Source organism: Saimiri boliviensis, chromosome 3 (genome assembly GCF_048565385.1).
Source record: "Saimiri boliviensis isolate mSaiBol1 chromosome 3, mSaiBol1.pri, whole genome shotgun sequence".
Classification (NCBI taxonomy): Eukaryota; Metazoa; Chordata; class Mammalia; order Primates; family Cebidae; genus Saimiri; species Saimiri boliviensis.
Genome location: NC_133451.1, coordinates 76,731,682 through 76,835,000, shown reverse-complemented (window position 1 = coordinate 76,835,000; position 103,319 = coordinate 76,731,682). Strand labels below are relative to the sequence as shown.

At 40.6% G+C, this 103,319-nt stretch overlaps 1 protein-coding gene and 1 non-coding gene across 2 annotated transcripts; both read right to left on the bottom strand.

Annotated features, from left to right (window-relative positions):
- Positions 1–29,318: 29,318 nt before the first annotated feature.
- LOC120363698 (U4 spliceosomal RNA) lies at positions 29,319–29,458 on the bottom strand. The gene has a single exon (XR_005579153.1). It is a non-coding gene; the product is annotated as a U4 spliceosomal RNA (small nuclear RNA).
- A 4,504-nt stretch (positions 29,459–33,962) lies between these two features.
- Positions 33,963–101,549, bottom strand: GPAT3 (glycerol-3-phosphate acyltransferase 3). The gene is made up of 12 exons (XM_003923973.4): positions 100,671–101,549; positions 91,966–92,032; positions 58,945–59,215; positions 53,218–53,292; positions 52,266–52,355; positions 49,882–49,975; positions 45,274–45,389; positions 43,339–43,394; positions 42,690–42,775; positions 42,015–42,143; positions 41,463–41,542; positions 33,963–35,188 (listed from the first exon to the last, which is right to left on the bottom strand). Exons 1-12 carry the CDS (start codon positions 100,809–100,811, stop codon positions 35,089–35,091), a joined length of 1,305 nt encoding a protein of 434 aa, XP_003924022.1. The 5' UTR covers positions 100,812–101,549; the 3' UTR covers positions 33,963–35,088.
- Between the last annotated feature and the right edge of the window lie 1,770 nt (positions 101,550–103,319).

Sequence of the window (103,319 nt, the reverse complement as noted above, 5' to 3'; positions counted from 1 at the left end):
TTCAAAAGCGGGATTATCCAGGCTACCCTGGAGCATATAATCAATTTGGAATTCGCCATTTTTTCTGTTTTATTATTTCTTCCCATATTGGCTGCAGTTGTATGAATTACAGATTTTTATCTCCCTTTTTTTGCTTAGAGAGTGAGGTGACCGATTTTAGCGCTTTCTCCGTTATTGCCTGTCTGTTGTTAAAAATCCTATCAATCGTTCAGAAACTAATCTAATTCATTTTGAGAATAATGTGAACGCTACAGAATCCAAAGCCACAAAGCTTCTAATGCCATGTGAAACAGCACCACCTACTGGCAATGTTGTCACATTACATCATTATAGCCTCAGCCCTGAAACTTTGGCAAGTAACTTCACAAACAGAGCCTATTTAAAATACCTCAGATAGAATAAACTTCTTTACCTTCGAGAAAACTATCCCTTGCTAACAGCTTTTGTTAAAAAAAAGGAAAATATCTGATCTCCCTACTTTTTCTAGGACCATAAAGTTGTAAAAGGCAAGTTTCCTTCAAACCTAACATCAGGGGTGTCCAAACCATGCACTTCGTGTCTCTGTGTTAAATGGGTTCAGCAGTACTATTCTTCATATAGCAAATGTACTTTCTTACAAAACACCAAAACTAGCTTTAATAATAATTGTACATGATTTTTTTCACTGGGACCATTTATTCATTCCTGACCACAGCATTCATTCAACAAATTTCTTTTTGAGATGGAGTCTCACTCTGTTCCCCAGGCTGGTGTGCCAGTGGCATGATCTTGGCTCACTGCAACATCTGCCTCCTGGGTTCAAGCGATTCTCCCACTTCAGCCTCCTGAGCAGCTCGGATTACAGGCATGTGCAACCATGCCCAGCTAATTCTTTTTTTTTTTTTTTTTTTTTTTTTTTTGGTAGAGACAGGATTTCGCCATGTTGGCAAGGCTGATCTTGAACTCCTGATCTCAAGTGATTCTCCTGCCTTGGCCTCCCAAAGTGCTGGGATTAGAGGCATGAGCCCCTGCACCTGGCTACATTTAACAAGTATTTACTGATCACCTAGGGTTGGGAATACAGCAGTGAACAACATGGATCTGGTCCCTGCCCGCATAGAGCTTACAGCTGAGGTGAAAGAATAAACCCATCCAATGGTGGATTTTACAAAGGAAACAGCTGTGGAATCACAGAGCAAGGCCACTAGCATCGGCAACGGGAATTTAGAGACAACCTTATCGCAGGCACTGTCGGTGTCCCATCCATTCCCCGGGACACACTGAGAGTCATTTGGAGCTTCAGTAGATTGTTCTCACCTTACTCTTGGTTTCCCGCGTGGAACACCTGCATTTCTCTGACTGAGGACTTCCACTAGCCACAAAATGGGCAAACTAAAAGTATCAGAGAATTAAGCAACCCTTAGCCAGTGAGGGACAGGAGTTGCTGGTTAGACACCCTAGCTCCTTTGCCCTTCAATAGATAATTTTTTTTTTTTTTTTTTTTTGAGACAGAGTCTCTTTCCATCACCCAGGCTGGAGTGCAGTGGTGTGATCTCAGCTCACTGTAACCTCCACCTTGCGGGTTCAAGCAGTTCTCCTGTGTCAGCCTCCTGTGTAGCTGGCACTACAGGCACCTGCCGCCAGGCCTGGCTAATTTTTTGTATTTTTACTAAAATGGGTTTTCACCTTGTTGGTCACTCCAACTCCTGATCTCAGGTGATCCACCCTCCTCAGCCTCCCAAAGTGCTGGGATTACAGGTGTCAGCCATCACACCAGGCCTAGATAATTCTGAAGTGTATTCCACTCAGGCTCTTAGAAAGTCCCCAGCAGAATGTGCACAATTTGTGTGTTAACAGGACTGTTGGGATTTCAACAGGCTTAGTAAATGACATCCTCATCACATCTTTCCCACAAATGTTGTGAGGCAATCCAGAAATCTGACCAAATAATAAGACAGATAGGAGAGTGGATATCACGGTGTCGATATTGAAGAATGTGGCCATGTCTCCAGGCAAGTGGATCACATCACACTCAAGAATTAAACTGCTTGTCTTTTTAAATTTTTGTTTACTTATTTATTTGAGACAAGGTTATAAGACTGGCTAATTTTCGTAGTTTTCATAGAGACAGGGTTTCACCATTTTGCCCAGGCTGGTCTCAAACTTCTGAGCTCAAGCAATCCATCTGCCTCAGCTTCCCAAAGTGTCGGGATTACAGGCGTGAGCCACTGCACTGGAACAATGCTTATTTTCTGAATCCCAAGTAGCACTGGATTGGGGCAAGCCTCTGAAAAATAGGGCCTGCCTGGTACATTTACGACAAGGAGGATCAGAGTGGAATGCAAACTTCCAGAAGACAGCCTCCTCCCAAGAGAAAACGGGAAGAGGTCAAGCCATTTGGTCAGTTATTCCTTCCACATTCACCAGTCAGAGAGTGACTTATCCTCCAGAAAGGAGAAAGGCAGGGGCATAAAAAAGCCAAGTAAGGGCCCTAGAGTGGACACTATGTCTGAACCTAAGAGGAACACGCGTCATCCAGGAATCCTAGACTAGTGGAGCTCCCTCCGCAGTGAATAAAACCTCAGCAATGGGGAGAAAGTTTCCCACCACCACACACTCCATCCCACCTCAAAACTGTAAGAGTTTTGCTAGTCCAGTGACTCCCTTATACCACCGTTCCACATAAGTAAAAACAACGCCTTTTTAAATGTCCATACTCTTAACACTCTTTCGAGTGACACTGGTTCCCAATTAAGAGAGCAGTAATCAGTTATATGAACAAACAATAATCAATTATATGAACAATAATCAAGTCTCTATGGCACTAATAAATGGATTTTAGCCAGGTAGAACCTACTTTTAACAGGCACTTAAGAAAGGCTTTGCTTTTTTCTAATTATTCTTTCAACATTTATATAGCCCTTACTATATGCTAATACCCTGACATATTTAACACTCACAATGACCTTACGAGTTGGGTACTAGTATTATCTCACTACTTAAATGAGGAAACTAAGAAAGGCTAAGAGTCTTGCTGAAGGTCACACAGCTAATAAGAATGAAGCCAGGACTAAACCTTGGTGACTCTTATGCCAAAACTCATGCTCTGAAGCACTAACCAGCCTTCCGTCTAATCATTAAGCTGGATGTTCGTCTTATGATGTCATTCAATGGGCTTCAAATTAGAAATACCAGTAAGACAATCAATTAATGAAGAAAGCAAATTGATTCAAATATTCTGCTTCACTAGTAATTGGCCCTCAAGTGCACAAACCAGAATTTGCTAGAACAAAAGGCCACATAAACCAGAAAAAGGAAGAAAATGTTTCCATCATTTTTGACAAACCGTTGCCAAGTATCTTCTAACTTAAAATTGATCCTAGTAATAACTCTAACTCTTTGAGGTTCTATTTATCTCTATTCTCTGTGTCAATGAGATTCCCTTGTTTCTGTGGTTTCAATTTTTTCATAAATACCACTTGTGAAATATATACAATTCTGTAGAAATGGTACAGATAGAACATACATGCAATTTATACTGCAATTACAGCCCCTTACTGCTTAGCTATTTGCTCATGTCTTTAAGTTCAGATAAATGAGGGACATATTCCTAGCATCTAAAATGAAACCTGACAAATACTAGGGGCTCATATAAACACTTACCCCAAATACTGAATTAAATGAATAAATAGCTTTCAAGTGTTAGACTCAATAAAATAAGACACAGGATTTGTCTCTTTTGGAAATCTTAAAAGGTATGTTAAGTGATTTTGAAACAGATTAATTTAAATGACTGGCTTTGTGGTTAAGTTTTTTTTCTTAATGGAAATAGATTTTTGGACCTAGAGTATACACTACATCTGAACCTAAGAGGAACACACATCATCCAGAAATCCTAGTCGTGGTGTTGAACACATCAACTCGTTGTATCTTTCATTCCCCTTGGGGAGAAGATGAGTTTGTACTGTGTCATACTCAGGAAAGTTACAGTATTTAGGCACTTTGGGAATCGAACACCTAGGGAGAAGGGTACAGGTGCCTTCTGGTGTCTGAATAGCAGAATGTAGTAGGCTGGGGTTGCTCTCTTCAGTTTGCTCATTTGCCCAGCAAGCCTTCCCACTCCCCTCCTTAGGTAACATTCTGTCCCTTCTTCTCCACCCCCCAACCACCGAGGACGATCACCCAACTCAAGCTGGCTGTTCACGGGGTCCCATTCCCCAGAACACATGCTTGATACAAGGCTTGGCATGAGACCCAGTCAGGCAGAGTCCTTCCTTGAGATGCTTCTGATATGTAGCTAGCTGAGTCACAATGTGGAAAATTATTCAAAATCTGGATTTCTGATAACAATCTTCCTTGCAGCAAGATGGAATAAAACCAAAGGCCCTGGTTCCTGCAGCAATTCCTTCTGTGAGAAAACCCTCTTGCCGAAGCCAGTTCGAAATAGGTTTGTCACCTGAAGCTGAAAAAGACCTGACTGATATACCAGGTCTTTGCCACTGTAGGATATTGTAACCTCCCTTTATGACATTGGTTCTATGTGTATTCAAGTCCAACAGCCCCAAGGCCCTCATGAACTTTGTAATCACGTCTCCCGGCAAGTTGAGGATGAATTGAATTCCATGCATTCATAATGCTGACCACAAGATGGCGCTGAAGGCATTCTTTCAAAGGCCGCTCATATTCTATGTAAAGAATCACAGCTTCCATTAGGATGCAAAATCCTTCCATTCTAGATTATTCCAGATTGCACTCTGGTAGTTACAATGTAACCTTCAGAGTATCACCCACATAATTGTCTTCAGTGAATGGTCAAATCACCAAAACACTGAATAAATGTGAAAGATGATGTCTGGTCATTTCTTACAGGATAACAAATCAACCAGCAACAGGTTCAGGAAATTTAGTCAAATAAAAATGCCCTAGGACAGCTGAGATCAACAAACCCCTATTATGCATTCATTACATTAGCCTGATTACCTTCCCCATCTTCAAGGGCAAACAGAACTTTACATTATTTTTAAGTTGTTTTCCCTATTGACAACTTAAGGTCACAAGTTCATGTCCCTGTCTCTCAACCAGGTTTAACGTCCATCAGCTGGGCCAAGAGGTCTCCTCAAAGCTTGCCTTCAGTTTCCAGATACAACCTACAACACATAAAGTCAAAACCAAAATACCTTACATCGCACAGATTCTTTGAATTACGTTTTAAGGTGAGCTCATGAAAACGGAAGTAAAAGGCCTCTTGGGTAAAATACAAGGCTCCTACCATCATAATAAGCTTTGTGAACTTTCTTTACGAAGAAAAGTTCTTCCCTCTTGTCTCTCCTTTGGTAGTAAAACCTCACCACATGTCACATGCTCTTCAAAGCCAGCAATTGCCCTTTTGAGCACTTGGCGTCTTCTGTGATTATATATTTCTATTTAATCGTTTATTTTTGTCCCCTTCTCCACATTATCTATCTCCACGAGGGAGGAACTATATTTTGTATCACTACATACTTAGCACCAACAAAAATGACCAACACTCAATAAATATTTATGTAGGCACCCAAAAAATATTTATTGAATGAATAAACAAATGAGAATGTCAAAATTATGTCAATACAGAGAATTACTATAAAATAAGTGCAACCATTTATCAAGACACAATCCATGTCTTGATAAACAATGGAAGATACAGAAAACAGTCTCACATGCCAGCCCTCTTGGGTAGGTAGAAAAGCCGTCAGTATGTTTGTTCCTGCATTGCTATAAAGAAACAGCTGAGAGTGGGTAATTTATAAAGAGGTTTCATTGGCTCATGGCTCTGCAGGCTGTACCGGAAGCAAGATTCGGAAGGTCTTAGGAAACTTACAATCATGGTGAAAGGCAGAGGGGAAGCAGGCACGTCTTACACGGGCAGATCAAGAGGAAGAAAGAGTGAGGGAGGTGCTATACACTTTTAAACAACCAGATCTCATAAGAACTCATTCTCTATCATGAGAGCAGCTCCCAGGGGAAATCCACCCCCATGTTCCAATGACCTCCCACCAGGCCCCACCTCCAACACTGGGGATTACAACTCGACATGAGATTTGGGCAGGGACACAGAGCCAAACCATATTGTTAGAGGGCCCAGGATCACTGGTGTCCAACTCATCCTAGCACATCCTCTCCTCTACTTGGTACAGAGGCAGACTACGAAGTTCTGGATCTATTTCTATCCCCACCAGAGTGAGAAAGAGAGAGGAAGGGAGAGACAGAGGGAGGGAGGGAAAGAAGGAGGGAAGGAGGGAAGGAGGGAAGGAGGGAGGGAAGGAAGGAAGGAAGGGAGAAAAAGAAAAGAGAGGAGGAAGGAAAGGAAAGGATCAGGCTTCAGGGAGGATAGAAACGGCAGCTTTGAGGATTTGGGTAGCAGGAAATTATGAACAGGTTCTCTCTTCAATGCACCACTGCACTCCAGCCTGGGCAACAGAGTGAGACCCTGTTTTAAGAGGGTTGGGGGGAAGGAGGGGAGGGAGGGAAAGAGAAAGTTAAAAAAGCATAGAATCAGGCTTCAGGTAGGATAGAAATGGCAGCTCTGAGGATCTGGGTAGCAGGAAATATGAACAGGTTCTCTCTTCAAGATGCCTTCCACAAAGGCAACGAGTTCAGTCCATGTTCAGTCCTTATGAACACTTCACTTCAGATGCCAATTTCAGAGAGAGCATCTGATTGGCCTAGAGTAGGTCATTGGACCAACCCTTGACTGGACGTTGGGCACCTAGATTGACAGGCACCCTGTACAGTGCAGACAGATCGACGCCACGAGGTGGAATTTCTATCCCACCGTGCACTGTGTACCTTCACATTCGGTGAGTGGGGCATAAACTTTACCTTGTTTAATCCACTGTCATGTTAGGTCTCTTCCCCCTGCAGACGAATCCTAACAGAGGCACCCATCCTAACCTTATTTATAGTTAGGAACGAAAGCAAGGATAGAAGCCAGCTGCGTCGAGGGGAAGGCAATCCCTCCTCATGGAAATCAGGAGAGGAAAAGAGGCATTCTTCCCTAATTAGTAAGAACTATTGCCTGATCTGGCATAGGTATTGAATAATACCTACTTAATTCTCTAGGGCCTAAGGACCACAGAATTCAAAGGATCCATCAACTTGGGGGAAAAAGTTACATCTTTATTTTCACTAACCTCTAACTGAAACTTAAAATTTGTTTCAATTAAGAATTTACAGCCGGGCACGAGGTCTCACACCTGTAATCCTAGCACTTTGAGAGGCCAAGGCAGGGATGGATCAGCTGAGATCAGGAGTTCGAGACCAGCCTGGCCAACATGGTGAAACTTTGTCTCTACAAAAAATACAAAAAAAAAAAAAAAAAAAAAAAAATTAGCTCTGCATGGTGGCACACACCTGTAATCCCAGCTACTCTGGAGGCCAAGGCAGGAGAATCGCTCGAACCCGGGAAGCAGAGTCTGCAGTGAGCCAAGATGGTGCCACTACACTCCCGCCAGGGCAACAAGAGCAAAACTCTGTCACCAAAAAAACAGAATTTAGGCCACAACCTGGACCGAGTGTTTACAACTAATTGATCACAACTAGTTACAGATTTATTTCTTTCTTCTCCCCTCCCACTGATTCCCTTGACTAGCCTTAATTTCTTCTTCTGGTTTTTTTTTGTTTTTTGTTTTTTGTTTTTTGTTTTTCAGACGGAGTCTCTGTCACCTAGGCAACCTTGATTCACTGTAACCTTCACCTCCCAGGTTCAAGCAATTCTCCTGCCTCAGCGTCCCAAGTAGCTAGGATTACAGGTGTGCACCACCACACCTGGCTAATTTTTTGTGTTTTTAGTAGAGACGGGGTTTCACCACATTGGCCAGGCTGGTCTCAAACTCTTGGCCTCACATGATCTGCCCACTTCAGCCTCCCAAAGTGCTGGGATTACAGACGTGAGCCACCACACTCAGCCGACTAGCCTTTAAAAAATAAAACCAAAACGAAGAATTTAGGCAATGAACCAAGTATTACAATGTTACGCAGAACCTGTGACTTACTCAACCAACCAATATCATAGTTATTTTTGTAATACTTTGTAGTTGCTGCAGATATCATAAAATAAATACACTCATTATTTTCAAATTACAAGTTATTAGACCTACCTATAGAGTTTAACATGTTGCTTAGAACACCTGTTACAAATTTTCTCTTAATAACTGTATTTCAATATAACTGATTTCTTTTGTGATCCTATTTACTTTACATTATGCATTGAAAAATATTTTTCTGAGCTTTACTGGACTAGTCTACAAATACATAGCACAGCAAAGGTTTTACTATGTTGCCTAGGCTGATAATTTTATATTTTGTAGAGACAAGGTCTCCCTACATTGCCCAGGCTGGTCTGGAACTCCTGGGCTCAAGTGATCCACCCACCTTGGCCTCCCAATATATTTCAATGACTATTCTACAAATAACCACATAAAAAAAGGGGGCAAAGGACATGAACAGGCGCTTCTCAAAAGAAGATGTACATGCAGCCAACAATCATATGGAAAAAAAAACTCATCATCACTAATCACCGTCTCACTAAACCACAATGAGATACCATCTCCCACCAGTCAGTATGGCTATTATTAAAAAGATAATATATTGTTAAAAAGATAATATTATTTAAAAAGCAATAACAGATGATGGCAAGGCTGCAAAGAAAAAAGAACAATCATGCTGCTCTGTTGGTGAGAATATAAATCAGTCGAGGCCGGGCATGGTGACTCACGCCTGTAATCCCAGCACTTTGGGAGGCTGAGGTGGGTGGATCACCACAGAATAGGAGTTCAAGACCAGCCTGGCCAACCTGGTGAAACCCCGTCTTTACTAAAAATACAAAAATTAGCTGGGCGTGGTGGTGGGAACCTGTAATCCCAGCTACTCAGGAGGCTGAGGCAGGAGAATCACTTGAACCCAGGAGGCGGAGGTTGCAGTGAGCTGAGATTGTACTCTGTCCTGCCTGGGCGACAGAGTGAGAGTCCCTGTCAAAAATAAAATAAAATAGTTCAGCCACTGAGGAAAGCAGTTTAGAGATTTTCAGAGAATTCGGAACTACCATTCAACCCAGCAATCCCATTACTGGGTATGTGCCCAAAACCATTCTACCAAAAAAAGACACATGCAGTCTGCAGGCCGGCCTCCACGTCCCTGCACCGCCTCTTGTCCTGCCTTTGTCTCACTTGTATCTGACCTTCTGGACATCTGGGCTTCTCACTGTCTGCCATATGTTTCATGCTCTTGACCCCTCTTGGAGTCTGAACATGTTCCTTCTCCTCCGAATGACTGCCTCCCACTTTTCCACAGTACGAGCTTCTTTAAAACCCAGCACACATCGTCATCTCTTTGGAGCTGCATACTCCCTCTGTCATATTCCCATAGCCACAGCACCTTGAACGTAATTCAGAATAACACACAACACCCAGCATCCCTTGTCATTCCGAGTATCTGTCTCCCAGCTAAGCTGCTGCTTCTACTGCCCTGGGCTCGGTAGCAATCGTCAGCCAGCCCTCCTTGATCCATCTCCTCTCATGCTGATTTTGTGGCTGACACAATTCATCCCCTCTTTCTTTGATTCCCGAGACTCAGTCGCCACTGCATTCAGACATATCTTATCCTGACTCCTTTTGCCAATGGTCACCATGCCCTAGCAAGACAGCCTGGGTCCTCCTCATTCTGACTGCAAGGCATCCCCACCTCAAGTTCTCTAGTCAGGCTCCTGGTCAATTTCATGCCCCTGTAGGGAACTCTTCTGTGCAGCTTCTTGTGTGGGGGATGGATGGGCAGGGGGACGTGCTGGCTGGACCTGCCACACTACCCCTCAAGCCCTTCTTCAGCTGCACCGTATCAGCAAGTGGGCTAGGACAGAAGGGCTTCTGGTCCTTCGGCCGTGTTTAGGCTCATTTCACAAATGAGTAAGTGGGGCTGACAGAGGCCAATTTACTAGCCCAGTGTCATGTAGCTACTAAATGGAAAACCAGTTTTCAGCCCAAACTCCTAACATAGACCTACTATGTGTCAGACGCCACACCATGGGCTGGAAATAAAAGGAAAAATAAGATACAATAGATGGGCCTGCATCGATGAGTCTGCTAATAACACAAACTACTGTTTGTCTGCTGCTGCTGCTGCTTCCTGCAGTGATATTTCTGTCAGGTGAGAAACAATGACTTATCCTTTGAAATCTACTTGATAACTACTCGCTCATCAGCAATGCCGTATACTGCAAAGATCACAGGACTTATGGTCTGAAGCTTCTAATTCTAGCCTCCTCTGCTACCTGTTATCAGTTCAGTATGGGCCTTCAGTTTCAATATGAAAAAGAATAAAATATGTGCACAAATAAGCTCAGGGATATTGTTAATTTCACAGACTTAAAAACATAACACCAGGCTCAGTGGCTCACACCTATAATCCCAGCACTTAGGGAGGCCAAGGCCAGTGGATTACTTGAGGTCAGGAGTTCGAGACCAGCCTGGCCAACATAATGAAACCCAATCTCTACAAAAAGTACAAAAATTATGATGGCACAGGCCTGTAGTCTCAGCTACTCAGAAGGCTGACGTAGGAGGATCACTTAAGCCAAGGAAGTTGAGTCTGCAGTGAGCTGCAGTTGAACCGCTGCACTCCAAGCCGGGTGACACAGACCCTGTTTCAAAAAAAAAAAAAAAGAAAGAAAGAAAGAAAATCACATATTTGAAAGCCTTCAATATAAGGTTGGTGATTATTGTGAATACCAATCTGAAGTCACATTGCATATTCTCCCACTAAGGTTGTCAAACCTTTTTATAAGCAGTTATACTCAGTTCCTAATAAATTTAAAAAGTAAAGGGCGGTGGTGGTTCCGAGTGGGAGGGAAATGATGGGAGAAGTAAGGACGAGCAGATGGACACAAAGGCACTGTTACTGCTCTGGCTCTTGAGTTGGTCAGTGGTTCCGCAGGTGTCCAATGTATTAGCATCCTTAACTTGTATATATGTTACGAGTGTTCTTTTCACATATTAAATATTGAATACTAAATGTTTGAATTTTTACTTCAAAAGTGAGGCATTGTTGGGGGGAAAAGGCTGCAAAGCAAGAGACTAAAATACGGAGACTCTCTTCGGGGGAATTCTCGCGTTCGGGATTCTTTTCTGAAGGGAACGTGAAATCACACAGATTTTATGGGCGGAGGGGAATGAAAGCAACACATCTACCGATTAATTTGTAAGACTCAGATCCTACCAAATTTCAGCCTTAGAACAGCGTTTCATGCCCACTTTACCCTCTTTGAATTGTAGGAGACCATTTATTTTTCCAAAAAAGAACTCTCAGCTAGTCTGGAGAGCTAACACATTTGTTGTAACTATAAATTTATTTGGAAGAACAACTGGGCTTTACACAGGCCATCTGGAGAAGACAAATGTTTCATGAAAGCATGTGGGAAATTTCACTGGCAACATATGTAGCTAAATGAACTGTCCTTGGCGTCACCAAAAGGAGAAAATTCCATTACACACAAGGAAGGTATTTCAACAATCACCTCAAAGTAAACATACATCAATCTTGTAATTGAACTAAAGCATATGTCAGGTGAAGCTATGTTTCTCTTCCATGTACTGACAACTAAGCATTACAGCCTCTGGAAAGAGAGGCTTTTGGTTCAACTCCCCAAGGTCACCTTTGAAATCTCTGCATTCATCTGCACATATTTAAAGAAATGTGTCTTTCTGCAACTCCACCTGTCTCTGCACACCTTCCACTCCCCAAAACTCTTGTGTAATGTTATGGAAGTGTGGAATAATATTAGGCAGGGAATCAAGAGGGATAGTTCTACCCCTGTCACTAAGTCAGAGTTACCTTAAACCAGCCACATAGCTATTTCATGTAGTTTTATCACCTATAAAATGAAGGAATGATTCCTTCTCCAGTTACATCACAGGGGTTTTGTGAAGACACTATTAACATCTCATATTAGGATAAGAGTTTACAATTTGAGGAAAAAAAAAGAGTTTACAATTTGATAAGTGTTTCAGATAAATTGTTTCATTCATGTCACAACAACTTTATCCCGATTTTATAGATAAGAAAATTAACACTACATCAGGGAAACAGTAGTTTCTACAATAAACAAAACAGTCACCGTTTAACACAAGGGTTATTTCCTGCTCATGTGACTGTGTACTGAGGGTGTTCCTGGTCAGCATGCACTTTCCTCCATGAGGTCATTGAGCCCTGGCTGCTTCTGTCTGTGGTCCCACCAGGCCTTACAGCCTTACAGCCTTCTGTCTCAAGCTGGCAGACAGGCAGACATGCTGGAGAAAGCACACCTGCTTTTTAACAACCTCATGCTGGAAGTGGCCCAAATGACTTTCATTCACGTCTCATTGATGAGAACAGTCGATGCCTCCACCCAGATGCAAGGGGTACTGTGAAACGTAGGCTCTCGTGGGGCGGCTGCTTCCCAGTGATAAGTTCTGTGGAAGAGGAAGCATGACTTTATGGTGAACAGTTAACCACCTCTGCCATGACAAGGTGGGTATGCTATTAACTCAAGGCCACACAACTAGGAGATAGTCTATTAGCTATCTATTTCTGCATAGCAAATTACCATGAACTGAGTAACTTAAAATAACATGCAGTCTAAGCCGGGAGTCTGGACATGGTTTAGCTGGGTTCTCTGCTTCAGAGTCTCACAAGGCTGTAGTTAAGGTGTTGGCTTGGGCTAAGGTCTCATCTGGAGGCTTGCCTGGAGAAGAATCCATTTTCCCTCTCAAAAGTTTCTTGGCAGCATTAAGTTCCTTGAAGCTATAAGATTTATCACAGCTTTGTTCTTCAAAATCAGCAATGGAGATGGTGGAGGGGATGAGGGAGCAGGAGGCTTGGGAGTGATATATAATATAATGAAGTTATGAGAGCAGCATCTCCTCACCCTTGCTATAGTCTACTGATTAGAAGTAATCACAGGTCTACCTGCATGCAAGAGAAGAGGATTATATAAAAATATAAACACCAGGAGAAGAATCATGGGAACTACCTTAAAGTGTGTCCATCACAATAAAAACCTCAAAGCCAGACTGTCTGACTACAAATATAATGTCCTTTCCATTTAATCATTTGTCCTTCTTTGGACTCCACAGTTCTATTCTGTAAAATGAAGATAATATTTGCATATAATATACCCAGTTATTATGAGGAACAAATAAAATAGCAAGTGTGAATGCACTCTATAAGCTGTAAAGTACTCTGTAAATTTAATGGTTTTTATTTTTATTTTATCCCCCTGCTTGCGATGTTTCCCTACTCTTCCTGTCCATCTAAATCCTATTCTTCCCTCAAGGATGATCTCAATGCTATCTCCTCCATGAAGCGTGCGTATCAGTTGCGATGAGGTTCAAATGATGGCTCAAATAATTCTGAAGCCAGAGCTGATAATACAAATCCACAAAACCACTGAGGATTAAGACACCTTCTAGTTCTCTTGTCTGTCTGAGAACAGAGTGTAGCCTCTGTTCTCAAGGCCCAAGATGGCTACCAGAGCGCCAACCATTACATGCTGAAACCAGAAAGCTAGAAAGAAAAAAATGCGTTTTATAGATACCTCCCAGAAGTCCTACCTAAGACTTGGATTCATGTCCTTTTGACAAGAACTAAATCCCATTCCTATACCTGGTTGCAACAGAGCCTGGGAAATAGTTTCTAGTTGGGTATGCTAACATCTTGAATAAATGTAGAGTTCTGTTACTAAGAGGAAGAGAATGAATTTGGAGAGAGCAAATGGTCTCAGCCATAAGCTGTTTTATTTGTTTGTTTGTTTGTTTGTTTGTTTATTTATGAGACAGAGTCTCACTGTGTCACCCAGTCTGGAGTGCAGTGGCACAATCTCAGCTCACTTCAACCTCTGCCTCCCAGGTTCAAGCCATTCTCCTGCGTCAGCATCCTGAGTAGCTGGAACTACAGGTGCCAGCCACCATGCCCGGCTAATTTTTGTATTTTTAGTAGGGTCAGAGTTTTAACGTGTTGGCCAGTGTAGCGGAGGAGATCCCATAAGCACTGAGGCAGGAGCAAAAAGCCTCAGCCTATTTCCATATAAATAATGAAGGAGAAAGTAACTAGAAATATAACCATAATAGTTATTAGTTATTCCTCAGTGACCTTAGTTACTCATAGGAAATCTTAATTCTTTTAGTAATGCCTCTCAGGTCGGAAGTGTGAACCTGGGGTGATGTTGTGAAATGAATGACACTAAGGCGAGGTGCCCGAGACCCTCTGTCACGCCCACATAAGGGCTGCTGGAGGGCGCCTCGGCTGTGCAGCAGCGCCCACACCGAAAGCGCCTGCTGTTTAGCCAGCTAGGGAAGGAGACGTCCAAGATGACTGAGATGCCTCCTTCCCTGGAGGAGTTAGGAGAAAGCTCCGCTTCTCCAAGCTCTTGTGGTAAGGCCTGACGGCTGTCAGGCTGACCCACAGACATCGCGGGCTTAACTGTCTCTGTGTGATGCTGTGCTTCAGCCGTCTCGTTCCGTGTCTACTCTCATGTCCTGCTTCTGCACCTGGTTCCTTTTTTCTTAGAAAAGATAATCAGTAATAGTAATATAAATCTTAATGTTTTAGTCCTTTCTTGATAAGTATGGAAAAAGTGCTGATGCATTATGCTCCCTACCTCACTTCGGGAGCCAGAAATTCCTGAGCCCCCACCTGTATGCCACGCCCTATTTTACCCTGCCCCTAGTCACCGACCACCAAGGCCACACCTTACCTACGCCCTACCTTCCCTGCCCCCAGGTTTGCAACTCAATAAAAGTGAGAGCGTCCAGGCATTCAGGGCCACTGCTGGTCTCCGCAATTTGGGTAGCAGTGGACCCCGGGCCCAAACTCTCTTTTCTCTATCTCTGTGTCTTGGCCTTTTATTTCCGCAATTTCTCATCTTCACACCAGCTGGGAGGGGCTCACAGAACCCTGTTGGGCTGGAACCTACCGGCCAGGCTGGTCTCGAGCTCCTGACCTCAAGTGATTCATCCACCTCGGCCTCCCAAAGTGCTAAGATTACAGGTGTGAGCCACCATACCAGGCCTCATAAGATGTTTTAAAAACATCAAGTATACACATCTACCTAGAGGAAAGGGGATAAATAGAAATTTCAACAATTTCAAACTAGATCTGTAGAGTGCCTAGAATTGCAGGCTAAGGGATTACATTTCACTTGGTATCTTATGAGGAATAGTGACATGATGAAAGGGGTATGTTAGGGAGCTGAATCTAACTGTGGCTTCAGACTTAGGGAATATTAGTTCTGAGACTGTTATGATCCAGCAAGAGACAGAAAGATCTGATTGCTACCTGAATAGGGATGGCGGGGAAGAATCAAATTCGAGAGATATTTTAAAGAAAAAAAATCCAATTATGTATACAGAGCAGGAGAGAGGACGGAAAAGCCAAGCTGGTGGAGAGAAAAGGAGACGGGAAAACCTAAGGAGATCCCACGTCAACAGAACCGGAGGAGCAAGGGGGACTCTGTGGCTGACTGCGAGGGTTAAGGAAGGCAAATGATGAGGCAGCAGCCAATGTGAAAGCCAGAGCAGTGAAATACTTATAGGAGATATAACCGAAGTCTATACCACGTGTGGCCCCATCTCTCACAACTTAGCCAAGCCTTGGCTGGGACGATGCTCAGGCTCTGTGGATCTCAATTTTCCTATTTGAAAATGAGGATAATGATTCCTACCTTGCAAGATGAGAGTTCCTGGTACACAGAGTAAACCATGACAGTTACACCTAATTTTGCAACTAAAAAGGGGAATAGAAGCATACCTGGCACTTCATGGCATGCCCAGCTGAGTGGCCTAAACAGATCCAGCTGTTAAAGCAGCAGATAGGTGAAGGTCCTTTCTCTTCCAGGAAATTATGTGAATCTACTAGCTTTAATATCATAGAAAGCCCAATCATGGGGGATAAGCGAAAAGTAACAAAACGTTTCCTTATTTGAACTCAGTGTTCTTGAAATGCCAACCACTTTTACCGGTCATCTGCCAATCTGAGACACGTGCCTGCACCAGGCCGAGGCTGCGTCCCACCCACCATTCCTCTTGAGGAACACCTGCAGCCAGCCTCGGGAGCCAGCCTGACTCAACAGTTATGGCCCTGGCCTGGCCCCCTACCTCAAAAGGCTAGTGACATCTAGCCCAAGACTAGAGAAAGGTCTGCAGATAAACAGATCCTGCCCCAAGGCCACACCAGTAGACAATCTGAGGTTGCCCAAGACAGGCCATCAGATAGACAGGCTAGGCACCCAACATGGAAAAACAACATTCATTCCTGCCCAGACAGCAGGTTGTGGGAAAGGCTCTGTACTTCAGTGAGCAGTGATTAAATGAATGAATGAATATCCCTCAAGCTTTCATTAAGAAAGATGGGCTACAGAACAGATTTATCTGAGAAATATTTTGAACGGCTGCCAGCAGATCCACTCTCCTAATTTCATCCATAAATATAATGTGACAAAGGCAGAAAAAGATCCTCGGAATTGGAGTTTATCAGAAAGTGTAGAGAAAGAAAGAAATTTAAACGTGCAACCATGTAGCAATGCTTTGTCATTTCCCATTACAAAGAAAAGCTTCTAAGAGGACATTGTTTACTTTGTTAGAAATTGAACTTCTGGCCTAAGACTTAGGGTTATGTTTAGAAAACTGAATTTTCCTTTAATGATGTAACCAATTACATGATGAGACCACTTTAGAAGGAAATAATATCAATACTAGAAAAGAAGTGCTTCTTGCTCCTGAGCAAATGTGATAAGAATTCACAGATCTACTTGCAAAAGAAGGCTACACTAAAATAAAAAAATAAAATTTAAAAAAGTCTAATTTGGACGTCACCTCAGTGATGATTATGCCTTTGTTAGTTGAGTGACTTGTGCTGCCCAAACCCATGACTTTGATCCAAAACTACCTCCACACAGTGTCTAAAATAGCAAACCCAGATGAACTGAGCATATGTAACCAGAGCCAGACATGCGCTCAAGCCACACTATAAACAAAAGGAAAGAGGATCCAGAGAAAACAAGGTTAAAGAAACAACCAAAATATTTTTCTAACACAGACTGATTCTCTTTCCCAGAGAAAATGAGGAAATGGGTTACTTCCTACATTGTTTTATTGAAGGCTGACGTGGTTTACACAAGCTCCCGAATCCTCGGAGTAGCTTTCTGTGAAGCAGTATTGCCTCCTAACAGCAGTGTTATGTTCACAGAAGAAATGCACTGCTAGAATTTTCGCCTGCTCACATCCCCCTAAAAGAGGGACTGCAGCATTGCAGAACCTCTAACTACCAGTATTTACAAATCCCTTCATAATTCTGTTAGAGTTAACTTTCCCTTTTATGTTCAGATTTCAGAGTGGTGTGTTCCATGCCAAAATTAACCACTGCAACAATGAAAAAATGTGTGTGTTTAGCGTTGAATATGGGGGTTTCTTGTGGGCGATGGGGGTAGAATTAGCAGTGAGAGATATTCACAGCCTCAAATGTTCTGTTTTTTCTGTCTCACTCATAAACTGGAAAGGAGGACTTCTGGAAAGTCTTCCGAAAGTCTTCCTCCAGTTTTCATAAGTTTGCAATACTCTCCCCGACTGGCTTTCCTGGCACTGACCAAATAATGCGTGCTGTACCGCTCCTTGAAGAACTCATGCACTTCTGAGGCCTCTGTTGCCTGGGCAACACCCAACAGTCATGAGTGTAGTAGCAGGTGGGAAACTTCCAAAGGCTTCTGTGCACCATTGCCTGTCATAGCTAGTATCCGGTTTAATTAATATTTAACTTAGCTTAATAGACATTTAGATTCAATAAACATTCAACAGAGTCTATTGTGAATATTTTATATTTAAATCATTAAAAGTAGGTCCTACAATAGAGAGGGGAAGAATCTCTTAAAATAACATATTTTTGCTCTAAGGCTGTTTTAGGGTTTGCTTCGCAGAGCCTCGGGGTTTAACAAGGTGCATTAGAGAGTATCAATAGAGGCAGAAGGAGGTCAGGCCTTCGAGACCAGCCTGGCCAACATAGTGAAATCTCATCTCTACTAAAAATACAAAATTAGGCCAGGTGCGGTGGCTCACGCCTGTAATCCCAGCACTTTGGGAAGCTGAGGTGGGTGAATCACGAGGTCAGGAGATCGAGACCATCCTGGCCAACATGGTTAAACCCTGTCTCTACTAAAAGTACAAAAATTAGCTGGGTGTGGTGGTGTGTACCTGTAATCCCAGCTACTTGGGAGGCTGAGGCAGGAGAATCACTTGAACCAGGGAGTCGAAGTTTGCAGTGAGCCGAGAATGTACCACTGCACTCCAGCCTGGTCGACAGAGCAAGACTCCGTCTCAAAAAAAAAAAAAAAAAAAAATACAAAATTAGCCGGGTATGGTGGAGGGTGCCTGTAATCCCAGCTACTTTGGAGAATGAGGCAGGAAATCACTTGAACATGAGGGGTTGCAATCAGTCGCAATCACAGCACTGCACTCCAGCCTGGGCGACAGAGCAAGACCCTGTCTCAAAAAAAAAAAAAAAAAAAGAAGCAGAAGGAGACCAAGGGAATAGGGCTCTGAGCCTTTGGAACCTGATCACGGATTCAATCAAAGTATTATGTAAGATTTCATTGGAGAAAAACTCCTATAGTTAAAAAAAGAAAATGTGTGTGTGCCCACATGTGCAGACATACACACATAGGTATGTATAGATATACTCACATATATACTATACATATATGTTTATAAAACCATTCGTTTTAGAACTATTTCATTTGCAACTCACTATAGCTGTAAATTCAATTAACTCTAATTGCAAACCCAGTTCGCTTTAGCTGAAGTATGGGGAAAACATTGAAGATTGTATTAACTATTATATCTGGAAAGTAAAAGAGTTTTCTGGCTTAAACATTGATGAATGAAGGGTATCAAGCTATATCTTCAGGATGGGTCTCTCTTCTTTTTCTCCACTTCCTCTGTGCTGGCTTCATTCTCAGAAGGTACTTTCCTTGTGGCAGCAAAGATGACTCCCATGATCTCTGGATCTGCATAGTTCTTACCAGTTGCAATCTAAGAACCTATCTTTCTGTGTCCTTATTGCTCTTTCAAAAGGACTCTGTTTGACACTCTTAGTCCATGTGTCCACCCTTGAGCCAGAAGAAGTTCTCTAAGCAGCTAGTGTCGGGGGCATGTGCCAACCTCTGTGGAAGGAGAAGACGCTTGCCCAATAATATAACATAGCAACAAAAGGAAAGAACGTATGGAAGATAAAAGGTAACACTTAGCCCTTACATTAATGAAATAAGGTAGGACAACTTTGTTTCATGGTAATATCAGACCTCCAATTTCAAAATCAAACTTGAAGGCATCGCCCTAAATATACTAACATTCTTTGTTTATTAAAGCCAAATTGAAATTCACTCAGTGTATTAGTTCTGCTCTCACACTGCTATGAAGAAATACCCAAAACTGGGTAATTTACGAAGGAAAGAGGTTTAATTGATTTACAGTTCTGCAGGGCTGGGGAAGCTTCAGGAAACTTATAATCATGGTGGAAGGGAAAGCATAGTGGCAGCTTCACAGGGTGGCAACAAGCAGAAGTGCAGAGCAAAGCCCCTTATAAAGCCATCAGATCTCAACTAGGCTTGGTGGCTCATGCCTGTAATCCCAGCACTTTGGGAGGCTGAGGCAGGCAGATCACCTGAGGTTAGGAGTTCAAGACCAGCCTGACCAAAATGGTAAAATGCTATTTCTACTAAAAATACAAAATTAGCTAGGTGTGGCATCACATGCTTGTAATCTCAGCTACTTGGGAGGTTTCCCTTCCTTAAGTATTTCAGTCCTAAAGCCATAGGTGGGCAGAGCAAGGTGGGCCTCCACATTGGTGATGGGAAGCACTGGTGATCCAGAGCAGGGTCTGTGCACTGTGGCGCCTGGGCATGGGGAGAACATTCTCAGAGGAAGGCTGCCCAGTGCAGGGCATCGGAACCTAAACAGGTGAGGTGACAGAGCCTGAGGAGGACATCTTCATTGGGAGGAGACATGGTGATGTGGGGAGTGAAGCCTAGAGTGGTAATAGGAGGATCCACATGAAGGAGTGGCCCCTCCTGGCAGGGTAAGAAAGGCCTTCATGGAAGGGAGTGGTCCTGCATAAAGTAGACACTAAGTGAGGTGAGGAGGGCATCTAAGTGGGGAGAGTGCAAAGCCATTGAGACTGGTTACAGATAAGTAAATGTATCAAAGATAGGGAACCAGGCTCCTCACTGTTTGAGAGGGGACTCACAAATAAGAGAGGGAGAAAATTAAAATGAACCTGTAATATTGGATTGGAAATGGAGGTGTTAGAGAGAACTTATGGTTTCTGAGATGATGATGATAGATAGATAGATAGATAGATAGATAGATAGATAGATATAGATAATGACAGATAATAGAGTGATATCAAATACATAGAGTGATAGAGTTATAGAAAGAGATACAGATTATAAATAGATATAGATGATAGATCAGAGATAATTATGATAGGTGGTTTGACATAGATGACATATAGATGATAGGTCATAGACAAAAACAAACAGATATAAGTGAGTGTGTGTGTGTGTGTGTGTGTGTGTGTGTGTGTACACATACATATTTTTTTTCTAGCTCTATCCACCAATAGGGTCTGGAAGTGACAATACCCCAAAGCAATGCACACATCTAGCACCCAAATCTTGGCTTCCAAATTCTCCACTAAAAGAAATCAGGGGTTTCTGAGGAGATGATTAATTTGGAGGCTGGGACAGGGAAAAATCAAGATAAGCCTGGAACATATTGTGCCTGAAAGGAAGGGCCTGAAATGATGGGGATATGTCAAAAGGACATAAAAGCAGGCTTGTAGTGGGCTCCTTGGACAAATCTGGGACAAATTTAACATCAAAATGAATAATAACGGATTTTAATTCATCGAATGAATAGGAAACCATGAGTTCATAGTATTCTAAATAAGCAAATGAATAAATTGAAAGCTTAATGAGGAATGGGATATTGTATTAGTCCATTCTCATGCTGCTGATAAAGACATACCTGAGACTGGGTGATTTATAAAAAAGAAGTTTGATTGACTTACAGTTCCACGTGGCTGGCGAGGCCTCACAATCATGGCAGAAGGCAAAGAAGAGTAGTCACATCTTACATGGTGACAGGCAAGAGACAATGAGAGCAAAGTGAGAGGGGAAATCCTTTATAAAACCATCGGATCTCATTAGACTCACTACCACAAGACCAGTATCGGGGCAAGCACCTCCATAATTACATTATCTCCCACCAAGTCTCTCCCACAACACATGGAAATTATGGGAGCTACAATTCAAAATTAGATTTGGGTGTGCACAGAGCCAAACCATATCAGATACGTGTGTAGTTTCAAAGTATCTCTCTCCAAATGACTCATTAACTAATGAAGGAGAAAAGAGTAAGTTTACCATGGAAAAGCCCAGCAGACACCACCTATTATGTGCTGGATTGTGTACTCCCCAAAATGTGTATGCTGAGATCCCAACTCCCAGTACCTCTAACTGCCACTGTTTGGAGTCAGATCCTTTAAGATGGCAATTAAGGTAGAATGAGGTCATGTGAGTGGACCCTAATCCAATACGATTGGTGTCCTTGTAAGAAAAGGAGATCATGCACAGAAAACACACAGACTGGGGGACACAGTGAGAAGACAGCCATCTGCAAGCCAAGGATAGAGAAACCAAAACATGCCTACACCTTGATCTTGGACTCCAGAACTGGGAGAAAATAAATTTCTGTTGTTTAAACCACTTGGCCTGTGGTTTTGTTATGGCAGCCCTAAGAAACTAATACACCACCTGTATTAGTCCACTCTTGCACTGCTACAAAGAAATGCCTGAGACTGGGTAATTTATAAAGAAGAGAGGTTTAATTGGCTTATGGTTCTGCAGCTGTACAGGAAGCATAGCAGCTTCTGCTTCTAGGGAAACCTCAGGAAATTTGCCATCATGGTGGAAGGTGAAAGGGAAGCACAGACATCATGTGGCTGGGGCAAGAGGAAAAGAGGGAGGGGGAAGGTCCCACACAATTTTAAACAATCCAGATCTTGTGAGAACTCACTCACCATCATGAGAACAGCACCGAGAGGATGGCATTAAACCATTCATGAGCAATCCACCCCCATGATCCAATCACTTCCCACCAGGCCTCACCTCCAACACTTGAGGATTACAATTGAATATGAGATTTGGGGTAGGGGAACACAGCTCCAAACCATATCAACACCTTAATCAAGCACTCAGAGTACTGTGCTTCAGTCATGGGGCAAATCAAAAGTACATACCCCCTGATACAATGAAAAGGGCACTGCAAATAAATGATTCAATGTATGAGTTGAAATTATCATGCTAGCTTCTGTTTACCAAATAAACTATTTGGTAAACAAGAGAAGAGGCAGGAAGATCCATTAAAAGAGTTACTGTAGCCCAGGTAAGAGACAATGATGGCTTGGGCTATGGTGGTGATGCTGGGAAAGTGATAAATGACTCCAAAATAAGAACAGGGGGCATTTCAGAGTCAAAAACGTCTAGGATTATAAACAACCCTCTCATATGTGTTTTCTTTTTTTTTCTCCAAGGTATGGGGCCTGGGGAGGACAGTGCATGTACAAAACAAGGAATCACCTGCACGTTTCCTGACTTCACTGGGAGCACTTACTCATGAGAGTACTTACTCATTCCCCAAGACACACTCATGTCCTCCCTTCTACACACCCTTCTACCCAACATTAATCACTTCTCCACATTCCATAGCACTTTGTCCCTGGGCTGAGAAACAGGGCCTTGCCACTTCCTCTTGTGGTTAGTGGTGTTTGTCTCCACTTCCAGATTCTTCTAAGATCCTGAATGGCAAGTTCCTGTCTCAGGCAGCAAAGAGCCTCAGGACTAACAGAGCCTGAATTATAATATGTGTTTTATAAAATATGTGTAAATGTCTAAAGAGGATAACTGTCAAACAGAAGCAGTTACCAAAGAGGGCTATTAAACCAACGAATTTACTAGGGAAAGCTATGGTATTTCATTCATCACTCCATTGGTTAACCAAATATCTGCAGAACTGGCTGGATAGAACAGGATTTCCAAAGTCATTTCTCTGCCTATCCTAAAAAAAAAAAAAATCTGGTTCAGCAGGAACAGTTTAGAACTGCCTTACAATCAGCACTGAAAATTCCTTCTAGTTAGGAAGTTCAACAGGTTCACTTGTGCCTAATTTAGCAACAGACATCAGGGCTGCCTTTATCAAAGAATGGTTGCAATGAAAAACAGGCTTTGAACCAAGGTCAACCCCACAAGTGACTCAGCACATGAGCAGTGTCACGTGTGCATTCCATAGATGCCAGCTTCACTCCCAGCTCCTAGTCACAGAGCTTGATCCCCTTGATACACACTTTAGTTGTAAGGGAAGTATACTTTTCTGTAAACTCTCTCAAAGGAATGCTTACGCATTTACTATCTCAAACATATACGAAAAAGTTCAAAGCTACTCTAAATCCCCTATGACGTTTTCATCCAAACATGTTTCTTGATTCTGTTTTTATTTTCCATCTGCTTCAGTGGATTTCCATAGCCCAGGGTTTTTGTCTTTCTTTGTTATTGTATTCTAATACCCAGAACCGTGTAGAAATCGTAAGCCCCAAATACAAGTGTTTTCCTTCATAAAACTAGAGAAACAATGATTTGAAAATGTACCCAACTCTAACCTGTGATCCCTAATTGATTTGTGTAATCTCCAAGGGTATATCTTAACTAAGCCAAGGAATACAATTTTCAAAGGTTCTCAAAAAAGTTTAAATTCACCTGTTTTTATAAGAAATATATATATATATTTCACCTTGAGAGGAGACTAACTGGTTCTGCTCTTTCTGTTATCCACTGCCCAATCACAGCTTAGAAAGCAAAGGGATCTGAAATGTTTTAGGTCACCAAGACAGAGTATACATTTTTTATTCTCAGCGTTCTCCCAGACATCTTTTCCAGACATAGAACCAAGAGCCAGCAAGTAGTCTGAATTACTATATGCTTCTCATAACAGCAGGAAGTGCTCATAACAGGAATTTATGACCATGGAGGGCCATCAAAATCCTTGATGGGATCCTCAGCCTAGGCTATAACATGCACAGCCTGAAAACTCATCACCCACCCACCCATGATGCCAAGAACACCACTAACCTGGTAGCTTCTTTCAGCTGACTTCCTGCTGTTGGGTTTTTGTATTCTCCACCAACATCAAAATCTTACACATATGTGTTAGTCCAGATCTCCTATAAATTGCTTTACCTTACAAAACCCTTCAGCAAAACATTTAATTTTCAAATGAGTAATAATGATTCTAAGGGAGAATCATTATTATTTCTTTTTATATTAAAATAAGGCTTTAATCTAGAGTAAAACACTCAGAGAAACCACTTTTTAAATTTAAAGTTGTCTCTTTCTAGAACTTTTATTTTTAGCAACAAGTACTCACTCACTTCCTATATGATAAAAGAAACTGATTTTGAATTTTTCTGTAACTAGCAAGAAAGTTAGGACTACTCAAGTCAAGGACTACAGGAAGATCAATTCCCAGAGAAGTAAGCTGAACAGAGAGCCCAGCAGTTGTCATATCCTTTGCAGGCAATCACTGAACCAGGCAAACTCAAGTTTTGGTTTCTAGAGCCTCAAGGGCCTAAACGACAAAACACAAAATTGAAGGCCTGTCCAAGATGGGAAGTCTAATTACAGTCTTCCTTTGAAGGTGAGATATCAAAGGACTACAACTTCTGTGTAAGAGTAAAGTAGAAATCATCCATCCCCTACTCCAGATGTAAGCAAGGTAAATTGCTTGTGTCAAACCTTACTGCTAAATGAAAGGGAAAAATAACTTTTCCCTAAAGATTTAAAACTACTTGGCAATTAAAAGGAATGAATTACTTAGAAATATAAAATCAATAAGCAAAAGGTACTTCAAAACTATATGAGAGTAACCACATTTGAAAAAAAATAGATATAACTTAAAAATGAGAAATAAAGCTGGATGCAGTGGTGCATGCCTGTAATCCCAGTACTTTGGGAGGTTAAGGTGTGTAGATCACCTGAGGTCAGGAGTTCAATACCAATCTGAGCAACATGGCAAAACCCTGTCTCTACTAAAAAATACAAAAATTATCTTGGGGTGGTGGTGCATGCCTGTAATCCCAGCTACTCAGGAGGCTGAAGCAGGAGAATTGCTTGAACCTAGGAGACGGAGGTTGCAATGAGCCAAGATCATGCCACTGCACTCCAGCCTGGAGTGACAGATGGAGACTCCATCTTTTAAAAAAAAAAAAAAAAGGTGGGGTAGGGGACTGGGGATTTTTTAAAAAACCTAAAGAGAAATAAAGGACATTAACATGATGGCTGACTACAATTGCCTGGCACTTATCCCTCCCTCCCAACAAAAAACAACCAAAACAACAAATAAACAACTAAAATCCAACTGTAGTGTCTGAGGGACAGCAATGGAGTATAGAAAGGGACTGGTGAAAGCCTTATGGAGCACAGAAGCCTAGGATGGCAGCAAAGAGGAGGGAGCAAGGCACCCTGCCCCTGCCACCCCTTCTCTCCCATTGAGATTGGCTCAGATCCAGGAAGGACTTCCCCTTATGGTGAAAAGGTAAGTAGAAGGCCCCTACCTGCCTGAACTACTACTGCAGATTCCTGTAGTATAGGAGACTCCCACCATCTTCAAAAGTTTTTAACCCAGTTTGGGGAACTGCTTGGAATTAACATAGCTGCATTACTCCTGAAGCTTTTGCAAGACCTTCTGACCTTTCAAGAAGGCTTGCATCTTCCCCTATAGCTTCTCCCACCACCTTGACCAATATTCTACAATCAGATGCAAGATACATATAGACAATTCAACAAAATCAGGAAAATATTTCATGATCCGAATAAGAAATCTAACAAAGAGACAGATAGAAGAAAAGAAACAAACAGAAATCTTGAAGCTTAAAAATTCAATGAATGAAATAAAAAATACAATGGAGACCTTCAACAAAAGACCAGAGAAAGCAGAATTTCTGAACTTGAAGACAGATCTTTTGATATAACCCAGGCAGACAACAACAAAAACAAAAGAATAAAACAGAATGAAGAATGACGACAGGACTTATGGGCATCATAAAGCATGAAATTTGGGGGAGACAAATATCCAAACTATAGAAAGAAGAGATGCGAAAATACATAGAAAATCTATTTCCTGAATTAACAGCTGAAAACTTCCAAGGTCTTGGGAGGGATACAGACAACCAGATCCAAGGAACTGAGATTCCAAAATAGATTCAACCCTAAAAGGTCCTCTGCAAGACACATATAGTAAAATTCTCAAAAGTCAAGGACAAAGAGAATTGTAAAAACAGCAAGAGAAAAATGTCAAGTTACATATAAGGGAATTTCCATTATACTATAGCATATTTATCAGCAGAAACCTTACAGGACAAAAAGAATGAGGTGATAAATTGCATTAACAAAAAAAAAAAAAAATGCCAGCCAAGAATACTATACCCAGGAAAGCTATCCTTGAAAAATGAAGTCCACAAAGCCTTTCCCAGGCAAGCAAAAACTGAGGGATTTATAAACACCAGGCTTGCCTTAAAGTAAATGCTTAACGGAGTTCTACATCTGGAAGCAAAAGAACAATAACTACCATCATGAAAACACATGAAAGAACATGAAAGCATAAAACTCACTGATACACCAGATATACAAAGGAAAAAGAGAAATAAATCAAATCTTATAACCACAGAAAACCACCAAACTTCAAAGATAAATGATAAGAGAGAAAGAAAAGAACAGGGGCTATACAAACCAATTAGAAAACAATTAACAAAATAACAGGAATAAGATCTTCACCTGTCAATAATAACCTTGAATTTAAACAGATTAAATCCCCTAATCAAAAGATATTCACTGGCTGAATTGATTTTTTAAAATGACCTAACTATATACTGCCTACATCCATCTATATACTCACTTCACCTGTAAAATGCACATAAACAAAAATCGAAGGTATAGAAAAAGATAATCCACACAGAAACCATAAGTGAACAGGAGTAGCTACAGTTGTATCTGATAAAAAATACGCATTTAGTTAAAAAAAAAAACTACTATTAAAAAAGGGAGAAAGAAGGTTAACAACTGTAACTGTATATGCATCCAACATGGGAGTACCCAGATATATAAAGCAAATATTATTAGATATAAAAGGAGAGGTAGACTCCAATAAAATAATAGAGGAGATTTCAAGACCCCACTCTCAGCATTGAAGAGATCATCTAGGCAAAAAATCAACAAAGAAACATCAAATTTAAACATGACATAAACCAAAAGACTTAACAGACATTAACGAAATTTCATTTAACAGCTGTATAATATACATTCTTCTCATCAGCACATGGAACATTCTCTATGACTGGCCATACATTAGACCGCAAAACAAGTCCCAACAAATTTTTAAAAACCAAAATCTCATCTAATGTCTTTTCAGACCACAATGGAATAAAACTAAAAGTCAATAATGAGGAACTTTAGAAGCTATACAAATATATGGAAATTAACAAGATGAACCTGGATGACCAATGAGTGAATGATGAAATTAAAGAGAAAATTTTAAAATTTCTTTAAACAAATAAAAATGGAAATACAATGCCCAAAATCTACAGGATATAGAAAAGCAGTATTAAGAACAAAGCTTACATCAGTAAACACATACATCCATAAAGTAGAAAGATTTCAAATAAATAACAATGCACCCCAAGGAATTAGAAAAGCAAGAATAAACCAAATCCAAAAGCAGTAGAAAATAAATAATAGTATCAGAGCAAATATAAATGAAATGAGACCCAAAAAATGTACAAAAATAGATGAAACAATGAGTTGCTTTTTCAAAACAATAAACAAAATTTGAAAGTGAACAGTAGACTAAGAAAAAAGATTAAAACTCCAAATAAATAAAATCAGAAGTGAATAAAAAGACATTACAACTGATAGCACAGAAATACAAAGGATCATTAGAAACTATTATGAACAACTCTATGCTAACAAAATGAAAAACCTAACAGAAATGGATACATTTCTGGACACATACCACCTGCCGAGACTAAACCAAGAAAAAATGAAAAACATGAACAGAATAATTATAAGCAATCAGATTGAATCAGTAATAAAACATTTCCCAATATCCCAATAAAGAAAAAATTCAAGCCCAAATGACTTCACTGCTGAATTCTACAAACTTATTAAAGGAGAACAAATATCAGTGCTTCTCAAACTATTCCAAAACAATTGAAAGGAAGAGAATTCTTCCAAGCTCCTTGTATGAGGCCAGCATTGCTCTAATAATAAAACCAGACAAAGTCACAACAAAAAATAGAAAATTATAGCCCAAAATCTCTGATGAACAAAGATGTAAAAATCCTCAACAAAATACCAGCAAACCAAATCCAACAGCACATAAAAAATATACACCATGATCAAGTTGGATTTAATCCCAGGAATGCAAAGATGGCTCAATATATGCAAATCCATAAATGTGATACAGCACGTCAACAAAATGAAAAACAAAAACCATATGATTTTTGAGCAAAAGAATAAATCTATAGGCATCACACTACCTGACTTCAAAATATGCTACCAAATTGTATTAACCAAAACAACATGATACTGGCATAAAAAAAAAAAAAAAAAGATCAATGGAACAGAACAGACAATGCAGAAATAAATCCATGTACTTAAAGCCAACTAATTTTTTACAAAGGTGCCAAAAACATTCAATGAGAAAAAGACAGTATCTTTAATAAATGGTACTAGAAAAACTAGATATCCATGTGCAGAAAAATGAGACTAGATCCCTAGTAGTCAACTCAACACAATTAAAGACTTAAATGAAAAGTCAACTCAACACAATTAAGACTAAAATGAAAAACTAAAAACAATGAAACTACCAGAAGAAAACAGAGGGAAATGCTTGAGGACATTGGTCTTCTTTAAACACCCAAAACTATTAAAATACTAGAAGAAAACAGAGGATATGCTTCAGAACATTGGTCTGAGCAAAAAATTTATGAATTAGATTTCAAAAGCACAGGAAACAAAAGAAAAAATAAACAAATGGAATCGTATATAACCAAAATGCTTCTGCACAGCACAGAAAACAATAAATGGATTAAAGAGACAACATGCAGAATGGGAAAAGATTTTTGCAGACTAATTATCTGACAGGGGAATTTTTTGTTTGTTTGTTTTGTTTGTTTATCAGTCTCCATAGAGACTATCAAAAATGGCCAATGCCAACTACATTGCAAGTCATCAGAGCAAGTTATTGTGAAAAGTTTTAATGAACAATAATCACACCTTGTATAAACAGCATTGGCTACGATAATGCCACTGTGCAAAGCTAGGAATTTTTTTTTTTTTTTTTTTTTTTTTTTTTGAGCAGGATCTCACTCTGTCACCCAGGCTAGAGTGGAGTGATCATGGCTCACTGTAGCCTCAAACTTCTAAGTTCAAGTGATTCTTCTGCTTCGGCCTTACAAGTAGCTAGAACTACAGACATGTACCATCATGTCCAGCTGATTTAAATTTAAAAAAATTTTTTTTATAGAGACAGGGTCTCACTGTGTTGCCCAGGCTGATCTCAAATTCCTGGCTTCAAGCTATTCTCTCACCTCCACCTCTGAAAATGCTGGGATTACAGGTGTGAGCCACTGCACCCAACCATTGACAAGAGATTAATATCCAGAACATACAAGGAACTAAAAAAACTCAATAGCAAAATAATAATAATCATCTGATTTTTAAATGGGCAAATGATATGAATAGACATCTCTGAAAAGAAGATATGCAAATGGTCAAGTTTACAAAAAAATGCTCGACATAATTAATCATCAAGGAAATACAAATCAAATCCACAATGAGATAGCATCTCACCTCAGTTAGAATGGCTATTATCAAAAAGACAAAAAGTAACAACTGCTGGCAAAGGTGCAGAGAAAGGGGGACTCTTACACACTGTTGGTGAAGACCTAAATTAGTACAGCTTTTATAGGAAACAGCATGGATGTTCCTGAAAAACTAAAAATAGAACTACCATATGATGCAGCAATCCCAGTACGGAGTATTTATCCATAGGAAAGAAAATCAAAACATCAAAGAGATATCTGCATTGCCACGTTTATTACAGCACTGTTTACAGTAGCCAAGATGTGGAATCAGTCTGTGTCTATCAACAGATGAATGGATAAAGAAAATGTGGTATATATGCAATGGAACACTATTCTGCCATAAAAAGAATGAAATCTACAACAAAAATAAATAAATATATAAGAATAAAATCCTGTCATTCACAGCAACATGGCTGAGGCTGGAGGACATTAATGGTTAGTGAAATTAGCCAAGCACAGAAAGATAAATACCACATGTTCTCTCTCATATGTTGATGCTAAAAAAAAAAGTTGATCTCATAGAAGTAGAGAGTAGAATAGTGATTACTAGAGGCTAAGAAGGGTAGGAGGGAGGGGAGTATAGGGAGAGATTGGCTCAAAGCTACAAAATTGCAGCCAGATAAGTGGAATCAATTCTAGTGTTCTATATAGCATTGTAGAGTACAGTTAACAATTTATTGTGTGTATGTATGCATATATATATATATATATATTTTTTTTTTTTTTTTTTTGAGATGGAGTCTCACTCTGTCACCCAGGCTGGAGTGCAGTGGCATGATCTCGGCTCACCGCAACCTCCACTTCCTGGGTTCAAGCGATTCTCCTTCCTCAGCTTCCCGAGTAGCTAGGATTACAGATGTGCCACCATGCCCAGCTAATTTATGTATTTTTAGTAGAGATGGGTTTTCACCATGTTGGCCAGGCTGCTCTCGAACTCCTGATCTCCGGTGATCAGCCCGCCTCAGCCTCCCAAAGTACTAGTATTACAGATGTGAGCCACCACGCCTGGCCTATTGTATATTTTCAATAGCTGAAAGACAAGATTTTGAATGTTTCCAATATAAAGAAATGGTAAATGTTTAAAGTGATGGATTTGGTAATTATCTTGATTTGATCACTACACATTGTACTCATGTATCAAAATACCACACTGTACCTCATAAATATATACAGTTATGTGTCAATTAATAATAATTTAAAAATAGGTATGCTAAGGCTGACATTTCAAATACCAACAAAGAGTCTAATTAAAATTCAGAAATTATGTGCCATTAGTTCTTTATATAAGCTTCCAAAGTTTTTACAAGCTACAAATTAATTTAAATATTACTTTATGTTTTACATTTAATATGAATAGCCTGATATTTTACAATTTCTTGATTTTCCTTACCTTTTGGGCACAGCCACTATACAAGAGGAAAGAAAGCAACAAAATCAAAGGAAAGCCCTTTCCCTAGACAGCCCAATTTTGAAAAATATGTCTGCAAGACAGTGTTGTGGATGACTGAAATTATTTTATTTAGGAGCAAGGGCTAATTCTGAAGGAAAAGACATAGGATTGAGAAATTACAATCTATCACCTATAAAAAGGGGTATGAACATGAACTGAGCTAATGAAGACATATAGCCAGTAGAAGACATTATGAGCCAATCACCAATTCTTGCTTACAGCAGTAGTAATAATAAAAATATTTGCTGAGCATTACAAAAGGTAAGTGTAATTTAAAAAAAAAAAAAAAAGATTGGGCAGCCATGGTGGTTCATGCCTGTAATCCCAGCACTTTGGGAGGCTGAGGCGAGTGGATCACCTGAGGTCAGGGGTTCGAGACCACACTGGCCAACATGGCAAAACTCCATCTCTACTAAAAATACAAAAATTAGCCAGGCATGGTAGCACATGTAATCCCAGCTACTCAGGAGGCTGAGGCAGGAGAATCACTTGAACCCAGGAGGCGGAGGTTGCAGTGAGCTGAGATTGCGCCATTGCAGTTCAGCCTGGACAACAGAGTGAGACTTTATCTCCAAAAAAAAAAAAAAGAAAGAAAGAAAAAAAGAAAAGAAAATGTTTTATGACTCTGTATCCCATTATCTTAACCATTATTTTTTTTTTAATCATATGTTGTATCGATCCACTAGAAACAGGTGTTAAAAAACAAAAGCAAACACACAGCTTTTGTGAAGATACTTATTAGGGCCCCTAGCAGTTTCAATCCCAGATCCCAGCCTTGCCCCCATCTTTCTCCCCACAACACTCTTCCCCACTTCCCTCCACTCCACCTCCACCCACGGCCTAGCCTCCCATCATAACCTACCCTTTTCTATCATGAAGCAGTTTAGGTCAGTGATGCCACATTTAAGGGGGGAAAAAAAAACCTGAGAGCAGCTTTGGCTAAGAAGCAGCCCTCATGACTACAATACATTATTTGTAATCACAAGAAATCAACAATCCTTATCATGTAAGTTAAAATATCAACAGAATGTGCAATCTGCAACATATGCACTGAGATCGTGCTAATCACCAAGACAAAGGTGACTACACCTCGGGAAGTCTGTTGACGCAAGGAAACTTCCCCTGAGACTGTTCTTTGCCCCAGAGTGGCAACCGAAACTATTTCCCCTGCGCTCTGAGTATATTTACTGTTTCACACATGGCTGCTCATCCAATCTCAGAATGTGGCATGATATTTTAGAAACCCTTGGCATTCCCAGAACCTGCTGTCTATAAATATGACCACATAACAAATAATTGAAATAAAAATAGGGCAAACTCAAAGCTCAATTCATGAATGTATGCAAAGGTTAGATGAAAGGTCTTACTTATCTGATGAGATTTTTCTACCAAATCCTGCCTTCCCTTCATATTGTCTTATAATTACGGAAGACTCAGGAATACTAAACTCTGGACACAGTATCTCTGAAGTGTGTATGAAATAATATTAGGGAAAGCAAAAGTAAAAGGAGTTCTAAGGAGCATATGCTAAATCTGAGCAATATCAGCTTCCCAAAAACATGGTTTCAACAACAGGGCAGTTCCTTAAGCAACCTGGAAACCAGTTGTGTGAATCAGACCTATGAGACAAAAGCTCTGACTCAGACACTATTAGGTTATCTAGCGAATACATGATAGCATTGTGTTTTTGTCTTTTGTTTTTTTTTTCAGTTTGGGGACAAGGGAAGAAGGTGGATGAAAGTGAGGTGAACAATGATGAAAGAGAAAGGCTGAGGCTAGCGGGGCAGAGTGGGCCTGCACACTGCTGGAAGACCACAGTCAGAGCAAGGCCCAGGCACGGGTATTTTCACAGTGCTCTTGGAAAGATACACTTTTCTGAGAACTGGGCTAATGAAATAGATGTATTAATACAAGCCACAACTAACATAAATTTTTTCAAAAGGCACTCCTTTTTCTGAGAAAAAAAAAATAAGACAAAAAGTCACCCAACATACGTATTTGGATTTGCTAATTTTCAGTCAAGATCACTCCTACTAGAGTCTGTGGGACAAAATTTAAACAAACAACAAAGGGAAAGTGGGGAGAGTGAGAACAGAGAGGTGAATGACCAGGAGAGTAACCTGTCTGCAAGTTTCCTTTTGGGATAAAATCCAACGAGCTAGCTAGATAAGAAGAGTATATACTGATAGAGCTATGCCAAGCCTACCTAGATAGTTAGATATGATTGCTTGAGTTCACCTGCAAAATAACTGTCGTCTGTGACTTTGCTCAAGGTGGAGTTCACAGGGCCAGAGTCCAAATAACTCGGCTAAAAAAAAAAACAAGATTTAAGCAGGGGGAGGCGGGCGAGTCCGTGGCTCATGTTCCTGTTTCCCATTTGTTCCAGTCCAATAAAATCTAACTATGCCACTGAAATGAAAATCAAACAACCCTTGTTTGTAATAAGAATGGATTTAACTTACTCAAAACCAGAAAAGGGGAGAGGGAGGGGGAAATAATGCAACATGCCTTTAGAAATATAGAATTTATTTATAGTCATGAGAAGACAGTTTCACGTTCTGTACACGGTTACCAGAACAGATATAATACTCTCAGGAGGATACAACGGCATCATATTGCTGTCAACATTGCTTATGCTGTGTGAGTTAGGAAGAACTTATCTCCCCCTCTAAAAAAAAAAATTAAGGCTCAGTTTCTGAAAGGTAATTATAATATCAGTCATTTTTTCTGTTTAAGAGACTGGGAAAATTCGGGAATAAACCACAAAGGGGTGGAGGGTGAGGGGCAGCTCCACACACTCTCATTCATTCATACTTAAGATACTCAGTGTGATTTTTTTTTTTTTTAAGGCTCCTTCTATCTGAAAATGTGTTTGGTTACAAAAACAAACAAATCAGTAGATGGGAGGGAACTAGGTATCGATCTACAACATTCAAACAAGGAAAAGTAAGCCTTTGTTGTCAATTGCTGGCTAAAATATGTCTATGAGCTGCCTACATATAAATGCACACACACATTAACTTTGACTCACTTTTCTTTGGCAAAGCTTACTGAATAGTATTCTCTTCCAACACGTTAATAACACTAATTTACATTTCCTTTTGACTTTTGGAGCAGATGGCCACAGAGTTATCCCTTTTGCTAAATAGAATCCTCCATTTTTCCTTTCAGCCTTACAGTAAGTAGACCATAACCATAATGGTCATCTTGCACTGATGTGTGACCTCACCAGTTAAGTGACTGAAGAAAGTGGCAAGGCTGAGTACAGAAAGAAAGTTTGGGCATTTTTGGAGAATTACCCTATCAACGAGTTCCAAACACACCTTACACACACTTTTTCCTGTACAAATATTTCATTCAGTCAACAGTGACACCATCATTTTATAAAAGCAAAATCTGTTTTAACTCAGTAAACCACCTTACAATTCATGGGGCTAATGTTATAACAATAACAAAAGCCAAAAAGGGCACCTGTAGGTTCTGCCTCTGGCATAAAGAGGTAGAGACAATCATTCTGTAGAAAAGATTAACAACAATAAAAACAAAACAATAAAACGAAACAAAAAAAAAATAAAGCTATTCCATTTCTAAGGGCTAGTCCTAGAAAGCCAAGTATATCTACAGGCTGTCATCCATCAGTTGAGAGATCCATTGCCCACAATCATCTTGCTGTAATTTTTCTGCTGCTCTTCCTTGAAGGTGTCCTTCACCTTTGCTCTCTTTAGCCCTCCATCCCTGCAAACAGAAAGACAAATACATAAAAGATACTTTACAGCGGTGATTTAAAAGAGTTAACTTAATAGTCACATGCAGCATGATGCCATGACACTTAGGCAGCTGGGATGAAATAAGAGAAAGAACCCTGGATTTGGAAACAGGAAGACCCAGGTTTCAGTCTCTGCTCTACCACTTGCTAAATGTACATTAAAGGAACAATCTCTCTGATGTTTGGTTAAAATAAGTAACAATATCTCCAACTCAGTTTCTCTTTAGAAGTTAAGGGGTGCTGTATTAAACATTTGGATTGGCCAGGCCCAGTGGCTCACGTCTGTAATCCCAGCACTTTGGGAGGCCAAGGTGGGTGAATTACCTGAGATCAGGAGTTCAAGACCAACCTGGCCAACACGGTGAAACCTCATCTCTACTAAAAATACAAAATTACTTAGCCTCCCAAGTAGCTGGGATTACAAGCATGGTGGCACATGCTTGTAATCCCAGCTACTTGGGAGGCTGAGGCAGGAGAATTGCTTGAACCTGGGAGGCGGAAGTTACAGTGAGCCAAGATCACGCCATTGCACTCCAGCCTGGGCAACAACAGCGAAACTCCATCTCAAAAAACATATATGTATATATTTGGGTGGAAACAAAGATGATTAAAACTGGATTATTTCTCTATTTTGTTCCCTCAGGAAAACAAAATACTGGTATTCATCTACCTATGTCTTACTGAAAAACCACAGGAAAATGAAAATATATGCAGAAGAAATGGTAAGGGTACTGTATATGTGTTGGTAAATTTCATAAAGATAAATAATCATTTTTTTAAGAATTGTTGTTCAAATCTAACCCTATGTATGTTTAACAAGCTGTATTTTCATTCAAAACATCATATTTCCAGTATCTATAATCTTTTATATTCCATAAACAGACTCAGAAGAAAACAAACAGCAAAATCATACATTGCATTCAACTAGAAGCAAGTGCCTATGTAAGCAGCATTCCTTCATTCAGAACCTGTGAATCTTTGAACTCTCTCCTGAGTAGAGAAAACACATGCCTGCCTGGGTATAAGAACTCTGTATGTTTTTCCTCCTTTGGATTACACCCCAAGAAATAACAAACTGGAGTTGCTGGGAGTAGACTGGACTATCAGAGGTCACTATCTCCCTCCTAATCTAATGTTTTAGATTTTAACTCCAAGGAGAGCATGAGCTGAGAACGTGCTTACTTTATACTGTGACTGTTTAATTCTAAACCCAGTCAAGCATGCATGTTTACCAAATGCTTTCTGATGATGATGGATGATCATAGGTTAGCCAGTGAACTCAAAGACATGAGGACAGAACTTGACCTCCATAGAGACACCTGCCTGAGACCACTGCAATGTTCTGGCTTCTACAGTCAAATCTGAGACACAGCAATCAGTCCTCAACTTAAAAACAGACTGCGATCCACTGATAATCCAGGGGGTCAGTTGTGGGAGGTTTTCAAGCAACAAGATTATAAATTGTTGTTAGGTCCACAGAATTGTCCACATAAGCCTTTTTTATCCAAATGAGCTTCTTCTATTAACAGCACTTACCTGAATTCTGAATGGTGAGAACTAAGGAAAGGAGGGAGCGATAAGAAAGGTTTTTCTCCTTTCACGAGATCCAAGCCCAAAACAGGCAAAAATTTAAGTCTTGAGCGATCTGACACCATTTTTGTACTTTTTTTACATTTTTGTACAGTTTGTACAGTTCCCAAGCACCGAGTAAACTTCATGCTGTGCTAAGCACCTAAACTGTGACTTGCTACCCCTAGAGACTTCAAAGTTTTACCCAATTCCCCTTTGCAATGGCAGTAGATCTTAGTTCTTAAGGAAGGCAGTAACCATATATAAGAGCCAGTTTAAGATCATAAAATTATATTTTTGCTCAATCTGTGAAAAAAGCAATCTAGATATGTTAATTCATATCCAATAAGTACACAACAAATATATCTAGAAGGGTAATGAGGCCACTTTCTTTTTTTTTTTTAAGAGGCTAGGTAATTAAAAGTAATTTTTATTGTACAATTGCTTATGGCCTGATAAAAGGAAAGTGGCAATTCTGAGGATCATTTTATTTAGCCAGTCTGATGGAGAGTCTGTACTTGGCTGACTTCTCTAGGTTGTTTTTGTCTCTCAAAGCTTTTTTCCCCTTCCTCTGTGTCTGAGACTACACACTGACTTCAGAGTAGGAGCAGGAGGGCTGGGTGTCAGGTAAGATAAAGGGTGAGTAAAGAGTCTTTAAAAAATGAATAAGGGAAGGCCGGGCGCGGTGGCTCAAGCCTGTAATCCCAGCACTTTGGGAGGCCGAGGCGGGTGGATCACAAGGTCGAAAGATCGATACCATCCTGGTCAACATGGTGAAACCCCGTCTCTACTAAAAATACAAAAAAACTAGCTGGGCGTGGTGGTGCATGCCTGTAATACCAGCTACTCAGGAGGCTGAGGCAGGAGAATTGCCTGAGCCCAGGAGGCGGAGGTTGCGGTGAGCCGAGATCGCGCCATTGCACTCCAGCCTGGGTAACAAGAGCGAAACTCCGTCTCAAAAAAAAAAATAAAAAAAATAAAAAAAATAAAAAAAAAATAAAAAATGAATAAGGAAAAGGAACCCATTGCACATAAAACTGTAGGTTGCTAGGACTACATTTGTGGACCAAGGTAGTTTTATATAGTTTTATGATGTTACGATGTCTGTCACTTTGTTTATTATATTCCAATGTAGGTAGTGTGATACAAATGTTTAGTCTTAACCTATACCTTAAGGCTAGTCAGTTTCATACTGGTGTATGGAATTCAAGTCATAGACCTTGTTGGTCAAGAATTCATACTCCACGGTAGTCAGCCAGCATTTAATCAGAAGGCTGCCTTTCACAGGTGCCACTAATGGCTTCAGCTATCTTTATCTTTATTGCTCATTGATTTCCCAAGCTTTGTTAATTAGCATAACAAATTTTATTTGATTTATTTATTTAACTTTTGAGACAGGGTCTTGCTCTGTCACCCAGGCTGCAGTGCAGTGGCATAATCTCGGCTCACTGCCGCCTCAACCTCCTGGTTTCAAGGATTCTCATACTTCAACCTCTGGAGTAGCTGAGACTACAGGTGCACGCTACAGCACCCAGCTAATTGTTGTATTCTTTTTGTAGAGACGGGGCTTCACCATGTTGCCCAGGCTGGTCTCAAACTCTTAAACTCAGATCATCCACTCACTTTAGCCTCCCAAGTGCTGAGATTACAGGCATGAGCCACTGTGCCCAGCCCTTGCTTAACAATTTTTTTTTTTTTTTTGAGACAGAGTTTCTCTCTGTCGCCCAGGCTGGAGTGCAGTGGTGGGATCTTGGCTCACTGCAACCTCCACCTCCCAGATTCAAGCTATTCTCCTGCCTCAGTCACCTGAGTAGCTGGGACTACAGATGTGCACCACCACACCCTGCTAATTTTTGTATTTTTAGTAGAGACAGGGTTTCACCATGCTGGCCAAGATGGTCTCGATCTCCTGACCTCATGATCCGCCCACCTCCACCTCCTAAAGTGCTGGGAATACAGGCATGAGCCACTGTGCCCGGCCGCAAAACAAATTTTAGAAATGAGTTTTCACTGTAGAAATTATTGGCTTGTTAATTAGCATAATGGATATCAGAAACTGGTTTACCTGGATGCAACTAGTTGTATTCACACTATGTGAATGGATAAATATTTTAGCGATATTCACCACCCTTGTATAATAGAGTACAGTAAGCCCTCCCTGAACATTGTTGATAGCTTCTTAGAAACTGCAACTTTAAACAAAATGATGTATTACAAAACCTAATTTTTTTCTCATTGACATTATAAAGAAACAGCATTGAACAAAATGATGTTACTTATCCCAGAACCTACTATAAAGTCATTGTGCTTAAAGTCACAACCTACAAGAATCTATCAATGATGTGAAGTAAATGCTTATTGTATAATATCCAGCCAGCCCTTCTTCTAGAGGCTGATGCCTTAAACCATCCTGTGCTGGTTCAGGAGGGTTCTTGGTTTCCTGACTGACAGCCTAAATCAGTTGGCCAAATCCTGCTGCTAGAAACATTGCTACAATTGCCTCATATAAACCCTTCATGCTAAGCGTTTTTGAAACACCAAGAAAGACAGCAGGGACTCTGTTAACTTTATAAGACTGTAAGCATAGACTGTTTTGTGACAGCCTGCTAATTTAACATCCTGTATGTAAATAAGAATCCAATCTCCCAGCCAGGCTCGGTGGCTCACATCTGTAATCCTAGCACTCTGGCAGGCTGAGGTCAGGAGTTCAAGAGCAGCCTGGCCAACACAGTGAAACTACATTCCTACTTAAAAAAAAAAAAAAAAAATGCTGGGCACGGTGGTGCCCACCTGTAATCTCAGCTACTTGGAAGGCTGAGGCAGGAAAATTGCTTGAACCTGGGAGGTTGCAATGAGCCCAGAACATGCCACTGCACTCCAGCCTGTGTGACAGAGCAGACCCTGTCTCAAAAAAAAGAAAAAAGAAAAAAAAAAATTCAATCTCCCATTATAATGTAAATATAGTTAACCTTCACTGATATAGACTGAATGTTTTTGGCTCCCCCAAAAATTCATATGTTAAAGCCCCAACTACCAATGTGGTGGTATTTGGAGATGGATCCTGTGGGAGGCAATTATGGTTAGATGAAGTCATGAGGGTGGGGCACTCATGATGGGATTAGTGCCCTTATAAAAAGAAATACTAGAGAACTTGCACCCTCTCTCTTCATGACTGCACAAAAGAGAGATCATGTAAGCACAAAGGAGAATGCAGTTATCTGCAACACAAGAGGAGAAACCTCACCAAAAACTGATCATGCTGATCTCAAACTTCCAGCCTTTAGAACTGTGGGAAAATGAATTTCTGTTGTTTAAGCCACACAGTCTGTGATACACTAACTCTCCCCTTATCCAAGGTTTTGCTTTCCATGGTTTCAGTTAGCCACAGTCAACCATGGTCTGAAAATACTAAGCTATTTTGAGAAAGAGAGAAACCACATTCACATAACTTTTATTAGTCAGTGTATTATTATAATTGTTCTATTAGTTGTTATTGTTGTTAATCTCTTACTACAACTAATTTATAAATTAAGCTTTATCGTAGCTATGTACTTACAGAAAAAAGCACAGTCTATATAGGATTTGTACTATCCATGGTATTAGGAACTTACTAGAGCTCTTGGAACATATCCCCCATTATCCACAGCAGACTACTGTATTTTGTCTGGCAGCTCAAGCAGACTAATACACTCACCTACATTCAATCTTCCTCAGACAAACAAAACTAAAGCCAAAACCAAAACTAAAGTGATCCATAATTTAAATTTCACAACTTCTTTCAAGTTGTTCAGTTTTCTTATAATATAGTCATAGCTAGTTAAATATGAATGAGCCTTTAAGTAGCCCCTTGCCTCCCAGTACCCACCCCATTCCCAAATCTGTTCTCCCTTTCTTCTTCAGAAAAATAACCCCCAAATGTGAGATAGATTTATGGCCATCCAGAACAAAGACTACATTCCCCAGCTTCCTTTGCAGCTAAGTGTTATCACATGACTTGAGTATTAGCCAATGGATACAAGTAAAAGTAGAATATATAATTTTCAGCTTGTGCTGTTAGAGATGGGTGTGTCCTTTTTAAAACTCCTTCCTCATAGCCATTTGCTGTACACACTGAGTAGAGCTGGAACAGCCATCCTGGACCATAAGAGAAACGCAAATTGAGGAGAGTAAAGCAATACAGACTGAGTTGTTACCAGACTGGTTATGTTTAAGTGAGAAATGAACTTCTATCTTACTTAAGCCATTGTTATGTATAAACCACTATTACTTTCAGCTAAACCTATAACTAACTAGAATGATAAATGACATTATTAGCAGAGATTTTTTTTAATTAAAAAAAAAAAGTCTAGGCACAATGGCTCATGACTATAATCCCAGCACTTTGGGAGGCTGAGGCAGGAGTTCAAACCCAGGAGTTTGAGACCAGCCTGTGCAATGCAGGGACACCCCACCTCTACAAAAAAGTTTTTAAATAGCTGGGCATGGTGGCAAGCACCTGTAGTCCCAGCTACTCGGGAAGCTGAGGTGGGAGGATCCCTTGAGCCCAGGCGGACAAGGACACAGTGAACTATGATTGTGCCACTGCACTCCAGCCTGGGTAAGAGAGTGAGGCATTGTCTCAAAACAAAAAAACAAACAAAAAAACAGTGATAGTAATTCTGAAAGATCTCTTACCAGGGAAGTTCAGTCAGGCCTCCTTGTATAGCAATAGCAGACTTAACCCTGTTAGCAAATTGGACTGCATCTTCTCCTTCCTGGTTAAAAAAAAAAAAAAAAAAAAAAAAAAAATTAAAAGAACAGCTTGGGTATTGAGTGTTTAATACCATCTCATAATCGTTTATATTTGTTCTAAAATATAAGATTCATGCTTCAGCTCAAATGCTTTCTATTCTTAGTCAATCATAGCAAATATCATTTGTTCTATCAAGAAAATGCAGTGCTGTATTGTTTAATTTTTTCCATGTGCATATATTTATCACTCTTTATTAGTCTTACCCAAGATAATATCTTTAGGTTCAATAAACCAACAGCAATTGTAAAACCATTATGAAAAAGAGGCTGTAAATATAAAACGATCTGATTTAAAGTGAGCTAAATACATTATTTAAAAAATGACTCAGTTGCTGAGAAAGCAGAAAAGCATGACATGGAGAAGGGACACCTAGGTTTTCAGGTGAAGGTCTCCTTGCCTTTACCCGATTAGGTAAAGTATGAGCTAAGGAATACCTCTCTGGTCATGGGGGGCATGTACCACACGTCACAGACGATGGCCCAGCTGGTCATCATTCGAAGCAGGTAGCTCACCATGTTGTACTTACTACTGTTCCAAAATGCATCACCAAACTGAGGGTTATACTGAGAGAAAAGAAAAGAAAAGATATCCCAGTTATTAACTAAGGGTGGTTTCTCATCCGTGCCTGTTTTTAAGGTGGTAGCCCAGACATTTTTATCAGACTCTAAGAAAAAAGGAAGTTACTTCACTTGATAGAATTTATCAAGAAAAAAATGTAAACCAAGCTAGCTAATACGTCTGACTGGAGCTGACTGTTTTTCTAAATAGAATCACAGAGCTGAGCAACAGGAGATATTTATGTGACTATTAAATATCTGTCTCCACACTTAACTATAAGGCTGATTAAAGCAGGGACAGCAACTGTTTCACTCAACGCTATGAGCAAATACAACACCTGGCACAGAGTCCCCCAGTACACATCTATCTACAGACAGAGAAAGGGAGAGAGAGCACATGAGAAAGCAGAGGAGGCGAAGTGCATAGGATGGGTGCATCCGAAAACAGCATACAAGCGCTCCTCATTTTTGCAAATTTTAAGTTTGAAATGCTACCAAAATAAAGTACCAATCCAATATCTTTATTATTATTATTATTACTGTATGTTTTACCTTAATTGCAACTGGATGTATGGTTCCTCCAATTTCAAAGCTCCCCTTTTTAAACATCATGACTGAAGTATTGTTGATGCAGGTTCCTGCAAGGGAGTGAGAGTAGGAGTGTGAATATCTTTAAAGGCAGTCATTTTTAAAATAAATTTTAAAAGGAATTATTCTGATATAAAGTAATTTAAAATACAGGCATCGTACTTAAATTTAAATTTACAATGCCTGTAATTTAAAATTTAAAATTACAGGCATTGTACTACCGTATCACAAACCAGCCATTGCAAAAGCAGTAATCTCATAGTTCCAGCTAAGAAGGTTTAACATGCGTTTACTTTTCTCCTGAACACTCTATGGGCCTATGGGTACAACTTCTTCTCAACAGGTGACAATTTCAATACATGCAACTCTTAAGCCATGGACAATTCTGCTCTGAGTTCATTACCCAGAAATGACTATTGAATTAAAAAGGTAACATAATTTCTATCAAATCTCAAAAGAAAGCAAGGAATTAATAGCTCAGAGAATGCTGTCTCATTCCTATTAGAGCAGAGATCTGGGCTAAGAAGGCCAATTCTATGGCAATTCTATTCCTCACACACTTTTGGTGGTTTATTGTTATCAACTATGGCTCGGAAGGCAGTCCCATTCTTACCTTCAGGAAAAATTAATATGGGTAATTTCTTCTTATCAGCAATATGTTCTTTTAGTCTGTGAAAAAATATAAAGGATCAAAATTCCATCTTTACAAAGAGAGAAGTGGATGTCCTTTTTGATATTCTTTGTACTTTACTGGCACAACTGTGAAGCAATAAGGAGAAAAGAATTGAGACATAGGTAAAAGAAATAAATTTGAGTTGTTTCCTTTCTTAAAAAGCATAAGAAGATCTGCACCATTATAATTTCTCTAATTTCAAAGTAAGTGATTTTCCCTTTTTTTTTTTTTTTTTTTTTTGAGATGGGGTCTCACTCTGTCATCCAGGCTGGAGTGCAGTGGCACAATCTCAGCTCACTGCAACCTCCATCCCCTGAGCTCGAGCAATCCTCCCTCCTCACCCTCCCAAGCAGCTAGGACCCCAGATGTGCACCACCATGCCCAACTAAGTGTTTGTATTTTTGGTAGGGATGGCATTTCACCACGTTGCCCAGGCTGGTCTCGAACTCCTGAGCTCAAGCAATCCACCTGCCTCAACCTCCCCAAGTGCTGGGATTGCAGGCATGAGCAACTGTGCCCGGACCAAAGCCTCACCATGCCTGGACCAAAGTAAGTGATTTTCAGTGTCTTCACCTACTCTTAGAATACTAGACAGTCACGTGACATGGACTCTGGAGCCTCCATGTCATGAACTTTGTGATCTTCTCCATGTACTTAGGTTTCCTCATCTGAAAAGTGGGAATATTGGGTTGCTGGACCTAAATGCATTATGGCCATTAAGTGCAAGACAACCCTTAAGTGATTCAGGTTGAACTTTCCTATTAAATGCACACCATGAAGCGAGAAAGACTGACGTTGTTCCAGGCTTAGGTCCTGCCCTCCCTGCAGCCAACCCTATATTCCCAACTCTTCTCTCCAGACCTGGTAAAGGCTGAGGCAGCCGGATTACAGCTGCCAGAGTGTCCCACTGCCACATGATCTCAAGATAGGGAATCCTTTTTCTAAATTCAGCAAGTACTTTTCATTATACTTTTAAGAGTAATGGAACATCCTTTGTGTTTAGAGAAGCAACAACCAACGTGCCTTCAGTTAAAGGCCTCAGGCCAAAAGCTGTTTCCTAACCAAGGTTTTTAATAGCTCATCTCTACCCCAAACCCTAGAGGTTCCTTTTCCCATTTCGCTGCATCTAGCTGGACTTTTTTTTTTTAAAGACAAGGTCTCCGCCTGTTGCCTAGGCTGAAGGGCAGTAGTGTAATCTCAGCTCACTGCAGCCTCAACCTCGTGGTCTCACACGATCTTTCCTCCTAAGTAGCTGGGACCACAGACATGCGCCACCATATTCAGCTAATTTTATTTATTTTTTGCAGAGATGAGGTCTCACTCTGTCGCCCAGGCTGGTCTCAGACTCCTGGGCTCAAGCCATTATCCCACCTTGGCCTCCCAAAGTGCTGGGATTATAGATGTCAGCCCCCATGCCCAGCTTCTAGCTGGATTTAAGTGAGAACAATCATCCAGCAAACACTTAATTAATCATCTATTTATTTAGCAAGTAGTCATCAATTATTTAACCTTCAAGGTGGTAATTTTTTTCCTTTTTGTATACTTTTTTTAATTGAGGTAAAGTCAACATATCTAATTCATTTTTTTAATTGCTCATACTCAAGTGAGAACATATCTAATTTAAAGGTGGTAATTTTTAACTTTGCAAATTCAGTGACTGGCCTATATCTAAGTCACAGCAATATAAACACATTGGCCTTCTAATCTCATCACATACCCCACCATGACTACAGAATTATGTATTTTTAAAATCTGGCTAAGACAGGTGATTTGCCAGAAAAAAATCCAACTGCAGAAAGCTCCGTTTTAGTTCTGAGACTCAGTGCCGCTCATATTATGCTATTCCAGTGATTGCTGAGTAATTTGACTGCTTACCTCTTAGTAACCAGGTGTCGATCCTTCATTTCTGAGCGTTCAAACCAGACATGAGGACAAGCCTTGACCATAGCTCTCTGAATAATTCCCATCAAGCCACCATGAACCTGGCCAACCTAGAAGTACCATAAGAAAAGAGAAATGTAAAGGCACAGTCATCCAAAGGAAGTTTTTCAAGTACCAACAAATTTTTATTCTCCACTCAAAGATAAGATTGGCCTTCTTCTACTAACTGAAGTTTGTAGTCTGATCAAAGAGTCTGAAAGGCCAAATGTAAGCAAAAATGTATTCTTTAGTAGCACCTTGAATGTTAAGTTATGTTGATGTGCTAGCAATCCTCTTACTTCAAAAAATAGATGATTTTCAACTTGATCAAGATTAGAGAAATTAAAATTAAAACCACACTGAAATACCATTTCAAACCCATTACACTGACAAAGATTTAAAACTTGACAATATGCTCTGACATAAGGCTATGGGTAACAGGCACTTTGAGGGAAGGAAACAGATCACAACACAAGTGGAAGGAAATTTGGCAACATCTACAAAATTGCATAGACGTTCACCCTTCATTTCAATAATTCCTCTCCTAGAAATTTACCCTGGAGATATACATCCAACAAAATGAAAATATATGCATTACTTGTTATGGCAAAATATTAGAAACTACCTAACTGGTCAAATAGAAGAAATTAGATAAATAGACATGGTACATACAAATAATGGAGTACTGTGCATCTGGGAACAGAGCAAGATTGATCTCCATGACTGATAAAGAGTGATTTCCAGGAGATATTGTTAAATGAAAAAGACAAAAGAAAAATACAATACGCTACCTTTTGTGAAAGACTTAAGGGGGAATAATTCACTTACATTGGTTTATCTCTACCAAAAGAAATACAGAAAGGATAACCAAAGCCAATGAACCTACAAGAGTAGGAAAAAATGAGATAGAATGAGCAGGAAGGGGAGTGGCACATCAATGACCTTTTCTCTTTAATTTTGACATTTGGAAGCATATTGACATGCTACATATTCAAAAATAAAATAAAATAAAATTACATCATTAAGGAGTGAATGACAAACTAAAGCAAACTGAAGCAACTGAACCCAACTGTATTTTAAATGAATAAAAGAACAGCATTAAAGGAAGGGGGAAACATCCAAGAAACTTGCAAAGACAGTATCTGACCACATACCCTCCATCTTGGATGGCATTATAAGAAATGCAAAACATTCTAACTCTTTTTACTACCTTTTTTTTGTAGTAGTGAAGCAATTCTGAAATAATTTTAGTTGTATTACAGAATTGAGAAAATGAGTAAATACATTGATGTTGTTGGAAAATAGGATTTTCACCATGAAAAAGGGATATACAAATATGAATTGAAGGAAAGCAAGAAAGAACTTTAAGAGTTGGATGTATTGGTACAGATTCAGATTTCCAATGTAAACATTAGAAATAAATATTGAATATAGGGCAGACACAGTGGCTCACACCTGTAATTCCAGTACTTTGGGAAGCCATGGCAGGTGGATTACCTGAGGTCTGGAGTTTGAGACCAGCCTGGTGAAAATGGTAAAACCCCATCTCTACTAAAAATACAAAAAAAAAAAAAAATTAGCCAGGTGTGGTGGCATATGCCTGTAGTCCCAGCTACTTGGGAGACTGAGGCAGGAGAATCACTGAACCCAGGAGGCGGAGATTGCAGTGAGCTGAGATCGCAACACTGCATTCCAGCCTAGGCAACACAGTGAGACTATGTCTCCAAAAAAAAAAAAAAAGTTTGGGCTCAATGGCTCACACCTGTAATCCCACTTTGGGAGGCCAGGCAGATCACCTGAGGTCAGAAGCTGGAGACCAGCCTGGCCAACACGGAGAAACCCCATCTCCACTAAAAAGACAAAAATTAGCTGGGTACAGTCCTGGGCACCTGTAATCCCATGTACTAGGGAGGCTGAGGCAGGAGAATCACTTGAACCTGGGAGGCAGAGGTTGTAGTGAGCCAAGATCATGCCACTGCACTCCAGTCTGGGCAACAGAGTGAGATGCTGTCTCAAAAAAAATTAAATATAAATACATTAAAAATACAAATATTTTACCCACATTTTTATAAAGAGAGACAGAACAAGAGAGCTTTTCCCAGTATCTGAGAAAGCAAATGACAAAGCAAATGAGGCACAATGTTACCAATAGGTAAATGTGGATAAAGGGCATAAGGGTGCTCTAATGTGATTTTCTTATTATTACAACTTTTCTGTAAGCTTAAAATATTTCTAAATTTAAAAAAGTAGAAGTCTTTGTCTAGAAGGGAAAAAAAGTCTAGAAAAGTCACTGAGTGAGTAATGAATATGTTAATTAGCTTGATTTTCTATTCTACAATGTATACATTTATCAAAACATCTGTGTATATTCTAAACATATACAATTTTTATTTGTCAATTAAACAATAAATTTCTTTTAATAAAAGGAGAGTCACTGAGAAGAGATCTTTAATGTTCTTTGAATACAGAGTTTACGTTTAGTCAAAAGAGGCATGCCACATCTGCTTTGCACCACCTTCCATTTAAATTGAATCAGCTTTTGGTTTCTGCATTCAAACCATTGAGCAGTTTGAGTTACTATGCTTTTCTAAACTTTGGGTAATACATTATAATTGCAGTTATACATGATTCGAAAGTAAGAAAAATACCAAAAAGTTCTGATGTCCTTAGTCACAAATATGTTATACTCAACTCTTTGTTGACCAGGATACAAGAGGAATATGATTTCTGATACACAAAACCATGACTAGGCAGTGTTATGGTTTGCAACAGTTTTGGGAGATGGGCCTAACAGGAGATACTAAGGTCATGAGGGTGCTCTCCTCATTAATGGATTAATGCCCTTATAAAATGGGCTCTGGAAGTAAGTGTGCTTTCTTGGGCTGTTGGCTCTTCTGGCCTCCACCATGTGATGACTCAGCAAAAGGAGGCTGGCCAGATGCTGGCACCTTGATATTAGACTGCCCAGGCTCCAGAACTGTAAGCCAATAAGTTTCTGTTCATTATAAGTTACAGTCTGTGGTTTTCTGCTTGGCAGTACAAAATCAACTTAGACAGGCAGATTGATTGCTTAAGCCTCTGCTTCCTCATCTATAATAAAATCTCAGTCCTAACATGATTGGCTTACAGGGAAGATCAAATATAATGAATGAAAGTGTTTGCCCACATAAATACAAGGATTATTACATCTGAGAACTGTGCTGTGGTAGGGGCATCTATCAAGGCTGTTAACATAAGGATCCTTGGACAGTCTTTAGGGAGACCCATAAACATCTGAAATTATACATAAAATTATGTTTGTGTGATGCAGATATATGTTAGTTTTTTCTTTAAAAAGGCACATAACTATCAACTAACTCCTAACCTAAGAAAAAATTAAGAACTACTAATTCCCTAAGTCTCTTCATAAAGATGGCTAAGACTTTCTTAGATTCAAAAACAGCTCCATCATTTAGAGAAATTTAATAACGTGTTAGAATGTACAGTCCAAGAGTTATATATCTGATCACATATTTTAGATAGATTAAAGAATGGCAGTAAGTAGAAATTTTTGCAAAGGCCTTCAGAATCCCCTCAGTCGTGTAACCTATGCATAGTCAAACGCCTGCACATGTGCCAGTACTCTCCACTCTCCTACGTGCAGCAGACATTTAATCAAGAACGGCTCCCTTCCAATGCCTTCTCAGAAAACGGCACCAGACCACAACGATCAATCCCTGGAACTGGTAAGTGAAATAAAACCCATCTACTCTCCCTGAAGCCCAACCCACCACCATGAAAATATGAAAAGGCGATCCGCCAGGACCATTGTTCAGGCATTCTCTTCCAAACACCAAGTGAAGGCATATTTAACCGCCATGCGGCTTCAATTACCCTGCAAAATTTACCTGACACAAAAAGGATACGAAGGAAGTCTTGATAAATTTGCAAGGGCATCAGAAAATATAGATTTGAAAGAAAAAAAATGCCAGTATATGATTCCTGGATCCATCCCCATGAAAGGCTGTTTTGAGGTATACAGCTTTAAAGTGGGCTTTGTAGTTTGTTCTTGGGTTTTGTTTCATTTTCTTTTCTTTTAGGCTACAGGCAAGGACTGAGAACGACAACCTGATATAATATTTGCCTTTCTTGCTAGATCCTCATCAAAGAACCAGATTTCTTTTAATTGCCTATAAGTCCCTGAAGGAAGAAAGAACTAATTGACTGGCTAGGGGATATGTACAACTGTCAAGAGAAAGAATGTAATGTTGCAAACATTATTAAACACTGGCGGGGATTTTACAAGCGAAATGGAATAAACTTGACAAAGCCCTATCAAGCTCAAAAATGTCTGTATTTCATTAAGTTAATTTTTTACCATCTTAAATATAATGGCTATTTTCCTTCCTTCTCTTGCACTATACATTCGTCATGTAAATATATTACATAACCTATAGAGCCACAATAGTGTTAACACAGTCAAATTTCTAACATAAAACTAACTTGCTAATTTGTGCCAAAATAAAGTTTGAGCAAAATCCATAAAACATGCAACTACTTGAAATAGCAGTGAGCTGCTCTTACCATAGCATAACATCCATCTGTCGTCAAGATTAAAACATCGATTGGGGACGTATGGTTGGCAACACAAATGCCTCCCTTCTGGGGTCTGTACTGCCTGCAATTACAAGCAACAGAAAATTCTAAGTCTTCTAAAATGCCACGATTTTACAGAACAACATGTAAAGACTCATTCTATTTTTTTAAGTATAACACACACACACAGACACACACACACACAGACACACACACTTACACACACATATATGCACATTTATTTTTTTTTTATTATTTTTGAGACAGAGTCTCACTCTGTCACTCAGGCTGGAGTGCAGTGGCGCAATCTTGGCTCGCTGCAAACTCTGCCTCTGGGGGTTCAAGCAATTCTCCTGCCTCAGCCTCCCAAGTAGCTGGGATTACAGGCACATGCCACCAGGCCTCACTAATTTTTACATTTTTAGTAGAGACGGGGTTTTACCATATTAGTCAGGCTGGTCTCAAACCCCTGACCTCAAGTGATCTGCCCCCCTCCTTGGCCTTCCAAAGTGCTGGGACCACAGGCATGAGCCACCATGCCCAGTCTTTTTTAAGTCTATTTTAAAAATTAAGTTTGGAGGTACATGGGCCCATCTTTAAAAGGTGGTCCCTAGGTAGTATAATGGGAGTGTGGTAAGGGGACCATGATTTTCCATTGATAATACATAACTTTCACTTATTTAATCCCAAGTATTTTCATATTATTTTGATCTTCATATACATCACTTTTAGTGGCTTCATGATAATCTGCAGAGAAAATTCACCATACTTTCCTCCCTCCTATCCTCCAGAGCAGAGGTTGGCAAGCTTTTCTTATCAAGGGCCAGACAGTAAATATTTTAAGCTTTGCAAGCCAGACAATGCCTGTCACAATTCCTTGGCTCTGCTGTTGTGACACAAAAGCAGCCACAGCTATGAATGAGCATGGCTGTGCTCCAATAAAACATTATTTACAGAAAACAGATGGTGGGCCAGATTTGGCCTATAGGCTACCAGTTCAGTTTGTTGATCTCTACCCTAGAGTTAAAACAGTAATTGACACCAATAAAGGAGAGTAGTTTTGTTTGGGCCTATACAGAAAAGAAAAAGAACCAAATACACAATTATTTAACATACTTTCTTTAAAATTAGAAGCAATTCTGTAAGAAGTTAAAACTCCTCTTTATGTAATAAGTGCACCTTTTCTTTTTTTTTTTTTCTTTCTTTCTTTTTTTGAGACAGAATCTTGCTCTGTCACCCAGGCTAGAGTGCAATGGCGTGATCTCACTGCAACCTCCTCCTCCTGGGTTCTCCTGCCTCAGCCTCCTGAGTAGCTGGGATTACAGGCGCCTGCCACCACACCTAGCTAATTTTTGAATTTTTAGTAGAGACGAGGTTTCACCATGTTGGCCAGGCTGGTCTTGAACTCCTCTGACCTCGTGATCCACCTCCCTTGGCCTACCAAAGTGCTGGGATTACAGGTGTGAGCCACTGCGCCTGGCCTAAGTACACCTTTCTATAGGTGTTTCTTCTGATTACACCTCTGCCAGAGTGTTTTCTTTTACTCTTCATTTTAAAACTCATAATCCAATTTCAACATCATATAATTTAAAATATTTAAGGGCCTTTTATGTTGGTACCACATGGTAAAGCCAAATGACAAAATGTTTCTCTTCTACAAATGAGAAAGAAAAACCAAATCAGTAAAAAAGAGAATCCTGGCCTAGAACTTTTAAAGCAATGATGTTAAATCTAAAAAAATTGAGATAACAGAAAAGTAGTTCAAATGCAATCAAAATCATTTTCACTAGCTGATGACTTTCCTTTGCTACCTTCATTCTCTGCAATTCTGGTAAAGAAAAGCAGAATTTTGTTTTAAAGCTCAATTATGGAATTTTAGAAGTAGCAGGACTAAGACTAGAGACCACATTTCCAGACTCCACGTCTAGTCCTATTTCTACCACACTACAGGCCTGTCAGCGTCATTGTTTTTAAAATCAGACAGACCTGGCTCAAAACCTGATTCCGCTGCTTATTCACTGTGACCCTAAACAACGAATCCCAAAGCTTACATTTCTTCTTCTATAAAATGGGTTAACAGTGCCTATCTCACAGGGATGAGCTACAAGAAACATAGGGTCTGGCCTGTACACCATAAATGCCCAATTATTGAGCACAAACAACTACATGTTTATTATTATATTCTTTCTGCAAACAGACTACTGTTTAGTGTTTTTGTGGATTATGCCTATGCCAACCTGAGAAGCAGGGATGAACACATTGGAAGCACTCTGACTCTACTCACTTCCTCCCGCCCACTTCCAATGCTTCCTTGTCAATCTCATGCTGAACTGACATGGAAAAAGACAGGCACAGAGGCAGCAGATACTCACTTGTTATGATAATGAATGGTACCAGAGAGGGCTCGCACACAGATCCGGCAGCAAGTCAGATGGACCAGTTCACTCAGCCAGTTTTTGAGGCTGAATGAAAAAGAGACATTTTATTGTGCCATTCTGGGGACTCTTAAGAAACAATATAATAAAAGTTTTAACGTGCTTTTTCACAACAGCATACTGCATTCTATTCCGTGAAACCAGCACAGTTCAACTGTTATGGTTTCACTGGCACATTTAGTATTAGATCACAAAAGTCTACCAAAAGAACTGGACATAACTCTAACGAAAAGTAGCTCAAAACCTCTAGGCTATTATGACAAATTCCTGAGCAAGATAAACTAAAGTTTCTTTGATCTTGGCCTTATGAGCCTCCCAATATATAAGACTCTCTTAGTTCCCTCAGTTCATTTTCTTTCTTCTCTTCAATTCTCCTTTGAAAAAACTTCTTTCAATTAATATGGAAGTATGATAGAAAATCAAAGAAAAACTATGAAGATGAAGTAAGCGAGGAGGATTCTTATAAATGAGTCAAGAACATAAATTTAATGCAATACAGCCGGGCACAGTGGCTCACACCTGTAATCCCAGCACTTTAGGAGGCCAAGGTGGGTGAATCATGAGGTCAGGAGTTCGAGACCAGCCTGGCCAACATGGCAAAACTTCATCTCTACAAAAAATACAAAAAATTAGCTGGGCCTAGTGGTTGGCGCCTGTAATCTCCGCTACTCTGGAGGCTGAAACAGGAAAATCTCTTGAACCCAGGAGGCGGAGGTTGCAGTGAGCCAAGATCACACCACTACACTCCTGCCCAGGTGACAGTGTGAGACTCCACCTCAAAAAAAAAAAATTAATACAATACATAGGAATCAAACAAATACTCTCTTTGTGGGCACGGGTAAGAAAAAAGATAGTCCTATTTATGTCTGGATGGAAGGAAACATTTTACCTGCTATCTGGCAGCTGCCCAACCAGTGTAGTTCCTATAACCAGCAAACTGATCCCAATGAAAGCCAAGGTAACCCTGAAACAGAAAATAAGAAAAAGGTCATATAAAAGTTTGACACAATAGGAAAGTAACCAAAAAGCTCATAAATAATAAAATTGTAAATAAGTTGTAGAGTATCCACATGATGGAATGTGATACAGCCACTAAAATAATTGGGTAAATCTGTATAGCTTCTGACATGGAAGAATGTTCCATGATACATTTTAAGAGGCAAAAAGCAAAGTAAGTTTCAGAATAACATACAGAATATGATGCCATCTGCAATATGACAAGCACATGTGTAACAAGTCTACACATGCATAGAAAAGGCCTGAAAATTTTCACAAAACTATCAAGTTAAATCTATTTAATCATCAAAGGGTTAAGAGGGCTAGTGAAGGGAATATATTTAAAGGTGCTTTCATAATAAGAACACAAAAATGTATCAACATGTAGACATCTTTTAATGCAAATCTAACTGTTATCCTTTTGCATGGTTCAAGATAACCCAGAAGTGAGAAAACTGAGTGGCAGTACCTCTAACCCCCATATAGACATTGCCTTCTTTTTGAAAAGTGCTTTTAATATATGTTCCAATGACTTCAAAAGGAAAATGGTAATTTATAGAAATGTAAATAGAATTATTCAAAAAGGAAAGGTTAGGACTTAAAATCTTTCAAAATAAATAGGATTTAGTTAAAAGACAGGAAAAATCAATAGTTTAATCACATTTTACTCATAGGATTCTTTAAACCATTTTACTTTGTCAAATGGAGAAAGCAGAAATTAGATTATCCCATTGCTCTCTCAAATCAAACCAGAGGCCTTTCTATGTCTTCCAGTTCCCTTAAGAGCATTACTGAAGAGTATTCAGTAAGCAGACTGAAGGAGACCACCAGTGCAGTATCAAAAGGACCCTGTGGGTTTGGAGAAGCTACAGTGGCTGCCTAACGTCAAGGGTCAGGAACAGTAACCCTCTCCAGGGTGAAGCGCATTTACTGCTGACATGTAGCTATCTTTACCTCCTGATCAGATATCTGCAAAAAAAAATCCTTTATCCTAACCAATCCCAGGTTTTACATTAAATGATGATAAAGCAAAAGCTAACACTATGCCAGGTAATATTCTAAGTACTTTTCATATTTAACACATTTAATCATTCCAAAAACTCTATGAGGCATAATATTATCATCATCTCATCCTACAGCTGAAAAAACCGGAGCATAGAAAGGTTAAATAACTTACCCAAAGTTACATAGAGGATAAGCAGCAGAGTCAGGATGTGAACCCAAGGAGTCTGGCTCCAGAATTCATTTTCCTAAGCATTATATTAATCTGTCTTTCAGGAGATTGTTATTATTTAACATAGCAGTTTTAAAACAAAATATGTGATGGCTAACACCTGTAATCGTGGCCCTTTGGGAGGCCAAAGTGAGTGGATCACTTGAGGTCAGGAGTTCGAGACCAGCCTGGCCAACTTGGTGAAACTCTGTCTCTACTAGAAATACAAAAATTAAGCAGGTGTGGTAGCACACCCCTGTAATGAGAATCATTGAACCCAGAAGACAGAGGTTGCAGTGAGCCAAGATCATGCCACCACACTCCAACCTGGGCAACAAAGCAAGACTCTGTCTCAAACAAACAAAAAAAGAAATAGCTTAAGGCAGCTGTCTCAACCCAGTTGGAGAAATACTCCATCAATAACACATCTGAACAGGTACTCCAATAAGAATAATATGCATATTCTGTACTGATATAATGTACATTATAAAACATCTGGAAACATAAAGAATGTAAAAAATATGTAAATATTTTTATTTTAAAATATAGTATTTTGAAATTATATTAATGTTGCAATTTGTCCTCACTCAAAATAGAATATAGTAATACATTAATATATTGTTAATTTTATAATTACAATTATCAACTGTATAATTATAATTTAATAGGATGATATAGTAGTATAGTTAATAAATATAATTAATACTATTACTATTTTGAGTGAGAAGAAAGCTTTTTGAATATGCTTTCCTATAAATACCTTGTTAAATAAGGTGTTAAATCTTGTTAAAGATTTGACATAGACGGTGGCTCACGCCTGTAATCCCAGTACTTTGGGAGGCCCAGGCAAGCAGATCACCTGAGGTCAGGAGTTCAAAACCAGCCTGACCAACATGGAGAAACCCTGCCTCTACTAAAAATACAAAATCAGCCAGGTGTGGTGATGCATGCCTGTAATCCCAGCTACTCTGGAGGCTGAGGCAAGAGAATCACTTGAACCCAGGAGGTGGAGGTTGCAGTGAGCTGAGATCATGCCATTAGACTCCAGCCTGGGCAACAAGAGTGAAACTCTGTCTCAAAAAAAAAAAAAAAAAAGATTTGACATAGCAATATGAAGGTCAGGTTCTTTTTTCTTGTTAGTTACTGATGCAATAACTAAATTATTGTTTAATCTCATTATCAGTTATGCAAAACTTTTAAAATAATGTTTTGCCATCTTGCCCCAATGAGAATCACTTGTTCGTGCCCATTAAATCAGAAGTTTCATGTTAACATGTTTAACAATTGGGTTTAAAACCACAGAAAGTATTTATTTGCTAGATTAACAGGCCAGAACATTGTGTTTCCCAGTTTAAGCGAGACAATGTGTCATACATTACATAACTTTTCAGCCACAGTCTGTGAATTGCCATACAATTCACCCCATTAAAGTGTGCAGTTCAGGCCAGGCACTGTGGCCCATGCCTATAATCTCAGCACTTGGGGAGGCCAAGGCAGGCAGATTAGTTGAGGTCAGGAGTTTGAGACCAGCCTGGCTGACATGGCGAAACCCCATCTCTATTAAAAATACAAAAATTGGGCCAGGCACAGTGGCTCACGCCTGTAATCCCAGCACTTTGGGAGGCTGAGGCAGGCGGATCACGAGGTCAGGAGATCGAGACCATCCTGACCAACATGGTGAAACCCCATCTCTAAATAAATAAATAAATGAATAGCCAGGCACAGAGTCATATGCCTGTAATTCCAGCTACTTGGGAGGCTGAGGCATAAGAATAGCTTGAACTCAGGAGGCAGAGGTTGCAGTGACCCAAGATCACTCCACTGCACTCCAGCCTGAGTGATGGAGTGAGACTCTGTCTCATAAAAACAAATAAATAACATAAAGTATGCAATTCAGTAGTTTCTGGCATATTCACAGAGTTGTGCAACCATTACCACAGTCTATCTTAACACGATCTGATTTTTAAAAAGCTCATTTTATAGCAGCTGCTTATTTTAAAAAGCATTTACAAGGCAATTCTTCCACACTGAAGATTATCTAAGAGTAAGAGTCTCAACTCTGCATTTTCTTTTTGTTCTTGGATGCTTTTATCACTGCACTTGATCTTAGCCCAAAGGCCAAGAAGTGGTAAACGCTTACATTGCTGTATTACCTTAAATCTGCAGTTTCTTTGCAAAAATATTTGAAGTTACCTATCTATTTTGTAACATTCATTTAGTCAAAACTAGATAAGGGAATCATTAACACCATTTTCTGGGCCCCCACAGCATGGTGAAAGCAAACCAACAACAAAGAAGGGCATCTCCAGCCCTGTGTGGTGGAATCCTCATTCTGCCTTCAGGTGACCTTGGATACAGTGCCTGACACATGGACCGGACGAGAATGCAAGAACCAATCCATATATTAAACTTGACTACAACTTCATTTTTTGTTTTTTGTTTTCTTTTGAAATGGAGCCTCACCTCACTCTGTATCCCAGGCTGGAATACAGTGGCTCACTGCAACCTCTGCCTTCCAAGTTCAACTGATTTCTCCTGCCTCAGCTTCCCATGTAGCTGAGACTACAGGCATGTGCCACCACACCTGGCTAATTTTTGTATTTTTAGTAGAGATGGGGTTTCACCTTGTTGGCCAGGCTGGTATAGAACTCCTTACCTCAAGCAATCCACCCACCTCAGTCTCCCACAGGGCTGGCATTACAGGCATGAGCCATTGTGCCTGGCCAAGCTTCTTTTGTTGTTGTTGTTGTTGTTGTTGTTGTTGAGACAAGTCTTGCTCTGTCACCCAGGCTGGAGTGTAGTGGGTGATGATGATCTCAGCTCACTGCAACCTCTGCCTCCTGGGTTGAAGCAGTTATCTGCCTCAGCCTCCCAAGTAGCTGGGACTATAGGTGCGCACTACCACACCTGGCTAATTTTTGTATTTTTGGTAGAGATAAGGTATCGTCATGTTGGCCAGGCCAGTCGAACTCCTGGCCTCAAGTGATCCACTCGCCTCAGCCTCCCAAAGTGCTAGAATTACAGGCGTGAGCCACCATGCCCCTGGCCTTTTTCTTTTTAAGAATGAAAACAGAATAAGTAGAAGCTCTGGTTATAAATAGAACAGAAGCTTTTAATAAATAAAAGCTCTAGTATTTCCTTCCTGCATGCCAGTGGATAGTCTTGCACACTCCCAGAGTACATGAACCCCACTTTGGGGGCACTAGTTTAAGGTTCAAGCAAAAGTGTATGTGAAACCTTTAATGTTGCTTCATTATCACAGCTGAAATGATTCCCAAAAGACATATTATGCCCCAATGTCTGAACTAGCAATATGGGCAAAAAAAAACCCAGAAATAATTTCCTGGAAATCTGCAGCCTATAGTTAGGCAATGCTTTCCCTGGCAATAAATCTGAATGAAGCAAGCATAGGCCACCCTGGGGGTGGTATAGAGATTTCAACTCATGTGCCAAGTTAGTTGGCAGGTAGCCACTGCCTGGAAAGCTCTGCTGAGAGGATGCCAAGGCCATGTCCAGAGAAATGAAGCAAGATGATCAACAAAAACGTGGCTGGTATACATGCCTGCTACCTCCACCACCATGCTAATCAGACCTTGGCTCCATCCTACCACGTAGTGCCTTCTACTCACATTCCACATCATGCTTTCAGTAAACTAGGCTTAACATTGCCTCCTCACCAGGTGGTACTCAAGCTCAGAAGCAGAAGGGGATCCAGGTGACCCAGTTGGGGACCCTTTAATAAGAGAAGTCTGTGATCACAACAAATGGATGGAACGAACTCACACTTCAGATGGGTCTCTCCCTCATGTAACCATAATCAAGAATTTTTTCTCTCTTATGCAATTATCAACTGCTATGGACTGGCAAGGAAAGTCAGTGGGTTCTGGTCCACTCTTACTTACAGTTTGGTTGATACTCTAGTGAATATCAAACTATTAATCATCTCTCTTCTTCCTCTTCTTAACTTCTTTTTTCTCTCCATCCTGAAGTTAACTTGAACTCTAATAGCAAAGTGTATCCAGATTCTAAGATACACATTGGATTCTGAATATACAACCTCAATTGGGGAAAAATTGTCAAAGGAAAATGGATACTTAATACACTCCTACAGAGGTCATGTTTGGTGGTATTTCCTACATGGGAATGGGTGGAATTAGCACCACAGAACACTATGTATAGCCATCATGCACATGGCTCAAAAAGAAAGCTGATGCCAGGGGCAGTGGCTCATGCCTGTAATTCCAGCACTTTGAGAGGCCAAGGCGGGCAGATCACAAGGTCAGGAGATCGAGCTCATCCTGGCTAACAAGGTGAAACCCCATCTCTACTAAAACTACCAAAAAAGAAAGAAAGAAAGAAAGAAAGCTGAGCCACGCTTATCATCAAATTATCAGGCACGTGACTTACCTCAGAGGCAGTAGAACACAATAGCGCACTATGACGCCCAGCACCCACACCATAGTGAGCCGCAGACTGATGTAGTGGAAATTTACATTGGTTCTTGTGAGGAGATTCCATGACACTAGCTCCTCTGAGGAAAACCTCTGGGTCACTTCATCTTCCACAATGGCTTCCAATCCCTTCTTGGAGAAATAAAACACGTCAGACAGCTCAAAGTCCCTTCCTCGTAGACCAGAGAGCCCTTTTTCCATGGGTGACTCATCTCTTTGGATAATACCTTAAAAGAAAGCATCAGGACATGAGAAAATGCCATAAGACAGAAGAATTGACCGAAGCGGCAGCTTTAACTGTGTAGAATTTAAATATGGCAAACAAGTCAATAAGTTTAATGGGTGACATCAGTCGCCGTCAGAAGTAAGAGATAAACAACTGGAGTGGGAAAAGAGGTGAAATCACTGTGTCTGCATGAAATGGCCTCTACCCTATGATCTTTATTAATTATATAGAGAAGTTTTGGTCCTCCATAATCCTCTTGCTTGGATTTCTTCCCTGCGTACCATTAGTCAAGGAACTCACACACACACACACAAAAACTCTCCCCAAGTATAGCTCTAGACTGTGTAAAAACAAAGACTTCTGTTCTCCCTGACAAAAAGCAAGCAAAATGGCAAAAGATTGACCATATATAGCAAAAAGTTGATTTTTTTAATATATAAAAATTATTTATAAGAAAATCACAGCCTCCTGCATAAAAGTAAGCAAAGTTCACAACAACATAAATATTAATAGTTAATATAATACAAATTTTCACTAGTAAAAAAAGAAATGTGAATTAGGCAAAGGCCTATTTACATTATCAAATCAGCAGCATTTTATTCAATGACTCTTGAAATGACACAGTACTCTCATTTCAACTTGTACAAGTATGGAAGTAGTAGCAACTTTGTCAAAGTAGGTTTGGCATGAAAAGACTGAAGACAGTTTTGCTAATGATCAGTAATTCCAATTCTAGGAATCTGTCATCAGAAAATAATTAGAAATGTAAGCAAGAGTGTTCACTGTAGCATTCTTCATTATAATTAATCAAGATAATGATATAAAATACATCCATTAATAAATACTGTAATGTTAATCAAAAAAAGACAGACTCTAAAACTATAGTTTAACTCTATGAAACACATAGAAAAAATGTCAAAATGAAAACATTAAGTAGCTATTTCTAGACAACAGGATTAGATTTTCCTCTCTATACTATTATTGTATTTCCCATCAAGAAAATAATTCAATGATTTTTAAAGCAGCATAAATTTTTATAAATTGACAAATGACTACTATCATTCAATTCTAATTACTAAAGGCAAAAAATGAGAACGTCTTCAAAGAATAAAGAGTAGCTATATACACAGTCATATGATCATTCATTTTCCTAGCACTTTGGGAGGCCAAAGCGGGCAAACTTTGGGGTTATCACAAAAGTTGACTTCTGACATTAGGCTACAAAGAAAAATCCTTTTCTTTTGAGATAGAGATTAAAGTATTAAATTTCCTGAAAGATCTTTTTGGATCACTTCATTTTCCAGTTTACTAGGAAATCAATAAGGAAAAAGGACAGTGTTATATTACCTATCCCCTGGCGGAGGAAAGGGAAGGGAAAGAGAGGGAGAAGAGGGGAAAGGAGGGGAGGGGAGGGGGTGAAAGGGAGGGAAGGGAAAAAGTAAGTTCTTTTTTTTTTTTTTTGAGACGGAGTTACCCTTTTGTTACCCAGGCTAAAAGTAAGTTCCAGAATGATAATTAGATTTCAGAAGTCAAGTCTAAGTGGTTTAACCCTTTTTTTTTAACCATCTCCAAAATAGGTTTAATTAGTATTAGAGGATGAACCAAGATAATGTCCATACTAAATTATTCTCTTGCTCTACATGCACTGCAATACCACTCAAAACAGGTTACTCAGTCCAAGTACTGGCCAGTATTTAGCAGTGCAAGAGCTTCGTTATTTCCTTTTAAGTCTACAGGAGGAGGGAAGAATACATTATTCAGCAAATTTCTGAATGAAATACACTGAGGACAATAGACAGCCTTCCTAAAAATAACCTTTTTCAGAGGGGCCAGAGATAAAAATGCAAGTTCAAGTTGCCCCAGATTATTTGACTGAGCCAAGAGAAAAGAGATCTGTAAACAATGCCAGCCCTCCAGCCCCTACACACTTGTTGTACAATGTCTCCTCTGCCTTCTCACCTAGTTTATTCTATGTAACTTAAATAAAATATAACTCAATTTTAAACTTTAGTTAAGCATCTTTCAAAAGTACATAGGTAACTGTGATGTATCTAGCTGACAAAGGATTAATTTCCAGAATATATTAGACATACAAAAAATTAAAAATTTCAAATAATTCTGTTTTAAAAATGGTTAAGAATGTAGCAAGCAATTCATAAAAGAGTATCCTTATTGATGAAATATTTAAAAGATGTTCTGCCTCACTATAATCAAAGAAATGCAAACTAAAACCACAATGAGGCTGGGAGTGGTGGCTCATAACCTGTAATCCCAGCACTTTGGGAGGCCAAGGCGAGCAGATCACTTGAGGTCAGGAGTTCAAGACCAGCCTGCCCAACATGGTGAAACCCCATCTCTACTAAAAATACAAAAAATTAGCTGGGCATGGTGGCAGGCACCTGTAATCTCAGCTACTGGGGAGGCTAAGCATGGTGGCAGGCACCTGTAGTCTCAGCTATGGGGGAGGCTGAGGCCGTTAAACTGCTTAAACCCAGGAGACAGAGGTTGCAGTGAGCTGAGATTATGCCACTGCATTCCAACCTGGGCGACAGAGCAAGACCCTGCCTCAGGAAAAAAAAAAAAAAAAAAAAAAAAAAAGCCACAATGAGATAGTCTTTCATACCCATAAGCCTGATAAAGATGTTTAATCTGATAATAGGAAGTACTGGTCAAGATGTGGAACAATCATACTAGAAAACCACTTAGCACTATCTAGTAAATCCAAAGACATTCAGAACCTATGACCCGGCAATGCTGCTCCCAGGTATAACTCAGGAAGATCTTTTAAAATATAATTTCAAACATACAGAGAACTTGCAACAATAGGTCACTTTGCACAGGTTCACTGATTGCCACCATCTTACCACATTTGCTTTATTGTTCTATCTTTATATGTATAACAAAAAAATTTTTTAGAATATGTAATAAACATCATACTCATTACCGCCAAATACTTCAGCATGTGTTTCCTTAGGATACAGAGATTCACTTATTTAACCAAATTATAATTATCAAAATTAAGGACGTTGATAACAATGCAATATGAACATCTAATCTACAGACTTCATTCAAATTTTGGCAATTGTCTCGCTAATATCCTTTATAGCGATTTTTTTCCTGGTCCAGGATTGCACCTTACATTTACTACATGTCAAGTCTTTTTAATTTCCTTAAATGTGGAAAAGTTCTTCAGCATTCCTTTGTCTTTCAAGATATTGACATTTCTTAAAAGTATGAGCCATTTATTTAGTAGAGTAGCTTTTAATTTGGATTTGTCTAATGTTTCTTCATGATTAGACACAGATTGTATACTTTCAGAAGTAATACAATATAAGGAATGTTGTGTTCTCAGTGCATCTTATCAGGAGACAGTTGGTCATGACCGGTGATGTGTGACTTGGATCACTTGGTTTAAAGTGGAGCTTCCAGGTTTCTTTATGAAACATTAATTTTTTTCTCTTTATGATTAATAAGTACTTATTATCATAAGCATCTATAAAGGGGAGATACTTTGAGACTATGTAAATAACCTGCTCCTCATGGATATTTAGGATATCAAACTTTGTATATGCCAACTTTCACCCATGGTATTACCATCTATTGGCCTTAACAAATAAATAAGTACTATGTGTCTTTTAAATGTTATTTTCTCACTCTGTCGGTGCAGTGGTTCACACTTGTAATCCCAGCACTTTGGGAGGCAGAGACAGGTGGATCACTTGAGGTCAGGAGTTTGAGACCAGCATGGCCAACATCCAAAACCCCTTCTCTACTAAAAATACCAAAAAAAAAAAAAAGTTAGCTAGGTGTGGTGGTACACACCTGTAATCCCAGCTACTAGGGAAGCTAATGTATGAGAATCACTTGAATCGGGGGAGGCAGAGGTTACAATGATCCAAGATCATGCCACTGCATTCCAGCCTGGGCAACAGAGCAAGATTCTGTCTCAAAAGAAAAAAATAAATAAAAATAAATAAAATAATATTTTCTCACTCTTTCAATCATTCCACATTTATTATTTGGCATTCCACCTTAACAAGCTTTTTCTCTTATTCTCCAGAGAGAGTCTTACAAAATTGTGCACAAGGAGACATACACAAGAACAACTGCCACGCTGTTTGCTTTGGCAAAATAGTGGAAACCATCTAAAATCCATGAAGGAGAGACTAGATCAACTGATAGACATATGATGTGAATACAAGAGCTAAAATAAATTAGCTAGAACATTTACCAATTTAGATAATTCTGAAACCATCAGAATGAGCAAAAGTCAGAATGAACACAAAATGATATGTGGAAGACAACATTTTTATAGTCTGAATAATGGAAAACAATAAATACTATGTATGAAGCATAGATACATATGTAAGGGAAGTATGAAAATATGAATCGAGATAAGCATGAAAGAGTAACAGTTCCAAGGAGTAGCAGAGTAAGGGATCAAGAAAGGATACCTAGGAGAATTCCACTGTTTCTGTAATGTTGTATTTATTAAATGAGATGGCAGGTACATATATGATATAACCAAAAAACAAAATGCTACATGGAACTGACAGTTGTCCCTAAGATGAAAATCTATACTGTAGAAAGAGCAGGTACCAGCTTATGAGTGCTGTAATATTAGGCACACACTATCTGAAAATGGGTACTATTACAAAATTCAGTGTCAAAAGGAGCACGACTGAAAACATGTTACTTTCTCCTGAGATATGTTGACTATTGAGGGTCTGAGTTACAGATCCAATTTACCTAAATATAAGCTCTGACAGGAAAAAATATTCAATTCAATCAACATATAGGGAACGCTCACTATGTGTCAGGCCTCAAATTACAGATTAGAAAGGAAGAGAGGAAATATTTGTTTTGGCACCAAGAAATATTCGCGAGTAGATCAAAAGTCTTCAAAATACATAGCTATAAACACAAAGCAGATTAGCTAACAGATTCAATTCTTATATTAGCTTTGTTATCATTAAAGCAGTCTCATTATTTTTAATAGTTAATCCTTGTCCTTTAAAGCAGCCCACAGTTCTTAAAATGGTAAAACTCTAATTCGAAAAATAAATTCCTTTTACTTCAGAAGTCAGCTTTGAAAGAGCCATAAATGTCTGAACTTTGTTCTTACACCAACTGCTTTCACCAAGCCAAAACAGTCCGTGCTCTGATGAAGATAAAATTACAACTGTCTCTCTATCTCATGCAAGAGATTAATTGCACAAGCTGCCTTGTGCCCCTGTGCCTTTAGCAAGTCACTTGTACATAAATTATACCAGATATGAAAGGCCTGTAGAAATGAAGGCAGAAGTTGAAACCATCTCAAACATAATTAACTCTAAATTAGCGGAGTGAACTCTTAGTATAACAGCCCATTTATAAATCACACTAGTTTTTCTGTCCTCCATTTGTAAAGCAAACTTCCTAAGCAAGCAGTTAAGGAAATCAGGGTCTACTGCAGACCAAAGAAGATATAGTAGATATAGTAGCTTATATACAAAAGTAGACTCTTTTTTTTTTTTGAGACGGAGTTTCGCTCTCGTTACCCAGGCTGGAGTGCAATGGCGCGATCTCGGCTCACCGCAACCTCCGCCTCCTGGGCTCAGGCAATTCTCCTGCCTCAGCCTCCCAAGTAGCTGGGATTACAGGCACGCACCACCATGCCCAGCTAATTTTTTGCACTTTTAGTAGAGACGGGGTTTCACCATGTTGACCGGGATGGTCTCGATCTCTCGACCTCGTGATCCACCCGCCTCGGCCTCCCAAAGTGCTGGGATTACAGGCTTGAGCCACCGCGCCCGGCACAAAAGTAGACTCTTAATCTATAAATGGCCTGTGTTCCAAATGTCAGACAATCCACCTTCAAAACACTCTCTCATGGGAGCCTTGTTTGAAATGGTCTGCGTGAGCAAGAACCCTACCCAGTTACAAGCCTCACTCACTCAAAAACACAGGTGATCACATAGCACTAATAGCATGAAATAGAATATCTCTCTTAACACTGTTTCTATAGGAAAATTTTAAATTAAAACTAGTTCGGAATTGACAAAAATATACTCCTAAATCCCATAGAGACTGAAAGGAGGTCTTGAGGGAATATTCTGGGGTACTGGTAATGCTCAATTTCTCGACCTAGATGAGAGGTCTACAGACAAGTCCATTCTGGAAAATGCATGAAGTCGTACACTTATTACTTCACACTCCTGTCTATGTGTGTTATCATTTTTGAATTGGGCAGGGAGGAGCTTACCTGTCCCAACACCATTTCTTGGTGGCAGTGTCCTTTTCCTGTCATAGAAGCTCCTCAAAGGGGCTCAGGTCCTAGGCAAAGAATCCAGGCCTAGATCCTTCCCCAACATTCCCAACTTCCTTCCTGATCCAGAAATGTGATTAGCGTGATTAAAGAAGAGACACAATAAGATAGTATAATGACCAACTGTACGTATGTATATGTTGGGAAATGAGAGAGATCAGTGCTACTGGGATTAAAGAACAGAAATATTCAGTGTCAAGGAAGAGGCCTGGACCATGCTCAAGCAATCAACTAGATGTAAAGACTAAAAAGATCACTATGGCCAGGTGCTGTGGCTCATGCCTGTAATCCTAGCACTTTGGGAGGCTGAGGTAGGTGGATCACCTGAGGTGAGGCATTTGGATCAGCCCGTATGAAACCCCATCGCTACTAAAAATACAAAAATTAGCCAGGCATGGTGGGAGGCACCTGTAGTTCCAGCTACTCAGGAGGCTGAGGCAGAGAATCGCTTGAACACAGGAAGTGGAGGTTGCAGTGAACCAAACCAAGATCATGCCACTGCACTCCAGCGTGGAAGACAGAGCGAGACTCCCTCTCAGGAAAAAAAAGGCCAGGTACGGTGGCTCACTCCTGTAATTCCAGCACTTCTGGAGACTGAGACGGGTGAATCACGAGGTCAGGAGATTGAGACCATCCTGGCTAATGCGGTGAAACCCTGTGTCTACTAAAAATATAAAAGATTAGCCAGGTGTGGTGGTAGATGCCTATAGTCCCAGCTGCTTGGGAGGCTGAGGCAGAAGAATCGCCTGTACCTGGGAGGTGGGGGTTGTAGTGAGCTGAAATGGCACGACTGCACTCCAGCCTGGGTGACAGAGTGAGACTCCGCCTCAAAAAAAAAAAAAAAAAAAAAAAAAGATTGTAATACCATCTTAACAAGCCAGCACCAAGGACAGATCCCAGAACCCTACAACTGATCTGATCTCCGTCTTGTCCTCCTGCAGTTCATTAATCACTACATATGTTAATATGTTAATGACCGTATCAACAGCATAGTCACCTAAGTGCACAGATTTCCAGTCCACTTTTTGGCACGTTTTTTCACAATAATGTACCTGTAATGCTGCAAAGCTAAGTTCTAGATATACTGAGTCCAAACCATTCCCCAAGCCATTAGTCAAGTTACGATTTCCAGGACATAAGTTAGGCCACTTAGCTAAGCTCACTTCACATTGACTCCTTTGTGATCCTGATTATCACTGCTTCCCTTCCCAAATACTTTTTAAAGTTTTTATTGTTATTAATTTAATGCAAACATGTATGTATGAAGCCAGGTGCAGTGGCTCACATCTGTAATCACAGCACTTCAGGAGACTGGGGGATGTGGAACACTTGAGGTCAGGAGTCTGAGACCAACCTGGCCAACATAGTGAAACCTTGCCTCTACTAAAAACACAAAAATTAGTTGGTGTGGTGGCACACACCTGTACTCACAGCTACTTGGGAAGCTGACACAGGAGAATGCTTTGAACCTGGGAGGTGGAGATTGCAGTGAGCTGAGATGGTACCACTGCACTCTAGCCTGGATGAAAGAGGGAGACTCCATTTAAAAAAAGAACAAAAAACTATGTGTGTGTGTGTGTGTGTGTGTGTGTGTGTGTGTGTGTGTGTAGGTATGAATGCGGGAAACTATAAGGAAATACATAAAAATATTAAGGCCTTTTCTGATTAATAAGTATTTCATATAGCTGATTTTTAACTTTCTTATTTATACTTCCACAATGCCTAATTTTTCAATAAAGTATATATATTAATTTAAGAAAAATACTTAAGATGTGATTTTTTACACTATAATGAGATACTACTACACACCCACAAGAATGACTAAAATTTCAAAAGGTCAAAAATACCAAGTGCTGGAGACACCAGGGACCAACTTGAACTCTCAAACATTGCTGCTGAGTGTACAAACATTTTAGAATACCATGTAGCAGTTACTAATACAGTTCAACAAATACTTGCTTACCCTATGGCACAGACAGTGATAAGAATACCTGTACAATGTTTATAGCAGCTTTATTTTTAATGGCTAAAAACGGGAACTAACCCAATTATCAAACAACATTATAATAAATAAACAAACTATTGGTATTGTATAAAGAAATATTCCATAGCAATTATTTTTTTAAATCTGCTGATTCATGCAACAACATGGAGAAATCTCACAAATATTATATAGAATGGGAACAAAACAGACACAAAGAATACATAATGTATGATTTTGTTTATGTAAATGCCAAAAACAGGAAAAAAAGATGATGACAGAAATCAGAAGAGAGGGTACCACCGGGACTGAGAGATGAAGGGCACATACTGAGCAGAGAGAACTTTGAGATCATGGATGTGTTCTTTACCTCGATTGGGGTAATCATATAAGTCTACAAATATGTAAAAAATCACATATCTGAACACTTAACATGTGTAGTGAAACATATGTAAATTATATGTCAGTTTTTTAAATCAGAAAAAAAGGTTACCTGTAAGAGTTCTTTCAGGCCAGGAGTGGTGACGCGTGCCTGTAATCCCAGCACTTTGGGAGGCCAAGGCAGGCAGATCACCTGAGGTCAGGAGTTCAAGACAACCCTGGCCAATATAGTGAAAGCCCATCTCTACTGAAAATATAAAAATTAGCAGGGCACAGTGGTGCATGTCTGCAGTGCCAACTACTCAGGAGGCTGAGGCAGGAGAATTGCTTGAACCTGGGAGATGGAGGTTGCAGTGAGCCAAGATCACACCACTGCACTCCAGCCTGAGTGACTAAGCAAGACTCCATCTCAAAAAAATAAATAAATAAAAATAGAAAAGAGTTCTCCCAAATTTCTAGCTCTAACTTTAATTAAAGGCTCTAGCCAATCCTACCTATCTTCCCACATGTATTTTTAAATCTTCCTTCCTAAACTAGAAGGCAGTGGACATTGACTTGTTTCCTGATGCCAGCCTGTATGTAAAACCCTTGACACCTACGCTTTTGTATTCTTCACAATCCTATGAGGTATTACGTATTTTCTCCAATTTATACATGAGGAAATAAACATTCAGAGGGGTTGAGTAACTTGCCTGGAGCTACAGAGAAGAAGGAACTGAGCCAGGATTTGCAACCAAGTCAGTGACTACAAAACCAACTGCTTCCTCATATCTTAATGCTTCAAGTTTCACATCACTCTGTCTGATACCTGCCCACTGACAAACCCCAAATATGTAAGATCTTTCCCATCAATACCTCCTCACCCCTAGTTCTTCCTTGCTAAACAGAATGCCATGAGTAGCAGTTCTTCCCAGCATTTCTCCTACCTTTGAGGGAAGAAAGAAAACTTAATGGATACAAGAAAATCTATATATGGCCCTCATCTAACATTAATCTAGAGATGCACTTATAATTCACTTACACTTGATCATTTTTCCCAGAAAGTTGTGACTCAATTCATCCTTTGTTTTAACTGAGGCGAGAATCTTTTATAGCTTGGAACCCACATAATTTCCGCTCATTTAGAATCCTTGGATCATCCTACAATAAGCCAAACAAACAAACAAAACCATCCCGTGGGCAGCGGTCCACCCAGTGATCCCCCATTTCTGTAGTTCAGCCAGGCCCACATTGTCCAAGGAGACCATTCTGCCCTCCATTAAGACTGTAACGTCAGTACACAGGCATCCTGCCAGTATCACCACTCTTCAAGGCCTCTCCAAGGCTGAAGTATCTTCCCTGCACATCTTACAGATTAGTCAAGGCTTAGAAAGGATAATCACCCTTGATTTGTTATTGTTGTTAGGTATATTCTCAGGCCTTCTACCATTTTTACATCTTTATTAACCTGGACTGTCAGCCGGATATGGTTTATAGAAAATGGCTTCTCTTTTTTGATCCAAAGAGCCAAGCAGCCCTGTTATGTCCCCAGTCAATACTCCAGGTTTTCAAGCAAAAGACAGATTGACTGTGAAGCCAGTAAGGTTAAACTTCAGGGTCCAAACTTCCATAGGCGCCTTCCAAGGCCCTAAACTTACTTTTGTGTGGGTCACTTTGTATTCCTTATTAAAGAAGGGCTCCAAATTGTGTAAGCTTTAAGCCCCCACAAGACCTGGACTTGCCCCTACCTCTGGATCACATTATCATTTTGTTGAACTATATTAAACTATTCACCTTACAAATGAAGCCGATTTAGGAGAAATACTTAAGATGAGAGAACCAACTTACGACACACATTAACATCTTTCCACTTAATTCCACTTATTATGAGTAGTATTTTATCTATTTAATGGTTAAATGAGCAATGTACTAGTAACATGGGTCGCTCCTTGTTAGGCAGTTTGTTGTTATTTTAAGGTTTTAAGTTTCTCAATTATTGGAAATGGGAGAACTGAAGAGGATGACAGATGAAAAATGTGAATACAGGCCAGGCACAGTGGCTCACACCTGTAATCCCAGCACTTTGGAGGCCAAGGCAGATAGATCACCTGTCAGGAGCTCAACACCAGCCTAGCCAACATGGTGAAAATGCCATCTCTATTAAAAATACCAAAAATTAGCCGGGCATGGTAGTGGGTACCTGTAATCCTAGCTACTCAGGAGGCTGAGGCAGGAGAATCACTTGAACCCGGGAGACAGAAGTTGTGTGAGCCAAGACCACACCATTGCACTCCAGCCTGGATGACAAGAGCAAAACTCTGTGTCAAAGAGAAAAAAAATGTGAATACAAACGAAAAATGAAAAAAACACACTACATAAAAGTTTCACAGGTTTTCTGGTAGCAACAATGCTGCCTTAGAAGAAATAGATTATGATATATCATACAACAGATCCATAAAACGAAAAGGGAAAGAAGCCGGCACAGCTATCATGACCTTTAATATACATGAAATGTGCTCAAAATAGATGCATCTCCCTTGGTTTTCCTAAGCACTACTCAATCATGATGACTCAATCACAGTTGCCTATTTTTAAAAAGCATTCGGAGTTATGAAACTACTCATGCTGCCCCTAGTAATGGGGCCTGGGTTGGCACATTTAAAGTTACAAGTTATAATCAATTTTTTTAATATGAAAAAGGGTAAAGTTGACTTTAAGCACCTGTATACTCCATTTAATCCAATTAAGAAAAATTAAATAAGGGCAGGAAAGAAAGCCCACATATAATACAAAATAAAAATGTACAAAGAAGCCGGGCGTGGTGGCTCACACCTGTAATCCCAGCACTTTGGGAGGCCAAGCCGGGTAGATCACGAGGTCAAGAGATGGAGACCATCCTGGTCAACATGGTGAAACCCCGCCTCTACTAAAAATACAAAAATTAGCTGGGCATGGTGGCGCATGCCTATAATCCCAGCTACTCAGGAGGCTGAGGCAGGAGAATTGCCTGAACCCAAGAGGCGGAGGTTGCAGTGAGCCGAGATTGTGCCATTGCACTCCAGCCTGGGTAGCAAGAGCAAAACTCCATCTCAAAAAAAAAAAAAAAAATGTACAAAGAAGAAAAAACAGAAAATCATAAAAATCATAAGAAAGAATTCTACACTAAGTCCTATGCAAATAACTTTAATAAAAATCTGGGCAACATTACTGGGTATGTACCCAAAGAATTATAAATCATTCTATTATAAAGACGCACACACACATGTTTATTGCAGCACTGTTCACAATACCAAAGACTTGGAACCAACCCAAATGCCCATCAATGATAGACTGGATAAAGAAAATGTGGCACATATACACCATGGAATACTATGCAACCATAGAAAAGGATGGGTTCATGTCCTTTGCAGGGACATGGATGAAGCTGGAAACCATCATTCTCAGCAAACTAACACAAGAACAGAAAACCAAATACCACATGTTCTCACTTATAAGTGGGAGTTGAACAATCAGAACACGTGGACACAGGGAGGGAAACATTACACACTGGGGACTGTTGGGGGGTGGGAGGCTAGGGGAGGGATAGTATTAGGAGAAATACCTAATGTAGATGACAGGGTGGTGGATGCTGCAAACCACCATGGCACGTATATACCTATGTAAAAAACCTGCCGTTCTGCACATGTACCCCAGAACTTAAAGTACAATTAAAAAAAAAAAATATCTGGGCAAATGGATAATTTTCTATTTAAAAAAACATGTTCAAAGCTTTACTGACACCAAGAGATGAACACGCTAAAGAGAACCATTTGCACAGATGAAATAACGTTGCAGGGCACAAAAAAATACTTACATACCCACCCCTAGCCAACCAGTAAGCACCAAACCAAGGCTTTTTTTCTTTTCTTTTCTTTTTTCAATAGAGACAAGATTCTGCCATGTTGCCCAGGCTGGTCTTGAACTCCAAAGCTCAGTGATCCACCCCCTCAGACACCCAAACGCTGGTATTACAGGCATAATCTCCTGCTTTTGGCCCAGACCTTTTTTTTTTTTTTCTTTCCCTAAGGAATTCTACCAAACATTTAAATGGACAAGGGAGGGAGAAATGAAGGAAGATAGGTAAGTACCACGCTCATCACAAGTATAAGAATCAACTGTTAAAATCCTAACTTCAATTTTGGCAGACAACTTCAAGCATCATGTTATGATCAGGTAATGTTTATTCCATAACTGCAAAGATAATTCAAATATTTTCAAAGTTATTAATAAAATTTACCACAGCGGCTCTAACAGGGGGAATGTATCTTCAGCATCAGACATGCTTTAAAAGTATGAAAATTTCAACATTCATTCTTAACTTAAAATAATAAAACAAGAATCAACAGCTATTCAACATGAGATGGAAAAATAGATCAAAGCCTACATGATCCTTATTGGGAAGACCCTGGAAGCACTGAAGACCATCCACATAGGAATGCCAGCCAGCACCACTACTGTTCAGCACTGCAGGGAGCATCAGCCAGCACAACCAGACAAGAGAAAATAAAGGAACTACAAACTGGGAAAGAAGTAAAATGTCAACCAAAGTTGAATAAGAAATGGTAAGCCTATCAATATCTGAAGGTAAAATAATTATACATCTGAACAAAAGGAAATTCCTGAAAAACCATGTACAGTATGAGAATTCTTAATTTTATATCCTTCTGTCTTACTAACATAGAAAGTTTTCCTATACATGAACAATTATTTAGAAAACATAATTGAAGAACATGGCCTATTTATAATAGCAACTAAAATATAAAGCTAAGAGGAAATGTACCATACCTATCTGAGGACATTTTTAAGACATCACTTAAGGATGCAAAAGAAAACCTAACAAATGGGGGGAAAATAAAGAAAACCTAAACAAATGGAAAGATACAATATCCTTGGAAAGTAAGACCCAACATAGATAATGTCAAACCTTCCTCAATAAATTTATAAATTGAATACAACTCCAATAAAAATGGGCCATTGTATTTCCTTGTATCATAGAAAGCTGAATCTCAAGATCACATGGAAAAATAAGTAAACAAGAATAAATAGGAGGCTGGTTGTGGTGACTTAAACCTATAATATCAGCACTTTGGGAGGCTGAGGCAGGTGGATCACTTAAGGTCAGGACTTCCAGATCAGCCTGGCCAACCTGGTAAAACCCTGTTTCTATTTAAAAAATAAAATTAATTATTTTTTTTTAAAAAAAGAATAAATATTAAAAATAATAAGAACAACTATTCCTACCAGACCCTAAAACAACTACTGGTCGGGTGCAGTGGCTCATGCCTATAATCCCAGCACTTTGGGAGGCCGAGGCAGGTGGATCACCTGAGGTCAGGAGTTCAAGACCAGCCTGGCCAACATGGTGAAACCCCATCTCTACAAAAATACAAAAATTAGCGGGGCATGATGGCAGTTTCCTGTAATCCCAGCTACTCAGGAGACTGATGCAGGAGAATCACTTGAGCCTGGGAGGTGGAGGTTGTGGTAAGCTGAGATTTCGCCTCTGCACTCTAGCCTAGGCAACAGAGAGAGATTCTGTCTCAAAAAGAAAATCAATAATTAAAATAATGTAACAGTGCATGAGAAGACAAGTACACAAATGAAATAAAATAGCTCAGAAACAGATCCACATGTATAAACTGGAGGCTGGGCATGGTGGCTCACCTGTAATTCCAGCAGTTTGGGAGGTCAAGATGGGAGGATCATCACCTGAGGTCAGGAATTCAGGACCAGCATGGTCAACATGGTGAAACTCATCTCTACTAAAAATACAAAAATTATCTAGGCACAGTGGTGGGCACTTGTAATCCCAGCTACTTGGGAGGCTGAGGCAGGAGAATCACTTGAACCTGGGAGGCAGAGGTTGCAGCAAGCTGAGATCATGCCACTGCACTCCAGTCTGGGCAACACAGTGAGACTCCATCTCAAAAAAATAAAAATAAAAATATGTATAATGGAATTCTGTAAATTATTAAAGAAGCATCTCAAATCAGTTGGTTAGGGGATTTTTTCATAGAGTATTGAGACAACTAGATAGACATCTGGAAAAACACATGAGAATAAATGAATCAAAGATTTTAACATAAAAAATAAAACCCTAGGCCAGGCGCAGTGGCTCATGCCTGTAATCCTAGCACTTTGGGAAGCCAAGGTGGGTGGATCACCTGAGGTCAGGAGTTCAAGACCAGCCTGGCCATCATGGTGAAACACCATCTTTAAAAATAAACATAAAAATAAAATCCTAAAAATAATCAAAGAAAACTTGGGGAATTCCGTTAAAACTTGGCAGAGGAAAAAAAAAATCTTTCTACTAAAATCTCAAAATCCAGAAGTTAGAAAAAGAAAATATCGATAAAGTAGACTACATAAAAATAAAAAATGTCTGCACAGTAACAAGTATAATAAGCACAGGTTAAAAAAAATAATTGGAAACTGAAACAAATATTTGTCTTTCACCACAGATAAAAGCTAATCCTTTTTTCTCTTTTTTTGAGATAGAGTCTTGCTCTGTTGCCCAGACTAGAGTTCAGTAGTGTGACTGCAGTTCACTGTAGCCAAGACCACCTGAGCTCATGTGATCCTCCCACCTCAGCCTCCCAAGTAGCTGGGACCACAGGGATGTACCACCACATCTGGCTAATTTTTAAAGATTTTGTAGAGATAAGGTCTTGCTACATTGTCCAGGCTGGTCTTGAACTCCTGGGCTCTAGCTGTCCTCCCTCCTCAGCCTCCCAAAGTGCTAGGATTATGGGCATGAACCACCACACCCACTACGAATTTTAATATATGAGAAGATCCTAGAAAACAAAGAAACAGAATAACCTGATAGAATAATGATCAAAAAACATGAGTAGATAATTCCCAGAATAATTAATGCAACTGGCCCTTAAATATAAAAACATGTACAAATGCACATTCTTTATCAGAGAAATGCTAATTAAGGCTAAACTGAGTTTCCACTTCCTATCTTTCAGATTGGCACAAATCCAAAAGTTAGACATAGTTACAACATTGGTGAAGCTATGGAGAACAGGCACTTGCCTACACTCCTAGTGGGAACTCATAGCCCCACTAGCCTCCATAATAGAGGGCATTACAGCGAGCAGTTTGACACTACCAATCCAAATCACACATGTTCTCTGACAGAGCAATCCTACTGCTAAGAATTCATGTTACAGACCTATTTACTTCAGCATCCTTTTTTAGCAGCAAAGGTTGGGAACTACAGGTAAATTGAACTATTTGCATTTATATAATGAAATTTCTCCAAATGGGATATGAATGATACACTGACAGATACCAACTTAATAAATTAAAAGCTGCAAACATTGAAAAAAAAAAAAGACATATACTTACCTTGCAAAGACTTTAAGTACTTCACATATTCTACCAAGCTTGTTATTGATTACACATAGCCAAAGCTTATAATCTCTTTCTGGCATTAATCTCCTTTTTTTTTTAACAAAACTCTGTTTTGTTTTTATCAAAATGATGGCCTCTGGAATTCATTATCAATTTCTCTCCCCTTAAACCAAAAGTATACTGCTGGTTGCAAAAGGATACTAGAAATCACCCCCCATAGTGCTGTTTTCTCTAATAACTTGAATAAGGGTGTCATTTGCTATGTGTATACACTGTCTCCAAAATATATTAACTTTTTATAAAGGCCTGACACTAGTTGTATTAGTCTGTTCTCATGTTGCTATAAAGAAATACCATAGATTGGGTAATTTACAAGAAAAGAGGTTTAATTGGCTCACGGATCTGCAGGCTGTACAGGAAGTATGACAGCATCTGCTCCTGGGGAGGCCTCAGGAAACTTACAATCATGGCAGAAGGCAAGAGAGGGGACAGGCACATCACATGGCCAGAGCAGGAGCAAGATAGAGGCAGGGGAGGTGCCACACACTTAAATAACCACGTCTTGTAAGAACTCATTCACTGTCATGAGGACAGTACCATGGGGATATTGCTAAACCATTCATAAGAACCCACTCCTGTGATCTAATCACCTCCCTCCGGGCCCCACTTCCAACACTGGGGATTATATTTCAACATGAGATTTGAGCAAGGACACACATCCAAACTGTATCACCACTATTCCTCCAAGTTGCTATCCTCTTCATAGAGTGCATTTTCCCAGATAATTAAAGGTAAAAGGAACCAAAATATCCCACCCACAAAATCTGTCCTCAGTATCCCCTGCATCCTCATGTTCAGGGTTCACTCCTATTTCTCAGGTGAAATGAGCAGGTACGTATGGCTGTGACATCACTTAAATACCAAAAAAAAAAAAATTTTTTTTTTAAAAACAAAAAATATTTTTTAACAAAAGTAAGTAAGAAATGAGATGCCAAGAGTTCTGGCTCATGCCTGTAATCCCAGCACTTTGGGAGGCCAAGATGGATGGATTTGCCTGAGCTCAGAAGTTGACGACCAGCCCGGGCAACACAGTGAAACCTCGACTACTAAAACACAAAACATTAGCCAGGTGTGGTGGCATGCGCCTGTAATCCCAGCTATTCAGGAGGCTGAGGCAGAAGAATCACTTGAACCTGGGAGGTGGAGGTTGCAGTGAGCAGATTATTGGGCCACTGCACTCCAGCCTGAGCAACAGAGCTAGACTCTGTCTCAAAAAAAAAAAAAGAAGAAGAAGAAAAAAGAAATTTTCCTGCTTTCTTTGCCTATAGAGTAAGTAATCCACATGAGATAGTCCCAAGGTTTCAGAGATAAGCATTCCCTAAAGAGGATTTAAAAATAAACAGATATTTAAAATTTTTATAGATTTTCTTTAACAAGAAGTTTTTTCTTATATATAATTCTTCTATTTCCATTTAAGCCAATCTTTTTGTTCCATCTCTTAAGTATTTGAGAAAACATGGGTTTCTTCCTCTTTCCAACTTAGTTAACCAACTTAATATGAGTCATCCCTTAGTTTTTCTCTAAATTCAATAATCAGCCTTCACAGATGTCATTTACTCATTTACAATCTGTGATGTGGCCTGCTTTTCACCAGTTTAAGCCTCAGTGTTTCTCCCTTGGGTGGGCAGGCCTTGCCTCCAAGCTTCTCTGGTATGGTGCCCAGGCAGTCCATACCTACTCATTTCTTATTTATTTTAACCATTTTTCAGGCTTCAGAATTTCCTCCTTATCACCGTTAATATGAAGAGTAAACCTGGGCTTATCCATGCTTTTATATGAAATCCAAACTGCTTTTAGGAGCTCCAAAACCTAATCTTGCCTTCTGACAACCTTATTTCTACGTTGTGCCCCTTCTATAAACTAAATACATTCCCACTGCTACTTAAGCTATTCCCTCATCACTCCAGTTCAGACAACCTTCTCACTTTATGTACTCCCAATCCATCTCCACATGGGCGGTTCAACGCCAACATATCCACCAAAAAACATATAATATCCCCCATGCAAAATGATATCCTTTCATACTGCATGTAAGAATTTTCTTCCTCAAATTAATTATGCTTATATGTTAAATTAAGTATGTTTATATGTTTGCAGAATTTAATAACAAACACTGCCTGATTCTCAATTGCCACATGGATATTAGTGGTATCTCCTCAAGTAGGCTAAGCATTACTTGAGAGCATGCCCAGAGTCACATAGTTCAGCGTATAACCTACGCACACAGAAGACACTCAGCAAGCATTGTTCATGGCAGAAACCAGGATGAGTGGTTCACTCATGGCTGTGTAGTTCAACATGCTGGTTCTGTTATGCACTGCAGCATTGTTTTAGGTTCTGTGTTTTGTCTTGTTTTTCGCTGTCTGGTTGTCTAAACTTCTGCCTTTGCCATTCTGTAGCAAGCCTTTATCACATAACCCAGCCTAGTTTTTGTTAATCCCACTTTACAGCATCAACTTTGGGTAAACAGTCTTAAAAGTAGTCCCACTCTCTGATGGCTCATTCATCAAAACTACCAAGATGACTTTTGTTTTTTTTAAGATGGAGTCTGGCTCTGCTCCCAGGCTGGAATGCAGTGGTATGATCTGGGCTCACTGCAACCTCCACCTCCCCAGTTCAAGCAATTCTCCTGCTTCAGCCTCTCTAGTAGCTGGGATTACAGGCATGTACCATCATGCCTGGCTAAATTTTTGTATTTTTAGTAGAGACGGGATTTCACCATGTTGGCCAGGCTGCTCTCGAACCCCTGACCTCTGGTGATGTACCCACCTCAGCCTCCCAAAGTGCTGTGATCATAGGCATATGCTACAACACCTGGCCAAGACGACGTTAAATTCTATTCCAGTTTTCTACATTGTTTAAAACTCTTAAGAGCATCCAATCAACTACATTGCCCTTTACATTATGTCAAATTCATCAATACCACCTCAAACAGTAAAACCAAATGCATGTGAAAACCCAGCGACTCAACAGGTTTCCCACTTCTGTTAGTGATCCTCTCTGGTACACAGCGTGAGAACCCCTAACTATTCTCAGAGGTAGTGCAAAGGCCAACTCCAAAACAGTGAGACATGAGTAGCCATCTGCTGGATTGCATGAAAGAAGAGTTCTGAGGCCATATCATGGTTTAGGAAAAGCTTGTCTAACCCATGGCCTGTGGGCTGCATGTGGACACTTTGAATGTGGCCCAACACAAATTTATAAACTTTCTTAAAACATTATGAATTTTTTTTGCAATTTTTTTAAGCTCATCAGCTATCGTTAGTGTTAGTGTATTTTATGTGTGGCCCAAAACAATGCATCTCCTTCCATTGTGTCCCAGGGAAGCCACAAGACTGGAGACCCCTGAGTTAGAGGCAGACTTCATCAACTAGTGATGTCTGTCAGGATGATGGCAAGGGAAAAGGCAGAATGGATCTGCTGACCCTGTTATTTGGGATTAGAATACAATCAAAAGCTTTACTAAAATAAAGGTACCTTCAATATTCCCATTTCTACATGGTTTGCAGGTCTGTATAAGAATAGTTAGCGCCCCTCCCCTTTTTTATAACTGAGTAATTTTCTGCTAGCATCTCTCAGTTATCAAAACCAAGTTAAAAGTACTGCCATAGACTAAATGTTTGCATCTCCCAACACTAATGTGTTGAAACCTAATCCCCAATGTGACTGTTTGGAGCTGGGATCCCTGAGAGGTAATTAGATCATGAGGGTGGAGACCTTATAATGGGACTAGTGCCCTTATAAGAAAGGTCCCGCCGGGTGCCATGGCTCACGCCTGTAATCCCTGCACTTTGGGAAGCCGAAGCAGGCAGATCACAAGGTCAAGAGATGGAGACCATCCTGGCCAACATGGTGAAACCCCATCTGTTACAAATACAAAAAATTAGCCAGGCGTAGTGGCACGAGCTGGTAGTCCCAGCTACTCAGGAGGCTGAGCCAGGAGAATTGCTTGAACCCAGGAGGTAGAGGTTGCAGTGAGCCAAAATTGCACCACTGTGCTCTAGCCTGGGCAACAGAGTGAGACTCCATCTCAAAAAAAAAAAAAAGAAAAGAAAAAAAGAAAAAAAAGAAAGGTCCTAAAAAGATTCCTCACTCCTCCTATCATGTGAGGTTTCAGCAAAAGGACAGCCCTGTACAAACCAGGAAGCTGGGCCTTGGCTTGGGCTTTCCAGCCTCTGGAACTGTGAAAACTCAATGTCTGTTGTTTATAAGCCACGCAGTCCATGGTATTTTGTTACAGCAGCCTGAGTGGACTAAGACAAACACTAAGCTAGAAAAAGTAAATTAACTTTTTTGGGGAAAGGTAGATGAGAAAATCTATTTCTTTTTTCATCATTACATATTCCAGTAGTTCTCCAAAAACTTACAAAATAATCAATGCTGATTATAAAATAGGGAAATTTTAACCCCAAATATAAGTATTAACCACATAATTAACAGCGAATTTTGATGCATAAATGGAGGTGGGGTGGAGCTGTGGACACTAACCTGTTGTCAGTTAGCACTAGAAAAAAAAAAACTGTTGAGAATAACAGCCAAAAAGAAAAGAGAGAGAGACTAACAGGCAAAGTTCCTTTTTTTTTTTTACTGTTTTTTTTTTCCTTTTTTCTTTTTTTCTGAGTCGGAGTCTCACTGTGTCACCCAGGTTGGGGTGCAGTGGTGCAATCTCGACTCACTGCAACCTCCACCTCATGGGTTGAAGTGATTCTCATGCCTATGCCTCAGCCTCCCCAGTAGCTGGGATTACAACTGTGTACCACCATGTCCGACTATTTTTTTGTATTTTAGTAAAGATAAGGTTTCACCATATTGGCCAGAATGGTCTCAACGGAGTTCCATTTTAACAACTAACATCTTTTTTTTTTTTTTTTTTTTTTTTTTTTTTTTTTTTTTTTGAGACAGAGTCACTCTGTCACCCAGACTGGAGTGCAGTGGTGAGATCTCAGCTCACTGCAACCTCAGCCTCCCAGGTTCAAGCAATTCTGCCTCAGCCTCCTGAGTAGCTGGGATTATAGGCACACATCACCACACCTGGCTAATTTTTGTATTTTTAGTAGAGATGGGGTTTCACCATGTTGGCCAGGCTGTTCTTGAACTGCTGATCTTGTGATCCACCAGCCTTGGCCTCCCAAAGTGCTGGGATTACAGGCGTAAGCCACCACGACTGGCCAGTGACTACCAACCTAACAACCCACTCAACACACATCTTGGCTGGCAGCCCACGTTATCTCTGTTGATTTGGAAACAGCTGATTTGATGAAACAAAAAATCCCACAACAGAGATGCATTCATAAAACTCCACTGTCAAATGAACCATCAATTCACTCAAAATGTCAGCCCTTGTGGTTTGTCATTTATGTACGGTATCTTTGATTGGAATGTTAAATAATCTTTTTTTTTTTTGAGACGGACTATCTCTCTGTTGCCAGGCTGGAGTGCAGTGGCATGATCTCAGCTCACTGCAACCTCCGCCTCCCGGGTTCAAGTGATTCTCCTGCCTCAGCCTCCCGAGTAGTTGGGACTAAAAGTGTGCACCACCACGCCCAGCTAATTTTTTGTATTTTAGTAGAGACGGGGTTTCACCATGTTGGCCAGGATGGTCTCAATCTCCTGATTTCATGATCTGCCTGCCTCAGCCTACCAAAGTGCTGGGATTACAGGCATGAGCCACCACGCCCAGCCTGTAATGATAATATTCTTAATAGATTTGTTTCTTCAAAAATTTCATTGATGTCTTGAGGATGAACTGTTATGAGTGTCCTGGTAAGTGACTATATAATAAATAAAAATTTTTATTTTTGACTTTTCTTCGGCTATACTCTCACCATAACACAAAACACTCCTGTGACCCCAGATGTGTGGGTTTTCTCCCACATCAAGCAACTCTCTAACACCAGCTAGATGTCCCATAATTCAATTAAATTTTGACGCTATCTACCTGGATTTAGAGTCAAATCCCACAAATGAAGGGCTCAGTTCAAAAGACCACCTCCACTTCAGGTGTCAATTACAAGTCCAAGCCTTTGGTACTGCTGATCTACCAGCTATAAATTGAGGGTTCCCACAGCCCCTTTCCTCAGGTTCAGTCACTTGCTAGAATGGCTCACTGAACTCAGTGTAACACTACTTACTAGTGCTGACTTATTACAAAGGATATTTTAAAGCAGACAAATGAACAGCCAGATGAAGACTGCACAGATGACAAGGTGCGGAAGGTCCCTAGCACAGAAGCCTCTGTTCCCATGAAGCTGGGGTGCACCTCCCACCAGGCACCTAGATGTGTTCAACAACCTAGAAGTTCTCCAAACCCTGTCTTTTTGAGTTTTTATAGAGACTTCACGACATCGCATGATCGATTAAATCACTGCCCTTTGGGGAGCAATGTGGAGGGGAGCTGAAAGTTCCAACCCTCTAATCATATGTTTGGCTCACCTGGCAATCAGCCACCATCCTGCGGCTTTCGAGGAGCTCCCAGCCACCAGTCATCTCATCAGCATACACAAAGACACTATTGCTTATCACTGCAGAAATGCCAAAGGTTCTAGGATCCATGTGCCAGGAAAGGGGGAGAGGACAGAAATCCAATACATATTTCTTCTTGTGTGACAAAGCCAACTCTCAAAAAAGGAGGTCGAGCATGGTGACTCACACCTGTAATCCCAGCACTTTGGGAGGCTGAGGTGGGTAGATCATCTGAGGTCAGGAGTTTGAGACTGGCCTGGCCAACATGGCAAATCCCAGTCTCTACTAAAAATACAAAAATTAGCCAAGCATGGTGGCACATGCCTGTAGTCCTGGCTACTCAGGAGGCTGAGGCAGGAGAATCCCTTGAATTGGGGAGGCAGAGGTTGCAGTGAGCCGAGATCACACCACTGCACTTCAGCCTGGGTGACAGAGCAAGACCCCATCTCAAAAAAAAAGGAGCTTCCATTCCATTTGTGGAAGAGTCACCTTAAACATCAAAGGGAGAATCAGAAGGTATGGACCAGAGGACCTAGTAAGGAAGGCATAGTAAGAGAGTAGTAGGAAGTTTCAGAAGATCAAAAAAAGAAGAGAAGAGAGAGAGTACTGTAATAGGAAGAGGTAACAGGGACTTTTAAGTAGAACAGAAAAACTGGGATTCTTTTCAAGCTGCCTTTGACCAGCCATGCAATGTAGAGCAAGTAAAATGACAATTAACAAGATCCCCTCATATATAATAAATAATTTGGCACAGTGGGGCCAATGTTCAACAATGGTGGTGATTATGATTGTTATTATTGATAGGTTCTTGCCTAAAACATAGAAACAAAATTTAAAAAGCTTTGAAGTTTTAATTGGGATTTTTTTCTGGGGGATAAAGATACCAGGAAAGGGCCGGGCGTGGTGGTTCATGCCTGTAATCCCAGGACTTTGGGAGGCCGAGACAGGTGGATCACTTGAGGTCAGGAGTTCAAGACCAGCCTGACCAACGTAGTGAAACCCTGACTCCATTAAAAAAGATACCGGGAGATATGCAGAGGGTGGGGAGGCTTGTTTGGGTAATACTTCTAAAAGGATAAGCTGGATTTTCAAGATGATGGATACTAGCTACCATATGTCTGCTCCTATCAACAGTGAAAAGAACTTCCCTGAATAAATAAGACAGTCAGTCTTTAATCTGAGCACTTTGGGAGGATTACTGGAACCCAGGATTTTGAGACAAGTCTGAACAACATAATGAGACCCCACTTCTACAAAAAGTAAAAACTTAGCCGGGGTTGGTTGTGTGCACCTGTAGTGTACACACATTGTTGGTTGTCGCAATGGGAGTGTGCTACGGTCTGTCATCTACTGGGTAGAGGTCAGAGATGCTGCTGAACATCGCACATTGTACAGGACTTCTCCCCACAACAAAGAATTACCCAATCCAAAGTATCAGTAGTGCCGAGGATGAGAAAACCAGCTCTTAGAGGTCATGTATTTTTATTAAAAACTCCTTTGTTCCATAGGTTTCAGTTGAAATTCCAGGCACTGGTCAGGCTGAATGGAGATGTGTTTTGGAAAAAGTAACCATCAGATCACATCCCAAGAAGGTACCTACCTTCCATTCATATATAGCTAGTTCTACTTGACAGAATGATTATTGATGTTTTATTTGGCTGGAGTTTTCTATTTTTTATGATTACAATATAAATTTAACCCCCCAAAAATGAGTTGACAAAGGAAAAAAGATATTCCTTGTTATACTTGCTTCAGGTATATATAAATTTTTCTTTTAAGACTGAGTCTCGCTCTGTCACCAGGCTAGAGTGTAGTGGCACAATCTCACTGCAAACTCTACCTCCTAGGTTCAAGCAATTCTCCTGCCTCAGCCTCCCGAATAGCTGGGACTACAGATGCACACCACCACGCACAGATAATTTTTTGTATTTTTAATAGAGACAGGGTGTCACCATGTTGGCCAGGATGGTCTCAATCTTTTGACCTCACGATCCCACCATCTCGACCTTCCAAAGTACTGGAATTACAGGCATGAGCCACCACTCCCAGCCCAGGTGTGTGTGTGTGTGTGTGTGTGTGTGTGTGTGTGTGTGTGTGTGTGTTTGAGACAGAGTTTTGCTCTAGTTACCCAGGCTGGAATGCAATGGCCTGATTTTGGCTCACCACAACCTCTGCCTCCCAGGTTCAAGCGATTCTTCTGCCTCAGCCTCCCTAGTAGCTAGAATGACAGGCATGTGCCACCATGCCCACCTAATTTTGTATTTTCAGTAACGATGGGGTTTCTCCATGTTGGTCAGGCTGGTCTCAAACTCCCAACCTCAGGTAATCTGCCTGCCTTGGCCTCTCAAAGTGTGAGGATTACAGATGTGAGCCACTGTGCTGGGCCCCAGCCTAGATATATTTTAAAGAAAAAAAAATTACAGATACAGTTAGAGCCCTTCCTCACCACCTGTTGCCCTCCCTCCAAAAGATAACCACTCCCAGCTCAGGGTGATGGCTAACACCTGTAATCCCAGAACTTTGGGAGGCCAAGGGAGGAGAATCACTTTGACTGGGAGTTTGACATCAGCCTGGGCAACACAGCAAGACCACTCTCTACCAAAAAAAAACAAACAGCAAAAAAAGTTTTAATAAAAAATGAATTTAAGGGATTTTCACCAAGATGGCCAAATAGGAACAGCTCCGGAGCGCAGTTCCCAGAGAAAGCAAAGCAGAAGGCGAGCAATCTCCACATTTCCAACCCAGGTACCAGGTTCATTTCAATGGGACTGGTTGGACAGTGGGTGTAGCCCAAGGAGGGCAAACTGAGGCAGGGCGGGACACTGCCCCATCCTGGAAGTGCAACTGGATGGAGAATCAGGGACTCTTCCTTCCCCTCGCTACTTCAGTTCAGATACTGCGCATCCCCATCACCTTTGCAACCCACAGACAAGGAGATACCCGACAGGCTACAAAGGGCCATGAGTTACTAGCACATATCTGAGAGGCAGCTCCAGCCTGCCACGCTGCGGGTTGTCAGCACAGATCTGGTCAGACGTTCTGGACCAGCGCCAAGCGTACCTGCCGGACAGAACTCCCTGCTCCCCAGAAAGAGGGGGAGATAAAGCAGACAAACAGGTGATACGGCTTGGCAGCTCCCACCCCAACAAAGACCGGCAAACTGAAGCCCTCTTGCTCAAGAGTTTGGCACCCAGCACAGCAGTTTGAGCTCAACCCAGGACAATGGAGCTCAGTGAGGGGAAGTTGCGTCTGCCATAGCTGATCTTACCTGTGTAAACAAAAGCCAGAGGAAGCTTACACAGCAGCTGAATTCACCCTGTGGCAGCCCAGCAGCACCCCTGCAGGCAGACAAGGGGCAGAATGCCTCCTCAAATGACTCCCTGAACCCTGAATAACCAAAAAGATGCCATATTCAGGAGAGCTCTGCCTGACAACTGGTGGGTACCCCTCTGGGACAAAGCTACCAGAAGAAAGATCAGGCAGCAATCCTTGCTGTGCTGCAGCCCCCACAGGTGATTCCCAGGCAAGCAAGGTCTGGAGTGGACCTCCAGCAGTCCTACAGCAAAGGGGACTGTTAGAAGGAAAACTAAAAAACAAAAAGAAATAACTTCAACATCAACAGAAAGGATGTCCACTCAGAGACACCATCCAAAATCACCAACTTCAAAGATCATGAAGATGGTAAGAAACCAGCACGAAAAGAATGAAATCAAAGATCAGAATGCCTCTCCTCTTCCAAGGATCACAACTCCTCACCAGCAAGGGAACAAAACAGAATGGAGGTGGAGATGAATTGACAGAAGCAGGCTTCAGACAAACATCTCTGAACTAAAGTAACCTGTTCTAACACAATGCAAAGAGACAAAAAACCTTGAAAAAAGGCTAGACAAAATGCTAACTAGAATAACCAGCTTAGGGAAGAATATAAATGACTTAATGGAGCTGAAAAACACAGCACAAGAACTTTGTGAAGCATACAAAAGTTTCAATAGCCAAATCGATCAAGCAGAAGAAAGGATATCAGAGATTGAAGATCAACTCAATGAAATAAAATAAGAAGGCAAGATTAGAGAAAAAAGAATGAAACGAAATGAACAAAATCTCCAAGAAATATGGGATTATATGAAAAGACCTAATCTACACTTTATTGGTGTATGTGAATGTGACCAGGAGAATGAATCTAAGCCAGAAAACACTCTTCAGGATATTATCCAGGGGAAATTCCCCAGCCTAGCAAGGCAGGCCAACATTCAAATCCAGGAAATACAGAGAACACCACAAAGATACTCCTTAAGAAGAGCAACCCCAAGGCACATAATCATCAGATTCACCAGGGTTAAAATGAAGGAGAAAATGCTAAGGGTATTTCTGCATAAAATCCTTAGGTCGCTGTTAAAAAAAAAAAAAATGCTAAGGGCAGCCAGAGAGAAAGGTCAGATCACCCACAAAGGGAAGCCCATTAGACTCACAGCAGATCTCTCAGCAGGAACCCTACAAGCCAGAAGAGATTGGGGGCCAATATTCAACATCCTTAAAGAAAAAACTTTCAACCCAGAATCTCATATCCAGCCAAACTAAGCCTCATAAGTGAAGGAGAAATAAAATCCTTTACAGACAAGCAATTGGTGAGAGATTTTGTCACCACCAGAACTGCCTTACAAGAGCTCCTGAAAGAAGCACTAAACATTGAAAGGAACAACCAGTACCAGACACTGCAAAAATGTACCAAATGGTAAAGACCATCGACACAATGAAGAAAACACATCAACTAACGGGTAAAACATCCAGCTAGCATCAAAATGGCAGGATCAAATTCACACATAACAATATTAACCTTAAGGCCAGGCACGGTGGCTCAAGCCTGTAATCCCAGCACTTTGGGAGGCCGAGGTGGGTGGATCACGAGGTCAAGAGATCGAGACCATCCTGGTCAACATGGTGAAACCCCGTCTCTAAAAAAATACTAAAAAAATTAGCTGGGCATGGTGGCGAGTGCCTGTAATCCCAGCTACTCAGGAGGCTGAGGCAGGAGAATTGCTTGAACCCAGGAGGCAGAGGCTGCGGTGAGCCGAGATCGCGTCATTGCACTCCAGCCTGGGTAACAAGAGCGAAACTCCATCTCAAAAAAAAAAAAAAAAACCAATATTAACCTTAAATGTAAGTAGCCTAAATGCACCAATCAAAAGACACAGACTGGCAAACTGAATAAAAAGTTAAGATCCATAGGTGTGCTGTATTCAGGAGACCCATCTCATGTGCAAAGATACACATAGACTCAAAATAAAGGGACGGGAGATTTACCAAGCAAATGGAGAGCAAAAAAAAATGAGGGGTTGCAATCCTAGTCTCTGATAAAACAGACTTTAAGCCAACAAAGATCAAAAGAGACAAAGAAGGGCATTACATAATGGTAAAAGGATCAGTGCAACAAGAATAGCTAACTATCCTAAATATATATGCACCCAATACAGGAACACCAGATACATAAGGCAAGTTCTTAACAACCTACAACGAGACTTAGACTCCCACACAATAATAGTGGGAGACTTTAACACTCCACTGTCAATATGAGATTAACAAGGCAGAAAATCAACATGGATATCCAGGACTTGAATGCAGACCTGGACCAAGTAAACCTAATGGACATCTACAGAACTCTCCACCCCAAATGCACAGAATATACATTCTTTTCAGCACCACATTGCACTTACTCTAAAATTGACCACATATTTGGAAGTAAATCACTCATCAGCAAATGCAAAAGAACGAAAATCATAACAACCAGTCTCTCAGACCACAGTGCAATCAAATTAGAACTCAGGATTAAGAAACTCACACAAAACTGCACAACTACATGGAAACTGAACAACTTGCTCCCGAATGACAACTGGATAAACAATGAAATGAAGGCAGAAATAAAGATGTTCTTCGAAACCAGTGAGAACAAAAACACAACGTACCAGAATCTCTGGGACACAGTTAAAGCAGTGTCTAGAGGGAAATTTATAGCAACAAATGCCCATATGAGAAGCAAGGAAAGATCTAAAATCAACACCCTATTGTCAAAATTGAAACAGCTAGGGGAGCAAGATCAAAACAACTCAAAAGCTAGCAGAAGAGATGAAATAACTAATATCAGAGCAGAACTGAAGGAGATAAAGACACAAAAAACCCTTGAAAAAAAATCAATAAATCCAGGAGCTGAGGTTGCAGTAAGCCAAGATTGTGCCACTGAACTCTAGCCTGGGTGACAGAGTGAGACCTCATCGTAAAAATAATAATAATAATAATAATAATAATAATAATAATATATATTTCATATACTAATACATAATAATTACATGTATATACACACATGCAAAATAAAAAAGAAAGCCTCAATCTATAATCCTTCCAACCACATAACTGGATTGTATTGCTCTCTACAAGTAGCTAGACAAGTTCCTGTATTTTATCAATAAGATAACCCCATTAGATGCATTGTACTTCATATTCTTGAGGGCAACACATACTGGTTTGTATTCACAGAGTTTACACCATTAAATCAAGTTAGCTAATTTAAACTATCAAAAATAGCCTGCCCAAGACAAAATAAGTATATAAAAATACTCCTCAAATTTCTTTTTTTTTTTTTTTTTTTTATGGGTCTCAATATTTTGCCCTGGGTAGGCTCAAACTTGAGATCCTCCCACTTCAGCCTCCCAAGTATCTGGGATTATAGGCATGCATGACCCCACCTGACTTGATATTCCTCAAACTTCTGTCACAAAATACGATCCCATATTTTCTGTGAATGTATAAGATGTTATTAATGTTCATGTAACCAATATACACAGGATTTCAACTGGCTACTCAATTGCTTCACAGAAAAAAATTCCCAAAGTAAAATTAGAGGACCGTGTTAGGCAACCTGAATTTTCTCTGAATAGGCATAGCAACAGAAGTTTCACCTTAGCACCTTGTCCTTTTTGAGCATTTAGGTGGACAAAGGGGCAGAGGCTTGGGGACATGAGATACAAGACTGAGAGAAATTTAGCACAGGGGCTAAATCAACAGCCGGCCATGCGATCACAGTCTTCCTGTGTGGTGCTGTTGGAGCAGGGCACAGTGCAGGACTTGCGATGGCTGCGTGCACTTTGTGGCCAACAATGCTGAGTCATGCCAGCATCAACCTCTAAGGGAATAATGCCAAAAGGACAAGCCTCCGCCTCTGCATATTTGTGGTGTTTATGACTCACTCCCAGGTAAATGCAGGCCTTTATTCAGGCTTGCTGACTTTTCTTGGTAATCATTTAAAATGTCCTAGTGTCATAAGGCAATTAGAGTGGAATTCTTCTTGAGTCACTAAAATTACATAATTACTAATATTAATCACAATTACTATCAAAGCTACGAACCGATTTAAACCTAATAGCATCATAATCCCTGGAAATCAGATGCCCAAAAGTAAGGCTGGTGCCTCTTAAACGTCAAACGATCTTCTTTCCCAAAGAATTCGGAAAGAAGAAAAAAACAGTCAAACAATCCTTTGTATATTTACAACAGGCTAAAATAAAAATTGCTAAGATCTCAGTCAGACCAAGTCCCAGGGTCCGAGAACATGCATTTGTCCTATGGCTGAAGCGACAAAAGCACAGCTGATACAAAGAAGCAAATGAGCCATTATTCTTGTGTTTTCTTGTCCTAACCTTCTATGCTGTGGCTCTAGCACTACTGCTTTCAGAGGACAAAACTAGAGTAGACGGGTAACTATATATTCCCCACGGAAGTTCAGTTCTCAGAATAACAGAGTTACCTTAAGTGGGGAAAAGATTTACCTTTATCATTGTGTTAACAATGAGGAAAAGTCCTCAAGCTTAGAAGAGTAAGGTATGGCCAGGCCCTATGGCTCATGGCTGTAATCTCAGCACTTTGGGAGGCTGAGGCAGGAGGATTGCTTGAGGCCGGGAATTTGGCACAATATAGGCAGACCCCATCTCAAAACAAAACAAATAAAAGAAGAAAAAGAGGAAAGTGAAGGTGCAATAATGGAGCTTCTTAACGAGATTTATGCATAATCATATCTGAAGCTCAATAAATTAAACAGCTTTTAAATAAAAGACACAGCAGACTATGGCTAAAGACAGAAGAGAATTACTTAACCACAAAGATAATAATTTGCCTAGGCTCAGCTTTCAGCTGGCTTATTCAATAAAAGCATAGAAGAAATACAGTACAAGAGGGATTCAACTGGGAATGGAGACTCGAAATGCATTTCAAAAAAAATGTGTTTCACTAATTGAAAGACCAGCAGAAGGAAGTTTTTCAGTGCAGAAAATAAGTGTAACTCTCCCTCTCAGCTCCTCAAAATCTGTTTTCAGGACTGTATAATTCAGAGACATCTCTAAATTGTACCCATACCCCTAGGGTCCTTGGCCTGCCTGTGTCCCTTGCCTAAACTTTGGCTGGAACAGAGATGTGGTGCTCTTAAGGCCAAAAACTGCACTAGCCAAGCACACAAGTACTAAATGTTTCATCATCACCCTCTATTAGTCTGTCTAGGATTGTGACCCTGCTTCTCCCATGACTCCATATACTAGTATGTAGCAACAGGGCACACACCCCTTACTTAATACCCAGGGGAATTAAGTACTCCTGGATACCTAAGCACAAAGTCAGGAGAGGAGCAGAGTTGCATGCCATGCACAGCTGTGAGATTAGCAGAGATGAAAGTAGTACATATCAGAGCTGAAATTAGATCTCACACTGTCCTTTGCTTATGCATCTATTTCAGTATTTATGACAGTGGTTGGTCCGATGCCTGTCTCCCCACAGGGACCATGATTCAATCAACTTTAAATCCTTTGTTAACCCTACATGTTGCAGATGTTCCGTAACTATGAGAGTCAATTTCTAATTTCACAGGCTAAAAGGAATGGTAGACACTCTGCATTAAATATGACAAATTTTACAGGTATCAGCCTTACTCTAAAATATTATGATTTATATTTTCTCTTCCTATTCACTTCCATTCTTTCCTGGAGACATCATGGAAAAGACAAACATCGAAAACACAAAAAGCAGACATTTGACAAAAATTACAATAAAAATAGTAATCAAAAAAGTGTAAATATTCAAAAAGTTCTCATTTCCATATAGGCTAGCAAAAAAAAACAGCAACTAAACCCATGCTACTGGACACTCTCATCTAGTGATTTTTTTTTAATCCCATCACCTACCAAATTGAAACACTTTGTGGCCGGGCATGGTGACTCATGCCTGTAATCCCAGCACTTTGGGAGGCTGAGGCAAGCAAATCACAAGGTCAGGAGTTCCAGACCAGCCTGGCCAATATGGCGAAATTCCCTCTCTACTAAAAATAAAAAATTAGCCAGGCATGGTGGTGCACACCTGTAATTCCACCTATTCAGGAGGCTGAGGAAGAATCGCTTGAACCCAGGAGGTGGAGACTGCAGTAAGCCAAGACTCTATCTCAAAAAATGAAAAGAAAGAAAATCATAATCCAATTATACAAAAATGCTCAAATGTTTTCAGTCTAATATTTTGTTATTTCCAAAACTCATTATACAATACAATTTCAACGATTCCTTTTAGAAAAGCTTCCAGAAGATAAATTCCTTCTAATGAAGTGTTTAATAGTTGGACTTTTTTTTTTAATAGGGTCTCACTGTGTTGCCCAAGCCAGAGTGCAGTGGCATGATCATGGCTCACTGTATTCTCAACTGCCAGAGTTCAAGTGATCCTCCCACCTCAGCCCCACCCCAAGTAGCTGGGACTATAAGTGCACACCACCATGTCCAGGTAATTTTTGTATTTTCTGTAGAGACAGAATTTCACCATGTTGACCAAGCTGGTCTTGAACTCCTGAGCCCAAGCAATCTGCCTGCCTCAGCCATCCAAAGTGCTGGGATTACAGGTGTGAGCCACTGCACCTGGCCAAGCATGTTTCTTTATTGCAGGACTTTTCTGAGCCTTTATTAGTATGCAATAGTACTCTCCAAAAGGAAAGTATAGTCGGTGATGATTCCTAAACTTATTTTGCAAGAAAATTATTTTTCATTTTATGTATTACCAATTAGCCTTCAGCAGAAAAGAGTATTTTGAGAACATACATTGAAAATCACATGTAAACCTACCCAATTTGAATATGGTAACAATCATTATGAAAAGGAAGACTCACCAACAGAAGCAGAGTTTTTAAGAGTCGCCTCCTTTGGGGCTCCTTTTTCAATTCGTATCGTGGCCCACTGTTCAAAAACAAGAAATATTAATTTAAACTGTCCCACAAACACAACATAAAGTACTTCAACTATGATTATACAGAAGTGAAATTAAACATTAAGCTCTGGCAGTATCTGAACTAAAGAGATACCCCAGTGAATCTCTGATGTAGCAGTGTTCCAAGTCCCAAGTATACTTTTCTATCAGTTATTGATAATGCCCTAATAAGATGTGGAAAGGACAATATTTACCCTTTCTTAACTACCTCACACGCATCAGTCTCTTAATAAATTACTCCTTTAAAAGGCTGTGAAGCATGGGGGGCATGAGTACAGGTCATGGCATCAAGAATATCTGGGTTTGAAATTACTTCTTCTCTATAGGCCTTCATTTCCTCATTGTAAAATCAGGATAATAGATCCTATCCCATAGGGTTGCTGTCACATTAAACAAGATGACACATGTAAGGGCCTAAGTTTAGGACATAAAGTGCAATGATTATTTTCACAATAAATTAGACATTCAGGGCTAAGGTACACTCAAAAATGCATCAGAAATAAGCTTACAGAAAGAGGCAGCACAGACTTGGAAAGCTGGAAAGGACTGGATGAAATCATTAACTAGAACACAATTGGCTCATGCCTGTAACCCCAGAACTTTGGGAGGCCAAGGTGAGCAGATCACTTGAGGTCAGGAGTTCAAGACTAGCCTGGCCAACATGGCGAAACCCCATCACTACTAAAAACTACACAAATTAGCCAGGCATGGTAATCCATGCCTACAATCCTAGCTACTCTGGAGCCTGAAGCAGAATTGCTTGAACCTGGGAGGCAGAGGTTGCAGTGAGTGGAGACAGGGCCCCTGCACTACAGCCTGGGCGACAGAGTGAGACTCTGTCTCAAAAAGAAAGAAAAAGAAATCATTAACTATAGAAAATCATCTGTCCACATGGTTACTTATAAAGATGCATAGAGAAAATGTTATGATTATGAATATCTACAGATTTGAGGGAATTTAAGAACCAGAAAACAACTCTCGCTTTGTTTTTAATGTACCTAGGAGTATAAAGAAATGTACCCAAAGGTGTTATTTTTTTTTCCTCTATACATGTTTTACACATTTCCCAAATTATTTATTATTAACATCATAGTTTGAAAACTACTAGTGAACTTTTCAAGTCATCATTCTAGAGATTCCCAAGGGCTCTTATTCTCGTTAGAAAATAAGCAATTAATATGATATCTAGAGGATTATAATTTCAAAAGTTATCCATGTCTAAACTGACTAATTTAGGATGAGGGAAAAAGAGCATTATATGAGGTAAAAAGTATTGTAATAATTATAATTGAATATAAGCACTGCACTCAAACTCCTGAGCTCAAGCAATCCACTGGCCTCAGCCTCCCCCAAAGTGCTGGGATTACAGGTATGAGCCACCATGTTCAGCCAGAGATAAATTTATTTATTTTTTATTATGTATGTATGTATGTATGTATGTATATATGTATGTATGTATGTATGTATTGAGAGGTAGTTTTGCTCTTGTTGCCCAGGCTGGAGTGCAATGGTGTCATCTCAGCTCACTGCAACCTCTGCCTCCTGGGTTCAAGCAATTCTTCTGCCTCAGCCTCCCAAGTAGCTGGGACTACAGGCACCCACCACGCCTGGCTATTTTTTGTATTTTTAATAGAGTTGGGGTTTCACTATGTTGGCCAGGGTAGTCTCGAACTCCTCACCTCAGGTAATTCACCCTCCTCAGCCTCCCAAAGTGCTAGGATTATAGTGACCTACCACTCCCAGCCCAGAGACAGATTTGTTAATATGCCAAGTCAAAAACCTTAGTTATTACTAGACTCAAAAGAGTTTGTTGATTGGAGAGGTTAAAAAAATTTTCAAACAAATAAGAACGTAACTGATAGAGAATAAATAACCTAACACGTACATGAAGGTCAGGGAATAACGCATGACATCTGACTACGTCAGAACCCCTGCAAAACAACCCACAGAGCCAAACAGGAACATGCCATTTGCACTTAGAGAACAGCCTATAAATAGAGGCCAATCTTTCAAGCTTCCAGTGACAAGTGACTAAATAATAACACTCAGTCTTAATCTGATTGCATCCTGTTATCTTTCGCAGATTTAGTACAGGAGTTCTCAAACTCTGGACTAATACCACTCAGCTTTTCTCAACTGAGGTAACTGTTGATTTCCATAGTTTTTTATTTAAAGCTTTAGCGCCTATTATCATTTATAAGTAATCCACCCAAGATACGATTAAAATAAAATTTTGTGAACAGTCAATCATGGTTAATCTCAGACTCACCATTTTTCCTTGTGGGTGGGTGAGTTTATATTTTATACAAATGGTAGTTACCTTAGACTAGAACTATTATTCCATGCTCATGTGATGAAAAATGCTGGTATTCTGTGCCTGTTGTGGGCTGAACTATGTCCCTCCAAAATTCATATATTGAAGCTCTAACCCCTAGCACCTCAGAATGTGACTATATTTGCAGACAGAGTCTTTAAAGGGTGACTAAGTTAAAATAAAGCCCTTAGGGTGGGCCCTAATCCTATCTGACTGATGTCCTTGTAAGATGAGAAAACCTGGACACACAAATAGACACACAGGATGTGAGCACAGAAAGGGCCGTGTGAGGACACTACACCTTCTTGCTAGAAGGTAGCCACATGCAAGCCTAGGAGAGAGGCCTCAGAACGACACTAAATTTGCCGACACCTAGATCTTGAACCTGTACCTTCCAGAACTGAGAAAAAAATTTCTGTTGTTTAGGCCACCAGTCTGTGGTACTTCATTATGGCAACTCTAGCAAACCAATACAGTGACATTCCTCAAATAGCATGATGTGCTCAAAAGCACTCCATGTTTTGGCACCAGACAAGTTTCAGAATGCATTTCTCCTGAAATGATAGCTCTGAAGACCTATCCTACATAGCACAATCACTGTGTTAAGATAAGCAAACTTTAGGCCAGGCACAGTGGCTCATGCCTATAATCACAATACTTTGTGAGGCCAAGACAGGAAGATCGCTTGAGCCCAGGAGTTCGAGACCAACCTGGGCATCAGTGTGAAACCTTGTCTCTACAAAATAAATGTTTAAAATTAGCTGAGCCTGGTGGTACACATTTGTTGTCCCAGCAACTCAGGAGGCTGAGGCGGGAGGATTGCTTGAGCCCAGGAGGTCAAGGCTCCAGTGGCCTGTGATCATGCCACTGCACTCCAAGATGGGTGACGGGGAGACCCTGCCTCAAAAAAAAAAAAAAAAAAAAAAAAAGATATGCAAGTGTTAAGGTTGAAGAAGCAGACATTTAATGCCTAAGGGAATTTGCACTAGAAAACCCTTTTGTTCCATAGGTTAACTCTCCAGTTAACCTAAAAACATGCCTGAGCCTTGCAGCTAGATAGATGTACATTTGAATTGCAGTTCTGCCAATTCCTGACTTTAGTAATCATCTCAGATAAGAGACTTTAACGTCTTGGGGCATCCATTTTATCATCTCTAAAACAGGGACAAGGCAGGCATGGTGGCTCATACCAGTAATCTCAGCACTTTGAGAGGCCAAGGCAGATGGATCACTTGAGGGCAAGAGTTGGAGACCAGCCTGGCCAACATAGTGAAACCCTGTCTATAAGAAAATACAAAACTTAGCCAGGCATGGTAGCTTGTGCCTGTAATCCCAGCTACTCAGGAGGCTGAGGCAGGAGTATTGCTTGAATCTGGGAGGGAGAGGTTGCAGTGAGCTGATGGTGCCACTGCATTCAGGCTGGGTGACACAGCAAGGCTCTGTCTCACAAAAAAAGAAATAAAATAAAAATAAAACAAGGACAATATCAAGCGTGGCTGTAAAGGCTGAAGCAGGCAATGTAGCTGCTGCCTCCAACACAATAGGCCACAAAGTCACCTCCTCCTCCGTATAGTCTACATTTTAGGCCCCCGAAACTGCCAGTTTTTTCCAGACTGTCAATGCCTCTCCCTATAAATTGCTATTTCTCTTTTACCATGTCAGCTTCTCTAGTCAATCAGACCAACCCAAATACAAAGACAGAATATCTCTTCTTGAGGTTCTGAATCTCTTACAGGGGTATCTAGGAACACATCTGCCTCAAGACATCACAAAAGAGACAGCTCTGTCAGCAAAAGGGTCCTCAAGTACAAAAGTGGCTTTTAACAACCCTCACTCTCTGCCCTACGAGGAAAGTTGAAAGACACTTATCAATCAAGTTCTCTTTCCACCTAATTTCCAAATCCTCTTAGAGAGAAAAAGGTAGTTGTCCAAAATCCAAAATTCACCAAAAAGAAACGGCTTTAAGTCTAACTTTTTTTTTTTTTTTTTTTTGAGACGGAGTTTCGCTCTTGTTACCCAGGCTGGAATGCAATGGCGTGATCTCGGCTCACTGCAACCTCCGCCTCCTGGGTTCAAGCAATTCTCCTGCCTCAGCCTCCTGAGTAGCTGGGATTATAGGCACGCACCACCATGCCCAGCTAATTTTTTGTATTTTTAGTAGAGACGGGGTTTCACCATGTTGACCAGGTTGGTCTCGATCTCTCGACATTGTGATCCACCTACCTCGGCCTCCCAAAGTGCCGGGATTACAGGCTTGAACCACCGCGCCCGGCGTAACTTTTTTTTTTTTCTTTTTTTTTTTGAGACTGAGTCTTTCTCTGTCGCCCAGGTTGGAGTGCAGTGGCGTGATCCCGGCTCACTGTAGCTTCTGCCTCCTGGGTTCAAGCGATTCTCCTGCCTCAGCCTCCTGAGTAGCTGTGATTACAGGTGCACACAACCACGCTCAGCTAATTTTTGTATTTTTAGTAGAGATGGGGTTTCACCATGTTGGCCAGGCTGGTCTCAAATTCCTGATCTCAGGGGATCTGCCTGCCTCAGCTTCCCAAAGTGCTGGGATTACAGGCATGATCCAGCCAAGTTTTACTTTTCATAATTTGTATTCCTAAAACAATTTTATTAAATATAAAGAGTAATATTAACATACATACCCAACAAATTATTATATATCCCTTGAAAATCACTGGCTTGGAGAATCACTAAACTTATTCTTTTTTTTTTTTTTTTTTTTGAGACGGAGTTTCGCTCTTGTTACCCAGGCTGGAGTGCAATGGCGCGATCTCGGCTCACCGCAACCTCCGCCTCCTGGGCTCAGGCAATTCTCCTGCCTCAGCCTCCTGAGTAGCTGGGATTACAGGCACGTGCCACCATGCCCAGCCAATTTTTTGTATCTTTAGTAGAGACGGGGTTTCACCATGTTGACCAGGATGGTCTCGATCTCTCGACCTCGTGATCCACCCGCCTCAGCCTCCCAAAGTGCTGGGATTACAGGCTTGAGCCACCGCGCCCGGCTCACTAAACTTATTCTAAGCTAAGTATTCAAGGCTCACCCTCAAGTATCTTGCCATATCAGTAACTTATGCATACATCTAGAGCTACTCAGCAATGCAGAAGAAAGTATGAAGTAAGCACTCAATAAATGATTATTACTTAAACCAGTGAGTTAAGAAGGGGTCAGAGAAGAGCATAAAGCTCAGTGAGTTAACAAATAACAATTACCAAAATCACCAATTTAGAAGGTACCCTACACTCATTCTAACTTCTAGAATTTGAGTTCGTGGTCATGAGAAAGTCACCCGTTGACAGTAAAACTTGACAAAGTAAACATATCATGGACAAAACTAAATAATCTTTTTAAAGGATACATAAATTATAACCAAAGAAACTTGAGAAATATACAATTATGATCAGAGTCCAAAGAATATTCTTGGGAATGAAATGTAAAGAAAGAACCAACTAAATCAATTAAGAATTTACCAAGAAGTGATACAAGGGCTGGGCCTTCAATGGAACCCACAGAAAGGCAGGGTATTTGTCCAGCACTGAAGATGTTCTAACACTAAACATCAGCATAATACTTTAAGGAATTAGTTCTATAGTTGAGAAAAACAATCCACCATATTAACCCCAGTCTAAAAAATGTCTTTGAAACATCTAACATTGTTCTAGTTGAAGGATGGAAGTTCTTGGGTTATTGTTCCCTTCTCCTGTACCTAAAGCAGAAATCACTATGAGATCACAGTTCTCTTTCCTGATGAGCTCAGATGCTCCCAAACATAGGAGTTCCAGGCAGCCACAACCAACAAATCAGAGCTGGCTCACACAGTGAATCTATATTCAAATTCCACATACAGCAAGCATCTCTCTGACCTAATAACTTAGTCTCAGCAGACAGGGTGGTTCCTTATGTGCCACCTACCTGGTTTCCAAGCTATCTCATTTCTCCCACAGAATTAGAAAACTGGCATTCTTGACAGTTTGACTGACAAGAAGTTCAGCTCTGGAGTTGTCCAGAAGGACAAAAATTAAAACCTGTGGCCCTGTCAAACTGAAAGTCAGATCCTGGACTGGAGATCATCCTATCAATTACAATAATTTTCCAGCTGAGAGTAACTAGCTGGAAAAGGCCTCCCTCCTTAGCTGTTCCTTGAGTTACTAAAGCAAAACAGACAGGAGTGAGCCCCTGGAAGCCAGTGAGTGTGATTTACCTTTATACCAATCTCACACAGGGTATAAATTCCAAAAGACATTGCTGCATGGGAGAACATTTCGATCATTTCAGAGTACAGAGAAAGAGGGAACACCAGTTAAAGAGGATCATCTTCTATAGGAGAGGATTCTGAAGAAGGTCTAATAGTAGGAGGCAGCTAAGAAATTGACAGCATAATGTGACCCAGCTCAGAATGTAAAGTCAGGAAGAGTTTAAAACTGAGAAATAGCTGGGTGCAGTGGCTCATGCCTATGATCCCAGCCCTTTGGAGGCTGAGGCAGGCAGATCACCTGAGGTCAGGAGTTCAAGACCAGCTTGGCCAACATGGTGAAACCCCATCTCTACTACAAATACAAAACTTAGCCGAGTGTGGTGGTATACGCCCGTAGTCCCAGCTATTTTGGAGGCTGAGGCAGGAGGTGGAGGTTTCAGTGAGCCAAGATGGTGCCACTGCTCTCCAGCCTGGGTGGCAGAGCAAGACCCTGTCTCCGAAAAGAAAAACAAAAAAACACACAGAAATAGCTCCCAAGTAGAAACAATATAATTTTAAAAACACAAGGGCTGAGGAGGAAGAATCACATATAACTTCAAAGACCATGCAAAGGAACAGTCACAAACAAGGGTCTAGGGCAATAGAGGAGGTTAGCAAGTCCAAGACAGTGTCCAGTGAGTTAGAGATGTATACCTGGGAGCCACCCAATTAGCTAAGGAAGAAGAGCAGATAAAGCCATGTCCTGAGGGCAGAGAGAAAATAAGGTCACAGAAATGGAAACCAAACTTATTAGAAGGCACCATGAATGCTAGAATCTCAGTAATCATATTATTCTTTGAATAGCAGCAAACATTCACATAGCAGGCGCAGACAGCCTTCTAAGGTGCTTGACACATTTTAACTCATTGGGACAACCCTATGGAAATAGGAGTTATTGTTACTCCTGTTTTACAGATGAAGAAAATGAGGCACAAGAGTAGATGACCTCTGTTAGGTCACATTTTAAGAAACAGAGCTGCAATTTTGGTGTCAAATCTAAGCAAACCTGTACGCAGGGTCTCTAGGCCTAACCACTAGGCTTCAGAACTTCCTTCTCAGTTAAGACTCCTGTTTCAGGCCAGACATGGGGCTCACGCCTGTAATACCAGCACTTTGGGAGGGGAAGGCAAGAAGATTGCTTAAGGGCAGGAGTTCCAAGACCAGCATGGCCAAGATAGCAAAACCCTGTCTCTTATGTAAAAAAAAAAAAATATATATATATATATATATATATATATATATATATATATTATTTTAAAAAATTTTAATACTCCTGTTTGTAATACTTAATTCAGACAAACCACTGAACTCTGGCTCTCAGTTTCTCTGTCTGTAAGAGGGGGATAGCTCCTGCCCCCACTGCCCTACCCAGCCTTTTGACACTTAATAAAACCCTAAGAGTAAGCTCCAGTTGTTCTCTGCCAGGCCCACTTGCATCTAACATTTTTCTTTGCAGAATTTAGAAATAGGAGTGTAGGGAGATCTGAGGTCAAAGAATATATACCTTTTCAATGGTATTTCAAGTACTGTTGGTTAGATAAAATATCCATGACTCCACTAAAATAAAATCAGATTTCTTTCTGCTATCCAGCAATTGGTCTCTTATCTTGGGCATAAAGAAGAACATGATGCCTTTCTGAACAGGATGCCGGAGTACACAAAAGGACCTCTGAAACCTGGGGCGGTAAAAGCTAGAGGGTGACGCTGCAACAGCACCGCATAATGGATACAAGCAAATCCTGACACAAAAAGTTGGTTGTATTGTTATTCTAATCAGTAAAATAATAATGATGCTCCGGGAGTGGAGTGATTTTTTGCCTTCAACCAGAGAAACAACAGGGTGGTCCAGTGGTTTCAGCCTAGATCCCTCTAGCTCCGCGAAAGAAGCCGAGATGCTGCTTTCCGCACTACTGCGGACAAGGAACCGAAAGTCACGCACGCATGCACAGGCGCACACACACACCCCTGACCCGCGACCACCGACCTTGAGAACTGCACCCCCGCGTTCTCAGCCCGCAGCGGTGTGGGGCCGGCCACATCCCTCTCGGCACTCACCTCTAAAGTTTTCACCAAGATCTTCATATAGATCTCGGAGATGCCCAGAGACACTCCGAAGACCGAAGGCAGAAGGATGAAGCCGAGAACCAGCGTCAACCAGGTGGAAAGAATCTTCCCGGCCAGCTCTGCTCCCTCCATGGCTCGGCGCACCCACTCAGCAGAGGTCCGCAGCGGAGGGCCGAGCGCCACAGCAGTCCCTGTCCTCAGGCAGTCCCGCGGGAGCTCCGGGAGCACAGCGCCGAGCTCGGCACTCACCTCGCAGAGAAGAGAGGAAGGAAAAAACTTTCAGGATTACGGCAATATCCTTCCTTCCTCCCGGGGCTCCTCCTCGCCCCTGCCAGTTAACTGTTTCTCCGCTGGCGGCCCAGGTCTAGGCTGAAGCCGCCGCAGACCTGGGTAGCGCGAGCGAGAGGCCGGAGCTGCGGTGGAGCGGAGGGACACCGCAGCGCGGGTAGAGCACGCGGGCGCAGCCAGGAACGCGCCCCAGCCGGTGCCCGATTTCCTCTGGGTGGCGATTGCGACAACTCAGCAGATGACTCACGGAGGCCCTTCCCGAGCCAGGATCCCTGCGGGAGCACCGCACTTTGGCACACCGGTGGCCAGCTGAGCTGGCACCGGGCTGCGGGCCGTGCTGGAGCCTAGCTGCGCTCGGGCACCCAGCGCCCTATTTCTGCGCGCTGCCCTCGCCCCGCCTCCTCCGTCACCCAACGGGGAAGCTCCGTGGCAGGACTTGGACCCCGAGCGCCGCAGCCTCCTGGGCGGCCTCCCTACTTCCCGGCGCCCCGCCTCCTCCAGCACTCAGCAAAGGTCCTTTCAGGAGGAGAGTTTTCATCTGCAAAATGTTAATGTTTTCTTCACCCGCAGAATGAACTGCTGACGTATCTGGGACGCTTGAGAAGGTCTCGTTTGTGTGGGTGTAAAACGACCTCTTGGGAGGCGCGTCCAAGGACTGGAAAATGCAGCGCGCACCCAGCAGCCGTGGGCGCTACTTCAGGCTCCCACACCTGTTTCCCGGACGGCCTACAGCTGTAGGGCTCAATCTTGCTTATCCCGAGAGTAGGAAGCTCTCTCCACGGGTTGTCTAACCCATTCAGCCGCCATCTCCCTGGCACAGAAACCCTGCGGCTGAGTATCTGTCACTCCCTTCCCTGGGGGAAGATTCCAACCACACTTTCCCCTACCTTTCAGCCAATACTGTCCGCGCTTAGGCGTAGCAGAAATGCCTGGCCGTCACAAGCCTTCATTCACCAGGCTGACACTCGCCTCCTGGGTATTCAGGCTCCTCGCCTCTACCGCGCCAGCCCTTATTAAAGAAACGAAGGGCAAAACCCTGTAGGTTATTTACTCCATTGCAGTTCTCTTAGAGACTTAAACTATTTTTAAGAATGAGCAGTAGCTGGGCATGGTGGCGCGTGCCTGTAATCCCAGCTACTCAGGAGGCTGAGGCAGGAGAATTGCCTGAACCCAGGAGGCGGAGTTTTTTGCAGTGAGCCGAGATCGCGCCATTGCACTCCAGCCTGGGTAACAAGAGTGAAACTCCGTCTCAAAAAAAAAAAAAAAAAAAGAATGAGCAGAAGGGATTTTGAGAACTGCAATAGATAAGAACAGGCTGCCTACCTGGGTTTCCAAATTGCACCTGAATTCGACCAAAATCTCTTACAGGTACTTTTCAGGTGTTGTTTCAAGCTGGAAAAACTGGGAGGCCAAGCAAACTGAATTGAAACCGTGTTGATAGCAAATATTGCAGAGAGAATGGTCCCTGCCCAGGGTGTGGAGGAAGTGGGTAGCCACGGAAGTGAGAAGCCCCTCTGTAAAGAATGTAGATGTTTGCCTTCTGCATTTAATGCCAGGTAGATGTCACAAGTCTCTTCCTACATTAAGAACAGAAAGAATTGTAACTTGTTTAATTAAAACCAGAGGACTAAAACTAGGTTATGGGCCGGGCGTGGTGGCTCAAGTCTGTAATCCCAGCACTCTGGGAAACCGAGGCAACCACATCACCTGAAGTCGAGTTCAAAACCAGCATGGCCAACATGGCGAAACCTCGTCTCTACTAAAAATACAAAAAATTAGACGGGTGTGGTGGCGCACATCTGTAGTCCCAGCTACTCAGAAGGCTGAGGCAGAAGAATAACTTGAACCCAGGAAGCCAGGCGGAGGTTGCAGTGAGCCTCGATGTTGCCACTGCACTCTCGCCTGGGAGACAGAGTAAGGCTCAGTCTGAGAGGAAAAAAAAAAAAGGTTATTAATGAAGAACTGTTAGGAGCTTGGTTTCTCAAAACTAAACCTCTGTATGATTGGCTAGTTTAGAAAAACAAGGAAAACACAACTACCAAAAGCTGCCCAGAGTCCTTGCTTTCACAAAAACTGTATACATTTAGTGCAAAACTTTGAAGATTATATTGGCACTTTTAACACCATATGTTCAGGCAAAACTCTTATTTTCCTTTTATTTCCTCAAACCAAGATGACTAAGGGAGGCTAAATGCTTGTACCAAAGTTTACCCCACAAGGGAGATAATACATAACTTTTCGTGTGCTGAGTACAAACATTCTCCAATAATTTTTGGTACTCATAAACAAACTCCACAGCATGGTTTTTGGGGTTTTTTTTATAACTGTTATGAAAGGATTATTCTTCCATGG

Excerpts from the sequence above, each read along its gene's own strand:
- GPAT3 (XM_003923973.4), bottom strand. The coding sequence starts at position 100,811 with ATGGAGGGAGCAGAGCTGGCCGGGAAGATTCTTTCCACCTGGTTGACG. Across the intron at positions 53,293-58,944 it reads TGTGTTCTACTGCCTCTGAG|GGTTACCTTGGCTTTCATTG; the intron begins GTAAGTCACGTG and ends TTTCTGTTTCAG. Across the intron at positions 45,390-49,881 it reads CAGATGGATGTTATGCTATG|GTTGGCCAGGTTCATGGTGG; the intron begins GTAAGAGCAGCT and ends TGGTACTTCTAG.